Genomic DNA, 132,493 nt, shown 5'->3' with positions numbered 1-132,493 from the left:
AAACTTGGATGTTTAGAGGAGAATGTTTACATGTCACTATTTTTGAAAATTCATCTTAAGGTTTGTTTACAAATTTCCCAACTCTTTATTACTTAGGGGCAAATGTAAAGTAAGGGCAGGTTATGACAAGTACAAAAGATGTTACCTGGCAAAATCCCACTTGTCCAGGTAAAAGCTGCAACAATAGACCACAAAGGAACTGACTAACTGTAATAGAACCCTAGTCCTGGTCCTACAGTTATGTTGTCTGTAAAGAGGTCACAATCAGAACATCAGACTTACAGAGTGGGTAGGTTATGTCTTATCCAGAGACCAAATGACCATGAACTGGACAGTCTACAAACGCTGTTGTAGAATACTGTTCCACCCGACATTGTCTGAGCTGCCAATTACAAACTTTAACAAACCAACCCTAACCACATAAAGAGAAGTTTCTCACGTGTACTACTACTGATGTGAATGAAGGAGGAAGTTCTTCTCTGCCAGGGATAAGGTTAAGATGGTCGGGTCAGTATTTTGTTAATGAATTGCTTACAGTAAAAATTCCTTTTCAAGTATTTCAAAAATCAGTAGCAATACAAAAAAAAAAAAAAAATCTGATGATTCAGCCTTAGAAATGTTCTACTCCAGAGTCATGAGTAAGAGCAATCTTAACTGACAGTCATGACTGAGACAGTCTTAAATGTTAAAGAGATTAAAAAAAAACCTGTGGGTTTTAACAGATAGGGGTTTTGTTTGGGGTTTGGCTTAACTTTTATGGTTGTCCATTTAAAACTTACAGACATCTTTTACATTTTCCCAGAATGCTGTCTCAGATGAATTTGTCACTTTGTCATGTACTACCTCCCGACAGACATGTCTCCCTCCATCATGCTCAGAAAGGGCTTGCTGCCGTGGACTCTCAACTTTGGGTGGCTCCAAATGCAATCACTCCCATCACTTGCCTTCCTAGTCACCTTATCGAACAGAGGAGGACCAGACCCCTGCCTCAGGTGGTTGTCAGTGAGCAGTCAGAGTCTTGCCCTTAATTGTGAATTAAGACCCAAAGACAATGATCACGGGGGAAGACACACCTCTTAAAATGTCTGCACCAAATGAAAAAATAAAACAAAAAAAATTTAAAAAGGAAAGGACATGACTGTTCATAGATATCCTGGAGAAAGTTTATTATATGTAAAAAGGAAGAGCAGAGTCAGAGGCATCTGGGAAAGTCCAGAGTGAACATGACCCTGAGCCATGTGAGGAAGGGCGGAAGCCAGACCAAGAAGCCAGGAGGGTAAAAAGTACACAAAAGGGTCACGTAACCAATGTGGTCAGATTATATAGGGAAGGGCAGCTGGGGGAGAAAGTCTAGAACCTTGGATGAAAAAGTTAGGGTAGGGAAAGGGGGTATTCACACACACACACACACACACACACACACACACACACACACAAGCCACAATGTGCATATGGCAATAAGACGACATCAGAGTTGATTCTCTGCTTCCATCATGTGGGTCTTGGGGATTGAACTCAAATCATCAGGCTTGGCTGCTCACACCTTTACATGAAACCATCTCATTGGAGAATCTTCTATTTAGTAACTACCTTTAGATTCTAAAAAATGCAAATGAAAAGCCACAGCCTCTTGCTCTGCAAAAGGCTCTGGTTTCATGGGAAATGGCAAATATCCAGATACTTAGAACGCAGGAGGATCAATGCCTTAATGAGTTCTAAAGATTTAACAAATCAACTTATACAGGCAATAAGAAGGAATGTGTCATTTTCTACAGAGGGGACCATAGTTGCAGATCTGAGAGGAGGACTGTCTTAGTCACTATTCTATTGATGTGAAGAGACACCATGACCACCACAACTCTATTTTTTTTAAAGATTTTATTTAGGTATTTATTTATTTATTAAATGTATATGAGCACACTGTGCTTGACACACCAGAAGAGGGCATTAGATCCAATTACAGATGGTTGCGAGCCACCATGTGGATGCTGGGAATTGAACTCGGGACCTCTGGAAGAGCAGCCAATGCTTTTAACCACTGGGCCATCTCTCCAGCCCAAACCACAGCAACTCTTATAAAAGAAAGCATTTCATTGGGACTGGCTTCCAGTTTCAGAGGTTTGGTCCACTGTCATCATGACAAGAGCTTGGCAGCATGCAGGCAGCCGTGGAGCAGAGAAGTAGCTGAGAGTTCAACATTTGGATCTGGATCTACAGGCAGCAGGAAGGGAGAGACACTGGCCCTTGCTTGGGCTTTTAAAACCCCAAAGCCACCCCAGGTGACACACTTCCTCCAAGGAGGCCACATCTAATCCCTGTCAAATAGTGCTACTCCCTGATGGTCACACACTCAAATCAATGAGCCTATGGGGGCCATTCTTATTCAAATCACTACAAGGATTGTGCACTACAGCTGGATGAAACTGGCAGAATTTCAAGCACTCAAGCTGGAAGTCGATCTGCCCACATCTAATCTTGGTTCTTTTCAAAGGTCTTAAAGCAGAACCACAGATAAGCCAGATCTTCTGAGATAACAGTAAGAGTTAGGTCTCAAAATAGTGACAAACAACCGAAGGGCCAAGCAACATCTCAAAGCAGACCTGACCTACATCCCTCTGTGTCTACCTGTTATAGGGCCCTGTAACACCACACACACACACACACACACACACACACACACACTACTCAAAACAAATGTAATTTTTTAAAAAGCACATCCATAGTTGATATTAGTGAATTGATACAATTCCAGGCCTGATTTCAAGTCTGGGCACTCCATGAACTATTCTCAGGACCACATCTTACATGTGAACTGTAATTTATTTAAATCTGAATTGTCACCTGAACATGAGTCTTTAGGAAATCCAGCTGGTGCATGAGAAAAAAATCATCACCCAAAGGTTATTTGAGATAGAGTAAAATTGTTTTAAAATATTATCGTCAGAATCCCTGTACCTTATAGCCCCTCACTGTCGTTCAGTAACAGTCACATACCAGGAACCATCCTATTTACTGGGACTGTACAGACAAAAAAAAAAAAAGCAGTGCTGGAAAGATATAAATAATTTAATCTGTCAAGTGCATTTATACATAGAGGTCTAGTGGTTAAAAAATTAAATATAGAAAATAAGATGCCATGGGAGAGAATTGTAAGGGAGTCCTATGTCAGATTTTGTAGGATCCAGCACTTCTGTTAGACTACAGAATTAGCAGAAGTTGGGGGATGAGAGAAAGCAAAGGTTGCAAGGAGATAAAAATCTGAGTAGAGAAGATAAGATGTATAACCAAAACCACTGTGGCTGGTTAGGGCTTAGGGCAAAATATGGTGCCTGAGGAAAGAAACAGGACCAGAGTGCTCTGAAGGCTTGATGCAATCTATTTTCAGCCATGATCTACATGGGCCGACTGTGGAAGATTACATGAGTTCTGTGGGGCCTCCAGGTGGAGGAGACAGTGGCATAGGCCAAGGTCTCAGCAGCAGAGACAGGGACTAGCCAATAGGAAGAATGGGGTCTCAAGAGGAACCATCAGATTCTGATCTGAAGAACAGGCGACTGGAATAACAATTCCTGCATTGAGAAGAGAAAGAAGTAGAGATTGGAAGATGCTATTGAAGAGAGACGGAGGACGTGATGCTAGATATTGTGACAACTTTGTGACATCTACCTGGAGATTTAGACTGATGGAGTGAGAAGCAGACTCACATAAACACAGGGAAGAGGGGTATGAACTTTACTCATGAAAGAGGTCTTAGGAGAACTTTAAGTCCTGCAATACATCAGCAGGCAAGACATTATCCCCTGAGGACTGTCACTGCTGACAGGTCACCAGTGAACTCTGAGTGGCTATCCCATGAGGCCAGACGAGCACACAAGAAAAAGTCAAAGTATAAGTGAGGGGCTGGAGAGATGGCTCAGAGGTTAAGAGCACTGGCTGCTCTTTCAGAGGACCAAAGTTCAATTCCCAGCACCCACATGGTGGCTCACAACCATCTGTAACTGCAGTTCAGGGAATCTGATACCCTCTCCTGTCCTCCTTGGCCACTAGGCACACACATGGTATTCATATATATGTGCAGGCAAAACCCATACACATAAAACAATAATTAAATAATTTTTAATTAAAAGAATTGTTGGTGGGGACAGCAAGATTGGCTCAACAGGCAAAAATAATTGGCATGAAAGTCTGACAGCCCACACTCATACCTGGGACCCACATAATGAAAGGAGAAAAACAACTCCCAAAAGTTGTCTTCTGACCTGTATGGGTGTGCCACAGCATGTATACACACAAAGACACAAAGACACACACACAACTAATTTAAAACTTAATTGTTGAACAAGGTCAAAGGAGGTAGTTTTTTTTTTTAAATATTTTCGTCCACACACTGAATACCCATTGAACAAGAAGCTAGCAATAGATAGACATAGAACTGAAATGTTTTTTCACTGTGTTGGAATAAAGCAGTCATACATAGATTGTTTTAAGCAACATATGCAAATAGTCCTTTAGATACATGTTTTTTTTTATTCTGAAGGATTCATCCTGCATAAGAAATGAGACTGTGCTAGGCAATGGTGGTCCATGCTTTTATTCCCAACACTCAGGAGGCAGAGGCGGACAGATCTCTGAGTTTGAGGCCCATAACTGATGAATTTGCAGGCTCTTCTTTCTTCCACCCTTCTCCACCCTTTAACCCCAAACACTAGATAGGAGAGAAAAAGGATAAGAGAGGAAAGAGGGTGATATTATCATTAGACTATTTCCTGCTGATTAGGGGTGTTGAGTTCCTCTGAACAAGTTTAATCTTCACTGTTGGGATATCTAATTTCTTCTTTCTTCTTTGTGCATCATCTGTGACCAACAGAAATCAACCAACAACCCACTCTGGCCTCTTGGGGCCCTCACACTGATATATCCTCTGAAAAGTCTCCAGAATTCCAAATGTCATATCATTGTAGAAACTATCTGTAGCTGGCAAAATCATGTCTCTGCTAGAGCATGAGACAAATCATACTCAGCCACTGTGGACAGTCTGCAGCAGTCCCACATCTCATACCTGGGATTAAAACAAAAACGTATTCCCATAATATTTCCTTTTGGAATAAGGATTCATTCTCTCATTCCTTAGGAGCTATAGTCTATATGTCATATTATTTAATATATTCTATTATGCATATGTATCCACTGTATATTGTGGACTTCATTTAATATATGTGCATGTAGTGAATATATAGATTCAGTGTTTGTGGGTAGATAGATGATAGAAAAAATAGATGAGAGCAAGAGAGATGTGTAGGTATCTCATTACAAAACAATGGTTTCATTAGATCTCACTGTGCATTAGAGTCCATAGAAAACATTAGATGTTCTCACTCTGGATAGAAGAGAAGCTATGGATTTGAAATGTTTCTATATAGATTTTTTTGCAACCATCTGAGATTTTCTTATTGCATCCTGCTGATGGACATCAACCTGTCAACTGCTTTCTATCTGTTTCCCTTTCACAGTCTTCTTTTCCAATATTAGGATGATATTCATTCTCTCTCTCCCTAACTCTTTTTTAAATTTCAGTTCATCTGCAGAGAAAACACAATAGAATCTCATCTATTTCCTTTCATCTCTCCATCCAAACTGTACACTCCTTATTTAAGCCCTTCTCTGTAGTGACAATTCTGGAATTTTGGTTTCTTTAAAAAAATACAGAAATATTATATGTTTTTGTTTAAGCCCAGGTATGGGGATATGGGGCTGCTGCAGATTGTCTGTAGCGGCTGACTATGAATTGCCTCATGCTCTAGCAGTAGGGTGGTTTTGCCAGCTGCTGATACTTTCTGTGACTTTGTGACATTCGGAATTCTGGGAACTTTGCAAAAGATGTATAAATACTAGAGCCCTGAGAGGTGGAATGGGAGGCTGTTGGTCATTTAGGGAGTTTATTTGAAGTTTGTTAGTAACTGGTCAAAAAAGAAAGGAAAGGAAAAAAGGTAGATTCAGGGATTTTCCTCTCCTAACTATCTGGGTTTTTTTTTTTTTTTTTTCCCTATCTAGTGTTATGTGATGAAAGAAGTTGGGATATTAAGGGGAGGAAAAGAACCCACAAAGTAGCAAAGACCTTCTCCACTTCTCTTTCACATTTTTTTTTTCTAAAAGTAACAAGAAGCAGCTGACCTGCTACAATGTTCTGTATTCCAGTACAACAGTTCCCTTAAAAGGGTAGACAGGTACATGGATGTCCTTCTGTGGCAGTTTTGGCAGAAAATAACAAAGGTTGGCAGCTTTCTTGTCTACCCTCATATCTTTCCTGTATACTACTGCAGTCAGTGACTATTCGCAAACACATTTTTCTAAGATACAGAAATCTTGACTTCAGTAGGATTCTGTTCCAATGTTGTGAAGTGGACATGAGTCCTGAAGTGACAGGATAATAGAAGTTTGCTATTGAGTGCTGAAGGCCTCCTAGTGACCAACACACAGTTCCTTTTAAGCAAGTTGAACAATCAGTGTGAAAACAGAGCGCCCCCAAAGCAGTCTGCATTTCCTCCTATTTCTTTGCTTTTCTGAGGCCAACAAAAAGAACAAACCTTAATCTTGTGCAATTCCCACCCATGAGCTGTGCTGTTTTGGACTATGGAAGGTTTCTTTTATCTTATTGGCTTTGAGAAGACAGTCCATTTTTTTTTTCCTGGGTAAGCCAGCAGGCTTCAGGCCCAGAGCTCCCTGGAGACCACATGTGGTTTACTCTGGACAAATACTTTGAAACAAATTCCTGGCTTTCCTTCAGGATTATGGAGCTGACAGGCAGCTGCCACCCACATAGAAAGATGATGTCCCATGCTGGCTAACATGGGAACCCTGAGGGTATAGATGGTATGAACCACAAGCCTGGTAAGTTGGCCCTCAAATTACAACTCTCCCAGAATTTGGATGGCCACTTCACTGGTCCATCACCCTACAGTTGCTCTTCTGTAAGTAACCCAAAAGTATTTCTTAATTGCTTTGACATACCCTGTTGGATATTAAAATACAGTAATAAATCCTAAAAGACTCTGTTTCCTACAGGTATATTTTATAACTTAAAAACTACAGAGCAAAATGAGCCAAGATTCTTAGTCTTCAATTTTTCTACTTATTTCAGGATAAGCCAAATAAGATCGTGGCAATTGACCTTTTTTTTTTTTTTAATTTTAAGAAGTTTTTTTTTAAGTTCAGAGAAAAAATAAGAATATAATTTAAGACTTTTTTAACTTGATCTGAATTGTAGAAGACTCCCAGTGTGAGCCTCCTATGGTCCCAATTTCATCTTAGGACTGTTAGTTGAACCTGCTGAGTTTTCATACAGCATTTTTTCCCTTTCTTTCAACTCTTCCTTCTTCTTTCCCTTCCTTCTGCTCCTCTCACCTAAGCTTCTTTCTTTCTTAAAATAAAAGCATTTTCCATCAAGTAGAATGTATTGTCACAACTCATTAGACGATCTTCATAGTGCACACATCGAGGCTAATTTTCTTTTTAAAAAGTTTTAACTATTATTAACCTGCTAAAGTCTTACTCTAAAGCTCACAGCAGAATTCAAGTGTTCATGTTCATTAGTCCATTTCATAGAAAATGAGTTTTAAAGGTAGTGTATTTACTAGTATTTGGAGGGGATCTGAGTTTGAGTTCAGGCTGGAGAGATGGCTCAGTAGTTAAGAGCACTGACTGTTCTTCCAAAGGTCCTGAGTTCAATTCCCAGCAACCACATGGTGGCTCACAACCATCTGAAATGGGATCCAATGATCTCTTCTGGTATATCTGAAGACAGCAACAATGTACTCACACATATTAAATAAATAAATAAATAAATAAATAAATAAATAAATGTTTTAAAAAGGGAGTTTGAGTTATTCAGGCTGCTGCATTGTGTCCCACTTGCTTTTCTACAGTGGGTCCTAAGTACTCCTCCTTTATCTGGTGGTCTTCTTTGCATGTCTGTACACCGTTAAGTCTGAAACGTCATTGTAGTAAAAAGTACAGCTATTTCACATACCACAAAGGAAGAATGTTGTAGCAAAACACAATGCTTTCTTAGCTCTTTGAGTTTTTACTTTATATTTGTTGCAAATGCTCCTTTCAACTTAAGACAGCGTGTCTATATTATTGTGTGAGCCTGGAAGGTTACTTGATGCTATATGTTTACATCAACAGGGGCTGTACCTCTCTCTGCACTCCCCAGAACCATCAGTATCAGTATTTCAGCACATGTTACATGCCAGCCAATGTGTTGGTGACACATTGCATCAGTTGATGACTCCTGCATCAGTTCTGTGATTTCTTCCCAAGTTGCTTTATCTCCTCTGCAATTTGATGATACTGGGGGTTCCTCCTTCAACAACCATTTCTTTCAATTAACATCAAACTTTGTCCCTGAGAAAATTCCATCCCAAGAATGAGTAGTTATACAGCCTTTTGAATAACATTTTAAACGTCAGTCAAATTCAGTATGAGCAGAGCCAGTCATTGACAAAACAGTCAAAGGAATGACCAAGTTCACCCATATGCAACAAATGTCACAGACATCACAGTTGTCATCTTGACAAGGACTGTGAGACATGAGCAAATCAAAACCAGCCTCACTTCATCCATACTCAGGTAAGAGATCTGGGCATTTTCTACTGATTTATTTATTTACTTACTTACTTATTTTAGTGATACTAAGGATTGAGCCCAAGACATTGGGCATCCTATCACTAAGATTAATACCCAGTTTTTTTCTTCCTCCTTGCCCCCTATATTTTGCACTTCTCATTTTGAGACAGACATTATTAATTCATCCAGCCTTTTCTTGAACTTGTGGAGTAGCTGGTCTTTGCTACTCTGTGGGGTCTTCTTTTTCCCATCCTTTATCCCCCTGCCTCCTTTTTACCCCCTATCACTAAATAGGAGAGAAAGAAGAATGAAGGGGAGAGAGAGAAAGAGATCCTTGCATATGAATTCTTTCTTGTTTCTTCTTTGAACACGACTACTAACAAACTGCAACCAACCTCCCAAAACAACCAACAACCACAAACCCCACCTATCAGGTTCCAAAGTGGAACTCTATTTGACACCTTGACTTGCTCCCAAAGCCTGCAATACATTGCATCATGCTATCGTCTTCAGAGTAAGTCCTATGAGCCATGGTAGGAGAATCCTCTGATGCAGTTTAGTGGATAGGGTGCTCTGAGAATTGGTGTGACAGGAACTTAGGACTGAATAAGACACAGCAAGGCTTCTTTAGTCCTGTGGTGAGTTCTGGTTTGAGTCTTGTGAAGGGAAGTATCTTCCCTTCTCCTCAGAGCTAATGCTGGCTTATTTCACAAAGTGTTGGAATATGCAGTCAGATAGATTTGACTCCCAACCAATGTGCAATTTGTGTAGCTTAGACATCAGTATGGAAATTTACTACAAGGATCATCTTTCCATTCAATGGAGGAAGGTTTTGTTTCTATAGTAACTGTTCTAGACTCATATACTTACATACTGAGTGTACTTCTGAAGTATGCAGCCTGTCCTTATGGGAGGACACATCATCTTGAAAGGGCTTTTGCCTTTCAATAAACATTGAATTTTATTTTTATCCTTTTTACCTGATTTCAGAATAAAATAAAACTTTGTTTGTAAGACTTGCTAGGGAAGAGTGTCTGGAAATTAGAACCTGGAGTGACTCGGCCTTTTGCAGCTGTCATGGGAGAGTAGCTACTTGGTCCCCAAGTGGTTTCTGGGAACATACGCCCGGTCTCTGCATAGCTGTATTTCTCTCAGATTCTATTTTCCAAGCATCATCGTGTTTGCTGTGTTTGGGACGTTGCTATGCAAAACACTATAAAATAGTAGGTTTTTTTTTTTCCTGAGGCAATCAAGAGCTGAGCAGATGCAAGTTTAGGATGATACAACCGTTTCTTAGAACAGCTTTAGAGATCCTTCGGGAATGGTGTAAGAATGCTCATGATAAGAAGGGATAAATGCTTAAATTGTCATTCCACATGACCAAGGTCATGTGCCAACAGCTTCACAGCTATTGACACCATGTAAGCAGCAGTTTCAAAGACTGCTCTCACTTGGATTTTTGCAAACAAAGGCCTTCTCTATTTTCTTCTTCAAACTCATAATCTCCATGGGCTAGTCCTTTTACAAATCATATGGTACAACCTTATTAAGGTAACAAAACAAATGAACTAAGACTACAACGTGTGATATTTCTTCTTAAAGGATCATTGCTTTGTTCTTCACATTATCTTGCTTTTACCCATGAATTTTAATTCCAGTTTTACTAAAAGAGATGTACGGACGCTGTAAGTTATGTGATAGACCTGTTCAAGAAGAACTGTGAGATGTGTTCACTATCTCCTGAGCAAACATCATTTGCAGACTCTAAGATCCAGTGTCTCCACAACCACAGAGACAGCATCAGCATCCTTAAGATCTGGAGTGAGAGCTGGACAGTGGCTCAGTGAGTAAAATCACTATTTGAACCAGCATAAGGATCTGAGTTCAAATCCCCAGCACCCACATAAAAAGTAGGCTGTGGCCCCGTGTGAGCCTGTGGTCTTAGCACCCTGAAGGAGTGAAGATAAGACCATCACTGGAACTTGCTAGCCAGCTGGTCATCACACTAGCTCCAGATTCAATGAGAAACCTTATTTCAGCATCATAAAGAAGTGACAGAGCAGGATACCTGATGCCTTTCTTGACATCTGGGATATTTTTACAATCATGCACACACACACACCTATGCATATACCACACATGATAGAAAGGCAGAAAGGAACGAGAGAAAGAGACAAAGTGTAGTCATTTATAGGTTCAGTTCTGTGCCTGCAAAGGTTATTAGCAATTGTCTCCAGAAGTCCTAAGTAAGATATGGGATATTCAGGTGTGTAAAGAGAGTATCTCTATGGCTTACGCAGGAAATAGAAGGTGGGACATGTGGGAGGCAGAAAGAATTCTGGGACAGAGCCAGGCAGAAAGATGCACCTGAAAAGATGGGAGGAGACAGACAGTACCTGAGCATTAACCAGCAAGTGGCAGAATGTAGGTTACAATATATGGGATATTTTAAGTTATATCAAGTTATAGTAGACCCTAGCTATATGGCCAAGGTATTTGTAAATGTATTTTGAGTCTGGGTCTTATTTCTAGGAGCATGGGTCTGGGAGGAAAAACTGGACAAACTTCTACACAGGTAGTATGTGTCTTCACGCCTGCCTACCTTTATCCTCTACTACAGTACCCAGCATCCCATCATTAAATCTCATAAAACACTACTGGATGCAGTTATCTATGTGAGTTGATTGGCCCCAGACAGAGTCAGAGGCAAATAAAAGAACAGAAACCATGTAGGGGACTGACAAAAGTCACAGACTCACAGTAACATTGGGCAAGGCAGATGTATGACACCAAGAGAGGATTTTAAGACAACAAAAGATACCCAAGGACACACTGGCCCCTTGATGACAGGGGTTTCTGCCTCTGCATGAAGGGGAATGGTTGAAACTGTGGAGGGTGTTTCTTGCTTCCTAGTGTTACCACATTCACCCCACAGAGCGACCTCTACTCTACTTTCTCTCTGCCAGCCCTGAAAAAGAACTCACACAAGAAACGAAAGAAGGGGGCCACAGAGGATGTTCTCTGTCTTGTCTTGGGAATAATCTGCTTCCTGTATCAGAAGCAGGAAGATCCCAAGACCTTCCTTGCAGGTAATGGTTTAAAGCCCATAGCAGGCACTAGAGAGGTAGCTCGGAGGTTAAATTTGCTTGTGTTTCTTACAGAGGACCTGGGTTTGCTTTCCCAGCACCCATGTGGTGGCACACAACCATCTATAACTTCCGTTCTAGAGGGGTTGACACCCTCTTCTCACTTCCATGGGTACCAAGCGCACATGTGCCTCACACGCTTATGTACATGCAGACAAAACATTCATGCAGATACAATAGATTTTTTTTAATCTACAGCAATTCCCACTGCTAGTTTTCAGTCCTAGCAGCTTCCCCAATGTTGACCAAAGTCACCAGGTTCCCTGTCTAGAGGAATCTGTTCAAAACAACTTCAATATACTGCTTAGTCTTGTATTCCTATGTCTTTAGACTTTGGAGAATCTCTTTTAGTTTCAGGTGTGTTGAGCCAAAATTATTTGGCCAGGTTACATGTGTAGCTAAATTATATCTGTGTCTATATAAGAGAGTCAACATGACCACAGAAAAATCTACTGTAGAATATAGAATTAAGTCAAGGGTGATACAGTGAGAAAGGGTAGATGTAATGAGACAAAAGTCATGATCTTTCATAGCCTGCTGCCACAGCGAGGGCTCAGCTTAGTTGGAGGGTTGTTTTTCTTAGGACAACACCAGGCTTTTCATCCTTTCTTGGCACGGCATCCGTGCAGGTCAGTCTGGGCAGCTGCTCACAATGAAACAGGTCTCACAGTTTGATTATGCAAGGAATGATAAGTGTTATAGGCAAGCAAACCATCACTGACACTCTTTCATGTTTTAACATGCACAGCACATAGACACACACAGAGACAGACGCAGAGACATACTACATGCAAACACATATACACACAGTCATACACAGATACATACATATGTACATACAAGCACAGAAACACACAGAAACATACACACATATATACATATATATTCACAAAGACATAGGTTCACATACACACACAAATGCTCGCAAACACAGAGACACACAGATACATACATATATATGTACATATACAGACAGACACAAACATATACACTTACAAGATACACATATATACATGTACACACACACACACCAGTAGAAAATTTCTGAACTTGTGGAGGCAGAACCCAAATCTGGGCCCTATGGATTTCATGTTCTTCCTGGCCCATTAGGCTGACAAGCAAAGCAGTGGGCCTTGCTTGTATAGGGAGTAAATCTGTTTATTAAACTGGGTTAAAAATAAAATGACCACATGTTTCAAAGGCATTAAGAGATAATATAATGAAACATTGTTGCATTTTCATTTCTGTAAAAGTAATAGATTTACAAAGGCTTACTGGGGTCTGCATCATTAGAAGGGCTCAACCTAAATCAGCTCAGTCCTAATTTAGTGTACAAGTGTGGTTTTATTCTATGTTATTGAAAAGGAAACTGAGGCACAGAGAGGTTAAGGGACTCTTCAGGTTCTCATCACTAATATTTAGCTGTATAATGCTGATAAAGAAAAGACTCAATGGCCCTGAGTAAACGTATTCAAGTTTCTTTAGGGGACCTAAGGACCCCTTCCTAAGGTTTCCTGTCCCACATCCCATGCACACGAATCCCTGCATTTGTAGAGTAGCATAGTTGAACTGAGTGGGGTTCACAGACAAGGTAAGGTTATAAGGAAACAGGGCTGGCAGCTCAGGGGTGAAGAAGTGTCTCAGATGAAAGGTGTTTTGATGTCCAGAAACAGGCCCACAGGAAACAAGAACTGAAGAAAACATGGCACTGTTACAATTTAAGAGAAAGGCACCATTGCTTCCAAACCTGGTAAGAAAGCTGCACATACCATCTCATGGGACTTCTTGTTTGTTGTGCACCTGCCTCTTTGGGCCATTGTACTTTTCATATAAATGGCCCATACAGATCATGTGTGATCACATGGTTTTCATCTGGTCATGAGGACTGAGGAGATTGTGGAGCCTTGGGGAGTGGCTCCTAGCAGGAAGAAGCCAATGTCCTATCTGAGGGTGAGACTTGAAATTTATGGCCTGCCCCATCCTCCTGGCTTTTGCTTCCTATTCTGCAAGGATGTGGAGTCCCTGGAGCATACTTGGAGCGCCATGGATGTGCACGCCAATGTGACTTCTTCATGATGGTGGACTGTATTCCCTAGAACTGCAAGCCAAATATGTGGCAGAAATTTCCCTGCCCAATCTATTTGCAGCGGGAGGTCTATGATTGGATAGGGAAAAGTAAGCCGGAGCTAAGGGAGGCGGAGACAGGAATGTGAAGAAAAATGTGGGAGGAGATAGAGAGAGGGGGCAGAGATGGAAGCTGACGTTAACGAGAGTGGTTTTAACCAGCCTTTGGCAGAGATGTTATGAAAAGGTTAGGATAGATGGGATAACTTGTCTAATCTGTGTGGGCATCTTGTGATTTGAGTATTTGCTGATATATAAATCTGCTTGGTTAATCTTAAACTTTAGGGTTTTACTTTACTGGGTTACTGGGAGGTGGGTCTGCCGACAACCTGGCGGTTATGGCTGTGAAGAAACTAGCAGCTCCAGGGTGCAGGGATGTGTGGACCAGAGCTGGATGCACAGCAACTGGTTGCTATGGGGGCAAGCTAGAGAGAGTAGCCTGGCAGAACCAGCTTGGGAGCTCTGGCCCTGAAGGAGAGCCTGTCCAGATGAGGACACCTAGCTGGGACCAGGCGGCCAGCAGGTAGCTGGCGTTAGTTCAGTAACATGGTGGCTAAGCCCGGAGCTAGCCAAACGCGCCTCCATTCTAATACCTCGCACTACAGGTGGCAAACCAACGTGTCAGGCAAGAATTCACTAGAAATTTAAGATTATTAACCTGAGAGTTAGAGTTGTATATATATATTTTTAAGTGAGCATCAGGGTAGTGCTAAATGAGTCACGTGACTCGAGCGAGGAACCTTTGAAGCAAAGAGACTGCTAGCAGTTCCCAGGCCCCTTGCTGTAGGGAACTGCAACTTGCTTTTTAGCTAGGAAAAGAATGAAGTTGCCTGCCTTTTAGTGCAGAGGTATTTAACTGTGATTTTATATATTAGGATTATTTGTTTTTAGGATAGATTTATAAACAATTTTGTCCGTATCACGTGGGGAATTTCGCCCTGGGTTCGGGACAAAGATAGGGAAAATTTGTCTGTGCTTCCAGGTAGAGATAACAACAGACAGATGGTATAACAAGTTGGCTGCTCTGAGTCAGAAAGCCGAACAGTAAGATGGTTTAAGATTGTTTTTTATGCCTCACGGGATACTCAACTTTCTGCCTAACATGGGCCCCACCGGAATCTTGGGGTTTTTATCCTGCTTGGCAAAATAGGAAAGGCCTAATAATACGCACATACAGTACTTTAGTTTACTTCAGTTGTTTAAGATTGTTTTAATTTTCAAAATGGGTGTGATTTTGAGTTTTGTGAGAGAGAGGTCTAAATAATGGTTTTTGTTTTTTGTTTTTTTAATTACTGGCTCAAGGATATGCTGATTTGGGGGAAAGGTTTAATCTTTGTGCTTTTATAAAAAGTGATTAAGCTATTTTCACCTTCCAGAGTAATATGGATCAGATATGACAAAGGTAGGCTTCTAGAGACTAGTTTCCAGAGAATTAAACAAAAAATTATCTTGAAGATACTAAAATTTGTTTTTAAGATTTGCATATTATAGAATATACAGCCTTAGTGAATGATCTCCTCGTCAGGCATTCTGAAATGACCTGCTTGAACTCCTGATGTCCTGGACTTCCAGCTGAATCCAGTTAAGACACAGACATCAGAGCCTAAATCAATCGTTGGTGTGGCCTTCTTAAGGTCAACCAACTCCCCTATTTACTCTTCCCCCTTTTCCTCTTCAAAATATCTCAACGCCCATATTCAGCTTGAAGAAGTTATGAGGAGTCAGCATCCCAATTCCCTGGGCTTGGGGCTGAGGAGGTTATTATTAGGTTGTCTTTCTAGGGAATTTAGAAATGGTCTTTATTGGAACAGGGAGTAATAGTTAGAATTGATTACATAGCCATAATCTATTGGTAGAAATCTTTATAATTGTTACTAAGCTGAAGTCATAATTTCTTATTTTGGTACAGAATTTATTGTGATGAAAAATCAGGGGTTTCATTGGTATAAATTTCTTCTATTGATACAAAATTTTGAAAGTACAAGGCTTAAACCCAGTCCTTCTTAACTGTTTTTCTAAACTGATCTGAGATGTTTAGCCTGTGAGTTAAGGGTCAAATAGCAAATTCATGGCTCTGAGTTTATTGATAGGGTGTTTTCAAGATTTTAATTAGAAATAGCTGAGAGTAGTTAACAGCAGTCCGGATTATTTTACATATAGTTGTTTTTCAAAAACATCAGAAGTCCACAGAATATGACCTTATGGGCATTTCTTTATTAAGGATCATTTGACTACAGGCAAGTCTGCTACTGGCTCCATCCCTTTCTTGGATTCAAATAAGATAAGAAATTGAGCATCAGTGGAGTTGCTCCAGTCGTGGAGACAGCCACTAGGCAAGATTTGCCTCATTTCATCTACAGACACATACTATCCAGAAAAGGACACACTATGTGAAACAGCTGACTGATGATCTTGGCCAAGACAGGGTAATCATACCTTCCAAATTCTGCATTACAAAGGTCTGTCAGCTGATCCTGTGTCAAAAGGCTGAAGACCGATGCGCCAACGTTTTGAAGTACAAGGGACTGTCCAGGTGATCAGCGATCTCTATAAACTGGCTAAGTTTTGAGAGCTATGTTTTGTGCTTCCCATATTGTCAGGTAATATTACTTGTTCTTGGATTTCTGGTGGGGTTGAAGACTGGTAGTCTTATAGAAAACCCAAACTGTTTAGCATTGAGAAAGATGATATAAATTTGAGAGGATGGTCTTCAGATGGCATACTATCTAAAGCCAGGACATTAGTCAGATGTAGAATTATAAGTCTTTTAAGTTAGAATAGGTGACAGAGGTGCTATTTCATTGACAAAAATGTTGAATTGGGTCTTAAGTCTATCTTGTACTTTATAAATTACAAAATGGTAATAGTTGTGCTCAATTTATATCTGAGATAAAAGAGTCTTTTAATTGGACAGAAAGGGGAAGTGTTGCAGATAGCCCTGGTCTTGTATTTTGATGCTAATTCTGCTTTCCCAGGAGGGGCTGCAGATGAGGAGTGAATCACATATACAGGTGACTTCTTGTGATCCTGCTACCCACCTTAACTTGTAAAGAAAGGCTAGAGCCAGTGATTGGACAGTAGAAGGAAAGGTGGAACTAAAAAGTTTGGGGGAGAAGAAAGAGGGAGGAGAGGAGAAGAGGACCAGGACAGAGGAAAAGCACATGGCTAGAGAAACAGCAAGTTACAAGGGATCTCATAGCTGGGGAATAGAGTAGTGTAGTGGTAAATCTGCCCAATCTAGGTGTGCAGCTTGTATTCATAATTATTGAGTTGTGTTTTATCTGACAGGGCTTATTTGGGTTGGAGATTTACCACAACACAAATACATTGTTTACTTCAATTTACAGCAATAAATAATACCAAAGATAGTACTGGAAATTGGAAAAAGTTATGTGAAACCCAACAGTTGGGTCTTTGGCCTTTGTAACTAGTTTGCAGAGTTTATTCTAAAGAACTTCTAGAGTTTAATAGGCCATTTTGGAAGGAGTACAGAAGACTAGAGACCAATAGAAAGGCAGACAGTGAAGGTTCATGAGGTTTCTGAAAGGACTAGGAACTGGAACAGAAGACATGTTATATTTTAGCAAAATAAAAAGGCTGTGTTCTGTTTGTGTCCTGAATATTTAAGTGAGGATGAATTAAAAAAAAAAAAAATAACAGACTAAGCTGAGCTTAATGGTACATGCTGGTGACCCCAGAACTTGGAAGGCATAGATATTCCTGTCAGAAGCTCAAGGTGAGGCCCAGCCTTACATGAGACCTTCTCAAAACACAAGTAATGACTGGGTTGATTTGGCAGGGGAAAAAAAAAAAAAAAAAAACCAGCATTCAGGCTGTGCCAAGGCTGTTACCCACAACCCTTAGCAAGGACGCACTGAGAAAGAGCTACATGTGAGCTAACAGGTGTAGGAGGTGTGTCATTCAGAAAGGAGAGGAGCATCAAAGACTTACAGGCACAAGGCTTGTCTGCAAATGCAGACAAAGTGTCTGGGTTTGTTAAAGAGATTAGCCCCACTGAGAAGCTACATACATGCTTTGCTCTGGGACAATAAGAAAGGTGGTGTTGTAAGGGCAAGGTCTCACCTACCTAGAGCTCCAGTTTAGTCATGAGAATTCATAAAGAGGAAAATGCCTGAAAAACAAAAACAAACAAACAAAACCAAAAACAACAAATAAACACCTCACCAAACAACAAAAACAAAACAAACAAACAAAAACAAAGCCTTAAGGATAAAAAAAAGGACTTAGGCAACAAGTTTTCTTCTGTGGTCTGAAGGAATGGAGGGACAGGCTCTATCATGAGTTGACATTGTCCATCGGGTGCAGGTTTTTCAGGCGAGCAAGATACAAGAGTGAGGAGTTCACCAAGACTTGTATGGAGGTTCCAGAAATCCACTGGGGTCAAGTTATTTGTAGCAGGGTCAGATTCCCCACATGGAGCTCCCAAGCAAGCTGTTTGTCAAGCTGGGACGGTGAAGCTGCTGTGTAGTGGGGACCCTAGAATGTTGGTGATGACAGAAACATAGGATCCTGGCTTAGGCACTGAGTGGAGCTGGCTCAAAAGAAAGGCCATGTGTGCCACAGGCAATGCGGCTGAGAGGTTGCCCAGGCCATGTGGAGCCCAGATGATGCTGTTACAAACCCAGATGCTGGGCATGCAGAGCTGCTGTTCGCCTGCCCTGCTGTGTTGGGTCCTACTCTCTGGGCCAATCTTTTGTTTCTTTCTCTTTTTAAAAGATTTATGTTTAACTACACATTTGTGTGTGTGTGTGTGTGTGTGTGTGTGTGTGTGTGTGTGTGTGTTAGTTATCTGGGTGGCCATTGTTCATGTAAATGCAAAGGGCAGAAGAGGAAGTTGAATCTCCCTGGAGCTGCAGTTACAGGCAACTGTCAACCAAACTGCATTTGTTCTTTAAGAACCTTACAGGCTCTTAACAGCTGAGCCATTGTTGTTCCTGCTGTGGTCCATTGTTCCCTTGCTGGGTTCCCTTTCCTCTTCGTTGTAATGGGAACATTTATTCTACAGTGCTGTCCCTCCCGTTATTCCCCACCACCTAAATGTTCCATCCAAGACCAAAAGCATCACAAATTGGTGACCAGTCTTGAACATGTTGGTCTGTGGGGGCTATTTCCAATCAAAATTACATGACAGTCAAAGCCAAATGTAATTCTTCTCTCTCTCTCTCTCTCTCTCTCTCTCTCTCTCTCTCTCTCTCTCTCTCTCTCTCTCTCTCTCTCTCTCTCTGTCTCTCTCTCTCTCTCTCTCTCTCTCTCTCTCTCTCTCTCTCTCTCTCTCTCTCTCTCTCTGTGTGTGTGTGTGTGTGTGTGTGTGTGTGTGTGTGTGCGCGCGCGCGCCACAGGCTAACCTAACTTCAAGACCCCTGGCTGGCTCCTCACCAGTGCAGGATTTTGTGTTTGACATTTTTGTGGATTGCTGTCTTACATGCAGGTGAGGGCAGGCACAAGATAAGGCTAGAGCCTGTGATTGGGCAGTGGAAAAAGAAGGCAGGCTGAGAGTTTTAGGGATGGGAGAGATAGTGAGACACAAGGAGAAGGAGAGAAGATGGAGGAAGAGAAGAACAAACCAGATTCTCATGACTTTAAATAGCCACAGGTAGCTGTGAATATCATAGAAGGTATGGATTGATACAGGACAATTTGTCCAATCTAGGTGGGCAGGGCAGCTTATATGAATTGGCTCTGAGTTCATTGTGTGGGTGTTTTGTGGGTTGAGAATTTGTTAGTTGTTTTAAGATGTCCAACCGCAGTTCAGAACAGACCACTCCAGACCACACAGTTCCAAAGGGGAGGAGGTTTATTCAGGAGATAGGGCAAAGGTGGGGAGAAGAAGGTGGAAGGATAAGAGAGAAGAGAAGTGGAGGCCGGCCATTACCACGTGTAGAGAGAGGAAGGTAGGGGAGGGGACAGAGAGGCAAGAGGGTAAGAGAGAGAGTAAGAGTGTAAGAGTGTAAGAGAGTAAGAGAGTGAGGAGGGGGCAAGCAGCCCCTTTTATAGTGGATCAGGCCTACCTGGCGGTTGCCAGGTAACTGTGGGGAGGAGCATACCTGGCTGTTGCCAGGTAACTGGTGAGGTGGAGTTTAGACAGAATACTAACATTCCCCCGTTTTGGTTTAATTAAAAAGAAAAATTAGAAAAAGGTGACACTGAAGCAGGAATAGGGACGTTGTGATATCTGGCTACTTCCTGCTGGCATTGGGGGTGATGAGTCTCTAGGGGGAACCCAGAAGAATAGGTATGGGGAATGTCTGTCCAGTCTTAGGAGAGTTGGCTGTTTCCTGCTGTCCAGGGTCTGTGGAGCCATCTGGGGATGGGTCAGAAGGAACAGGTCCAGTAGAAGCAGCTGTGTATGTGACAGGAGATGGAGTATCCAGAGGTTGCTTCTCTGGAGCTGTTCTGGATGTGCCTGGACTTGACAAGATGTAGGGAATAAGATTAAGTACATTTGGGGGAGAAAAAAATTTTCTAAGATGTACATTTGAAGCCCAGGGGGATCCCACCCTTTGGAATAGGTAAGTGAGAACTTTAGGCAGATATACTTATCCAGTTGGCGTCTTTTTGGTCCATGAAAAGTAGACCTGAGTGGGTTTCCTGTAGCTTATAAGTTTACAAAAGAGATAACAGCATGAGTTAACAACACAAGCAGTCTTCAAGATGAACCTTTGCTGGATCGTATAGTGGAATATTTTATTAGAGGTAGGCAAGTTTATAGGAACTCAGATAACATTAGGACAGTGGCATAGCAAGAAGAGGAAATATGAAGCATTTAATTGATGGCAACTGAGTTTAGGTAATGAGGTAACAGATAATATCTGTGAAAGCTTAGCTGTCAATGTAGTCAGAAGTCTGAAAGAGTAAACAATAATCTACCAGTTATATATTATTTTTAAAAATGACAGAGTCCACTAGCCAACAGTTCCCATGGTCTCCATAGTCTCTTGGGCGAAGTCAGTTTGGCTTCTAAGCGCAGAAGACGCAGGGCTTTTTCTCTGTGGAATGGATACGCGTGACATGAGAAATGACTTACCTTGGTTTAGCCAAGTCATTTGACTCGGGGCATCCAGTTTTGTCCACTACATTAGTGACAATATCATTGCATGCAATCCAGGCTGTATCTTCTAGGTGTCCAAGTCTTCTGAAACCATCTTGGGTCAACTGTGACAGACTTTGGGAGTTCTGTCGGCCATAAACTTAAATATAGTATTAGCAGACTTTTGACAAGATTGAGAGCCATAAGGATTAATTGTAACTGAATATAATTTAATAGCAGTAGTAAAAATCTATTAAGATGGGATAGGAAAGAGTCTTAAGTAACTTTGGCAGGTTCTGTAGGTAGAGAAAAGCACATTTTAGTATTAGCAAGAAAACATCTGTCTGGGAACAGAATAAGAAAGCTGGCAACAGTGGCATACGATCAAATGGCTGGAAAGTTGGGGCTATGGGCCCGCAGCTGAAGGCATAGTTGTCGCAGGACGGGTCTGCTGTGGCCGTAGGGCGGGACTTCCTATTAGCAGCCGGAAGTCACTGCCCAATGCCTTTGGCAGCTAGAGTCTGCACTCACTTTACAGGTCCCGGGCAGAGAAGGAGAGAGAGAGCCTCCCTCGAGTGTACAGGCAGCCAAGCCCTTTGCTCGGGTGGCTGTGCACGGGGGAAACAAGTCCCAGAGCAGAGCTAAGGAACAGAGGGGAAGGGAGCAAGCAGGGTCCTAGACGTGCTGCTTTTCAGGCAAACCAGCTGAGCCAAATGGTCACAGCCAGCCGCAAATGAGAAGGCAAAGTGGGGAAGAGGCCTACATCAGCAGGCAGCAGACTGACCCTTGGGGGAGACACGCTAGGGACTAGAGCTTGGAGCCAGTGCTCCTGAGAGAGAGAACAGACTGTCCAGGCTTGGCCTGGGGTACTCAGCTGCAAGAAACTGTCTCAAGAAGAGAGGGGAAGTGTCTCACCCAAGAGGAGTTCTAGAACAAGGGTCAGGGAAGGACAGGGTTAGCTCTGAGCTCAAGAAATCTTTCCTGGGACCATGTGGATGGTTATTCTGATCAGTGGTGGATGGCTAAAAAAACCTGAGGTGGGGAACAGGCAGAACACATGGAGTGATTAGAGCAAAAGTAGATGAATGATTGGATATAGGGAATTTTTCCATTTACCAGACTGCTGTATGTATGTATGAAGACCCTTTAAAATGACAGGGTCTAGTGTGCCATTAGGTGGCCATTTTAAACTATTATCTAGAGGATACTGAATCCAAACGTCATTGCAGAGGTGTATAAATTTGGAAGACCTCAAAGCAAGCGTTAATTTTAGAGATCTGAGATTTTTAAGGAGACATCCCAGTGGGGTGTCTGAGGGTGCGGTCGAAGACAATGTAGCACCCATTGGGTGACAGGGAGGGCTTACCGAGCTATCAGCTATCATATCGGTGTCCTGATAAAAAGACGACAAGAAATCAGGCAACAGCCTAGGTAAGCAGGTCGTCACGAGATTACCTAGGGGCCCCAACGAACTCCCGGAGATCACCGAAAGCAGTTTAACCTGGTACCAGGATTTCTGGCAGCTGCAAGAGCTCAGAGCGGGGAGGAAGACTGTAAACTGCTTTGGGGGTGGGGGGAGTAACCCAGTGGTCAATGTCCTAAGTAGTAGTTCAGCTAGGAGGCCAGTCATAGGGACTGGGGCAGACAAATGCCAACACCTCTAAGCCCAGGGAAGGCTGGCCAGGCCTTATCTGGGCGTCTAGGGTCCCTCCCGCCAGTTGAAATCTCCTTACCAATCAATATGCCGGTGTGTGTTTGTAGGCTTATGCAGTCTGGTATCAGGAAAGTGGAACCACGAGGTCTGTGTGGGCCTGTCTGGCTGCCTAACCCACGTGGCGGAGTACCACGTGGTGGGCCACAGGCATAGTTAGTCTGCAGTAGTGGTGGAAATTCACACAGTTGGTGATGGCAGGTAGCAGCGATGGAGTCCATGTGGCGTAGAAGTGATGGTACGGCGGTAGAGGCATGCCACGCTGCATCGGTCCTGCCTGGCCACAGCAGCTAGCATCTGCGGCAGCTGGCAGCACAGCAGTCCCTGAAGTATTCGTATCCAAGTCTCGGCACCACTGTTAGTTGTTTTAAGATGTCCAACCACAGTTCAGAACAGACCACACCAGACCACACAGTTCCAAGGGGGGGAGGAGGTTTATCCAGGAGATAGGGCAAAGGTGGGGAGAAGAAGGTGGAAGGATAAGAGAGAAGAGAAGTGGAGGCCATGACCACGTGTAGAGAGAGGAAGGTAGGGGAGGGGACAGAGAGGCAAGAGGGTGAGAGAGAGTAAGAGTGTAAGAGTGTAAGAGAGTAAGAGAGTGAGGAGGGGGCAAGCAGCCCCTTTTATAGTGGATCAGGCCTACCTGGCAGTTGCCAGGTAACTGTGGGGAGGAGCATACCTGGCTGTTGCCAGGTAACTGGGGAGGTGGAGTTTAGACAGAATACTAACATTCCCCTGTTAAACTTGCCTACCTCTAATAAAACATGCCACTATACGATCCAACAAAGGTTCATCTTAAAGACTGCTTATGTTATTAACTCATGCTGTTATCTCTTTTGTAAACTTATAAGCTGCAGGAAACAGCCAACTTTCCTAAGACTGGACAGACATTCCCCATACCTATTCTTCTGGGTTCCCCCTAGAGACTCATCACCCCCAATGCCAGCAGGAAGTAGCCAGATATCACAACGTCCCTATTCCTGCTTCAGTGTCACCTTTTTCTAATTTTTCTTTTTAATTAAACCAAAACGGGGGAATGTTAGTATTCTGTCTAAACTCCACCTCCCCAGTTACCTGGCAACAGCCAGGTATGCTCCTCCCCACAGTTACCTGGCAACCGCTGGTAGGCCTGATCCACTATAAAAGGGGCTGCTTGCCCCCTCCTCGCTCTCTTACTCTCTCTTACCCTCTTGCCTCTCTGTCCCCTTCCCCACCTTCCTCTCTCTCCACGTGGTCATGGCCGGCCTCTACTTCTCTTCTCTCTTATCTCTTCCACCTTCCTCTCCCCACCTTTGCCCTATCTCCTGAATAAACCTCCTCCCCCTTGGAACTGTGTGGTCTGGAGTGGTCTGTTCTGAACTGCGGTCGGATTTCTTAAAACTAACAGAATTTACTGATATAAATCTGACTGATAAAGTGCAAGCCTCTAGAATTTTGATTTTACCGAGTAAGGAAGATTTGTGGTAACCACAGGGGGCAGATGGCTGGGAATGCAAGCAGAATCTGCAGTGAGGGAGCTGCGAGTTGGGTGGTTGCTACATGGGGACCATGGGGACCTTGGGGATGAAGAAACGGCATTATTTGAACATAGCCAGCGCTAGCAAGAATGCCTTTTTTATATTTCATGCAACACATTTTCATAAACAAAATTGTTAAATGTAGCAACTTTATAAGGTCCACAAGTTGCTCAGCTCACTAAAGAACAAGGCAAGAGATGAAGCCCTCTCTTTTCTCAGAAGAAAATCTAGAAGATTCATACTTTTCAGTAATTAGAACTTCTAGAAAATGAAAGCGCGTGCTGGAAAGGACTCTGAAGGGAAAGAACAGCTGCTATGGTGGGCGGGCCCTACGTTTTCACTGAGAACTCACCTCTTTATTCCCATAGCCATCTATCTAATCATGTGGAGACTTAAAAATCACTCTAAGTGTTAAGAACTTGCTCATCAGGGCCCTCCGTTAATTTTGTCAAGCATATGAATTAATTTTTTTGAAAACACCAGAGAGCTCTTGGTGATCTTTTGTGCTGAAGAACAAAGTTTGACCAAATGAGCCATGACTCTGGCCCAAGATCTTGTGTGTGTGTGTGTGTGTGTGTGTGTGTGCGCGCTCGCGCGCGCGCGCGTGCGTGCAGTGACATGTGTAAGAGACAGGCACAAGTAGAGAAAATGGGAGAGCAAGTGGAATATGAGGGGTGATCTTGCTAATAACATTAACGTCATTATAAAGATCATTATCCCATGAATCAGGTAGGGTGGCTTGTTCTTCCCGTGCAGGAACTGAATTTCAGGACTGACTCACATTAAGTCACCGAGACAGGTCACAGCAGACTTCTTTGTTTTAGGTTGTGCCACACCAGTAGGCCAGCAGCCTGTACAATAGCTTGCTCAGAGTTGCATGCTTGACTCTATATTAAAAAGACAGGTAAGACGGAAAGCTACTTTAGAATCATGCTTTTAGCACTGTGTATTTAAAATAGTATTGCTCTTGGCCATCTTAAGGATAATACTCAGCCTTCTGGGACTCGCCTTTCTGTGGCTCTGTGCTCATGGGCACGCACTGGGGGAACCCGGACTGTTAAGCACATGGAGTTATTTCTTCAAGGGAAGGAATGTAAAACCTGTTTTCTACCCAGAAGGTTGAAGCAGATGTGTTTACTAGCCTGGTAACCTTCCACCATCAAGTAAAGAGACTTCCCAGCACCAGCCCCTCCTCAAGACCCTTCTCATAAACTTGTTTTTTTTTTTTTTTTTTTTTTGCAGTCAATCTATAGAACCCATCTTTACAGAAGGTGTCACATGAAGAGTTTTGATGTAGTCATGTCTGATCTGTATTTTGCTTACTTTGTTCCTCTAAGAAAATTAGACACGTGAGTGCAGGATTGTGTTAACCTTCTCAAGAAATAGTTTTCACCAGATTGTGCTGTTCTTAAATAAGCCTTAACTATAATAAACTCGGGATCAGACTCCCAAAGTTTGAACTAACACTGGCTAACTGAACTGTATTCTTGCCCCCCCAAGACTTGTCTCTCTACTGCCCGTGAAGAAATGCAGAGATCCCTGTTTGTCTCTGTGAGAAATGAGTAATATTAATGACCTTCATCAGTCGACCAGTGCTGTGTATTACTTACCAACTGATCTCTGTGACAAAACACCCAACGAAAACAAATTAAGGAAGTTTATTTTGTCTTGCAGTTCCTGGGTACACAGTCTGTCATGGTAGATGAACCAGAAGAGGCTGCTTGCATATTCCACAGTCAGACTGTGTAGAGTGATGCCTAGATTCCGCTCACTTTTTCCTTTCTATTCAGCTCATGAAACAGTAACCGCACACATTTGGGTGACTCTTACCTTCCCCTAATCTAGATAATACCTCACAGACCAGTCCAGGTTTGTTTACAGGATGATCATAAATCCCATCAGGTTGACAACCAAGACCGTCCATTGCATATTATAATCTCCCACTTTCTGTTTTAAAAGTCTAAGTCAATAGCTCTCAACCTGTGGGGCTGAGACCTTTTTAGAGAGTTGAACAAGCCTTTTACAGGGGTCACCTAAGACCATCTGCATATCAGATATTTACATTACGACTCATAACAGTAGCAAAATTACAATTATGAAGTAGCAAAAAGAGTAATTTTATGGTTGGGGTCACCACAACATGAGGAACTGTATTAAAAGGTCACCACGTTAGGAAGACTGAGAACCATTGGTCTAGGTGAAAACAGAAAACCAGTGGGTATCAAGTAGAAAGTACAAATCCTGAGTTTCAGTTCTGCTTATTTACCTGACTTTTGTTTGTGTTTCTCTGTTATTACAATGCCATTCTCATTTTTCTTTACTTTCATGTTCCTGTATATACGAAGCATAAAAGAGAGAGCACCCTTCTCCACACCCTGCTCCTGCCATACGTAGCCAGGAGCACCACAGAATTATTTTCTATGGTTCTACTAACATTGGACCCATTGTTCTGAAAACCAATTAGGAAACAATTAGGAACAGTTTAAGCAGTGTTATTCTCCACTACCCCAAGAGACAACTGCAACTTTCAGGAGCCATTGTTGAATGTCTGAACTAGGAGAACTAGTTAGTCAGAGATAATGCTAACTAGTCTACAATACAGATGATATCTCATAACAAGGGTGATGATCAAAGCTCAAACTGTCTACATTGCTAATGTGGAGAAGCCCTGACTTGAAACCAGGTGAAATGCATGAAGTTTCCATGCTCAAGGACAAAATCTTCCACAGTGTGTCCCCAGAGCACCTCCAGAGTTGTGGTGCTGCCTACAGCAGACAGCTGTGCTGCCATTAGGCTTCAGAGCATCAGAGGATGTGCATGTGGAAGGAAGGCGGATCTGTGGTCAACACTTCACTACCTCCTGTATTCTTTCTATAAAAACATAGACTGGGTTTTGGGAATTTTTGATTGTCTATTGTTTTACATAATTTTTCATAATTCATTTTGGATATCAAAGTTTTTCTTTCTACTCTTTTGTAAGGAAAAAATTATAGAAGATTTGGGCAAAACGTTACTTTTTTTCTGGAAACCTACATATGTTCATTTCTACACAAATACAGAACAACTTCTGGACAGTCATTTAAATGGTAACTTAGGAGATCACTCAGTACTTACCACATTCAAGCTTGCTATGTCATTTTTTCTATTATTTGGGTGCTAGGAATTTAATCCTGGACCTCAGACGTGCTAAGCATTAATTCTACTACTGAACTACATACCCCCAACATTATGTGTGTTACATACATTTTCTACATAGTTCATTAGACAACTAGTTTTATGGCAGGAAGTGTGACTAATTTGTGAACTCAGAAACACAAACCTGTTTTAAGAGTTGGGAAAACATGTTGAAAAACAATTCGTAAAGGTCATAGACAACTCAGACAATCCAAAAATTCAATATACAATGTAACCCAGGGCCAGAGATATAGCACTACAGAGTACCCACTTCACACAGTCACGGCCCTGGGTTCAAATCCCACAGTAGGAAGAAGAGGAGCTTGGCCCGACTATGTAGGAAAAAATAATGACTTAAAGACCAGGTATGGATTTTACAACTTTTGAGGCTATCTATCTATACCACTTAAGCTTCACCAAAGTCCTCAGACCCACTGGGAAGACTGACTCAGGCACATCTGACATCTCTAGTCTCTGTAAAAGGTCACTAAGGTTTTGAGGCTGCTTGGGCTAAGAAACCTTGGAATAAAAACTCAGCAACATCAGTCTTGGAGGCAGGAAGACAATGGAGAGTGGTCAAGCCTTGACATGTGAAAGAGATTTTTTCTGCCTCCCATTCTTTTGGATCACTTTAATTTAAAACTTATTGAAGAAGTCTCAATTGTGTAACTTATATTGGTAGATTATTTTCTACTTGTGAGTTTGATAGGAACTGAAGGAACCAAAAGGAACTTTTTGAGCAGTCAGGAACTGACAACATTGGCCTGAGAGTGGAGTTCAGAAAGATCCTGACCTCCCCCTCCCCATGCCCAAAAACATCTTAAGGCAAGGTACATGAAGAAAACCATGGACCACAGTGATCAAGTGGCATCTCAAATGGCCTGTGGAAGCTGCTTCTGTTTAAAAGTCAATTTTGGGGTTTGACTGGTTAGTTTCTGTTGAACTGATCAAACTAGAATCATCTGGGTGAAGGGAACTTCACTTGGGAAATGACTCTGTCAGACTGGCCAGCAAGCATGGCTGTGTGGCATTTCTTGATTGTTGATTGACGTGGGAGGGCCCAGGTCACTGCAGGCAGTGCTACCTCTGGGCAGCGGTCCTGATGACTGTCTAATTGAACCTTATATGACTGTGTAGAGTTTGCAATGTCGCAGGTTCAGAGCCTAATTACACTTTAGCCATTCTTAGACTACCACCTCTGTGTGGGAACTAACATCCCAACTACCGATTAAAAACCTAAGGAATAATTTAAGAAAACCCCAATTTTCCACCAACCGAAAGGCCATCAGATAACAACTCAGGCTCATAGCAGAGATTTCTCCACTGTGCTGTAACCTCCTAATTAATGTTTCCACCAATGTACTGGGAAAGTGCCTTGATTAAGGCCTTTCTTTGTTCTGTTAGTATAAAAACTTCATGAGTCTGCTTTTACATTGGAACATGGTATTTGGCATAACCTAAACCTATATTTCTGGGCCACAACCACTTTAATTTGGCGATAGATAGATAGATAGATAGATAGATAGATAGATAGATGCATACATACATACATACATACCCCTCTTATCTTTTTTGAGTTGAGCAGTGTTTTTGCCTTAAAAATAGAAACAGAAACCCTTCAACACCAAGAGACAATGGTCGGTATATGTAATTCCTCCCCAGCTCATCCTTACAGAAAATATTATATTTTTATATTATATATATTATATTTTTATATGGGAAAATATTATATATTAATTCTTGACTCAGAATTTTTATTTGGTCCACCTATACATTTTCTTACAGATAAAATATAACTATGATTTGTTGTTTATTTATTTACTATATGAAGTTTATTTGAAAGTCATTCATTAATTTTGCAGTTAAGTTTTATTGTTGTTCTTCATAATCCAAACATTAGGAACATTAAACCAAGCTATTTTCTTTATAATATAAAATGAATAAGAAGACAATGGTTTGAAAACTAGATCTCAATGTAAACTATCACTGTACTATTTAGATAAGAGGTTTCTGGTAGATTGTTTTATGTAGGTACATAAATACATGCCCATAAATTCACAGCATTCTACAGAGGGGAGAAAGAAGCTCAGCTTCATGAGAAATGTTTAGCTCATTTGCATAAAGATCCTTTTCAGATTACTGGTTTATTTTTAAAATGTAATTCAATTAATTTATTTATTAATAGAGAATATTTTAAGATTTATTTTTATGTTTATGTGTAGGAGTGTTTTGCCTGTATATATGTATACATACCACACGTATGCCTGGTGCCCACAGAGGCCAGATTCCCTGGAACTGGAGTTACAGAGGATTGTGAGCCACCATGTGGTGCTGGGAATGGAACCTGAGTCCTCTGGAAGAGTGACAGTGCTCTTAACTGATACGCATCTTGTCAGCCCCATAATGTAAAAGTCCTAACAGATCAATAATTCTGTTTTTTAAAATCCAATTTAAATACTGGATGAATGTATTAAGCAGCATTCCAATATTTGACACTCTGATATATAGATATAGATATAGATATAGATATAGATATAGATATAGATATAGATATAGATATAGATTTTTTTTTTACTGTGATACCAATGATTAAACTTGGGGCTTTGTTCATGCTGGGGAAGAGCTCTACCACTGACTTATATACCTAGTCCCGGAGTATATTATTTTATATATGCCTTTTTAAAAAGATTTACTTATTATTTTTAATTATGTGCATATGTCTGTGTGTGTCCCTGGTGTTCATATGTCTGTGTCTGTGCCGATGTGTAGCTATGTGCACACGAGTGCAGAGCCCAGCAAGGCCAGAGGCCTCAGATCCCCTGAACTTGGAATTATAGGCAGTCAAGCTGCCACGTAGGTGCTGGGAATCACACTTGCGTCCTTCAGAAGAGCAGCCTGTGCTCTTGCCTGCTGTCCTCACCTAGCCATACACACACACACACACACACACACACACACATCTGCCTTTAACAAGTCAAAGCTGTCACTATCTTCACTTAACAGATGAAGCAAAGAAATTTGCTTAAGGTCAGGTGATAGGAAATAGAGTTTGGTTTTAGAACTGAGTCTGAAACAGAAAACCATAACCTGGAGCCAAAAGCCTGGAACCGAGTGCCATAAACTTTTCATTGGTCTAGGTACAACTTTATGCTAAAACCACATTGTTTTAAAGTAGTCGACAGAGGAGAATTAATCACATATTCAAACTGACTTTTTTTTACTAGTTCCAATTACCGGGCTTTTACATATGTCGGCTAACAAACAACCTTTACCTTCAAACCTCAAAATGTTTTCATAATAAGACTTTACTTGATTTTGAAAACAACCCGTACAATTTACTATTGTTTGTAAATATTGTTCACTGCATTTAGCAGTGAGCATCAAAAGCCTTAAAAAACATATCTCCTAATTTAGAAATTCTTGTCCTCTAGAAGTAGCTAAAATGCACATATTTTATTACAAACATTTATTTATATAAATTTATAAAATTGAAATTTGTAAGTAACTTATAAAAACATACTTTATGTAGTGGTTATAGGGCGGCCCTAGTATTCCAAAAGATGTTGATAATCTCTGTCATAACATGGAAAAATACTCATGTTTTCTTTTTACCTTTCGTGAAGTGTGAAGCAGAGAAAGGTGTATGATAGAGTACACTTTTAGTCACAATGTAAGGGCTAGAGTTAACCTGTAAGTCCCACTTGCCAAGGACAGATAACTTCCCAGAATGCTGGGGGCTTCTGTTCATGTAAGATAACAAGTCACGAGGTTTTGCTTCAGTAAGCAAGGTTGGTGGCCCCAACTGCACAGGATGTCCTTGATCACCAGTAAGTGGGAGGTTTGTAGACAGGAAATACGTCAGGATGTATGTTTGTCCTCAATTGGACAAAGGCAGAAAGTACATAGCCTTGTGGGTTTGGCCTTTATAGGCACCTGACTGACCTAATACAGCACCATTTCTCTGGGAATCTGGGAATGGACCTTCCCAGTGTCCACCTTCCTGGCCAGTATTTAATAAAACTTGCTTCAGTTGGACAGTTGTGGACTGGTTCTTTCTCTTCAAAAATTTCAGGTTTAACAACAACTGTGTAAGATGAATTTTCTATAGTCAAAAAAAAAAAAAAAAAAAAAAAAACCTGAAGATATCAATCCATGTTTTAAATGACTTTGAACTTCACCTCTTTTATTCTTTTTGTTTTCTTTTTTTCTTTTCTTTTTTTTTTTTTGGAGGTGGGGTGTAAGGGGTTTGACTCTGGGGCCTCTCCTATGTTAGGCAATCAATTTTTCACATTTTACTATGAAAAACAGAAAACTACCTTTTAAACTTCCTTTTAAAGTTATTAAACAGAATGGCTAGTTGGATCTGCATTAGGTTAAACCTGCAAAGACTGCCACAGCGCAGATGAAAGAGATCAGTGGAGTTAACCTCCCTGGTTAGAAACACAAAGCTGTGGCTTTTCATTCACAAGCCATGGAACTATTAATGTATTTATTGCATTTGCTCCCATTGTCTCGGTTAAAAGATGGCTCTTTAGAAATAGCCCGAAGCTTAGCATGCTCACACCCTTTGCAGCTTGTGATACCACAGCTCAATTTTGCTTCCTGGTTCTTTAGAGTTACTTTAAATGCTGGCAACGCTGAAAAACAATGGTCTTAACAAGTTACCGCGAGAGCCAAAAGGAAACAACAGGATTGGCTTTCATCTCTGCTGCTACTTAGAGGGCTCATAATGTTCACACCTGGCAAGTGGGGCAGGAAACATAAGATTCTGGTCTTCTAGAACAAATAAAACAATTTGGGACCAGAAACATGGCTCTTCCAGAGCACCCAGGTCCTAGTCCCTGTACCCACAACTGACCTTTAACTGCACTGCCAAGGGCATCCAATGCCACCTTCTGGTTTCTGTAGGCCATGCACAGATGTGATAAAAAGACAGACATATATGCAGGCAAAACACCCATAGAATGAAATAAAAAGTATTAAAAAATAAAGATTCATGTCAACTTCAAATATGACCCAAACTGCAAAGCTGGGCCTCTAAAGTTCCTGCGGCATATTCTTTAGACAAAAACTATCAATATATAGTTTGAAAAATGTTGATAATACCTTTTTTTTTTTTTTTTTTTTTTTTTTTTTTTTTTTTTTTTGCTTCTTCAATACTGTATCTGTCTTTCTTGGAGATAACATTAAAACCATAAATTTAAGCCTTTTATGGTGAGATTTTTAAGAAGTTATTTTTTCTTTCATCCTTTTTTATCCTTAAGGTACAACTATGAACCTCTATTCTAAACTTCTCCAACGTCAACTCTAAAACGCAATCCAGAACCCAGCATCCCCATCCTCTGGACCACTGGGTGTTGCACATCAAGTCAAAGCTGAGGAGATATCTACACAGCTAAGCAAAACAAACAGCTTGTTTTCAGCCTCATACAACATTAAATGTCTTCTTAGGGTACTAGCCAAAGTTGTAGACTTTAGGAAGTTTGTTTGGTTTCTACGTGTTTTTTTTTTTTAATTTTTATTTTTTATTTTTTGATTGTTTGAATTAGACCTTTACTGAGGAGGTAGCATTGGCTGAGGTACCAGTTAATTTTGCACAAGCTGCCATCGCACCCTCAAATGCTAACACTCCATTCATTCAGAACGACACCACTAGGGTCAGATATAGAACTTTTGCGTCTGGTCTGTTTTGTTTTATTCTGTGCTCCGTTCAGAGTTCCGCAGCTGTGATCTTTCGGTGACTGCTTTACAGCGGCCAAGAGAGTTGAGATCAGCTGCCAGGAACTGGAATCTGGAGGAACACACGGACACATTATTCTTTTTTCTCTGAAACTATCCAATTCCTCTTCCGGTTAGATGGGGAGAGAGTTGGTGGATGACACGAAGCTGCCCAGCAGCTTACTGCTGCGGCCACCCATCTATGACACTGCTGGGAGACTAGCTTCCATCAACAGCTCTTCAACAGAAGGTTAATCACAAAAGAAGGTGCACTGCTTTAAAAGCTGACACCAGGCAGCTTCTGGCTTTAGTTCTGAGAACTGCTGTGTACTTTTCTCAAGGACCTCACATTGCAATCAGACTGGAATGAGAGGCCAGAAAGATGGGTTTCTATGCTTATGAATACAAATTGGGCTTTCGTTTAAGTTGATTTTTTTTTTTTTTTTTTTTTTTTTTTGCTACAATTATTCACAGTTACAGTTCTCTTTACTGCAGAGAGGGGAGATTACCTCAGGGCTCACAAGGTTTTTACTTGGACGGACTCTCTGGAGGAAAAGGTTTTGGGTCTTTCAGTTTTTGCAAAGTGTTCTGTTCAGCTTGATGGAAAAGCACAATACGGTCATCATTATCACCGACCTTCTTCCACAGTGGCTTCGATCCAGATTCTCACCAGTAACTCTGACTAACCATCTGAGTCACCGGGTTTCGCATGTTTATGTATTTCAACACAATTCCCAGGCTAACAGGATTTTATTTATTTTCTTGCTTCAGGACTCGGAAGGAATCAAACATCCTTCTAAGTTTCCAGCCCGCTGTCACTGAGTGACTGACTGGACACAAGGTGGGCAGATGAGATTGCTGCTTCACTAACAAAGGACCAAGAGTCATCAAAATGCCAAAAGATTAGTAAGGACTTCCAGCTTGAAGGAGATTCAGTTACTGATAAATACTTGGGTTTGTGCCATGGCAGTGGAGAGCATTTAAAATGAGAAGAACGTTCAGTGAAAACATGGAAGAGCAAACGCTTGGAAAACGCAGGCACTCACTGTTTATTAATGTGGCAAAGATGCTGGCATCCAGGTGATTCCCCTGGATTCCTCCCAGGTGTAGGCAGCATGTAAAAGGACTGCCCTGCTCCCCTCTCCCACTCTCTCTCATGTTCCTAGACAATCTCTTTCCTTCTGTCCCTTTTCTGTCCTTTCCCATCCCTGCTTCTCGGACCTCGTGGCTCTGCTCCCATCTGTCTGCATCTACCCTTCTCCAGGCCCTCATTCCCTCTCCCTTCCCCCCAATAAACCTCTTTTATACCAGATAGGTTGCATGGTATGATTTCTCAGGGGGACAGACACCTTGGCACAAGCCCACCATGTACTCCTCCAGATGTCATATTATATTTCACGATAAAGGATGGGCATCTCTGTTTTTGTAGCTCCTCTGAAGAATTATTAGTAGAAAGTCTGAACTTACATACCACTTACTAATGAAAATAATCCGTTATTTTAATTATATTCTCATGTTTTCTGTATATTTTGACATATCAGTCCCAGGTTGTCTACAGACAATAAGAGTGTCTGAATCTTATGTCAATTCTTTACAAAGATTTATTTGTTTCTATTTTATGTGTATGAATGTTTTGCCTTTGTGTTTTTAAGTGTGTTTACTGTGTATATGCCTGGTGCCAGTGGAGGTCAGAAGAGGGCATTTAATGCCCTGGTACTGAATTTATGCATGGTTGTGAGCTGCCATATGGGTGCTGGGAACCAAACCCAAGTTCTCTGTAAGAGAAGCAAGTACTCTTAACTACTGAGCCATCTTTCCAGGCCCTTATATACGTTTTACAGAGTAATCCCTATGGTCTGGAGAGATGGCCTAGTGGGTAAGAATGCTTGTTGCGCAACCATGAGGACTTGAGTTCAAATCCCTGCACCCACATCTAGAAAAATGAATAAAATATATCAAAACAACTGTGTGTGGCTGTGCACTCTTGAAACCTCAACATTGCCTAGGGTGGAGCCAAGAAGTTGCTGGGGCCTGCAGGCTACCAGACCAGCTCCAGGCTTAGTGGCAGGAGTGTGGCCACTGAGCTGTACTAAGTTGCTTCCTGAATTCTAGAGTTCAGTTGTTACCATAACAACGGCACTTTTCAGTTCCTGTATTTTTTTTTTAAGATTTATTTTATTTCATTTCATTTCATTTCAGTGACTGCTTTGCTTACATGTATGCAACACCTACATGGCTTGTACCCATAGAGGTTAGAAGAGAACATCAGAGCCCCTGGAACTGGAGCTACGGGTGGTTGTAAGCCACCACCTGAGTGCTGAGATTTGAATCCTGGTCCTCTGTAAGAAAGGAAAGTGCTCTTGATCACTGAGCCATCTCTCCAGTCCGATTCCTGGAAATTTCAAAAATATTGCTTATGAGTATTGTCTGGGCTCAGTTTTGAAGAAAGAAAATGGAAAACATGTAAGAGGCAGCTACAAAAATGGCTCTGAGTGAAACTATTTACCTGTGTGCTAGAGAGCATTAGCCACTGATGCAGCCAGTCACCAAGCACAGGGACGAATGTCAGGGAGCCTACACCTTGCATCCCTCTTCTTCCACAGTTCTGGTGCTTAGACATTAACAGTCAAGTGCCTAGCATAGCTGGTCCACCAAACATAAGTACAATATTATTGCACAATGATTCCAATATAGGGCAACATGAATTGATAGGTTAACTATTTTCCCTTCAAAGCGACACAATCAGCATTCCTCTTGCCAGTGTGTGCCAGAAAACGAATATTGAATACATCTTTTGCACTTAAATTTAGCCAAAGGATGAAGAAGCCAGTGCGTGCGTGTTGTTGAGTTTAGAACATCCCCGCCCCACAACCTCCGTGGCCTTTCACATCCTAGGCAAATGCTCTATCACTGAGCTACACTCTATCCTAGCAAAAATCTTTTGGGGAAGACAGAATCAAAAGAGCTATACCCATGTGAGGCCTTTAAACCCAAAGTGGGCGGAGTGTAGGCTCTGGCAAGATAAGGGAGACCAAGGACAAATAAAGGGAAAGCAGGACCTTAGAGGAAAGAACAAAGAACCAGGGCGCTAGGCTAGAAGAAAGCTGGGATTAGGGGTTGGTTTAACAACAGATTCATAAAACAAGGCTTTCTAATCGGAGTAGAGCAATTGCCTTTAGCTACAACCTGAGACAATTAGAGTCAAGTGGTAAATCAGATACAGTATTTTGTAAAAAGTCCCTGCCCTAGGCCCATCGGATCACTAGGGTTTGGTCGGAGGAAATGCCGGCTCGTGGCGCTTTCCAGCTCCTGGCAGGGCTCCAAGATCTGAAGTCCTCCGGGATATTCCGGCCCACTTCCAACGCCCGAGAACGCGCTGCACTGCCTCTCTTTAATGCATTGACTTGGGACAAATGTGCATTTAAAATCTGCCAGGGAGGAGTCTTAGAGATTGCTGGCCTGGGGGCTGCAGCGATGGGCTTTGAGAAGGCAAATAACAAGGGACTGCTTTCTCTCCTGAACGAATCGCAGCCCTGTCCCATATCCCCGCGGGGTGCGGAGCCGGCAAAGGGGAAGGCGAGGGGCCGCCAGGGATGCTCCCAGGAGCGCGCTCAGGTGCATCAGGCGCTGCTCCACAGCTGCTCCCGCGCCGCCCCGGGAAAGAGGCTCGACTGTAGTCCCCGCTTTCCCGCCCGCAGGCTGGGGGCGGGGCGGCCCCAGCCACATCCCCTCCCCCTCCCCCGCCCCCACATCCTCCGGGCGTCTGTCCGTCCCGCGTTCCCCGCGAGAGACATGGCCGGGAGCAGTGAGAAGGCGCCAGACTCCGGGCGAGGCGTCGTGGTAAATGCGAACTCCGGATTCCCGGCTCCCTTAGCTCGCTCCCCTCCCCGCTCCTCCCTTCGTGGCACCCCTCCACTCTCACCTCCCACCCTTTTAGCTGAAATGCGTTCGGGTGGGAAGCGGCCAAGGCTTTGTTCCTCCTCCGGGCGGAGATCGCTGGCTTGCTTCCTCGCATCCAGACCTCTCTCTCCACCCCGTCTGACGAAACCCCTACTAAAATCACTCCTTCATCCAGAGTTCCCAGTAACTCCTCCCTTCTCGCCCTCCCCTGGGTTCCTGGCTTGGAAGCCTGCCTCCTACCGGGTCCCCGCTTTGGCTAGCCACAAGGAGTCTAACCTGCGAGCTGGGGTTAAGGAAGACCCCAGCACGCAGTTCTAGCCGCCCTCCTATTTAGCACTGCCTCCTCACTTCAATGAGTTTTGAGTTTTGTTTTCAAAACGGCCACTGAGAACTAACTCTTCAGGGCAGCCAAGTACAAAGTAGCGCAAGTGAATACAATTGGAACTTTGATTCTGGGGCGTGGCTCTGCAAAAGCCAGCTGCCAGAGTGCCCTCTGCCTTGTCTGTGACAGACAACAAACTTGATCCATGAAAAACCCAATCGTGTGTCAAGATGAAAGGTGGGGCCAGATCGAAACCTCTTCAATTCCGGGCATCATTCCGGTGTCAACCGGAGGGTCCCCACCTCCCACAGTCTTGAAAGTAAACTCTAGGGGATGGTAGTTATGATTCCAGGATTGTAGTGAAAAGGTGTGAAGGTGGTGGGTGGGGCTGATTTGCCATTAAGATCCTCTTTCCATAGCGCTGCGTGTAATTCACAGCTAATCTGTTTATGGAAATGAATTGATTGAATTAGAATCAGTGGGTTGGGAAGGAAACACCTCTCAGTTAAATAGAACTGTTCACGTTGAAAGGTGGGGCTCAGCTCTTAATTAAACAGCAAGACTGCTTTTCCTCAAGGAGAAATGCCTTTAGTCTGCCGTGCCAGGTTCCGCTCTGACAGCTAGGAACCAGACAAACTCTTCTTCCCAGAACTTGTATTCTGGGAAGGGACATAGGCAAGCGGTGTGAAAACACACAGTCAGGATAATTCAGCCAGCCAGGTGTGCGACAGGAAGGAGGGGGACAGTTCCTGGAAGGGGGCAGGGAGCAGTGTCTTTACCCGCATGATCAAAGACTCTGCAGTGACATTTCACCCAAGATCAGAAGCAGAAACGAAAGGTAAAGTGTGTGGGGACCCACAGCACAGAGACACATGTCAAGGACAGAGAAGAGATCGCTGTATCTGATTTGTGCTTTTACAATAAAAACACTCCAGTCGCTGTGGGTATGATAGACCAGATGGGAGGGAGGTGGAAAATATGAAAGAGGAAGTCATTAAACTAATTCCCTCTCATATTGCGTCTTTAAGGCTCACAGGTCAGGATACTCCCTGTAGGCAACTTGAAAGTCATACTTGAAATTCCAGAATGTGCTAAGGTAGATTTGGAAAACCATTGGCAAAAAAAAAAAAAAAAAAAAGTTGGGGGGATAAATGGAATAAAATAAAATGGAAGAAATAAAAACAACTGTTGAGAAGAAATGCTCGGGAAAGCCCCCAGATGTGAGCGGCTCACTGTGGACATGAAGCCAGATCAAGCGACCAAGAATGAGGAGTGTCCGATGTTGCCAAAACAGCAAGTGGGATGGGGATGGACAAGAGGCCATTAGTGAGGATCGACTTTCAAATAGCCAAACCTAGAATTCATAGAATACCACTGAATCATAAATACTAGATTCGTCTAAAGGAGAATGGCACAATCCAGCTAGAGGTGTAGCTCAGTGGCTAGCCCGTTTGTCTCGTATAAAATCGATCCCTAGCACCACAGATTGTTAAAAATCAAAAGAAGGTAAGTCTGGATTTATTCCTAGGATGAGTAGATTACTGAAGTCTAAAAATAAAAAAAAAAAAGGAAAAAGGAAAAAAAAAACCCAGTGTGAGTACAATAGTCCCATCTATTCGTGTCAACAGAGGCCTTCTTGGGAAGGGCACATGGGCATAGCAAGAGGTCAGTAAGGAGAGAAGAGGCTAGTGTGAGCGTTGGGTACTGTGAGCAGTTGCCAGTCTGCACAAGTGACTCCTACGGTTGAGAATAACCAGTGTATGATGGAAGTACCCCCCCCTACACACACACACACACACACACACACACACATACATACACACACACATACACACACACATACACACACACACATACACACACACCACACACATACACACACACACACATACACACACACATACACACACACATACACACACACATACACACACATACACACACACATACACACACATACACACACACACACATACACACACACACATACACACACACACACATACACACACACATACACACATACACACACACACATACACACACACACACACACATACACACATACACACACATACACACACACACGTTAATTTCTCCAGTAAAACTTAAGATACTGAGATTTGAAGAAAATTCAGGTGCTAAACAAAGGAAAGGGTTAGGAAAGCTAGAGGAGACAAGGATGCGGGCAAAATAGCGAGCCCTTGAGCATAGGGTAAAAAGAAAATCAAAAGGAAGTTATGACAATAAACGTTCCTTGTAACTCCAGAGGTAGGGCCGCTGGGAGGACTGGTGGGCTCAGGGGAAAGTGTTGCTCATACAGAATTAGGATAAAATAACTGAGTGAGACAACTGAAGAAGCTACAAGATGGAGTCGTTAGAAAGGTCAGGAAGGAAGGCTCCAGACCCTCCAGCTTAGAGTAAAGCACCCAACGAGTTCCCAATGACTAGGAAGGAAAAACCAGGGTGGGTCGGGAGAGCTGTGGTGCTAAAGATGGTTAGGGGAATGGAGCCGAGTGATTTAATCATGACACAAGTACATTTTGTTTGAGCAAAGGAATTATTGAGAAAATTTAAGGCCACTCATAACCCAGCTCTACCAGCCAAAGGATACCCAGAGGAATCTCTCCTTCCAGGGGACGGAAACAAAGGCAAAGACCGTGCAGCTCTAGATGGTAACAGCAAAGGATGACTGACGTGTCAGCCCCAGAGAAGATGTTGATGTGGTTTCCTTAAGGTTCAGGGGCAGAAAGAATGTAAGATCCTCAAGATGGGGAAAGGATTGGGAGAGCGGGATATAAGGATGGGAACCATGAACTTTCAGCTGATGGGCATGCTGACGGTGAGTCTGCAAAAACCAGCCCCTCTTAACAATCATCTGTGGAGAGAGAAGGGAACCACAGGCCTTTGTCACTTGCTGCTGATGTGTTGGCAATCCTCAGAGTCTAGGAGAAAGAGAGGCATGCTTGTGTACCCACTGTTGAGACTGCCATGCTCTAATGATGAGTTCCAAAGTCAAGATCATACAGATGGACCTGGTTAATCAATATGGGACACTAAACAAAACCAAACTCATAGGGGAAAGGTAATTATATGAAGGAGGGGTTGGCTGGTGGAAGGGGCCAGAGAGATGTGGAAGGAGGGAGCGTCCAGAATACAGAGTGCACATAGATGAAAATGTGAGAGAACAACTTACAATAAAAAAAATTAAGATAGGTCTTATCTGCAAGTGACATTCAGTTGATTTGGGTAGGGAGGGGCACTCATGCATTATGAAGAATAAATAGTAGCATACAGAAATTGACCTGGATGAGGGTGGAGAAGGAACAGTGGAAGTTGCTCAGTTATGGTTCTGCTCATATTGGGAGATGATCTACTGAGTGCACAAAGATTAAAGGAAGGAAAAAAGCCAATGCCATGGTTTTAATCTGAAGAAACAGAAGAAAGTGCTACCCTTACCTCAGATAGGGAAGGGTTAAATTTGAGGACAAATAACGTGAGTTTGGTCTGGCTAGAGACCCAAATTAGGATGAGAGTGGCTTGTGTTCTATCTTAAAACCCCCTTTCTAAAACTGGAGCCCTTCGTGCAGAGGAGGGTGGGAGTTGGGTGGAGGATGTCTTTGGTATAAGATTTAGCGTCTGGGAATGGACTCTAAACCAGAAGTGAACAGATAAGACAGAGCTTGTGAATGAATGGAAGGTGTGGAAATGTTCCCAAAGAATCCGGGTTAAAGCCTTTGCTGAGCCAGAGCTGCGGGGAACCCCAGGGGAATAGGCAAGAGGATCACAACGTGAAACCAGAAAGAAATTGGATTGACCTGGCCTTCCAAGAGAGAGGTGAACTTTGGCACAGAGACAGAGGGAGTAGAAACAAGGGCACTGTGTAAGACAAATGAAAGGAGTGGAAGCCAGGAAGAGTTAGGTGTCCTAGAAATCCCCGAAACAAAATACAGGCCATTGCTCTTGGCTGGCCACCAGAAACTATTGCTGAGAATATCACACAGTTTGATCATGAGACATGGAAAAGTCAAGTTGGTATTAACTGAGAAGCTTCCTTCCTGGTAGCTAGTTTTCTTATTACTGGAAGATGCTATGCCCTGTGAGCTAGAATGATTGGCACAGCAAGAGGTATCCTAGTGGACTGAATGCCATGAGGGCAACCACTGCTTCCTGATTGGATTTGAGACCTGCACCATAGAAACACATACCTGGTACTACAAATATTGCCAGAAACCTATGGTTGGGGAGCTTGTAGGGCACAGTACTGAATCTTTTACAATTATTTTCCTAAATGGACATAGAATCAAACTGCCCTGTAAATTCCTATCTCTCTACCCATAGATTAGTGTGGCTCTCAGACCTCATCAAAGAAGATGTTGTGCATTGGATGCCCATTAATGCAGAGATTACTAAAGGACAGGGAATAAGTAGCTGGAGTGCTCATCCATAAACAGGATATCTGTATCACACTCTTCCCCCTAAGGCTCAGGAACCATTTCATAAGAGAGAGCAGAAATAGTATAAGGGCCAGAGGTCAGGGAGGACTGGAGGACAACACCATCCTTTGTACAAGACAGGACCACTGCAGTCCTAAATTAACAGTGTCTGCAGTTACCTGCACATGACCTGTACAAGAACAATTCAGTCAGCATTTTAGCTTGGAGAAGGAGGTCTTCATAAGCACCAACCCCAGTGACCACTAGTGGCTTTGGGGGGAACAAAAGTCAGGTTTTTTTTTCCTATGGGTGTGGCATCTGGTAGATTTGATGCTCCATTCCATGGTGAGCCAACACCCACTAGTATAGGAGCAATGCAAATTGGATTCAATGGGATCTTTAGAAAAATGAAGGACATGGACTTGGAAGCAGTGGTAGATAGTCAATCTTAAAGAAGCAAGGAGGAGTGTAGCCGCCCGCGGCCACAAGTCAACTGGATTCACCTGAAAGGGGGGCTGGGAATGAAAGGGGAAGGAGGGCGAGAAGAGATGAGGCCAAGACAAAGTTCTCTGATCAAGGCCCAAAGCTTTAATGTTCAGCTCTCAATTTAAAGGGGAAGACCCAACCCACAACCCCTCCTGGTTTCAGATGGGTGGGATGTCTCAGGGCAAGCCCAGGGGCAGTTCTGCTGTGTTCCGGGCAGCCAAGGTGGGTAACTCCACCTAGATCCCGTCACTTGACCTTGCTGTGGCAACCAAGGTCTCTTCAGGCTTGCTCATGGTGGGGGGGAAGGTACAGAGGAGTCAGGCTAAATGTGATCAAAATACATTTGTATGTACTATAAAATGTTGGAGATTGGTTCTAATGCTTTGATTCAGTCGGGAATCTGCATGTTCAAACGCTAAAGGTCCTTGTCCCCAGTTGGTTTTTGATGGATCAGTAAAGATGCCAGTGGCTAATGGCTGGGCAAAAGGAGACAGGGCAGAACCTTTAGATTTTCACAGGCTAGGAACTGGGAAAAAGGAGACAGAGAATTGCCATGACTCTGGGGAGAAGGATGGGACATAGGAGCTGCAGGAGAGAAAGCCAACCAGCCGTGTGAGATTTCAGGTAGGTAGCCATTGGCTACTTCCCCGACTGGGCCTAGGGTAGCAGGCAGAGGATTAGAAGTTTCCAGCCTTTGGGGTAGCCAAGGCATTTTAGAATTAACTGCTCTGTGTGTGTGTGTGTGTGTGTGTGTGTGTGTGTGTGTGTGTGTGTGTGTGTTCCATTCTTGAATCCAGATAGCTCCTGGAGAGGTGGCTGAAAGTGTGTGCTGGAAGCCAACATAGTGTAACACAAACTCGCTGCTACAATGGGATGCTCAGATACTTAATATTACATGTATGCACATGTACATGCCAAATCATGTCTATACTGGAAAGCAAAATGAGGGCAGGGACTAGATGTATAAATGAGCTAGAAGATCAGGCTGGGTCTATATTATAAAAATCCTCTGTGGCTCAAACCTGGACAGAGTAGTCACAAAGGTGTGGAAAAATGACCAAATAACAAGAGCTAAAGTAGCTACAGAAAGATTTTCATAAGTGTTTTCACTATTGCATCCTTTTTGTCCATGTGAAGGGAAAGTAACTTTTACTGTCATTTTCTTCCACATCTTGTTCTTAGTCTAACCAGTAAACGTGTCTGTAAATCTGAAGCAAGAGAAAGGGTGGCTAGCAGTCTGTGTTCTGTGAATAGGCCCATTTTCTTGGGCCTCAACATCTTAACTACAACTTGCTGAAGTTCCTTTCAAAGAACATCCTTTTTTAGTCTTTACTGCACTGGCAAGGGCACCCAGAAGTCTGGGTTTATTGTAATCCCAGGTAAACCTTCCCAGGAAGATGAGGCATTTATGGTCAATAGAAATTCAGAATATATCATAATACTGTATATTATATGATTATACACGTGTATAATGTAATCATAATATTTTTATAATATACATACAAAGTATATACTGCTTAGACTCATGTCCCTTTTTTATAGTGCCAGAGACTGAGCTTAGGGCTTCAGGCATGCTGGACACTGTTATTGAGCTGCACCTGTATAGTGCTTATATAACCATGATCTATACAATTCTATCAGGTTTGGTAAAGATGGTGAGTTTATGGGCTGGAGAGGTGGCTGGGTGTAGCGGGAAATATTAAAAGAGGCACCATCCCACACTAATGCTGGCTTCTTAGTCTTGCTGCCTCCATGGCTAGCCCCATGCAGCAACCACCCATCTCGCGATTCTCTTGCTGCGGATTCTGCTCACATTCCCAGCCCTGGTAAAATCAAAACGCTCAAGGCTTGTGATTTATTAGTCAGATTTATATTAGTTAATTCTCAACCCACAAAATGCCTGCACAATGAACTCAAAACTCAATTGATATAAACACAAGCTATACCCCTAGATGGGGCAAACACACCCTACTATTATTTAATCATCTAAGAAATCCCCAATACTTATGGCTCCCAGGACTATGTGGTTCTGGCGCCTCTTCCTCTCCTATAGGTTCCATCTTTTCTCCTCCTTTCCTTCTCTTCTTCTCTCCTCTCTCTCTCCTCATCTCTAAAATTCTCAGCCCACCTTCCTTTTGCACTGCCCAATCACAGGCTCTCACCTTATCTTGTGCCTGCCCTCACCTGCATCTAGACAGCAATCCACAGTGTGTAGGTAAGAGCACTGACTGCTCTTGCAGAGGGCCCAGGTTCGGTTCCCAGCACCTATATCAAATGGTTAACAATTACCTATAATTCCATTTCCAGGGGATCTGATGCTCTCTGACCTCTGAGCTGGCCTTTGAGGGTACCTGCATGTGTATAATACACATAAACTCATACACATACAAATAAACAAAGACAATAAAATAACTTTTTAAAAAGATACATCAGGGTTGCGCTTTTATTGTATGACGGTTTGGAGTAGAGTATACTGTTGATTTGGTATTCACCTGTTTTATCAGGTTGCATAGACAATAACCTTGCTCTACTAAGCTTATCATAGCTTGAGGGGGATATATTAATTTATCAAGGTGTGTAAATCTAATATCTGTGTTCAGCATTATTCTGTTTTCAAATGACAATTTTTTTGTTATTTACATTAAAAAATAAATCATTAATGAAAAATACCATAATCAAACTACTTTGATTTGCAGCTTCTGGATAATTGGCCAGGCTATGATTTGGATTTATTCACGTACCCACAGCACTATTATGGTGATTTGGAGTGTGTGCTCATCCCCCACGGCATCATAGTGGACAGGTGAGTGAGTCCTGAATCCTATCTCCTCAGTTCATTGGGGCAGTCCCCTCTCGTGTGACTCTTCAATTCCATTAAGGACTCTCTTTCTACTGGCTGGGAGAACTTCTATAGGGTAGCAAATTTCAACTCAAGGAGCATGTGCGTTCATGGAATTGTGAATGTTGTCAATTACTAGGAAAGATTGGTAAGGATATACAGATGTAAGCTATTATAAAGAACACACACTCCCCCAAAGCATGGCTTTCCACACAGACGCCTTTGTCTCGTGGCTTTTCACAGACTTTCGATTTAACCAGGAAGAGTTAGGAGGTGAGCATCACCTTCACAGGACACGCTCTTAAGACCCTGACTTTCCCTGAAACTTCCATTTCCTTTGGAACAAACAGTGTGTCAGGTCAGCCAGTCAGTGTGTGTATGGTTGTATCTATCAGTGGTAATGTTTTGAGAATAAGAGAATGCAGCTTCAAACCATCCTTGGAAAGCACAGATGTTTCCTCTCTCGTTCTAGGTTGTTCACTTCTAGTCTTAGACACATCAGCTTACTCTTGGGCTTCTAAATGCCACCTGTGATTCACTACCATGGATTTGGATTTCTAGGTGAAGCCCTTGAGCACAGCCACCTCAGTACCTAGACCATGTGCCCATTCCTATGCCAAGACTGAATAAGTAAATCTTCACATGCGCACGGAATACAAGCGTTCCCGTATTCACAGTGTAAGGTCTGGGATTCAGGACTCTTCAGAAATCTAGAACTCAGAGAGAGGAAGGCAGTGTGGAGTGAAGAATTGGGGGCCTCAGCCTACCTCTTCTGCAGTACTTATACCTCTACTGTTGCTTTTTAAATTTCTTATATTCTTTTTTTTTATTGAATATTTATTTACTTTACATCCCAGTGGAAGATTCCCCTCCCTCCTCTCCTCTCAGCCCCTCTCTCTCACCTCTCCTCTCCTCCATCCACCCTTCCTCCTCAGAAATAGAGAGGTCTTCCATGAATATCAGGCTCCTTGGCATATCAAGTTGCAGTAGGACTAGGCAAATCTATTGAGGCTAGATAAGGCAGCCCAGTTAGGGGAAAGAGATCCCGAGGCATTCAATGTAGTCAGAGATAGCGCCTGCTCCTACTGTTTGGAATCCCATCTGAAGACTGTAGTAACAATTTTAAAATTTTTGATTTCTTTCAAAATCACAGAGATATAAGAATATACTTTTGGTTTAATCCCAGGTGTGGGATATGGGACTGCTTGAGCTTGTCCATAGCAGCTGACTATGACTTGCCTCATGCTCTAGCAGGGGCATGATTTTACCAGTGGCAGATGACTTGTGTGATGTCTGAAATTCTGGGGACCTTTCAGAGGGTATGTAAGTGTAAAGCCCAAGAAGTGAGGTAGGTTGTTAGTTGATTGAGGTTTATTAAGTAGCCATGTGCTAAAAAGAAACAGCAAGAAAAAATTAGCTATCCTGAGGGTGAATATCAAATTTGCCCTAAGTAACTCAATAGCCCTAACCAGCAGGAAGTAGTCTAAGGCTGCACCCTTTCTCCTCTATCCTCTTTTATTTCTTATTTATCATTAAGGGAATGAAAAGGTAGAAAAGGAGTGGAGAAGGGTAGAAGGAAAAAGAACTCACAGAGTAGCTAATGCCAGCTACAGAAGACCCAGCTGCACAACTCTTACATATGTGCAGAGGGCCTAAGTCCATTCCATGCATGCTTTCTGGTTGACAGTTCAGTCTTTATGAGCCTCCAAGGGCCAAGGCTAGTTGACTCTGTAGGTTTTCTTGTGGTGTCCTTGACCCCCTCTGGCTCTTACAATCCTTCCTTGCCCTCTTCCACAGGATTCCCCAAGCTCCACTTAATGTTTGGCTGTGGGTCTCAGCATCTGTTCCCATCAGTTGCTGGGTGAAGCCTCTCTGATGACAGTTATGCTAGGCTTCTGTCTGCAAGTATAGCAGAATATTATTAATAGTGTCAGGGGTGGGCTCCTTCACATGGCATGAGTCTCAAGTGGGGCCGGTTCTTGATTTGCCCTCCCCTCAAATTTTGCCCCATCTTTGATCTCTGCACATCTTGTAAGCAGGACAAATTATGGGTCAAAGATTTTGTGGCTGGGTTGGTGTTCTAGTCCCTCCATCAGATGTCTTGCCTGGTTACAGGAAATGGCTGGTTCAAGCTCCACATTCCCCATTGCTAGGAGTCTTAGTCACACACCCCCACCCCACCATTCCAGTTCTCTCTCAGTACTCTCTTCCTTCATCCTCCCTGCACCTGATCCTCCCTCTTCCCTTATTCTTATAAGGTTAAATTAACCCTATGAACTAAGTCCTTAAAGGAAAAGGAAGTTCAAAAACAACATCCACAGGACACTTTTCTAAGTGTTGTCTTCCCAGCTATCACTGTCAGTAGGAAAATGGATTTGTCATTCATACAAATTCCAGATTATGTAATATTTCTATTGCCTGAGACTTGTGTGTTATTTATCATCTCCATTCATAGTGCATCACAACAATAAGTTCTAGTTTGGAGTTTATCATGGAAGAAGATGGATTTCCCATGGCAAGAACTTTTGATCCTGAAATGGGATAGAAATTCCATCCAATACGTTTGGGAAATTCTGCAGTTTTCCAAAGTGCAAAATCTCATTAGCATTTTACAGATTGGGAATTTTTGCCCTCCCCGCCAAGTTGTAATAAGGCTGTTGACTTAAACAATTATGTCAACTTTATCTGTGCAAAAAGAAACTTCATTTATTCGCTATCCATACATCTCATAAGCAATTTCCCTTAATAACAGTTTAGGAAGCCCTGTGTATAAACAAATTCTTGCTTTTCTCACTTGAATTTTGTAATTTTAGTTAATTGTGCCCTGATTGAAAGCATAACCAAGTCTGGGTAAAAGGATCCTAGCCCTTTCCCTGTACAGTGGTACTGCCTAGTGAACAAGTTAGAGTGTGTCTTGTTATCCATTGTGTTTACAATTCCTCCATAAGTGGTCCAGGAGGGGGCCCAGGAATTCAACCCTCAGCTTTAAAACAAACATTACACCTATGATTCTACGATTTCAGTACATTTTTATACTTGGACCCATCTTCACAGTCCTGTCTTACAATTTCATTAATCTACTGACAGGAAGTTACTAATCAGGTTTCTCTCCTTGGAACTTTCTCTTGATGTGTCATGGAAATTAAGTCATAACACATCTAACCATTGGTCCAGTAGCCAGTGAACCTTTGAACTTCTGACTTGGATTTGTAAACAGTACAGGTATAATTCTTAGTATGGATATATCTTTTTGTTTCTCCTGGATTAAGCCCTTGGGGTAAAATTCTAGGCTTCCTGGTGAGTTTCAACAACTGTAGGTTGTTTTCCAAAGTGGCTGTGATGTTTCCCAGCCTCACTGAAAGTTCAGCACGACTCTGTTGTCTTCACATGTCTGCTGACATTTAGTATTGTCTGTCCTTTGGGTCAAAGTCATTCTAGTATATGTATGATTATATCTCCCTGTGATTTAAACTTAAACTTCCTGAATCATTAGTGTGCTTATCAGCTACTCTCACTCTTTTCCTATGGGGGTAAAGGTCCCTATCCAAGCCTTTTGCCAATTTTTTTTATTTGGTTGTTTGTCTTCTTGTTGAGTCATAAAAGGGTTAAATATACATACAACTACAATTATAACCACATATATTATGTAAATATAATCATTTGAATTATCTAAATGCGTAACCCAGGCAGTGGTGATAGATGCCTTTAATTCCAGCAGAGGCAGACAGATCTTTGTGAGTTTGAGGCTGACCTGGTTTACAAAGTAAGTTCTAAGGCAGCCAGGGCTATACAGAGAAAACATGTCTTGGAAAACACACACAAAGACACACACATACACACACACACACATTTAAATATATAATACAAGATATATATTAGATAGTAGATTATATATAACTTATATGATAGATACAAATCCTTTATCAGATTATAATTTTTGCATATATTCCTAGCTTTGTCGTTTTCATTGGAATATTTTGAGAATGTATATTCTGTTGTTTGGTGGAGTGTTCTACAAATATCAGCTAGGTCCAGTTTATTGATGGATTGTTCAACTTTATTCTTTATCCTGTTTTTCCAACTGCTGAGTTTGCCCATGCCTGGTAGAAGGAGTATGGGAGGGAGTCTCTAAGTGCAGTGATGTCTCTTTCCCCTTGCTGTTCTGTCAGCCTTCTGGTATCCCTAGGGAAACATACACTAGCATAGTCAAGCTTTCTTCAGGAGCTGACAGAGATCACTGACTCTGATGTCACATCCTGACATAAAGTAAGATGGTTTCTTCATCTTTTTATTGGCACAAGCATAACTTGTCCTTCGTGGTACTTCCACTTTAATCTGAGTCTTTATGTTTAATGTGGGATTTGGAGGGTGGAGGGGTTCGGGAGATGCACAGTTGTTAAGTGATGCAGACCTGAGTTTGATCCAAGAACCAAGCTGAAAAGACTGATGAGGTAACCTGGTCCTGTAATCCCAGCTCTGGGGAGACATACAGGCAGATCCTGGGTTTGCAGGACAGCCAGCTTATCCTAATTGGTAAGCTCCAAGTCCAGTGAAACCCTGTCTCAAAAATATAATGGACAGCTCCCAAAAAGGGATACCCTAAGTTGACTTCTGGCCTTCTTGTGTACATGCAATTCCATATATATGCATGTAAATAGCCCCCCACATACACATGCACATCCATGTATACACACACATATGTGATCGTACACATTGGTACACACACACACACAAACACACACTGTAGTATGTGTGTGTATATATGTGTGTGTATGTATGTATCTATGTACACATGTGCACATACACTAAATAAATAAGTGTAATGAAAAATTTATGAATTCAATGAATCTTTGTAAAAGCATGCCGGATATTCTGATGTGCAATCTTTGAGTGATCATATTTAGACAAATACTACCTGAAAACACAGCTAACATTCTATTTGTGCATATATATGAACACTTAGAAAGTATTCAAATAAAAATAAATATATAGAGTATATAGAACCCATATTATATATGTAGAATATAGGCATGATAAAGTTATATATAAATACATAATTCAGCTATTTTAATCAAATTTAATTTTGAATGCCCATGGGGCTTTTCTTTCTAAGGTACACCTTTGAGATCCTGCCTCTGTTCAAGGTTTTGGTTTTGTGTGGGAAGTAGTACACACTTGTACCTATAGAATGAAGATAGTGCCAGAGCAAGGCAGAGGCAGCCATTGCTGTTCATTGACTCCAGGGAGCGTCCTCCACACTGGATTCCACACTGTGTGGCTACCTTCTCCCATTGTACTGTGGTGTGCTGCCTTTGCTAAATATATGATTTTTATTTTATTTTTTTAGTTACTCTGAACTTGACTTTTCCTCCAGTGTAAGGAGAATACATCACTCTCTATCTTACGGTTTTTGTTGTTTTGATGAGACACCAGAACCAAAAGCAACTTGGAGAGAAAAGGATTTATTTCATCTTACAGTTTTAAATAACAACAGTCCATCACTGGGGGAAGCCAGGACAGAAACTCAAGCAAGGTGGGAACCTGGAGGCAGGAACTTAAGCAGAAGCTGTAGAGGAAGGCTTGCTTTCTTATACAACCTAGGACAATCTATCCAAAGGATGGCCCCACCCACAGTGATCGGGTCCTCCTACATCAGTCATTAATCAAAACCATACCCCACAGACTTCCCCACAAGCAAATCTTATGGGGGCATCATCTCAATGTCCTCTTCCCACACAGGTCTAGTTGTCAAGCTGCCAAAAAAGAAACAACAACAACAACAAAAAATCAGCTTTCTATTTCCTCTTTCTTTGCTATAAAATGAGACTTTCAGTAAATACCATCAAAACGTTTTAAAGTTTAACAACAGGTGCCGTAATGATAGAATAATTATTAAAATAATAATTAAAATATTATGTATGATCTCTAACACTGTTTACGACATACAGGAGCTATGATGTCACCTCTAGAAGTATGTTATCCACACTTTGGTTCCACTTTAACAGAACTTTTCTGACTGAAGCATTCTCTTTCCAAGCTTCTCTCCATGTTCACGCAAATGATCTAATCTGTATAAAGCATTAGTGTATCTTTTATTTCTTACTTCTTTCAGAATTGAGCGGCTGGCTAAGGATATAATGAAAGACATAGGCTACCATGATATTCTGGTCCTGTGTGTACTGAAAGGAGGTTACCAGTTCTGTGCTGATCTTGTAGAACACCTCAAGAACATCAGCCGAAATTCAGATCGATTTGTCTCTATGAAGGTTGACTTCATCAGGCTAAAAAGTTACAAGGTAAGTTGTTACGTGATCTACTGTTATTGCATAATTATCAGAACTCACAATTCTCAACACTAAAGTGAAAATGAAGAGTGTAGTTTTTGTTGTTGTCAGTGTTTTGTTTGTTTGTTTGTTTGTTTGTTTTTCGAGACAAGGTTTCTCTGTGTAGCCCTGGCTGTCCTGGAACTCACTCTGTAGACCAGGCTGGCCTCAAACTCAGAAATCCGCCTGCCTCTGCCTCCCAAGTGCTGGGATTAAAGGCGTGCGCCACCACCGCCCGGCGTCAGTGTTTTTTAAAAATGGAATTTATCTGGCTGTCTTGAAATTTACTCTGTAGTCCAGGCTGGCCTTGAAGTCAGAGATCTGCCTGCCTTTGCCTCCTGAGTGCTGTTCCACCATGCCCAGTATATTTTTTAACGAATTAGAATATAACAATTATAAGAATTTAGATAATATGCTTCTATTTTCACATGTAAGAAAAAAGACTCTTTGGGACATGATTTCTACATCTGTTCCTATGAATGAAGCTGATGAGTGTGGTCAGTGTGAAGGAAGTCCGCTGGAGGGTGATGTGCTTTGTGTTGAGTGTTATTCTTGGTCCTCAAGTCCTGTGGGAGGGACTCCAAGCCAGTGGGGAAACCTGGTTCTCTGCTGTCATTACCTGAGGGGGAGAAGGAAAGCCTGGAGCAGACATCAACATGAGGAGACCAGGCCAGGATCTTCCACAGAAACCCTTTCACAAGCCTATGATGGTTCCTGGCCGCCTCTCGATGGAATTGATCCCAGTGGGTTTTCAAACACATTCTTCAATTAATCTTCTCTTTTCACCATATTGTTAACTTATGTAATACTTATTTAATGGCCAATTAATTCAAAACTAGGGTACTGTTCATTAAGAAACTCCATTGGTCAAAACTATGATCGTGTTTTCATTCACCAAACTACCTTAGCACATCTGAGTTCTATGGTCAGGCTCAATTGGCTTCCTATTGGTACATACCCTCAGCAGCACGAATTTAATGGCAGAAAGCCAACACGGGTTTATCTGTGGACACTTTCCTGGGTTAGGAATCTGAGTGTGTTTATAGCTAACTCTCAGTCTTTTCTAGTTGGATTTTGATCAGCTGAGGTTCAGGATCTGTTTCCAAGAACTCCAACTGTGGTCATAAGTCAGTTCCCCTGTCCTTACTGCAGGACTTGACTTCCATTCCTCCTGCCTTCAGGTCTTCATTCAACACAGGGGCTCCTCCAAGGCCAATTCACAGTGAAGTTGTAGTTTCTTTCACACCAGATGGGAGGCTGTCCATTCAGCAAGGACCCTACTCTTCTAACCACTGAAGTGATTAGGTCTTGTTCACTCAGTTAGCCAACTAGGCATATCATCTAGGGAGAGAATTCTGGCCACATTGTCAAGTTCCATTCACACTCCAGTGAGGAGGATTGTTAAGGACATGTGTACCAGGAATATTGCTTATGTCAGTTAAGGTCATTAGTGCTGTGATAAAACACCATGACCAGAAGTGACTAAGAGAGGAAAGCATTTATTTCACCTCACAACTCTCCATCACTGGGGGAAATCAGGGCAGGAACTCTCGGAGGTAGGAATTTAAGCAGAGCTGTGAAAGAATGTTGCTGACTGGCTTGCTTGTAGGCATGGCACTGCCCACGGTGAGCTGGAGTCACCTACATCAGTCACCAATCAAAAACAAAAAACCGCATTAACAGATTGTCCTACAGGCCAAACAGAAAGGCATTTTCTGAGTACAGCATCTCTCTTCCAAACTGGCTCTAGATTGTGTCATGTTGACATAAAGATAGCCAGCAAAGCCATCTTGAGGATAGGCTTGGAATTCTGCCAATAGTTTTCATGTGACACTTTTCCAGTTGCCTCAGGTCTGCAGCTGCAGTTGGTTTATTAATTTTTAAGATGCGTCTTCAGAGTTCCTAAACCTCCCAGGATCTACTGGAGATGCTGTTGTTTATATGTGGGCATCCTCGCCTGGTTGAGTATTTTCTCTCTCTCTCTGTCTCTCTCTCTGATTTATTTATGTGTTTTATGTAAGTACACTGTTACTGTCTTCAGACACACCAGAAGAGGGCATCAGATCCCATTACAGATGGTTGTGAGCCATCATGTATTTGCTGGGAATTGAACTCAGGACCTCTGGAAGAGCAGTCAATGCTTTTAACTGTTGAGCCATCTCTCCAGCCCTTTTTAAAAGCTTCCTTTTCTTTCCCCTTTCCTTTTGCCTTGGGTTAAGTAGCTTTCTTTCCATCTTAACAATATTTTCCTCATTCACTCGGCCCTGGTCTTTATGTATTGTCCTAGCACATTAAAAAAAAAAAAAAATCCTTTCTAAAATCTTTTAAGAGGAAACGTGTGGTTTGTTGAGGTTCAATTTATATGCAGAAACATTCATCCTCTTTAATTTACTAGGTTTCAACATCTCTCTCCGTGTAAGAATCTGCAATCCATGTGGTTCCTTTTGTTCTCTGTCCTAGCCCTGTCTCTCAAACCCTAGGGCCTGGGAACTACTGCTATGTCCCCTCTTCTGAGAGTTCTCTTCCCAGCCCCATTCATCTGTCCCTAACAGTCTACACCTAACGGTGTGCCTTTTTAAAACTTATTTTTTGAGGTACTCAGAAATTCCTTGATTTTCTCCATTATCTTATCGTTTTGATTTACATCAATAAATGCATTTATGGTCTTTGTTTCCATCTTCTGGTTTGCCTTTTTTTCTGGTTTCATAAGATGGTGACTTAGTTTATTGGTTTGGGATCTGTCTTGCTGTCCACTATAAACACCTAATGATGTAAGGTCTCCCTTAAGAATATTTTTAGCTGCATGTCATAGATTTTGAAATGCTGCATTGATGGTCAAACTTTTTTACCTCTTTCTTTTTCCTTTACTACTTTAATTTTCTCTTCTTGAAATGCACCGCAGGATGGCCTGGGAGTCCACTTCTTCCTGCCTCCACTCTTCAGCATGCCCTACCTCTCTGTGCGCACCACTGTGACCAGCAGGACTTTCAATTTCGTTTATTGGTCCTTTGTTGTTGTTGTTTAATTTTTAACCTCTTACAGGAGGTTTCTAGCGACTTCTCTATTATTTCTGGCTTAATGCTGCTGCAGAAATGGTACTTTGTAAGAGTTCTGTCCTTTTGGGTTTTCCAAGGCGTGGTCCAACAACACTGTACTTCACATTCAACTGTGCTGTGCTTTTTCTAACACGTTGGAGCCTTTTCACAAGCTAGCTCTTTCAACATCCTCATCCCAGCCTCTCACCTAGAGGTAGGTGTACATTCTAACACTTAAATACTGTGCTAACCCATGCTTCTTTGCCACCAGGACAGGGAAAATGTATTCATTTCTTAAACAGAGGCACTGTGCTCATTAGCACTGCATCTAGGCAGATGATTTTAAACTGCCATGGTATTTCCTGGGAGTGGGATGCTGCGGCTCTTACCCAGGGCTCCCAGGGAGGAGGAAGGCAGCAAGTGACATCATCTCTTCGCTGTCCTCTTCAGTCTCACTCATTGTGTGTCTTTGTTGCCAGCCTGCACCTGCAGTCCTTTCAAATCCAACTGTGATGTCTCTGCTCTTCTAAGCCAAATATGTATCCTCTTGTTTATTACCCAGGTAACACAGATCATCTCCCAAGAAATTATTTCATGTAACAGTCTGCCTGGTCACTCAGGCAGGACATCCCTCTAATTACATAGCATCCAAAATAGATGGGAAACCCATAGTCATATGTGAGGAATGATTAGCTCGCAGGTGGGCATGGACATGGGTGGCTCTCTGTTGGGCAGAGTTGTGTGGGCCCAGAGTATCTTCTGTTCTTCATGGGCTCCTCAGGGAGGCACACCTCCAGAGAGAAGCAGAAGCGTGGCAGGAAATCCAACTGAGTTCCTCTCATACTTCACCGGGCAGGTGCTTCAGGGCCCCACCCGGGTGTTGGAGAGAACTCAGTCTGAAGTTGGGAGGTGGGGGCAGGGAAAGCAGAGCACTTGAGTTGGGGATCCCTGGGCCAGGAGGTGGCCTGGGACCTATTGGTCTCAAGCCCTTGGGCTCTCAGACACTGCGGAGAGAAACGAGGGAGAGAGAGGGAAGCCCCAACTGTGCCCCTTGGAAAAGGATTTGGCTACTTGCTTGGCTGAAAGGTAGCTGCTCAGCTAGCTTGCTTGAAGAGATGGGCCTCCGTGGTGGAACTCCATGACAGGCCCCCAAAGACACGAGGGAGTCCATGGTTCCAAAAGCTTTATTTTCATAGTGGATGGTAGTTGAATCTGGATGCACCACCCCCCCTTGGGTCAGACCGGACCTGACTTAAATAGGGAGGGAGGAGGGACTGGGAAACAATACTTAATTAGCTATGCCCTCTGGCCTTTAGGTCTCTCATTAATATAAAAATCTCTCAGGGCCTGAGGCCTGTAGTCACACCCTCTACCTGTGGAGGGTGACATATACCTCTCTTAGGGAGGGTCTGCATTGCCTTACGTGACTGAAAAGCACATGGGTCAATGGGGGTCTTTGCCACGTGTCAGGAGCCTAGATTCTGGGAGCATAGTGAAATAGATGCCCATCCCTCACAGGCATGGGCACCTGTTGGGTCTCTGGGCTATTTCCAGCCATCGCTTCTACCAAAAGCCAAGCCATCCTATCACAGCCCCACAGTCATAGTCTGGCCTATGGTGTGAGCAATTCTCCACCCATGGCACATATGCTGCCCCTGTTCAGAGATGCCTTAGTTGCTAGGTCAGTTGCTGGAACTGGTTATCCCTTTACAAAATGAAGCTCTTTCAGCATACCTGGGGGCAGAGGCCAATAAAAAGCAAAGCAAACAAAACAAACCCTGTCAATGGGAAGAGCGGACCAACTTACTTTCCCGAGAGCATCTGTGCTTCTTCATTCCTGCACACCTATTCATGCACTTGCACATCTGGAAAACATCTCTGTGATAACTTGCTTCTGACATGTACTCCCACAGCTCATGCTTGGATGTTAGTCTGGGGGGCTGTGGACCCTTGCTGGGAAAAGTAGGCCATTGGGGTAGAGGTCACGGTTTGAAGATTGTAGTCTGGGGCTAGCTCCTGACTTGCTCTCTCTGCTTCCTGGTTGCTGTGATGAGAACAACCTGTACCACATGCTCCAGCTGATCTCCTCTGTGCCTTGGGGACTGAAACCATGAGCCAAAATACATCTGTTCTCCTATGTTTCTGTCTAGTATTGCAGTCATAATGATGACAACCCCCACTGGGTTGATCTCTCTGAAAATGTCCTCACCATACCCTCCCAAAGATGTCTCTCTTAGGTAATTCTAAATCCTGGTAAGATGAAAATCAGGACCAACCATCACACCTTCTATCCTGGTATCTGATGTAAACTAGGATAAACTGTGTGTGACACTGAATGACAGTGACGATTCTGTACCCTTGTCTTTCTCACCATTCAGAGCCCTGGAAAGGAGCCATTTCCACCAGCATCCTGGGAAAACAGTGATATTATTCTGAGGAGAACAGGAGGAGAGTTTGTTTCTCTCAGAGCTTGTAGCTCACCTTGTCCCAACCTCCATAGGTTATGTCAAGGGTACTTTGCCCCTGGCTGTCTCATCAGACCTCCCTGTGGGACAGACTAAACATCTCAGGGCTCTAGGCTGTCTGACTGGTCTTTGTTCTTATGTTAAACTTTACAGAGACCTGAAATGAATTTGCATGAACAGTAGCAATCTGGAGACTGATTGCTTAGAAATTAGCATGAGATCGTTGTATTATAGGCATGTTGAATATTCCTGTTCTTTAATGGAAGGAGGGGCCCTAACAGCCTGAACCCTCCTTCCTCCCTTACTCCAGCTCTTCCATTTCCCTCCAATCCTTCTCTGTCTATCAACTGACTCTCAGTCAGCTCTAGCTAGTAGTCATATCTCATTTAACCCTTTCTAAAATCCTGCTAAGGGTCTCTCCCTTCTTTCATCAGGGGTCGGTTAAGTCATAGAATGCCACGTAAGCCAGCAAACAGTAGAAACAGTGTTATAATCTAACCCCAACTGTCTCTCAAGCCTCTATCCATTGTAGTATGGCAACATTTCTCACAGAATTCCCCAGGGTTTTCCCAGAAAGCCTCACTGTTTTGTAAGATATTGCTTATCTTTTCTTCTTAAACACACACACAAGAGAAATAAGAAGTTTGTGTGCATAAGTATCATCATTATGTAACAATTTGCTTTTCAGAAGCAATCAAATCTGAAAATCTTGGTTGAAAGAAAAGAAATTGCATGTCTGGCATCCCATACTCACATGTGTGGCTGTGCTCAGCAGCTCCTCCTGTACTATTGACAAATTTATGTTCCTCTTCAGTGTTTATTTTATTTTATTTTATTGAGAAATCAAACCTTTCCTAAGAGTTCTCTTGCCTGTGGCTGTGGGCAAGCACTCAGCCACCAGAATTCAAAGGCACACTATGTTCTGCAACCATTTGTTTCCTTCTACTTCTTCATATAGTTAAAAGCTTAAAGTATTTTCTTTTTCTTAGACTTAATGCGTGCATTCACAGGGAGAATTTGACTCTGGCAGTTTTCTGGAATACAGTGAATGACTTAGAAGTCCTCCTCTTAAAGCCTCTAACAGCGCTAGGGGAAGGGAAGAGCATTCCCTGTGCTTAGTGGTGCTCTCAAAACAGCAAAAAATATTCAGGGGCCAGCATGATGTCAGAATGTTAAACAGCGGCAGAAGCAAGGCTGGAGTGGAAAGATCACCAGTTTTGGCAGCCTGGTTTTAACATTCATGCAGAGGCAGATGGGAATGTCTTGTATTCAGATAAAATTGGAAGCTGGATGAGACATCCCACCCCTATCCCCCACCCCACCCTTGCTAGTAATCCAGTGTCCCCAGAGCAGCCTTCCTGTCCTTCATGAAAAGCTCAACTTCCAGTAATGGGAGACCCAAAAAACTAGTTTGTCTCTTACTGCAGGAGAGTGAACTCTTTCCTGCATAGTATTTTGGTGTGTGTGGTGCTAGGGATCAAACCTCAGTTCTCACAAACGTTAGCCAAGCACTCTAGCACACAGTCAGCCTCTTGTGAGATTTTTTTAAACACAAATCTACACAGCACAGCTTGAAATTGTAGTGTAATTCACCCCTGTAGTCCCAAGTCCCAGAACTTCATTCTAAGACCTGGGTTTTAGACTTGATCTCGGGCCGTGACGTCTTCATGGTGCCTGATAAAAGCCAGTCCAAAACCTGTCTGCAGGGAGCACCCCATTTGAGGGAGGATTCATTCCTAAAATAAACTTTCATTTAACCTCAATGCATGAGGGTGGGAAGCTTTTCGTGGAATCCGTTGTTAGGACTTATGGCGGACAAATAGACTTGCGAGTATTTGCAGACGCATCTTGTTGGGCACCAGTGGTGGATTTTCAGCCAACCAGCTTTTTTTGCACGAGGACGTGGTATTCGTCAAAATTTTCAGTTTTTCTTCTTAAATGTCCTAATTTAAACGTTCATCAACTTACATATAAATCAGTGTGAGGAGGTGATATTCCAGCAGGTTGCTTTTTCACCAATTTGGTTAGCTTGCCTGTGAGCACAGAAAATATTCAATTTTCAAGACTTTACAGCTCAAGAACGGATGCTGTTTTAAACAGGCTGGAGCCCCCCACATCTGCACAGCTCCCACACATCTGCAGGCCTCCCTTCCCACCAGGTCTTTGAATGTGCTGTGCTTTGTATTAATTCACAATTCTTGCATGAAAGCACCACAAGAGGAAGAAAAAAATGGGAGGCAAGACACAGCCTAGAATGTGACCAGAGTCAGTCTGTGAGATGAACCACACAGGGATGTGAGCCCCTGGGATGCTGGCAGTAGTATTACTACAGCTGAGACTGGCCACAGACCTGTTCCCAGGAAGGTAGAGAAATGTTAACATCTGCTTTGTTTTGTTTTGTTTTGTTTTGTTTCCCTCTCTCGCTGTGGCAGCTGAGAACAAAAATAAGTCCTTGGCAATCCATGTTGTTAAGCAATGGGCAGGCTGGATAAACCAGAGCCAGCATCCCAGTATCTATCTCACTTTATGCTATACTAGGCCCCTTGCTGAACTAACTGGCTTTCTTCCTTTCTTTTATTTAGAATCTATTAGTTGTACAAAATCAATGGTTTCAATATGACATTTTCTACCTATATAATGTACTTTATTCATTCTGTTTATCTCTCTCTTTCTCTCTGTCTCTCTGCATGTCTATCTGTATCTCTCTTATATACTGGCACAAGCATGTGCATGCACGCGCACGTGCGCACACACACACCTCATGTAGGAATGCTGAGCTAAATTCTTCCTTTTCTTTTGGCAGTGGGAAATTTGTCCTTCCTGAAGTCTCATCTTGGGCTCAGGGGAAACAAAATTTCAGTATTTTAGAGAGTCTCTTCTCTGCAGAGGCATTCCCTGGCTCTTAAAGATGAATGTTGGATCAGTTCAAAGTAGTGATTGTGTAGGTACACACAAGCACGTACACACACACACACACACTCAGAAAGACATAAAGACAGAGACAGAGACAGAGAGAGACAGAGAGAGAGACAGAGAGAGAGAGAGAGAGAGAGAGAGAGAGATAGAGAGAGAGAGAGTCGCAGGCAAAGGGCTAGCTTATAGATTGAAGAAAATAACTAAGACAAGAAGGGTCGATGAGAGAAAAAAAAGATCTAAAACATTTTATTAAATCTAAGGCATCATGGCTGTAAACTACACTTCTCTCTATGTTCCATCAAGAAGAAAAATAAGGATACTACTAATTAATCAATGTAGATTGTTGGAAGACATCCTGATTTTGGAGATAGTGAGATGTGAATGAATTATGCAACCTGGAATTGATTTCTTAAATGTGACAGCTCTCTCCCATCACTTCAGCAACATAATATGCAAGTATTTGACTAGCTAAAATATTCTGAAAAACATATCTTTATTCTCTGATTCTGCTCAAATCCTGGTTTCTGTAACAGTGCTCTAAGACCTATCGATAAAGAAGACATGGATAGGCCTAGCTTTACTCAATCCACCTTAAAATTGATAGAAGGAGCTGTGAGGCCAGCACATCATCTGGCCTTTGGCCTGAGGCTGAGCTGTGGACAAGCTCAGGTGCATCCTGAAGCCATTAATTAGGACTGCCTATTGTTTTCTGTAACTTCTGGTTCTTTTGTTGTTGTTCCAGGACTTTTTAAATGTGCACCTGTGTTTTATCTCCATGTGTGCTCTGTGTGTGTATGTGTGTGTCTGTCTGTGTGTCTGTGTCTCTGTGTGTGTGTGTATGACCACATGTGCCTAGTTCCTATAGAGACCAGTAAAGGGTGTTAGATCCCCTGGAACTGGAGTGACAAATGATTATGAGCTACTATTTGGGTGCTGGGAATAAAACCTGGGTCCTCTGGAAAAGCAGATCTTAACTGGAAAGACAAGTGCTCTTAACTGCTGAGTCATCTCTGCAGGCCCTGTGGGTCATGAGATGCATTTATTACTGGATTTCAACATGCATGGTTGAAGAACCTTCAGTGCAGCACATACCTTGGCCTGAGGTCATCAATATCGCTGTTGGCAAGTCTAGTTGAGATTTCTATCCAGTCAGAGGATTTTGTTGATTTTCTTTAAAGCAAAACTCCAATCTGTATAGTATGTGTTAGTTTTAACAGTTAAGATTATTGGTCCTTACTCTCTTCTAATAAATACTAGAGGGTTTTATTAATGGACACTCTTTTTAGAAGACTTTTTGTGACCTTTTTATTTATCGTGTGTGGTGTGTGTTGTATGTATGTGTGTGGGTATGTGTGTGTAAGTCAGAGGACAGGCAGCAAGAGTCACATCTCCTACCATGTGGGCCCTGGGAATTGAATCCAGGCCTTCAGGCTTGGCCATCTTGATAGCTCTGTTAATGTGCTTTCTTTACATTCAAATTTAGTTTTCTATAGAAATATTTGTTAGGGTTTGACTTCCCTGATGAAAATCAAAAAGTGAGACGGCAAATAAAAGAATAATGTGGGAAGGGTTACTGAATTACATATACAGGAAACAAAGCGTTCAGGAAACCCCTCTGAGGATAGAGCTATACCTACCTAACTCAGCAAATGGAACCTGGTCACTGTGGTCAAGTGGAACCCAGGGAATTAGAAGACATGGCTTTTGGAGAGGGTCATTGTGGCTGTTGAAACTATTTGAACCTGGGCCATAGTCCTAGAAGTAGGCAGGCATAGCTCTCAGCTAAAGCAAGAGTATTACTACATATCAAATCCAGTTCATGAGTATTTCTGGGTGACTTCAGTTCTGAGTACTAAGTATGTGTTAACTTATTAAACCTTCATAGGTCACACACACACACAAACAAGTCAGGGACACTTAGTTCTTTTGCAGGAGATGCTGTTGAGGTCGGTTGGAGTAGTTGTATTCTCAAGATCTAACTTCTGGAAAGTGGAATTCTGCCTCATTCCAGACCCACAACTTGTAATCACAGCTTGGCTTCATCTTGAAGCTGTGGAAGAGCTCCAAGCCGAGACATAGGCAAGCATGAGAGGGATGCTCTGTCCTCTCTTAGGTGTGCTGAGGGAACTTGGATGTAGAAGATAGAACATAGCATGAAGCAAAGCATAAAGTAGGAACTCAATCCTGAGAACCAGGCAGAAAGGCCAAAGCGAACCAAAGAGGCACAATACTAGCACCTTGTACTGGGTTTTCCTTTGCCTGCCTAGCAAGTGCTGTAACCCAGCCCCATCTAAGATCAGTGCGCTCTCTCTCTCTCTCTCTCTCTCTCTCTCTCTCTCTCTCTCTCTCTCCTTAATGATTCTGTAGCATAGTGCCAGAAGGTGAGGTGGGAACAGGTACCTTAATTATTAGAAGAGGGTTGCAGAACCTTGAATCAGGAAGGGCCTTACCCACCAGGGAGTGTTGTTCCCACCAGATGCCAGATGCCTCTGGGATTCTGTACAATTTTGTGTGTGTTGGGGGTTGGGGGTATTTTGTCTACATGTATGTCTATGTACCATGTGTGTGCCTGATGGCCATGGAGGTCAGAAGAAGACATTGGATCCCCTGAAACTGGAATTAAAAATGGTTGTGAGCCATCACACGGGTGGGTGGCTTAAAATCAAAACTAGCAGTCAGTTGTCTTAACCACCATCTCTCGGGTCCCCTTGTTCCTTTATTCTTCCTTTATGGTCTGAGCTAGCATTGCTAAGAACAGTCTTATCATTAACAACATAATTTTTATTATTTATTTATTTACTTTAGAACCAATCATGTCCCCCACTACCCCTTCTCTCCTCCCAGTCCCACCCTTACCAATCCCTCCCCTTCCCCATAGAAAGGGAAGCCCTCCCCACTCGGGTACCACCCTACCCTGAGACAGCCAGTCGCAGTAGGCCTAAGTGCATCCTACGGCTCAACTCGGTAGTCCAATTAGAGGAAGGGGATCCAATGGCAGGCAACTGAGTCAGGGACAGTGTCTGCTCCAGTTGTTAGAGGACCCACATAAAGACAAGCTGAACATCTGCTACAAATGTGTAGTGGGCCCACATCCAGGCCCTGCATGCTCCTTGGTTGGTGGTTCAGCCTCTGTGAGTAATTTTAATATATATTGAAATGTTGAGGATTCGTAACTTTCACAGACAAGAATTATTTAATTTTGTTAATTAAGTTAATACTCCCTGGCGTCGTAGTTTACAAATTTTCAGTCTGCCTAGCATTTTTTCTCCACAGCAATAGAAACAGAACTGAAAAAGATAGTGACATATAAGAAAAATCCTGCCATAAAAGCAGGTTGATGGCCAGTGAGGAAAAGGGCTTTACAAACCTCCAGGGCCTGCAGCTCGCCCCACTGCTATGAGCCACAGCAGACCTGCCTCAGGAAAAGTAGTTGCAGGGACCAGAGACTGCAGCGACTCAGTTGGGACTTCACTGACAAACTTGCTAAAGTTTAGAGAAGTGGGTCTCAACCTGTAGACCGAGACCCTTTCTGCAAACCTCTATCTCCAAAAATACTTACGTTATGATTTGTAACAGTAGCAAAATTACAGTTATGAAGTAACAACAAAAATAATTTTATGGTGGGGGGGGGTCAGAGTAACATGAGGAACTGTGTTAAAGGGCTTCAGCATTAGGAAGGCTGAGAACCAATGGTCTAGAGGGAAGTATTGGGTACATGACAGCCAAAAGGTCCCTGTTTAAAAAGGCACTGCCTTTAATCCCAGCACTTGGGAGACAGAGGCAGGAGGATCTCAGAGTTGAAGGCCAGCCTCTTCTACAGAGTGAATTCCAGGACAGCCAGGGCTACACAGAGAAATACGATCTCGAAAAACAAACCAAACAAAAAGAACTGTAATGGAATTCCGGCCCTGCCGGCCTATCTCTGGTTGTGTGGAGAGTGTATTATATTTAGAACAGCTAAGAGGCTATGATACATTTCCAAAAGCATGTATAGGGGCCTGGCTTGATTCCCACACTCCCCTTGCCCACCAAAATCAAAGCAGCCAACTATGAAATCTAAGGAATGAAAATGTATGATGTTGTCTCTCCCCATATTATAAATTTTAAGGTTAAAATGTGTCTTTAGCTTGATTAACTAATTAATGAATTTGTGGTGGTACTGGCGATTCAGATCAGGGCCAGCAAGGCAAGCACTCTATCTCTGAGCTGCTTCTCCAGCTCTGACAATGGCTTTTGAGAGCCTGCCCGTTCCTACCCATCTCAGAGACCACATGTCTTAGGAAGTGACTTTCCTTCCTGTTGTTCCTTTTAATCACCTGTGACATGTTACACCATGTGCAGGAAAATGCTTGACTGTAGAGGGAACACAGCTTAGCTTCTGTCTCTATTTAAGGCAAAGTCAAGCTACTTGTAGTAAAATCAATTTCCCAAAAGGTTGTTTTGTTTCACCTTCCCATAGATCTAGGGCTTTAACCCAGGGTCTAGTACTGCCAGGCAAACACCTTTTTATTCCTGTGGTAAACACCATTACTGAAAACAACTTGGGAGGAACAGGTTTATTTCATCTTAGAGCTGCTATGATCAGCTTTTCCCATCACTGAGGGAAGCCCAGGCAGGAACATGGAGGCCAGAGCTGAAACAATACATGGAGGTGTTCTGCTTAACGGCTTGCACAGGATGCTCTCTTATACTACATAGGACCACCTTCCTTCCCATGCCTGTTACTGTCCACTGTGAGCTCGGCCCCACATGAACAGCTCATCAAGAAGACGCACCACAGACCTCCCACACCAATCTGCATTTCTCTCAATTAACTCCTTCCAGATGACTCTAGCTTGTGCCCAGTTGATACAACAGCAATCAGGTCAGTCACATCCTGTAGAATAGATCAGTTTGACCAAAAGGTGATACTCTGTAGCATTCTTAAAAGTTAGAATTGTTAATAATTTTAGATTAGCGAACATGATTTGAAAACTTGGGATAATGCAACATTTGTTTCTTTTATTGGATACAAGTAAACTCATGTCAGAGGAGAATGAGCCCAGGCCTCTCCAGAGTACTCAGTTCTCTTTATTATTAGCTACTTTGTTAGTTTGCATTTTATATGCAGAACAAGTCTACCAAAAAAATATATCTCCTGTATTTCTTAAGATAACAGTCTAGGGCTGAAGAGATGGCTCAGCAGTAAGAGCACTTAATGTTCTTTCACTGAGAGCTGGCTTCATTTCCTAGCACACACATGGTGACTTATAGCCATATGTAATTACAGTCTCAAGGGACTTTTGGCACCCTTTTCTGGCCTCTATGGGCACCAAGCATGCACGTGGTATGTAGCTGTACATGTAGACAAAACACTCACACACATAAATAATAAAAGGAAAGATAGTCCTTTAGTATGCTTGAGTTAAATGTATCCAAAGTAACAATTAATGTATTTCTATCTCAAAGAATGATAGTAAGTGTTTTAGAAATATTAACTCTTAAGTATTGGCCACAGTTCATTAGACAACTATTACCCCCATTCCACAAAGGAGGACAATGAGGCATGGTGTTGTTTTTTTTTTTTTTTTTTAAAGTCCCATTATCACAAAGCTTGTTGGAAAAGAGACCAAGATACAAAATTAAGCTGTCTGACCCAGACTCCAGGCCTAGCAGGCTCTCTATTATGCTTCCTGTGATCTTGGTTGCTATGGGAAGAATCTTGGGTGGTTTTTTTTTTCCTGGGTTTTCCCTTATTTTGGGAACCAGTGAGGCTGGCCTTCAAGCTTCCTTAGTTCCCTGACAGGTTTGTGTTTATGTCATCTTTAATGTCCTCACATGTCTTATGAAAATGACTGGTTGCCCCCTTATATTGGTTTTGCATTCTCCATGAATGCAAAATTCATAATATGCATAAATTCATAATAAATAAATTCATAAAATGCATAAAATGGCATGAATATGTACATAAAGCCTCAGGTGACACGATGAATAGGAGAGAGAGAGAGAGCAAGGCCAAAGATAGTGAGCCTGTGGTGTTGGAGGTTAAGTGTCTGGGCAGAAAGCTCTAGAGAAGAGCAATTGTGGCCTTGAGACAGTTTGCACTCTAAAGATTGCAGGCACAGCAGACATGGCAGTATCATCGTACAGACCATTTGTATATCTGGGTCATTGATGCCACCTCTACTGATGCACACTTGCCTCCCCTCACATCCAGTCACCTACAGCTGCAGGAGACTGAAGACTAATTTTTTCAGAAAGAAAAAGAAACAATGAAAAAATGTTCAAAGTATGACTATGAAGTAGAGTAGAAATCCAGAGAGCTTTGGTTACAGGATCTGCATGAGGTTCTGAGCTCTCCAGTGCCCTACCGATCAGCCAGCCGTAGTACCACTGTCTGACCACACAGGTACCAGGATTGGACAATGAGTGTTCTTTGCAGAAACTGGATTTGAAGAAAAGATCTCTACATATGACACTGGAATTTTACACCTGAAAGATATTTCTCCTAGGGGAGCCTTCTAATACATCATTGCCCTCTGCTCCCCAGCAGGCATACACTCCTTTCCAGTAGGTCAAGCTGGTAGCTCATGTTATACTATGAAGAGGCAGACAAGGAGAAACACCACACAGCAAAACTAAATAAAAACAACAATCAGAAAGGGATGCTCGAGAAAAGAAAGCCCTTACTTTTGCTTGCCTTCTTACAATCTCAAGGACATGACCACAGTACTGTGAAGTCACTTAAAGATGAAATGACATCTCCCAAGAAAGAGAGGTGTTCTTCCACAATCTAGCATTTCTTAAACTGAGACACCTTTAAACCACACATAGTGATATCTGTAATAACAACACACATAGGAGGTTGGGGATAGGGGATTGTGAGTTCAAGGCAGCTTATATAATAAGACTTGTGAAACCAAGGGCTAAGGTGTTAGTTACAGAAAGCTTGGTGAGCATATACAACTCCCTGAGTATAAGCTCTAGAACTGTGACCAATGGATGAGTGGATAGATAGATAGATAGACAGATGATAGATAGATAGGATGGCTGATATTTTTAGTATAATAGCGCTAATTGAGTTTGTAGCTAATGTTCAGCTAGATTTCTAAGTATTGCTTCAGAGGCTACTAATAACCAAAGTACTGCCTTAAGTGTTTTTATAAACTCTGTTTTATAAACTCTGTTTTATAAGCTCCTGTTTGAGCACATTCTGAAGACACTAACGGATTCATATTTGTAGAGCACAATAGAAACAGAAGAAAATGTCCAAATATTATTTCCATGGAGACAGAATAAGTAACCAATTATTCTAACCATTAAGTAACCACTAAGCAAAATCAAAACTAACATGACAAGAGAACACGAACCAAAGGAATTGTTTCTGCCATTAAAAGTACACGTGCTTCAGTGGCTGCTCTTGATCTCCTATTCGACATACCCTCCACCACATTTCTCTGCCTCCATCACAGAGACAACCAGCTGACATCAACACTTTGCTTTCCCAGCATCCTTTGTGTAACGGCCGAGCTGCCCCATGTTGGGCGGCCAAACTGTAACGGCCACTCTGTTCCGCAGGACGGGGTCTAGTAAGAGAGAGTGTGGGGCAAGAGACTCGAAGAATGGAGACAAGACAGGGTGTGTGGTCAAGTCTCAAGTCTCGTTTATTGTGTGTCTCTCTCTCCTTTATTGTCTCTCTTATTGTCTCCCATATTCTCTCCTGTATTCTCTCGTCCTATTGAAGGGAAATCTGGGGGTATTTATAGGCTTTTGCCACATGCCTTGTAGGCGCGTGGATATCACGTAAGCCTTACAGGCGTGTATGGCGTGGCTAGCACGTGGCTAGCACATGAACCGCATGCCTTGCAGGCATGGCTACCACGTGCTCCTTGCAGCTGGGGCCACTAAACAGCAAAACAAAATATGTGGGATATCAGAGTGTGCTTCAGCTGTTGTAGGCTGTTGAAAAACAAGTCTCTATCAGGGTATATGGTTCCAGATGGCTGCAAAGTTGATAGCCACTTTCTGCTTAAAGTCAGCTCCCAACACCTTTGTATTAATATATGGGCCTTTGCCATGGAGAAGGAAGTCATGGTGAGAATATTCCCAGAGGGGAGAGTTTGCTTCCCCAGTTTAAAAAAAAAAAATACAGTAATAGATGAAATCTCTCTCTATGGAGAAAGGTATTACTTTAAATGAACCCTGCGACTGTGGTGCCTGTCTTGAGACCATGAGGTGACTAAGTAAAAAGGCATAGCTAATGACTGGAGGTGGCAGGAAGGGAGGAGAAAGAGCTTGGGAATTCAATGACAACAGTGAGCCAGGGCCTTATTGACTAATGGGAAAAATTTTACATATATGGGACATAAGGGAAGATCTTGAAGTTTACACTGCAAATCAGAGCCTTGCAGACAAGAGAGACACAGCTGCCAGGGTTCCAGTGAGCACAGCGGTGTGTAACTCGTTCTCTCCACAGATAGTTACACTGAGTATCTGGCCCTGTTCTGTGAGACAAAGTTTTAGGGAGTAACCAAAATGGATTCCTTGACATTTGGGACTTCACAAGTTTGGGACAGAACACATGAGAATCGGAAATAAATTGGAAGACATGAAATATATCAGTGAGAGTACTAGGATGAAAACTAACGTGGGTCACAGAGATAAGATGGACTTGAAGGAAGTGGGGGCCAGAGGTCAGAGCATCTCACCGCTAACTGCAGTTCTTTGAAGCAGAGACTTGAAGGAAAGAAGAATACAGATCACATGGACAGGGATACAGACAGTGGGTGCAGCCAGGGCAGAAGCCTTAGGTGGGATGTGTTTGGCACATTTGAAGAAAAGCAAAGGCAGCCAAAGGAAAGCCAACTGGAGACGCTAGATGACTAAGAGGTAAACAGAGGTAAGATATTGTTGAGTCTGGCAGGCCATGGTGTGGACTTAGCCTTTTGCTCTGAAAGGGTAGGACGTTTTTCTTGGGATTTGAGTACAGCAGCATGATCTGACTCCCATTTTAGGGATTAAGTCAAAGTTCAAAGCAGGGAGATGTTTGGGAATCCATTGCAGTGAGAGACGATGCTGTCTTGAGCCAGGACACTGACAGAAGACCTAGTGAAAAGTGTTTGGATGATAGCTAGATGGTGGAGAGACAAAGCTATTATTGAGGAATTCGATACTGGTAGACTCCAGGATTGGGCCTGAGCAAAAATAAGAACTAGGTGATCATTCACTAACAAGGAGAAGAGGCAACTAGGAGTTTGATTTCCACCTATTTGTTCTTTGATATCCAAGTTGGGTAGACAGCTACATGGATGAGTCACAAGCCTGAGTGAGGTTACCATTTAAAAAGACATCAAGTTTTGATAAAGAATGGATCCACGAGGGGATGAAAGTACATGCAGAAGAATTGTTTATAGACTAGAGTCTGGGTGGAAACTAGGAAGGGAGAATAAAACCAATGAAGAAGTATGAGGAGGAGCCTGCTACAGGGACCCATGCCCTGGGAATCAAGCAGAGATGGGTTGTCCTGCATACATACAGATACATATATGTATTCATATATGTATACATATTCATATATGTATACGTATATGTATGTATAAATACCAGATATACGCAATTGATCAAGAAGACTGAAACCTCACCTGTAATTTCAGTACTTGAGAAGCTGAGACAGGAGGATTGCAAGTTTGAGGTCAGCCCAGATTGCATAGAAAAACAAACAAACAAGCAAACAAAAATAGTAAAAAGAATCAGAACAAACAGCAAACCAAGAAAAGAAGTTTGAAATCCAACCACCAAAATTGTCAAGACAAGCATGTTGCTGGCACTAACAAACCATGATGTGTGTGACAACAATGAATCCTAAGAGTCAGCTCAAACAGAGTCAGACCTGAGGTTAACTCCATAGCTGCATGGCTAGTGCAAATCTCACCTTGCCAGTGAATCTCTGAAGTCTACTCTGGGAAGGGGGTCTGTCTTAGTTAGGGTTCTATTGCTGTGAAGAGACACCATGACCACAGTAACTCTTATAAAGGAGAACATTTAATTGAGGCTGGCTTACAGTTTCAGACGTTTAGTCCATTGTTGTCATAGCAGGAAGTATGGCAGTGTCCAGGCAGACATGATACTGGAGAAGGAGATGAGAGTTCTACATGAGGATGCACAGGAAGCAGAAAGTGAACTGGCTTGAGCTCCTGAGACCTCAAAACCCACCCCCAAGTGACAGACCTCCTCCAACAAAGCCACACCTTCTCCACCAGGGTCACACATCCTACTAGTGCTACTCCCTATGGGCTTATAAAGGCCATTTTTATTCATACCACCAGAGTCACTGAAAGGAGAACGAGAAGCTATGATGTGGTGATTTCCATTGAGCAGATATGAGAAGCTTTTGTCCGTGTACAAACCTTGCTAAGAGAAGCCAGATTGACTTCCCTGTCCAAATGTCAGAAGCCTTTGAAGAAAGGCAAGCAGAACACAAATCAAGATGGAAACCACACACACAATGAAGAATAAAGAGATGGCTCATCGGTTAAGAGCACTGGCTGTTCTTCCAGAGGTCCCGAGTTCAATTCCCAGCACCCATATGGCGGCTAACAATCACATATCTATAAAGGCATCTGATGCTCTCTTCTGGCATGCAGGTATACTTACAACAGAGCACTCATATACAATAAATAAATAAATAAATAAATAAATAAATAAATAAATAAATAAGCAAGCAAGAAGGGCTGGTGGCATGATTTTCTAAAAAAGAAAAAAAGAAGAAAGATGTATCTGGGCTGCGTGTGCTAGTGCACACCTTTGACTACAGCAGCACTGGAGTTCAAGGCCAGCCTACACTGAACAGCAAGTCCAATGCTGTGTGTGTGTGTGTGTGTGTGTGTGTGTGTGTGTGTGTGTGTGTGTGTGTGTGTGTATGTGACGACTCAAATGATAAAAGTGTTTGTCACTAAGGCCCACAACCTGCATTCAATAGTTTCGGGTATCCACATAGTGAAAGAAGAGAACTAACTCCCACAGGTCGTTCTCTGGCCTCCACATGCACTCTGTAGCATGCTCACAAATGAACACATAAAAATGTAATTTTTTAAAGAAAAAGCAAAACATTGGTACAAATTTCAGTATCTCATACTGAAGTGGAAACTTAAGGGTTCTTGGAAAGTTGATTAGATGGTGTTTTGCTGGGGCAAACACATGAAGGAATGTTTAGCTGAAGTGGACACAGGTGAAAGACTACGGCAGACTCGTGAAGAAACGATTGGCTGAAGCAGACACAGGAGAGAGGATGTTCTACTAAAGCAAGCACGTGAAAGGACACGTGATGAAAGATTCTTTGCTAATGACACTCATGTATTGGTCTGCCTTACACTGCATAGTTGAACTGCATTTGTCGGGACTCCATAGAAAGAAATGTGCCAAAGAAACTTCTGGTGGCTTGCTGCAGTTTCTTGCTGCTTCAGCAGACTCAGGCTGATTGGCAGAGTGATGTCAGCTGAGACAGATACACATGCTGAGGCAAGATCCCTGGAGAACACCTGATGTTTGAAAGGTATAAATAGGACTTGACAGAGTGACAGAAGCTGAGCCTGACTTGCTTATAGCACTAGCTGTGCAATGCTTATGGGTCTCACATCTTAGCTGATCTTCACTTCACTGACCGAAGCACAACCAAGAATAACTCCTGGCATTCTTGCTGGTCCCTTCTGCTGACTTGTGCTGAGGCTGAGGCCTGGCTGTTCCTGCTAGGTTGTGCCACTGCTCTATCTGACTCTACCAAACTGGACTGCTGATATTTCCGTGAAGCATTTGGGAGCTGACTGAGCTGCTGCTGCTGACCTGTGAACTGAACTGCTGATTTCCAGACAACACAGATGGGAGTTGCTCCAAAGAATCTTTCTAAACAGGTCCACTTCCCTGTATTCTTTCCTTTTTCCTACCTCTGGTGGGTGGTGAGCTAGAACGGAGGTTAAAGCATTTAAGAACCATCACTAAAAGGAGGATTTGAAAAAACTAAAGTTATAGCATACTGTGTTTTGGTGCCAAGTTACTAAATGCTTCTGATTGTGGTGTTCTCCCTAGTAAAAGAAGGGTAATCAGGAGACTGAATCTCACAAGAAGATAGTTTATGAGTAATAAATTGGATGCCACATAGAAGAGCTGAGGTGCTATATCATCCTAACCTGGGATCAATAAACAAAGCTATTATCATTGGTACTAGCTCAGAGCTAGGCCTGAGGGTGCATCATTTGCATTGTCATTCATGTAGCCAAGGAGAAAGCTGCAGCTGCAGCTTTATAAAATTTCCTGAAAGCCACTTTCATGTCCTGGACCGAACAGGTCTTGAGGTCATATTTTTTGACATATTCCTAAATAAATGTCACTGACTTCTCTGAAACTCTGCCCTTTAAACCAGCTCTCAAATTTGTAAGGTTAGGATACTCCTGCACCCATGGGAGGCTGGGGGCCAGTGAACACCTTGTAGCCTGAGGGTGTTGGCAGGCCAGAAAGAAAATGGTTGCCAGGCACCAAGTGGCCTCAGGCTCACCTTTGTTCTGTTTTGACTCTTCATCTCCTTGATTTCACACTGAAGTCCTGTATCCATGAGGGTGTTTGTTTTGTTCTGGCTGGCTCCCAGAGTAGAAAGCAGATAGCAACTGCCTGAGGAAAAAGTTGTTGAGAGTACATCATGACTTTCTATTTTCACAGAAACCAAGACCAAATTGGAATCTTTCAGCAGAAATAGTCACATTCCTCATTGTGGAAGAAAATATTTAAAACTTTAGCAAGTCAGTTCAGTGTCCTGAAATGTTTACTTGGGGCTATTATTAACTTCATTTTCATATTTAAATATATGATTTTGAGTCTTGGACCTATGATTTATTTTTGTCTATCGGGCTTGAAACTTTATAGCTTTAGAGCCCTTGAGCTGAGGCGCTCAAGGAACAGTGTGGGTTTTAAATTTCAGTTTTTGTATTTCAGATCATGGTCATTCAATTTATCAACATTAAAAAAAAATCAAGGCACATGGATATTTCCCAGAAGTCTAATAGTTTCCCCAGGAGAAACATAAAATTTCATTAGTCTCTGAATTTAAAGATCTTCTAGCCCTTTAAAAAAAAAAAAAAAAAAAAAAAAAAAACCATGGAAATACTATTTCTAATGTAGAATTCAGGGAAGATTTGTTCATGCTTCCTGAAGCCAGCTACCTCCTTTGCTGACCTTCAGGGGCTGAGTTCTGGTCCTTGTGTTAGAGAAAAACAGATTTTGAAACTTGCTTTGGAATCATTGCCCCAAAGGGGTTTAGTTGAAAATGAAAATGCATTCTAATAGAGGCATGCTAAATCACTTGGGCAGTCTTGGAGGGGCCATTTTGGTTCTTCTAAGTCCTTGGATAAGAGGTTTTATGCCTAGCTTGTTGATTCTAACCTCTTGATTGTCATGATCATAAGAGAGTTGCACTTAACCTGTTATCTGAACATAAAGAATTATGAGTTTAGACCTGACATAAGTTAAATGAGTTTGGAGCCGTCGAAACAATAATAATATGCAACAAAGGGATTTATAATTATTGAAAATATCACAATTGATCATCTTAGAAACTGGATCAATACATGTGCAGTTATCTAAGGGATCAAGGGACGAGGAGCAGTTAGCACAGTGTTCCCTAATGATGCCACCCTCTCGTCTCTAAGCTAAGTTGCTCTGTTGGGTAACTCTGCCTGGCAAGCTGGGCAGCTGTATAAACTGCATCGTTTCCTTTATAAAATGCCTTGCGTTTTGGTGATAAATGGGAGGGAACATTTAGCTGTCATGTTTATAATTCACTTAATATAAAGACTGTGTATACTATAGTGTCAAAATCTGCTTTCAAAACATAGTAAATGGAATCATCCCCACTTTTGCAATGACCTGGAGCTTTGAAGTTGGTAAAGAGAAGCCTTCGGGAACAATGGAAGAGCAGCATGGTCTGCTCGTATTTGCAGGGGATGGCAGTGATTCTGTGTTCAGGATGAGATGGACCGCAGGGCAGAGTAAGATAAACCAGATGCAAGGTTGCTGTAGAGAGCTGGGTGAAAGCTAGTGAGCCAGGATGGAAGGGTGGCAGGGGATGAGCAGTGTGAAATTCTGTGGTGTCAGCCAAAACAAGGACTACAATGCAAGGAAACAGCGAGAGGTGACATCATAGTTTGGGAAACAGGCACAAACTGGACAAAATTATCACTAAAAAGATCTGCTAAAGGTCATGTATCCAAGGACCTGTAATGCACTTATAACTCATTCAAAGAAAAACAAATAACTGAATTTTTTGTCAGAAAGAGTTGACTAGGCCCTCTCCCAAGCAAAGACAGGTAAATAGTGAGATTGTTAGCGTCATTGTACGTGAATGGGGGATTGTATCATTTGACATAGATGGGAGAATCATATCAGACATGGATGGAGGGGAGGGGATTGTATCCCTCACACCCTCTAGGATGCCCACAATCCAGAAGTGAAATAGAAACCATTGATGATGTGTTGAGAAGCTGGAACCCATTGGTGAAAATGTACAATGGTCCAGCCAGTTTGAAAGCAAACACACACGTTACATGACCCAGAGCCTTTCACCTAGGCATTTATCGAATGAATGAATGAATGAATGAATGAAGACATATTTTCCACCAAGGCTGATCTGCAAGTGTTCACAACTACTGTATTCATAATAATCCAAACTAGACTGTTCCAGCTATCCAAGACAGTTGATGGGGTAGAAAGGGGAATATAACATCCTCAGCAATTCCAAAGGAATACACTGCATGCAAGGTATGAGAGCGCTAGGATGCAGCTTGAAGGGGTCTCAGATGAACTGGATTCAGTACAAGAGCTGGATTCAAGAAGCTACTCAGCTCCACTGAAATGAAATTCTACGAAAAACCCAAATAGAGCAGAAAGCAGAGCAATGCTTGGGAAAGCCAAGAAGCTGAGAGCAAAGAGACAAAGGGACACAAGCAACCGCTTAGGCAGACAGTCTGCCATGTCAGGACTGTGATGAAGGGCTCAGGGCTGAATATATTTGGCAAGACTCAGTGGATAAAATACCAATATTGATGTATGTAAATTTTGCCTCAAAGGAGGTAGGTTTTTTCTTTTTCAGTAAAACATAATTATAAATGTTACTGCATTTTATGTTTGAAGTCAGCAAATTTTAATTGAGATTTGTTAAAGAGGTATGCAGATGTACCATGCTTAAGTAGTCATTATATACATATGTACATATACATACACACACGCATGTATGTATGTATGTCTTTACTCTCCAGGTATCTGCCTCCTCAGCTGTAAGGTACAAATCATAGTTACTGACTTGCATCTTTTTGTGAATACAGAGTCCTGTGTAATAATGATTTTTGCTGATTGTTTTGAATATTAACTGCCTTCAGGTCAGCTTTTTTCTTTTCTTTTTTTTTTTTTTTTTTTTTTTTTTTTTTTTTTTTTTTTTTTTTTTCCCAGACAGGGTTTCTCTAGGTAGCCCTGGCCAACCTCAAACTCAGTGATCTGCCTCCAGAGCGCTGGGATTAGAGGCAGCACCACCACCGCCTGGCAGTTGAGCTTTTGTTTAGCACCATCCAGTGGAGCCTTGGTTTGTATTCTCTTGTAGTAAAATAGAAGTGGGCTTGAATCACTTTGCAGGCTTATAATTTTGCCTGCTGTAGTTTATCTGAGTAACGCCGGGCGGGTGTGTAATTAGAGCAAAGTGCTCTAGCCCACACTGACAGCCAGACACGTGAGGTTTTTGGTTGTTTCACTCTCTGCTCACACCGATGGCTTACACAGTTGTACAGTGATTTTGTGTGCTTATTGTCTTAATTGCCACCAGACTCTTGACCTGGGAATCATTATCTCCACTGTACACAGGATAGATTTTAAAATCTGTGAATTGTTTACTGACTTGATTGTGGTCAGCCAACTTGTAAAATGAAAATTATGACTTACCAGGCTTTCAAAGCACTCTTTCCTCAACCCCTTCCCCGTCTCCACCCCTCTTGTTTCTCCCACTACCCCTTAAAATACATGAGAGATAGTACCAGTGAGTAGCTCAAGGAACAGAACACTTGCCTAACATCCAGAAGACTGAGTTAGAGCCTCAGAAACCCCAACCCTTGTATGTGAACATTGTCAAGACTGTGATTTTTCTGAATTCTCAGCTGTTGTTCGGCTCACTGGACTAGGTTATGTAGTTCATAAATTCTAGCTAGGAAGCCAACATTGCCAGTAGTTACTGACTATAGGCACTAAGGAAGGCTTTTGTGCTGCTATTTCAAGTTCTCCATTTGCAGTGGAGCTAAGAGCTGTGCGGACTTGGAATAAGATGCAAGATGAAACAAAGCATCACTTTTCTGTATTAGAGAATAAACTAGGGAACATGTGAAACCCAAATTTAGCACCAAGTATAGCAGTATTGGCCTTTGGCTATTAGATGAAAAGGACTTGTTTTAGTTAGGGTTGCTGCTGTGATAAAGCACCATGACGAAAGCATTTGGGGATGAAAAGGTTTATTTTATTTGGCTTACACTTCCACAGCACTGTTCATCTTTGGAGGAAATAAAGAGAAGAACTCAAGCAGGGCAGGAACCTGGTGCAGGAGCTGGTGCAGAGGCCATGGAGGGATGCTGCTTGCTAGCTTGCTCCCCATGGCTTGCTCACCCTGCTGTATCATAGAACCCAGGACCACCAGCCCAGGGTGACCCCACTCACAATGGCCTAGACCTCCCCTGTCAGTTACTAATTAAGGAAATGTCCTACAGCCAGATCTTATGGAGGCATTTTTTTTTGTTTGTTTTTTTGTTTTTTTGTTTTTTTTTTTCCATTGAGGATCCTTCCTTTCAGATGACCCTAACCTCTGTTCAGTCGACATAAAACTGGCCAGCACTGGACTCTTTCTGGTGCAAAGGTGAAGGAATTAAGAAACATGCACAATATTTTAAAATGTATCCATTTAGTGAGCATGTGCTGGAAGTCTGATAGACCCTGAGAGTTCAAGGAAACAATAAAGGACTCCTAGCCTGGCAAAGCAAGCTTAAGGGACAACCGAAAATCCTGCGCCCTTATAATAAAGAGGCAGTCTCCTGAGCACAATGATATATACCTTAGGGAGGCTGAGCCAAGAAGATCCCAAGTTCAAGGCTAGCTGGAGTTTAATTTTTCTTTTTCTTCTAAGCAGACACTCAGCAGAAGGAAGGTAGATCATCCACTTTTTACTTATGGATGTAACTGAGGCCAGATAGGTGGGTGCTTTGTCCTGGGTTGGCCCATCCCAGTATAGAAATAGAAAATTTTAGGGGTCAGAGAAATCAGTGGATAAAGGCCCCTGCAGCCTGATGACCTGAGCTTGATACCAAAACCCATAGGATGGAAGGAGAGAGAGAAGAGAACTGCAGATTGCCATCTGATCCACATACACAAACACAAAAATAAATAAGATGTAATTTGAAAATAAAGTTTAAGTTAATTCACCCTCTTTCCCTAATACTGACCCTGACAAGACCTCTTCCTTTTTTTCTCACATTAGCTGGAATCGAGGGGTCATTTTGAGAGGGGCCATGCCATTTCTTGGCTTCTTACAGTCTCATTTACCAGGGTCAGAGCAGAAATAGGTCTCAGATCCAGTGAAGGGCTCAGCCCCCCCCCCCCCCCCCAGTAGTTCTGGCCAAGCCAGCAGTCCTCGGGGGGAAATGTTAGACCAGGCCACTCACTGATTTATTTCTACTTGAATGAGATTGTGAAAATCATCAAAGAAAAGCATCAAAACAATTAAGCATTGTTTTCATAGAAATAGTGCCTTAAAATGCAGTGCAGTGGTCCTCCAGTTCTTTACCAAAGACAGAAGGCATGCTTGCTACATGAAACTCTACCAAGATGTACGGAGGAGCATCTTCTGAACTCAGTGGTGGAGTTCAAGGACGTGATGGAGCTCTGGGCGCTGGGGCCTTTGTATCTAGCAATACTGGACACATTTTCCTATAAAAGACCCTTTTCAACATTCATTTCAAATGTCTTGGATCATATCCTAGAAAGCAGTGCTGGCCTCAAGTAAAATTTTCCCACATTTAATGTTCCAAACATTTGATTGCTAGAAAAGTCTATGAAGAAATTTGACTGAAAGTCAAACTCCTGGGACAAAGGTCATGACATTTTGTTGCCTGGCTCCAGAATGAATGGTCTTTTGTTCTGTGTTTTCTATATATACTGTGTTAGAAAACTTTGCTTTGAAAGAACTTGGGTTGTAGTTTTAAAGTCCAAAAAGGACAGAAAGCAATGAAAGGAAGTAGCTACTCTAAATATTTTTTATTGTTAGATACTGCATTTGGAAGGATGTGACTTTTTCACTGACGCTGATGAAGCTGCCCAGGATAGTCAAAAATCAAGTAAAGGGAAATAATCAAAACCAATTATCTGCATGTTGATAGGCATTGTTTCTTCTGTAGACCTGGTCTTGAAGTGACTCAAAATTTTGTGCCTTTATCCTGCAAAAATAATTATTTATATGACTCACTATATCTCTATCCCCATTCTGGGTAATTTTCCATTTTTACGCTCAGCTATCCCTTTTTTCTAAAAGTATTTCATTTCAGAAAAAAAGTAAGTAGGCCTCCTCTTATCCTAAGTGACCACATATATCTGACTATATTTCAAACATAAAGAAAGAACTAGAGGCAGAGCCAAGAAGAATGTCAGGAGCCGGGCAGATTTCTGAGTTTGAGGCCAACCTGGTCTACAGAGTGAGTTCCAGGACAGCTAGGGCTACACAGAGAAACCCTGTCTTGTAAAACAAAACAAAACAAAACAAAAAAAACAAAAAAAAACAAAAAAAAGAGGAAGAAGAAGAAGGAGGAGGAGGAGGAGAAAGAAGAGGAAGAAGAAGAGGAGGAGGAGGTCAGGAGATGTCAAGATGTCTGAGATCTCCATGTCTCCAATCTGCAGCCCCGGGTCTATTAGAGCCAAGGCCTACCATGATCAGATGGGAGCAAGCATATAGGCCTCAAGCCAGCCTTGGTATATGTGAGGAGACTTCGGTATGTAGGCTTTGTGGCTGATCTGTGAAATGAGTCTTGCAGCAACCTCCTTTTTTATTTCCCCAATAAATCAAAATGTGCATTAACTGGTCAGGAATCCCAAGGCTACACGTATCAGACAATTAAAGACAGCCTTCCCTACACTTTCTGTGGGATCTATATACCAAAGGGGGCTATCCCTCATTCATCCAAATAAAGAAATTAACTTATTCTATGTGAAGAAATGTACATACCTTGGCATGCTATGTGAAGAAGACTCAAGTGACTACACTTCATTAATTCTCAGTTGTTCTCCATTGCATGTCAAAGAGCCTCATCAGTTGAGAGGACCTAGCCTCTGCTGACTTCAGAGAATGCCTGTCAGTCACAGTGTAATTGGTACCAGGATGGGGCCTTTCCTAAAGTGTGGGAGCAGTTGATGGGAGGAGCACACGGGAAGAGTCATTGGCTGAGCCATGAGTTGCAAAGATAATATGGCAGGTTTTCCTGAAGCTGACAGGAGAAGGAAAGCTACTGCTGAAAAAGCACTCGTCAGGCCTACCTTCATACAACAGCTCCAGAAACAGAAGGAAACTTGAAACTGAGATGGATGGAGCACCATGTGCCCTGGACATGACAGGATGGACTTCATGGGCCTCTGTGGGTACGGAGGGCCAGAAGCAAAGGAAGAGCATTAAGTATTGATAACGTCTTAGTATCATAGGAAGTCCATCTGACATAGACGTCTGGAGGCAGAAGATTCTGAGGATGCAAATGGTGCTTCCTTAAAGATTCTAATCAAGGGGAAATGAGATGTCTGTGCTCTTCCTTCAGATCTCTTCCTAAATGTCACCTGTCAGACCTGATCTAAAGTAGTATTCTCCATTCTTGATCCCTTCCAGCCTTTGTTATTATCCAAAGAATAATACAGGCAAACTGTATTACTGATAAATTCTTCGTGTGTCTCCTGAGTGTGAGTCCATGAGACAGACACTTTGCTTTATTCACTTGAAATGACCTGTCTCCAGATTCTAAGAGTGTTTGCCCCATCACAGGACACTGTACATATATTTTATGTTTCTAAAACATGGTTTATTTGAAAGCATGGCATCGTTTGCATCTTAGTAAGTAAAGCCATAGCTTCATTTTATGTTGGCTTTTGCAGACTATGTCTTATGAACAGCAGATTTGATGAAGCAGTATGAAGTAAAAGCTGCTTGCTTTTGAAGCAAAAGCTGCATGAGACTAAAGGGCAATATGTGTATCCTCTGAGGAGCGATTCCAGTGCTATGTTTTGTCCTTTTGGAAGTCTTCAAAAAGTATTTCCAAAAAAAAAAGGAATTCGAATGTTGTTTCTTTTGCTTGATATCTGTGCTCTGACAAAATCACACTAGTGATGCTTTTTGCTTGGTTCACTGTGTTCATGCACACACTCCCTAACTGAAACAAAAAGGTCAGACATCAAGGGACCATGGCTTTCCATGGGCACTCCACTGAGGCAAGAGGCCTTGAAGTGTGGCTGTGCCATCACTGTGTGGCTAAACAAAGAATCCACTGCTGCATCGAATGCTTTACTTGTGGAGAAAGTCATCTATTTTTATATTTTGGCCACAGAGTGTTCAATGAAAGGCCATATTATGAAGCCTGGAAGACTTTATAAAAAATTTATATGATGTATGTGTGATTCATATATATAGATATATGTATATGTGTGTACATGTATGTATCACATATATGATATATATATCACATATATGTACCACACATATTTTTATATCACATATATATGTATATTGTATATTATATATAATATTTATCATATATATTACATATATCACATATGTGAATTCATATATATATGAAGGAGAATGTCAAATAAGCATGAGAAATAGCAGTGCTTAACACATGACTAAACGTACCCTACAACAACACAACAGCACAGAAAGGTACATGTTTGTGTAATGAGACAATTTTGAACTAAGTCTTTCTTCATCTCTCCCTTTCTCCCTCATGCTTTTAATTCCTCTATGTTTGAAGTATTCAAAATGACAATAGTCATCTATAAGATCATCTTAATGGCTACATGTCCCATTTTCCATGTTGATATTGTCACATTTTACTTATCTGTTCACCTTGATTGTTTGGATTTAAGGACACTGACTAGCCTATTATTCAAACATTAAGCCTACTTTCTTCGAAGCCAAAATCCTTTTTCTATTTTATGAGTGTGATGGATAATTGTTTCTCAAGATACTGAGTCAGGGATGCCCAATGCTCACACCGTGGCTTTGCCTAGGCTTCTGCCTCTGAATTAGGTGCTACCTCAAGCCTACAGAGGCATGAACTGCCTTCACAGAAGGCTCCATCATCTCCATGGTGCTGGCTTTTATCAGAAGTCTAAGACAGCAGGGACCCACAGCTGGTCCACTGTTTCCAGGTACTTTTTATCTCATCCACTTGCAATTCTCTCTGCCTCCAATGTATTTTCTTCAAATCCTATTTCATTTACTTCTAAGAAACCAAATTCATCTTGCTCTTTCTTCTTTATCACTATAGACAAGATGCAATACACAGGCAGATCACCATCCTGGGAACAATGGCTCGTGTTGTTGTAGTCCTGAAAAAGGCTCAGAGGCTGAAGCAACAGCCACAACAGATAGGGCTAGGGGCTGGACAGCGCTTCTGGTAAATATTTTTGAATGTATAAATAATTAATGTACACTGACAGACAGACACATGAATCCATCACTCGTCTATCTGTCTGTCATCCATATATCTAGCAAACATCTGACTGATCAAGACACTAAGTAATAGTGATTGCATTGGGAAGACTCGTAGGAATTCACTGACTCCTTACAATTCAGGTACCATATAAATGATTTACAAGGCCTTTCCTGTTTTCTTAGAATATTATGTAATAATCAATAACTACTAATTCCTTTAAGTGGTTGAATTAATAGATGGCTGGCTGAATTTGTTTGGTAGGAGGAAGAGAAAGAATTCCCTGACTCATTTCTTCTGGCAGAGGCATCTGATACCAAATGAGCCCTTGCTGAGATCAGAAACAAAGGAGAAGCACTTTATTGGGAAAAACAGATGTTTTTGTACAGCTTTGAAGGACCCTGTGAATGCCCATGTGAAGATTCATAGTGGGCGTTTAGAAGGATGAGCCTCAGTACCATAGAGATACCCTAGTAAGAGATGAATAAACACACTCACCAGCATACAGGGAGAAATCGATACTATGGACCAAAGTGGCTAAAGAAAGGAACTGACTGAGGTGTTACACAAGATTTTAGACATTATCCATATATAGGCTGAAGAAGAGAGCTCCACTGGAGAAAGAACACAGTAAGGACACACTTCTCAGTAAGCCATGGTTTAGGCTTCTATGGATACTTCCAGGGTCATTGGAGGCATCTAGAAGTTTAGGTGTGTCCTTAGGATGTTTCCAGATAGGAAGGTTAGGTGGTACAAAGGGAGGTGGAGTGGGAAGGAAATGAGATGGGTGAGCAGGTAAAGGCACTTGCCACTCTGGCCTAGAAACTTAAAGATCATCCCCAGAACCATATAGGTAGAGTAAGAGAACAGAGTCCTCAAAGTGGTACCTCTGTGGAGGTATACACAGTGGTCACACATGTGCACAAGCACAACTGTTGGGAGCCGACTTTAAGTAGAAAGCAGCTATAAACTTTGCAGCCATCTGGAGCCATATACCCTGACATGAGACTTGTTTTTCAACAGCCTACAACAGTTGAGCACACTCTGATATCCCACATATTTTGTTTTGCTGTTTACTGCCCCCAGCTGCAAGGCGCACGTGGTATCCATGCCTGCAAGACACACGGTGCACGTGCTATCCACGCTATAGACACCTGTAAGGCTTACGTCATATCCACACCTGCAAGGCATGTGACAAAAGCGTATAAATACCCCAGATTTCCCCTTCAATAAATGAGACTTGATCAGAACCTCTGTCTTGTCTCCATTCTTCGAGTCTCTTCCCCTTTATCCTCTCTCTCTCTCTCTCTCTCTCTCTCTCTCTCTCTCTCTCTCTCTCTCTCTCTCTCTCTCTCTCTCTAGACCCTGACCCGCAGACCGGAGCGCCAGCTTGGGCTGGGAAACAGTGGCCACCAAGCGGGGAGTGGAGAGGGCCACAACACACAACAATAAAGAATAAACAAGTTTTTAAAAGTGTAGACTGTTAAAGTCAGAGGATCATCTAAGAGACACCAAAGCTACAGAACTGTGAGCCTGATTGTTCCAGTCTTTGATGCACTGGTCAGAGTGCCTCCCTAATTTGCTTTGGCATGCCTGCCTTGGACCCTCCAGGGAGCTCATTGGTGCACATGATTTTGATGGAAGGGCACAGCTGGCTTACAGCTATCTGAAAAGAGACATTACAAAGGAGATACATGATAAAATGACTTGACTCAGAAGCGGGTACTTCCCAGAATTAGAGTAGAACTAGGTGGTAGAATGTTTGCCTAGGATGAAGGTGGCCCTGGGTTCCATCTGGTGCTGAAGAAAAGTGGTTACTTTAAACAACATCAACCTTTGTCAACTTTAGAAATCCTGAAGAAAATGTCAGTTTTGCAAACATGTATTATGGAGAGAGAAAGAGAGAGAATGATACCACTGTGAGCATGGAACTCACTCACAATGCTGAGGTAATTCCCTTTGTTATCAAGCTGAGGTACTTCTGTTTTAAGGATTTAATAGTTTGTAATTTTACAAAAGCTAAAAGTGTCAGATGGTATAGTCGAACAGAACAAGTCTACAAAGAATAAAATAGTTCATTTTTCTCAGCAGCCTCCTACTCCAGGGCTGGGGGCTTCACAGAGCACCACACTACTGAGATGAACAAACATAGAATAGAAAGAGAGACAAACCAGGGGAATAGTGCTTGTCTTGGGTCAGCCCAGAGCACCTGGATGTTGGTGTTCATCTAACACTGCTTTTCTATAAACACTCTAGTGTGGCTACATCTGAGTACTCACTACTTGAGTGCTGGAATTATGTTTGCTGTTTGCATGGCTGATAAACTTTGCATTGACTTGTGACACACAGAAAACACAGATCATAAACATGCCCTGCAGTGACTATTCCACTAAGTAAACAGGCTTGAGTGTTGTCCCACAAATAGTGGCTGGGGGTGGTGACACATTCCTGTAATCCCAGAATTCAGGAAGCTAAAGTTGGAGGATGGCAAATTTAAATCCAGCCTGAGGGGCATAGCAAGTTTGAGGCCAGCAGAAGCTATACAGTGATACTGTGTCTCAGAGACGGAGGGAGGCAAGAAAAAAAGGAAGGGAGGGAGGGAAGGAGGGAGGGAGGGAGAGATAGAGGCAGTGAGGAAGGGAGGGCATTGCCAATTGTCTGCTGTGTCGTTCTTTAACTTAAAGGGGATACTCAATAATTTAGTGAGGTTAACACAATCCACCTTGTCCTTAAAAATCTCTAGACCTTGTTATTCAATTATATGACAGAATTTGTTCTGAGTAACCAATCCCACCTGTTAGAGTCATCTTTAAATTGTTAGTTGTTTTTTTGTTGTTGTTTTGTTTTGTTTTTGGTTTTTTTCGAGACAGGATTTCTCTGTGTAGTCCTGGCTGCCCTGGAACTCACTCTGTAGACCAGGCTGGTGTTAGTTGTTTGTTGAAAGAATAAATGAATGAACAGCTAAACCGGCATTCATATCTAAGTACCAAGACAGTGAAGGAGAAAGAGTGCACAGTGCTCACGTTAGAGTGAGCTTCACTTCCTTTAACTCATTGGGCCTGATTACTGTGACCTTGCCATAGGATGTTAGGAATCTTCCTAACCCAGGTGTCATTTTTATTTGGCCCAAGTGTGAAGAAAAAGGTAGCGATGAATTTCCCATGGAACACCCAGGTGAGGCTCTTTTCCCCAAGACAGTTTGCATAGGGTAGGGGTTTATGGTTCTAGATTCTGGTTAGGATTCTGATGTCACAGCCAATTAAGTATAACTTGTCAAAGGTGAGGACTCACAACTGCTGGAATCAATTCTGCTCTGAGGTTCTGACGACACACACACTTAAAAAGAAAATGTCCAGCTGCAATTCAGGGTGCAGTCTGTGGCCATGGAGCAGATCAAAATAACCCCAGGGCCCCACAATAGTCAACTGTTGGCATCAGTCCATGGCCTGATGAGTTGGCCAATCAAACCGGGCAGGGATTAATGCCTAACTAGAATCTGAATTGTTGCTTTCCAAAAGAGCAATTTAAAGATTAAGGGGGGAAAAATCCTGAGCAGTCTGGTCCAACTGCCATGCAGTTCCACCAGCAGCTTTGGTGAGTCTATTGCTCCAGCCTTCAGCTCTCCTCTCGAACCTCTGGGCCGTAGATTTTGTTGGCAGTGGCGGTGCCAGCTGTGTCAGGAGGAGCCTCTGCTCTGCTCCCAGCCTCAGCTAACGGCCACCTACTCCACAGATAATTGTATAGGAATGCCAGGGAGATCCCTGATGGAATTCCCAGACCCTGGCTGTTGAGGGTAAGACCTGTCAGGACTCTGCCTTGAAGCCATCTGGTGTGGAGGTGGTTATCCATCCACCATCTGTTGGGGAAGTAGGTGACCATCCACACTCAGAAAGAAAACTCACTAGGAGTGCAGAGGAATTGGATGCCACCACTGCAGATACTGCCAGCAAATAGGACAAATGAAATTTTAGAAATGAAGTTGTTCTGCTTCTACTTAAAACAAGGACACATCGTGGATCAGTGCACTGGGTCTTTCCTTTGAGAAGCATCCTTCTGTCGGCAACTTCTCCTTTTATCTCTGATTACAACACATCTTGCCTGCTGCTTTCCTTAGCTCCTCCAATTGCTGGCCTGATGCCAACGAAGAGACACCCACTTCACTTCTTTCTTGCAATGTGCTGACTTGCTTGTAGCCCATTCAATGACACCAAAAAAAAAAAAGGAAGCAAGGGTCTGGCATGGTCACTTGAGCAATAGAGAGATTTTTTTTTCTTTCTTTGTTTTTTGTTTCTTTTTTGTTTTGTTCTGTTTTTTGTTTCTTTTCCAAGACAGGGTTCCTTTGTGCAGCCCTGGCTGTCACTCTGTAGACCAGGCTGGCCTGGAACTCACAGAGATCCACCTGCCTCTGCCTCCCAAGTGCTGCGATTAAAGGTGTGTGCCAACACCACCTGAATAGAGGGATTTGCCATTGTTGCCTCCTGTTACATGCATTCATAAAGAAACCAAGATACAACTAATTCTCTGCGAAACTGTATAATGATGTCTAAGACATATTATTTAAAGAAATTTTAAAGAAGTAGACTTTTTTCTAATACTACAAGTTGGTTTTTGAGTCATAATTACTTTGTACTTTGATAATTTAAGTTTTGCTATTCAGGCTGAAAGAAAGCTTTAAAGTTTAGCTTCAAACACCTGTTAGAAAAAGTTGCCCAGAAATAACCTCCCCTTTGGTGATGTGCCCAGAAAACAGGGTCCTTGGTTTCCAAATATAGTTCATATGTAGAGATCTTATTTATATATAAAATGTTCTATTTGAATCTTTGTCCCCTTAACTGTATTATCATTTTTGTTTATTTATTTGTTTTTTTCCTTTTTAATTTTAAAAACAAATTAGTGTGATGGCACATGCCCATAACCCTCTCACAGGGGAGACTGAGGCAGAAGGATTTGAGGATAAAGGTCAGGCTGGGCTGCCTATCAAGGCATTGTTGCCCTCCCTGCAAGGATCAGTGTAGCCACCCTTTGTCTGGATCTGTGTTTTCAGGGCTCCAGAGGAATAAAAAGCAAGAGGCAGCTCCGAGACCAGGGCTTGGCAGCTGATGCTTCATATAACCTCAGAACAATTGGGATTTTTGCATCTGAATTTCTCCATCATCAACCTTTGCAACTCTAAACCCTTCTAGGATCTTGAGCAGAAGTAAAGAAATGTGGCATCTGATTTTGGGAGAGAGTAAGCTGGTAGAGAACAACCTTCTTTGGAATACATCGATCTTTTTTCCTTTCATATCCTCATCAGATTTGTTCACAAGATAAAAGAACCCACAACAGAGATCAACTTATTTATGTAATATTACTTTAAAGCTTTTTTGCCGAATTTCTTGCTTGTCCCCAGTGTAGATTTAGGTTGCTGCCTCATTCAAATGAAAGAACATTTCAGCAGAGATATGTAGGAGGAGCTAAGGTGGGAGGAGTAAAGAGAGGAAGAGGAGGAGGAAGGAGAGGAAGAGGAGAAGGAAGAGGAGGAGCTAAGGGGACATGGAGGTTGATTTTCGCTTGTCTGTAGCAGTCAAAAGTAGCTGGTATATCTAGGTTGGCTATACAACCTCTGATTGTATGGGCATCTTGTTATTGATCATTACCAAATATATAAGCCTTTGGATAATCTAAGCATTATAGTCTCATCTGTACCGAGCCCATGTGGTTGGCGGGATAGTCCCGGCAATGCCCAGCTTTGCAAAGACAGAGTGGAAGACTGGCAGAGTCATCTCCCACGCTGTCATCTCGTGGGTGGCAGGGCTGGTGTCTCTGGCTGGCATTTCTAGCTGTGGCGCACACATGGCCACTGAAAATGGCAGCTGAGCCAGGCAGAGACACTGCAGCCTAGACAGTCAGCTTGACCGGTGGCCGTATTTAAATAATTACTACAACAGAGATAAGCAGCTATAATACAGTCTTTTAATCTGACATACAATGGAGAAGAGCTGCCTGCATCTACTAAGAGACTGGCATTCTGCCTATTAGTGAAGAGGCTAAAGTTTTCTTTCTCTCCTTTCTTTCTTTCTTCCCTTTTTTTTTTTTTTTTTTTTTTTTTTTTTTTTTTTTTGACAAAGTCACATCAAGTTTTTGAGACTCAGAAACTCAGAACTTATGACCTCCTGACTTAGCCTCTCATGTTCTGGGATTTTTTTTTTTTTTAATATTTATTATCTATGTGTATGGGTGTTTTGCCTTCGTATGTGTCTGTGTACCATGGCTGTGCACTGTGTGCATGCAGTGCCTGTGGAGGCCAGAGGAGGGCACTAGCTCCACCTGGAACTGGAGCCACAGATGGCTGCAAACCACCATGTGGGTGCCTAGAATTGAACCCAGGTCCCCTGTGAGAGCACCCAATGCTCCCAAACACAGAGCCATTTCTCTAATCCCATGTTCTGGGATTTCAAGTATGGACTGACACATCTGTATTTTTTATTGGCTTCTCAAATAAAATCAAGGTCCATTCCTAGCTCCTTTGTCACTAATGTCAGAGAGTCAAAAGTCTGTGAATTAAGAATACCCACAAAAGTATCATTGCCATGCAATTCAAAATACTTCCAGCAACATGACTGGGATTCCCTAACTGAACTCAAGAGTTTGACTATTATGGTGACGTGTTTAAAATAACTGTCACTCTCATATCCATCTAGCTCGGTTGTCACGAAAACCTGAATTTCAAAGACACATACTGTTGTTGTTTTGTTCTTCTCTGCCTAAAATATGTGCTGCAAAGAAGCCATCTAGGGATAGCATCATGAGCCTATGTTCTGCTTAGTTAGAAATCTGTGTATGCCAGGAGAATTCGGCTAGATTTTGAGGTAGTGAGTAAATTGTTCCAGACAAGCAATTGCACAGAATTTGGTGAAGGACATGAAATCTTCTGTCAAGGATAGCAATGCATTTCATCTGATCTTTAACAAGCGCTGTAGATAGAGATGGTGCTATACAACTGCAGGACTGTGGCCCCTATCCAAGGGTCCTGTTACTTGCAATAAAGTAAGATATGGTTAAGCTTACACCTCTCGAGAAGACCAGGTCCAATTATTGTGGAAAGAGAGCACTGGTAAACACTTTTCCCAACTGAAATTGTCACAGGCACAAGTTGGAATTGCTTTCTGGATTCAGGCAGTTTCTCACTGTGTGAGTGTGCTAGACCAGTCACTCTGGGCTCTCTCAAGGGACAGCATACTACCTGGAGCTCAGCAGTTGGTATAAGGATGGATGCTGTGTTAGCACTTATAAACAGTCTATTAAATTACCTCAGTAGTCTGCTCACAGTGCTCTGACAAAACACTGGAGGCTGGTATGCAAACAACAGAAAAGTATTTCTCTCTGGAAAGTACAGAGCTAAGGCATGGTTAGGGTCTGGTGAGAGTCCTCTTGAAATCAGATGGGTGACCTCTCTTTGGTTCTCTTTTAAGGATCCTAATATCATGACATAATTACTTTCCAGTGACCCTTATAACATTAGGAGATCCTAACATAAGAGTTTAAGATTTTAGCATACGAACCTGAGGAACAAACGTACTCGGTTTGTAGCAATGTATGTTTTGGACCACTGTCTCCCAGCATAGTCTTCATCACCATAGGCCATCATCATCTTACTGAGAGCAGCCGTGACCACACACAATAAGGTCCTCAGCCAATCACACCATGGATGTTACCTTATAGACAGAAGGCTCATTAGATCCTCACCTGAGCTTCCGACCACTTTACCACACTACACCACCCATTTCCACGCTGTGTTTGATTCTGCCACAGCAGTGCATGACCTTGGGGGGTTCTGGGGTACATAAGAGGTAGAAGGTTGAAGGGTGGGGATACATGACATGATACCATATGTACACTTTTGGGAAAATCGTGACAAATGCTGGGGCGGGACTTCCCAGTGATGCTGTTGTTTGGCAATCACCCACAGTCCTGTGAGAATCTCCTCACTCACACTCCTGAAAGCATCCCCAGTAAACTCCCTGGTTCAACAAGCAGCAGTTGAGTAGAATCATTTCCTCGGTCTGTTCAGAGTCTTCTCTGAGTAAGTCACTGATCACATATCCCCAAGAAAAGTCTCATAACAATCTGATACAAAACTGGATAATCGCTATAGCTCATGTATAGTAACAAATGGTTGACTGAACCAAAATAGACCGGGTCTTTCTGGAAATTCTTTTTTCCTGGGGGAGATGTTAACTTAGGTATTGAAAGAAGCAGAGACAAGAGGAAAAGCATTTGCTGTCATTTGTAATTTTAAACTGCCTTGTAGCCTGCCTTTCTGTGATCTGTTGTCCCCTGCCTTCTTCTCCAACCCTCGTGTGTGTGTGTGTGTGTGTGTGTGTGTGTGTGTGTGTGTGTGTGTGTGTAGACACATGCAGATGAATGTGCTCATGTGTGCATATTCAAATGAAGAGAGGAGGACAACCTGGAGCACTGCTCCATGAGTATCATCACTTTTTTTTTTTTTTTTTTTTTTTTTTTTTTTTTTTTTTTTTTTTTTTTTTTTTGAGACAGGGTCTTTCCTGATCCAGACAGTGATCAAGTAGGCTAGGTTAGCTGACCAAGAAGCCCCAGAGATCTTCTCATTTTTGTCTCCCCAGCACATCTGACATATTCATCATGCCCCAGTTCTCCCTTTTAACCAATCATGTTTCTATTTAAATGGATTCAGAAATAGGGACCTGGTTTTGCCTACTAGAGGAAATCCCAAGTCGGGCATCAAGAATAATATTAGTTAACAACTGGTGAGCCCATTGTGTCTATAGTTACAGACATAGGAAGTGTTTCTCTCTTGCCATGCACTTAGATTCTTAGTTCTGTGACAAACACACGTGTTCATACAGGTGCTATGCTCATGTCTTTTGCTGGGCTTGCTCCTAGTATCAAGTGCACTGGAAAGCTGATATCTGAGTTTCCCTGCAAAACAGCTGTATTTCATATATTCCTCAGGCAGTTGGTATGAGTGTCATTTTTTCATGTCATTACCGACTCCAGATACCATCACTCACGTTCCTTAAGACAGCTTCCAGTTTGACAGGCAGAAAGAGCCAGCACACTGTTTTCTGGTTTTCGAGTTTGCATTTCTTGGGAAAACCAGGTCATACTTACAAAGAAACCGTGGATTCCCCTCCAGTTCTGGGATGTCATGCTCGTGTCGCCCTTATCAGACGGTGGACGCCTGCCTCCCTTGCCGACTAACTCACCCTATCAAAATGCTAACAGAGTTTCCTGTCATCCAAAGGCTTTGTCAAAACATCACGTGGTCTAAGTGTGATCTCAAATACCAATATCTTTCTTCACGCTGTTGTTGGGGAGCAAGGACCCTGGGACCTTTGGCATCTTTAGAAGACTGAAGACAGCAGGAGCAATTTTGCTTGATTTTGTTTGGTTTTGTTAACATTTAGATTCAGCGACCAGAGGTGGGTGGAAAGCCCTTTGATTGACACAAGAGACTGCTTTTTGTCTCACATTTCTAAAACAAAACCAAACAAGTGAGTCCTGCTTCTGTGGCACTTCCCTTTTCCAGTGACTATCATCTCATGGGGGACCCCCGGATCTGGTATCCCCACAAGAGCCAGAATGCCTCTCCATCCTGTCTCTCCTTGTGATGAGTTCAAATAAGGCACATTTTCTTTCAAGTTTCTCTCTCTCTCTCTCTCTCTCTCTCTCTCTCTCTCTCTCTCTCTGTGTGTGTGTGTGTGTGTGTGTGTGTGTGTGTGTGTGTGTGTGTATTTAATGGACCCAGACTTCTCATACGGAGGCTGCAAAGGCTGCAAACAGAGAAAGGCCACTTCTCCAGGCACCTGCTACCTCTGAGAAGTCTCTTGTGCATGCGCACAATGTGGCAGGGCATGCTGAAACCACAGTTCAGAGCAGCAGAAAAAAGACAAGCAGGAACTATTTTCATTTTATTTTTAGATCGAATGGATATCACATATCTTAGAGATCTGAAAATGACATGAAAGGATATTTAGTAGAATAGTTTATACTTATATCACTATTACTCTGCTGGGTTAAAACTTTATTGTTACTTTTGCATTTGAAGCATTCTTTTACTATATATGTGTATATGCATGTTATATTTACATATATATGTACATAAACTGTATAAACTGTCATATTTGAATACAGTAGTTGTCCATATGTTCACGTATGTTCAAAAGTATTGGGATAGTCTGCTTGGTGTATGCTTAGGACACCATAATAACAATGAAATAGAAGTGAAGGAAAATCCCAAGAGCAGGCTGGGCTCTGTGTGTCACGCCCACACACCCCACTGAAACATGCAGCTGCTTTATTTACTAGGATGAAGAAGCCTAGAATCTGCAGAAGAAAGCAAAAGCTCCCCATTATAGGGAGAAAATGGCTCACTGGGAACAAGTGCCTTCTATCAGCACGGACAAGGCATGAGCTCCAGACCCACCTTATAGACGTAACACAGGGGCAGTCATTTTGCTAAAGTGACACTCAGGTCTGTAATTTTAGGTGTTAGATGGTGTAACACAGGTTATGTCCAGTCTATCTGAGGAGCCTGATCCCTTGCCTGTCCCTGTGACCCCACCCCACCCCCAAATTTGAACCTGACCCCTCCAGCTCATCTCCCATTTGTGGATCCTTACTGTAGCACTAAATCACTTCCTTTGCTGGAGGCCTATACTAGACCCAGCTGTATTGAGGGTTCAAACGAGTTAACTGGCCAGAGGCACATACCGTCCCTTAGTGCAAATAGCACATAGCACGCCCTGGATTTGAACCCAGTTGTCAAGCTGCAAAATCACAAGCTTAACCACTAGATTGTGATGTCTCCTAGTAGTTGGGTAGTTTCCAAGCTTATCTCTGCCCTGAGATTCTGTAAGGGATATTTCTGAAAATGTCAAAAAAAAAAAATGTACCTTTGGGTATAATTAAATTGGAACCTGGGTGTCAGCTATATGCCCCATCCACTGTGCATGAAGAAAAGCCACTACATGTGACCACAGCAGTGCAAGACTCACCTTGTCTCCCATCCAGACTGCCTGATGGTCAAATGCTCAGTCTCCACAAGGGAGGCAGAGACACAAGATCGTGACTCATAGTGTGAGCGTCATTGTCAGCTGCCAGACAACAGAGCAGTCCTAGTTTAGTTCTTCCTCTGAGGACCACATGGGATAATGGTACCCAGTGCTATGCAGCCTCTGCTTTATCTGGTCACATTTCCAAATAGCTGTGAAAATGTGGGAGCCTGTGAGGACCCATTGTTTAGTGTTAACACCAACAGCATTGCCCTGTCGATAGGCATTGATTTGTTTTATTAATTTCAAGTTACAGACAGGAGTCAAATGTGAGGACTTCACTATGGGACAACGTAGGCCCACATTCTAGGTCTGCCAAATATTGGACAGGTTTGGGCCAGCTCTCTCACATCCCATTTTTAGAATTGATGAGATGGCCCATGGAAGAAAGACATTTTATTACATAAGCCTAATGATCTGAGTACTGGCAAGATGAGAAAACCAATCTCAGTAAGTTACTATCTGACTTCTGTATGCACTGTACAGCGCATGTGCATGTGTTTACTCGTGCACACATACACGCCGCCGCCACCACCACCAACAACAAAAACATGTAAAGGCTTCATTTTCTCATCTAGAAAATGAGATTATAGAAATAAAACTCCCCTCCCCCCGTACCCATCACCAGCTAAGCTACTATTATTACTGTTTTAAATTAATGAGGTTAATTTTCTAATTGTAAGAGAATGAAAAGAATTAGTGTTTTAAAAACTTTGCAAGCATGTATTGTTACCTGTTAATTCAGAGCTAGGTCCATAACCCCTTTTTGTTTTCTTTAAGTTTAGCTATTTTCCTTCAGGGTTGTGTTTTGATTTTCAAGTGATTTTTTTTTTCCATAAGTATGTTTGATTATGGAGCATAGTTAATCCATAAACTCTGATGATACAATGGATGTCTTTGTAAAGTATATCTAGTTAAAGATGAATAGAAGCAGTAATGGATTGATGCCTGTGGGAAAATAAAGCATGGGTTGTGTAAGACATCTAAACTGTGGACAATTGGGTGATGACTATGCAGAAATTCTTTGTAATATCATTGAAATTTCTTTAATCTAAGACTATTCTTTGAAAGTTGCTTTTTAGCAGATTCTAGTGACTGGAGAATCTGCTCCATGGCTCTCAGTTCTAATATTCTCTTTGCACATAATCTCTCCTTCTCATACCACATTCCTTCTACCTGAGCTGTTCCTGGGACTGTTTTGCAGGGACAATCTCTTGCTAAAGAGCATACTGCGTCTTTCACGGGAAAGACTCTTCCTCTCACTTTCAACTTTGAACTCTGTGTGTGCTGGGTGTATACTTCTGTGTAGACAGAGTGTGTGTGTGTGTGTGTGTGTGTGTGTGTGTGTGTGTGTGTGTGTGTATGCGCGCGCGCACACTACTTTATAACTGACATCGGTTTTTTTTTTTTTTTTTAGCCAGAAGTCTCCTATTGTGGGTTTGTTTTGTGTTTTTCTTTATCCTTTTCCTTAGTTTTTTAAGGCTGAGTCTCTCTGTGTAGCCCAGACCAGCCTTGAACTTGAAGTCCTCCTGACTTACGTCCCTGACTGCTAGGATTTGAGGTATGTGTGTGCCCCACACCTAATTTTATATCCTCTGTCCCTGCCATCTGGCTTCTATACATCTCTTCAGAAGTGTCTCATTTGTAACCAACCCGGTCCAGTTGTATAGATTTATTTTGTTTTTTTACTGCATAACCAATTACCACAGATTTCAGATCTTGAAACAAATCTTTTATTATCTCATAGTTTCCATGGTCAGGAGTCTGGCCTGTCGTAGCTGGAGCCTCTGCTCAAGATCTCTCAAGGCAGAAATCAGGGTTGTCATCTGGCTGCATCCAAATATTCTCAATTAGGAAAAGTATCTGCTTCCAAGTCCGTTCGGGTTGTTGGCAGAATTTGTTTTCTTGAAGTTATTTTTCTGAAGCCATTTTTTTTTTTTTTTTTTTTTTTTTTCCTGCTGTCGGCTGAGGGCTGTTCTTCCCCACCCCCATTCCTGCCACATGGCTCTCCCCAAGACATGATAGAGCACAATGTGGCTGCTGGGTTGACATAGGACCTGATCCTGATAACTCTGTGGCTCTGACTTCTATTTCTAGTGTCTGGGTCAGTTCCTGGGTGATCTTAATGAACTGATTATTCTCAATACTTTCTTGCCTCTGTGCCTAGTAATCTTTCACCAGATGTCAAAAATTATAAAGTACTTTAGTGTGGAATCATATTTTAAAATCATGCTTCATTGTACTTTAAAAAGACCATGTAACATAAACTTTTGTGTTATAAACATTTGTCAGAATATAGGGCAGGAGGAGAGTATATATTTACTTTGTTGTACCGCACATCTCTAGAACTTTCTAAGCTCGCAAAATGAAAGCTCTGTGTCCACTGAGCAAGTCTGGTGCCTAAAAACCCCCATTCTACTTTTGGTTTCTGTGAGTTCACGTACATTAAAGCATCAGTGTAAACGGATCATACAATATTCTCTCTTCATACCCTGAGATGCTGGGCATTGATTCCCATGGCCTCACACATACTAGGCAGGTACTCTACCACTGAGCTGTCCCCTTTTTATTTTGAGACATGATCTCACAAAGTTCTCCAGGATCACAAATTCAAGGCATGCCTAATGTTATTTACCAGTTGGTAAACACAAACTTGGATCCGTTTATGAATGTGTACAAAATACACTGAATTTGAGCTAACCCTTTCCACACCCTAGAACCCCTCCATATGTACTTCTGGGGTTCTCACACATGTCCACAAGTCAGTCAACTACAGTCAGCACCAGGTGACTGTCACCTCCTCCACCAGCCAGGTTGCAGGCTCTGCTCCCATGTTTCTATCTAAGGAGCCTACTTTGGGTTACTTGTGGTCCCGTGCTGATATCTGAGAGTGGTCATATCAGTGCTATTAGTGGACAGAGTCACTGAGGTGGGATTGGATCTCTTCAGGTTTTGAGAGTCCAAACCATTCCTCTGGTTTATAGCCCTTCCCCCAAGTCTTCCAGTCCCTGATAACATGAGTTCCATCACGTATTATAAAAGAAACCAGCTACAGAGGAATGAATGTGCAGCTCCCAGGTTCCAGCAGGTGACAGGAATCAGGAGGCACAGTCTTTGCTGTGCCAGAAGCTGCTGGCTGCTGAGCTAGCTACATGCCACATAGCTATGCCCAGGAATGATGCCAGGTGTGTCTGTGAAGATCTGTGGAGCTGTAACCCCCACCTACCTGCAGCTCATGGAGCAGACCACCATTCTGACCACAGCACCAAGAACAGACAGGGGGTCCATTCAGAGCCAAGAGCTCCTGGGCCAGTTCCTCCTAGAGGTCTCCACCTCCACAGCAGTGATGAAAATCTACCTATGTTCTAGTGTACCAGAGCTACTGCCCCTTGTGGCTAGGTTATCTTCGTGTGGCACCTCACTGACATCTCCCTCTGCAGTGGCTCTGTGCTGGAGTGCAGATTAGTCGCCTACGTCATTGTGATTAAAACAAAACCAACAACAACAAACTGACAGAAACAACTTAAGGGAGGAAAGACTGGCTTGGCCTCATGGTTACAGAAGGATTTCAGGGAAAGCCTGGCAGGCAGCTTAGTTCAGAATGGTGTGGGCGTGTAATGAGTTACTCACATTGCAGTGCAGCAGGAACCGGAGAGTGTGAAAGGAACTAGGGGACCAGTATCCCCTTTAGTGTGTACTTCCACCAACAAGGCCCCAACTCCCAAAGTTGCCTCTGTCCCCCACCAGTAGGAGAAGTATTCAAACATGGGTCTGTTGGTAGACACATCAGATGGAACAATAATGGGACCCAAGGTTCCCTGTCCTAAGAAGCTGCTGCTGTCTTGAGGCCCAGCAGGTCTGCAGGAGGATCAAGAACTCTGAATGGCATCTTTATTCCACTCCCAAGACCATAGGGTTTGTCTGTGGGTCTGATTTGCCTGATTCTCAGAATACCTCATCTTCTGTTGACTTCAGAAGCCTTATGCTAGCATTGGCATTCTTGTGACAAATGTTGAAAACAACTCATTGTTTGAAGTATTTTCCCTTCAACCTCCTCTTCCCTGCATCCCCTGGTTCATCCTCTCCCCAAGGCAGCAAGGGGCCATGTGTGTTCCCCAGACGATGACAATAAGTACATGGCAAGCAAAGGGGAAGACTAGGTGTTTTATTGCTAAAGATACGTGGGGGGAAACAAGTGAGCCCCAAGCTTGCTGTTTCATGGTGCTGACTCTTGTCATGCTGCACCGTGTGGTCATGCCTGACCTTCAGGCATACAGCCTCCCTTACCTGGATACTACACGGATGAATGTCTATGAAGATGACCACACCCCAGACAGCAAAAACAAAGGTGTCCCTCCCCAGACACCTTGCCTCCTTCCTTGGCAGGCTAGGATAAGACCTCTTTCCAGGACCTTCCTTTCTCCCTTTCTCAAGAAAGCTCAGCCTTTTGTTCTCATCCAGACACAACTCTGGTCCTTCCCCTTGACCTTCCAGGTTCCCACCAGCACATGGAGAAAGCAGACTCATTAACTCTTGTTTTCTGGACCTTTCGTCTCGTTGTGACTACAAAAAAAAAAAAAAAAAAAGTTTATTGGAGAATAATGTATTCCTGGGACATGTGACTGAAGTCCAGCTCTCGCTTGGATAACATGGAGGAACACGTGCACTGCGTCCGCTGCTACTTTTAAATGAGCAATGATGTTTACACAAAATTTTCCCAAGACCACCCAACTCATTTCACATGTCTTCTTCAGCTTTCCAAGCCCTGGCCTCCAGAGGAAGAGAAAATGCAACAACTCAGCGCCCCACCCAGCTCCGAAGACATGACTTAATACTGAAAGTATTTGCAAGCCTGCACTACTGAGCAACATGCCCATGTCAAATAAGCCATCTTTTCTCGTACTTTTTATTTTTAATGAAAGGTGTCTGTAAATGCATTCTGCTCTCTGACCCTCTTGTTTATTGCTAATGTCTCATTACATACTGGGAGAAGTGTGAGCAAAGACCATAAATCTAAAAAAAAAAAAAAAAAAAAAAAAAAAAACTAATAACAGAAGATGAAGCACTTGGTATTTGACCTTCCCCAGTCTCCTGTTCTATGTGTATTTCATATAAATTGCCTTTCCTTTTTAGCTCTGTGCTGTGCATAAAGTTACTGTTAAAATTTTTTGCCCATGGAAAATTGGTTAGGGTTTTTTTCAGTGCACAAATACATTTGGTAATATGCTTCTTACATTGGTTTTGAGAAGCAGATCAGGCACTGTCTCAATCTGTTCAGGCTGCTATAACGAAATACCATAAGCCAAGTGGCTGATGAACAAGGAAGTTTCTCATAGCCCTGTAGCGGGGGAGTCCCAGATGGAGACGCCCGCAAATTGCATTCCAGTTCAGGGATGACACTTTCCATCTGTGCCTTCACATGGCAGAATGGACACGGTAGCTCTCAGTATCACTCACATACGGAAACTAAGCCTGTTCATTTCACAAGGACCAACTTTAGTCTGGGCATGGTGGCACAGTGCCTGCCGTTGCTGAGAACTGAACACTGGGCCTCTGCAACGAACTATCTCTCCAGCCGCAAGGCTCCACTTCTTAGTATCAGTCCATTGGTGATTATCTTTCAACCAATGAATGGGGATGTGGGCCAGGCCACTCAGACAATGGCAGGCAGGTCACAGCAAAGGAGAAATCAACCTTGTTGAAGGTTGTCAGTCAGTACCATTGTTATCATAAATTACTCTCTTTCCTTATATAATTATAGTTAATCTGGAAATCATCACCTCATTTTAAATTTGGTTGTTTTGAGTCTCATAGACATACCACTTTGTGGTGAGTGCATATGAAACATGCTTTATTACCCTCTAGTTTTCCCGGATGTGGGGTGCACTGGTTTCTTGTATGAAGAAAACAACATAGTGTGAAAGTAGAAGGGCTCTGACTATTCTTTGGTCCTTACATCAGCTCTCTGATACTGGTCCTCACTTCTAAAAAGTGGGACAGACAGCATCTCTCCCTTTGTGTCATCATGACATCTGATTTAAATGTCACATGTAAAGCACTTTACCCAATACACTTTGATAAATATCTTCTGAATCGAGTGTTCTTTTATTATCCATAAAAAGAGAAAGGCATAATAGTGGATAAAAGGCCTCCCCGTTGGTAAGAAACCTCTATGAAGCACAGGCATCGAGGCTCCGCCTCCAGGTTGCTTTCAAAGCAGCTGAGATGAGCAGATGCAGCTACATTGAATAAGGGAAAGCTGACACAAGAAGGAATCAATGGTGCTCCATGAGCTGCAGCTAAATGAAAGGAAGCAGGCTGATGCGAGAGGCAAAATCAGGTAATAGTTCATAAGGAAGCAGACTTCAGTCTGGCTGTCTGTGGATGGTTGTGGTTTGAACAAGCAGAGCTATGGCAGAGAGACATTCTGTGTAAAGGATGCACCAGCTGGCATAAAACAAAATGCAAGCATGCACTTGACTTAACCCGTAGGTTGGTGTAAGTAGGACAAACACCATAGCTGCTCAGAGGGAGGCCCATGGTCCTGTAACATCCCTGTTTCCTGGGAGCTCCTTAGGAACTTAGACTGTAGCCAAGCATGGTACAGCACTCCAGAAATCCCAGCATGGAAGGGTGACACAGGAGGGTCCTGTCTCAGGTCAGTTGAGATTATATAGACTCTGTCTTGGAAAAAGAAAAGTAAGCAAAAAAGTGGTGATGGGAAGTCAAGGGAAAAGGGAATCAGGAGGAAAAGGGGAGAGAGAAAGAAAAAGGAGAAGAGGAAGAGAAATGGAGGAGATGAAAGATGAGGAAAAAGGAGGGAGAAGAGATACACAATCACAGTTTTGGCAAGTTTGCATGTGGGAAGCCCTGGGAGAGAAAGAATTAGAGACTTAAGTCACACGGAAAGGTAGATTGTGATCAAGTCCCAAAGAGAGGCTGGAAAACATGCCCCAGGCAGGTGCTTCAGAGCAAACTGGGAGGGGGAAATTTAAATCCTTTAAAAAGATTTTATTCTTTATGACTCTGTCCATGCCTACCTGTCTGTATCTGCACCACTATATGCGTGCAGGTACCTTCAGAGGTCAGAAGACAGCAGAACCCCTGGAACTAACATTACAGGCAGTTGTGAGATGCCTAGCCTGGGTGCTGGGGACCAAACTACAGAGCTCTGCCAGAGCAGTAAGCACATTAGCTCGGAGCTGTCTCTCCACCTCCTTAAAATCTGTGTATCCTGCTAACAACATTGCTTTCCAGTTTCAAGGACCATGGGTTGTTTAGTAAGGTTGTTTAACATAAAGTTGTTATGATCTGAACCTGAAACAGCCCCCACCCCTTGGGCTCATGTTTTAAATGTTTGCAGGTTTAGGTTCCTGCAAAGTTGCTCAGAAGGTACGAAGAGCTGCCCCGCTCCCACCCCCAACCACACATATAATGCCTCCTCTTATAGCACCCTGCACTAGTGCAGGGCATCTGTGACAATCAGGGAGCCGTGGCGTTATGTTGTCATCACCCAGCTTTCACACTTCACAGTTAATGAGACAGGGACTCACTGGATATCACTGGCTGACCCGGAACTTGCTATATAGACTAGGTTGGCCTTGAACTCACAGAGATCCTCCTGCCTCTGCCTCCTGAATGCTGGAATTAAAGGCCTATGACACCACATCTAACTTAGGGCTCACTTCTGCTACTTCTATGACTTTGACCAGTTGTCCAATGGCCTATTCCTAATGATATCATTGAAGTGCTGTATGAAATGGTTTCTGCCTTCAAAGTCCGAGCTCTGCCTACTTACTTTTTCCTCTCCCTGACCTCCGGTACACACTAATCTTTAAAACTATGTCTACAATGTTGTCTTGACTGGAATATGATATAGTTGGAGTGATACAGGGTGACTTCTTTCACTAAGAAATGTGCATTTAAATTTTCTTTATGTATTTTCATAGCCTGATCACGTAGTTCTTAGCACCAGATAACCAAGTCCCCTGACTAGGTGCGCTACAGTAAATTTTCCACTATTTATATACGCTAAGACATCTCCATTGTTTAACAGTTATGAATAAAGCTGCTGTGTACAGATTCCTATGCAGACATGCATTCTTAACTCATGTAGGTAAATACCATAATTGCTAGATCATATTACATAGGGCTCAGGATTCGTGACAGCTGTGTGCTCAGCATAGCAGCTAACACTTAGAGAATTCTCAGCTAGTAATTCTGACCATTAGGCTTGCCCTGGGCAGGAGCAGATGAAGGTCCAAATACCAGAACCAGATAAGGTAGTTTTGTCAGGGCTGGGCTAAAGAATGCAGGTTCATCACCATAGGTGCAAGCCCCAAAGGGCCAGGTATCTGCTGGACAGAACACAGCAGCAGCTTGAGATCAGATCTGCTGAGTGCAGATTACACTTGCATACTTCAAGCCAAGAGCTAGGAAGGAGCACTGTTATCCAGGCAGCCTGGCCTGATGACTGAGTGTGTCCACTTGGAAAATACAAGACCATTTTGTTCCTCCAGGTCAACAGGTCTTTCCTCCGTCCTCATTCTCAGTACAAACAGCCTTGCAGGGAGGGAGGGAGGAGGCTCATTTCCAGTCAAGTTTGCTTTGCACAACTCTGACAGGCTCTGAGTGGTGGTGGTGCACACCTTTAAACCCAACACTTGGGAGGCAGAAGCAGGCAGATCTCTGAGTTCGAGGATAGCCTGGTCTACAAAGCAAGTTCCAGGACAGCCAGATCTACACAGAGAAAGGACCCTTGATAGATAGATAGATAGATAGATAGATAGATAGATAGATAGATAGATAGATAGATAGATAACCAAAAACTTTAGAAAACCAAAGAGAATGAAAACAAGTGTCTGTGTCGTGGTACTTGCAGTGTCATCTAACTGCAGCCTCAACGATTCTATGACATCTGCAGCTGTGACATCTTTAGAAATAGCTTCAGATAGGCAGGGTTACTACAGCAAATCTATGGAAACTGGGTGTAAGTGAAGAGAGCGATCCAGTCTAATGCTCAAAGGAGCCAAATGTTCTAGATGCTTCTCAGCAAAGCACCTGCCTCCAGCATTCTCTATTAACCCTTTCTTGTCCCTGCCATGCCTTGCAATCCTAACACAGCTATATGAGCTGCTTTGGGATTTGAACACTGTTCCTCTGGCTATTATTTTTTCTGCTTTTTTTTTTTTTTTTACAGGGTTTCTCTGTATAGCCTGGAACTCACTCTGTAGACCAGGCTGGCCTCAAACTCAGAAATCCACCTGCCTCTGCCTCCCAAGTGCTGGGATTAAAGGTGTGCGCCACCACTGCCCAGCTTTTTTTCTGCTTTTTAAAAAACATTTTCATTAATTTTTTTTTTTTTGCATTTCACCTTTGTATATTCAATTCTGACTCCTCTCCTTAACTCTTCCCAGATGTAGCCCCACCTTCCCACACCCAATTTTGTGTCCCCTTTTAAAAATTGTTTAATAGTCCATAGGCTCCCGTTTGTGCTTTCCCATTTGTTTAATTGTCCTATTGCTTCTGGTGTAGGCTATCTATTGGAGCGTGGTCAGCCTATCAGGGGCCACACCCTACAGAAAGCCGACTCTCCCTATCCTTCCCTGAAGAGCCTAGCATGCTGGCTGACTTGATCCTGAATACAACCTTTGCAGGCAACCACAGCTTTTGTGAGTTCGTGAACACCATGGTCCTGATACATCCAGAAGATAACTGGTTTCGTCTAGCCCTTCCCAACCTCAGAATTTCACAATTTCTCCAACTCCTCTTCTGGAATGGTCCCTCAACCCTAAGGAAAGACTGTAAAGGAGATGTCCCACTTGTCACTGAGTGCTCCATGGTGTCTTATGTCCTGTACTCTGACCTGTTGTGAGGATCGGTTTCTATATTAATTGGCATCCACTGCACAGAGAACCTTCTCTGATCGGGTCCAAGAGCTTCACAAATTCACAGGCAGAGTTATCCAAACTGAGAGAGCATTGGATACCATGTTAGCCCAGTAACAGAATTGTGCTCACCTCCAGAGCCTGTGAGCTCACCAGCTGGGAGTTGTCTAGCTATTCTTTAAAGCTCTGGTTATGTTTCCTGGATTATTTAAGGATGAGGAGGAAGCTGTGAAATTATGTTTTAAGAGTTAGTCACCACTGGGACTTGGCCATGCACGTGTTAAGAAATACTCTACTACAGTCTTTGTGTGGGGGGGAGGGGGCTTTAGATGTGTCAAGAGGCTCAGCTTGTTTGTCCTTCTCCATGATTTTAAAACATAATTTAAAACAAAACAAGAAGTCCATACCATGGTTCAAAACAGAAGGATATCCTGCCCTGCACCAAGGTTTCAGACAAGGCTCACGGGAAGCACAGTGGCTGGATCTGTTTGGAAACTCGGTTTCCTCTTTCCTGGAATCTTCTAGAAGCAAGTGGAAGTCAGGCTGCTTCTGGTCTCATCCCTCCCTGTTTTCTCAGTGGCCCTTCACCATTCCTGGTGCTCCCTTTCCTGTGGTCCTTTATTTCTTAAAAAGAACTTTGCTCTGTTGACTGGGGGTTACCCTTAGCTAGCCAGCACCCTCTTGAAGATGAGGTAGAGAGAGTACAAATCACTGAGGAATAATAAATCATTGTCTTTAAACAGAAAACCATTCAGATATGAAAGTCACATTGTGTTTACAAAGTTAGGAACACGATTGTTAGGGAATGCAAAGAGAACTCAGTTGTGCATCACACACACACACACACACACACACACACACACACACACCTGGTTGCAGTTGCTACTTTAGTGTTTTTAATATATCCTTTACTACTCAATAGGTAGATTGTTGGCAATAAAAATTAATACTTTTTATTTTAATGCTCAAAGCTCAAGTGGCTTTATGCATCTCAGCTTTTTGAGGAAACTTGGAGGTGAGAGAATAAACAGTAGTAAAGAGAACAAGAAAGTATATGTGGGTGATTGCTGCTCCTAGTCTTCCAATGGCCTATGATACCCAAGTCCAAGTTATTTCTGACCCTCCATCCAAGTCCCACAGATACTTTTTCATATGTGTTACTTATCATTTTCGTTCTCTTGTTATTCCATTTGAGGACGAGCTTCTTCAGGAGTCTGGAGAGGAACAGAAAGCAGGAAAAAACAAGTGCTACCTGCAAATGCTTCTTGTCTAGAATGAGTAGGGGGAGACATATTAAAGTATGAGCAAAGTGTCTGTGCCCACGTGCTTCTGGTGTCTTAGCAGACACTGGGTGCTGCCAGGTGCTAGCCACAGTGGTACAACGGGGATGAAAGTAGGTTACCGTGCCTAAAGATTTTCTTCCTTGGCAATTTCAACATCCACAGGATTCTGTCATCATTTGCTAACATACAGATATGCTTAGAATGTCAGTGGGACACAGAAAAAGTCAAGTCCAGGCAATTGAATTAAGAATTACCAGGCTATGCCTTTAATCCCAGCACTCAGGAGGCAGAGGCAGGTGGGTCTCTGAGTTCAAGGCCAGCCTGGTCTACAGAGTGAGTTCTAGGACAGCCAGGGCTACAGAGAAACCCTGTCAAGAAAAATTTAAAAAACAGAAAAGAATTGCCAGGCTAACTAGATATCTCAGTAAGTAAAAACATTCTCAGTACAAGTATGCAGATCAGAGTCGGGGTCCCCTGTACCCACATAAATGCCAGGCAGGTATAGTAGCCTGGGTGTAACTTCAGCACTCAAAAGGCAGGCTGGCTAGCTAGCTAGACTAACTGAACCAGCAAGCTTTGGGCTCAAGTGAGAGACCCAGTCTCAAATATAAGTGGTAAGCAAACAAAGAAGACACCTGACTCAAACCTGGGCCTCCATACATACGTGAACACACATACATGCACATTGGAGCACACATGTGAACACACATACACAGGCAACGTACAGAATAATAAATGAATAAGGGGTAATAATTACCTGTGTGAAGAAGGATGGCAAGACCTGGCAAAAACAAACGTAAGCTGTGACTTGGAGGAAAAAGGCCATGACGAGTGGTTGACACGCCCAGGGTCCTCTGTAGCCAGTGGTACCCATCAGCTGTGGTGAATCAGCTCACAAATAGGGAACTCAGTATTGTTGAAATTTATGAGTATTGAATTTCTCTGTTACACTGATATTTGAAAAGTATTCTTTTGTTAACAAGTAGGCAAATCTATTTGAACAAGTGTTATCCCAAGTCCCTTGTAACCACATAAATGGGGTACTCCAATCTGGAACAATCAGAAACTTAGCCATTCAGGCTGGGTTCCAGCTAGGTCTTCTACCTCCATATTTTTAATGTGCTGAGGACCAACCAGGGCTCATGCATACTGTACCTGAACGGGGTCACTGAACTCCACCCCTGTATATACACCCTCTGTAGAGCACTTCTAAGATCAGTTCCGTGCCTACTGATCTGTCCACAGCTCAGTACAAAAACCAACATGCATCCAACTTGAGTTCAAACAGTGGTCCCCAGGTGCTTCTGTTAATAGAAACAGCAAAGGGATAAAAATTATGCCTGTCAACTGGGTCATTGGAAAGCAGCGGGACTGTGGCTCGGGAGCTGAGGAGTCACTAGGAAACTCCAAAGAAACTCACAGGTGACCTTGTTTCCACCAGTGGTGACCATGACTCACAGCGTCACCGGAAGCACACATCCTTAACCACAAGGCCCCTGGGTTGCAGTCCCCAGCCTTGGGTTACAGTCATTGACAGTGGACCACAACCACTAAGCACACAGATTACACGTATTCGGTGTATTGAAAGTCAAACAAAAACTAAGCCAAGAACCCAGAGTTAGGAAACATCAGGTGCACCCATTGCTTTAGACCACAGGTAGACAGTAAGAAGAGAGCACCCTGCAAGTGTTGTTGACTGCTGCATGCCAGGTGCTTTTCTTACTGCTCAGGGCAGGTGAATTTGTCCATTCCTCCCATAATCCTTTGAGGTACAAACCATAAATTCTCTCGTTTTATGCACAGGAAAACTGAAGCACAGAGAGGTTCGTGTTCCTATTAAAAAGGGAACCCGTGGCTGGGTGTGGTGGCACACACCATTGATCCCAGCACTCAGCAGGCAGAGGCAGTTCCATCAGTAAATTCAAGGTCAGCCTGGGCTGCAGAGCAAGTTCCAGGACAGTCAGGGATACACAGAGAGACCCTGTCTCAGAAAGAAGGAGGGCACCTGTGACTGGGACCTGGAGGTCGGTTCTAAGGAGTGAACACTAGCAATCTGTTCGTTCTGTCTCTAGTTTCTTCTTTACCATTCCCACCCCAGGATGTTCAAAATGGGTTTCTAAACAAAAACTCTTTCAGAAGCAACATGTATTTAAAGAAACAGAAAAAAAAAAATCCTAAATAAAACAGTAAGACAATGTCAGAGGGTGATGAATTGCCAAACATTAGCATGGTAGTTTTCAGCCTTTGGTGTAGTCGTGGAAATTTGTCCCCACCCCCACCCCCAACCATACACACATCTTCTTTTGAATCCAGTAAGTGAAACCACACAGTTGAAAGCAAGCACAGAAGCAGATAACGCACGTTGTATCCTCGCTGTGATGAGACATCCCACGCAGCTCAAGGAACTAAGGGATCCAATTAAGAGTCATGTCTGACCTCACTTCCATGCTGGAAAACTAGGACACCAGAACCAGCTCACTTATCCTCATTATCTGGCTTGGTATCAAATGCCCTAAAAAGACTCCCTAAAAGGACTCAGTGAGCCCTGTGCGACATCTTAAAAAGAAGTTTCCCTCTGTGATCACTGAATTTTCATGGGATGAAATGTTTCTGTTCTTCATTGCTGTCCATTTCCTGGGGCATCAGTGGCCGGCATGAGCAGGCCACGAGTAGAGGCATCTGTGGCAGGGAGGATGCGGAGGATGCTTGCAACCTAGAGGTTTCAGAGCAAATTGCTCTGACTTGGAAATTGAGTGGCTTAGAGAATGGTCCTTCTATTTATTTACATTCTTGGTTTTCCTCCTCCGTCTTCCGTAGGACAGGATATTTTCAGTAGTTACTCTTCCTTAGTTTGTTTTCCACTAAGTGATACCTAAGTAGTCCAACCCTGTATGTGGGAATCATGTCACCTGCTGAAAGGCAGGTCACCTAAACTAACTTTCCAAATATTTCTTCTAAGGATGACTGAGCTAAATGTCAGAGATGCCCTTTAGTATTTTAGTGTGTCTCCTCTTCCTTTATCACCAGCATTTATACCGTGATGCTCATTTTTCCTGGCCACTCGGCTATTGCCCTCCTTTCCCATGCTGCTCTGGGAGTCACTACATGCTTCTTGCTTCTAGGATACTAGGAAGGGATTGGGCCATGTCTTCTAGGCAGATCTAGGATGGAGCTGGGATCCATCACTTAGTCTGAGCTCTACCGGTCCTTAATGAAATGGATAAACCCATTCCTTCAAGACTCTTCTAAATTATGTGGGAAGAAGAAGAAGCACCCAGCTTGCTTTATGAAGCTAGCACATCTGATTTAGAGATTCAGGAACAGAACACACCAGCCCAGTCAGATGAAGCCAGGATGAGTAACCCCAAGTTTAAAACAAAAACCTACCCGAGTTCTGTATGTTAGTTTGTTCATCACCCCCTGAAGCTGTGCTAGAATTGCTAGAATTGCTACAGGGGAAATCATGAGCCCCTTCTTTGGGTTCCTAATCTCACTATAGAAGAATTGAAGAGCAGACTCAAGGAGAACACTGAGAACAATTCCGTTAAAGTTTAAAAGAAAGCCAAGGTAGGGCAGCTGTAAACTGCTCCTGCTCTCTGGAGGAGAAGGATGGAAGAGAGAAGGAGCAAAAAGGCCATGTTGTTTATGCTGAGAGGTCAGACTCCTGGCCAACAAGCAGCCCTGTGGCAGAATGGAAGGCTTTAGGGAGAGAGGAAGAAAGGCCAAAGTGCTTAGGAAACTCAAAATGTTAAAGAAAGCTCGCTCAGGGAAGAGAAGGAAAGAAGTGATGCTGACTTACAAGCCATCGAGCTGTGTGAACTATTGTAGGGGTGGGGATAATAGGAAGGAAAAATACAGCATCTCATTAAAGGACTAATTATTCTGCCCACTGAGCACACTTTCCTAGGTGTGGTCCCTTAGCCAAGTGAATGACCCGGTTGATGGGAATATTAGGCCCCCACACAAGGGCAGAGATTCTATCCTTTGACCAGGAGATTTTATTTTGACTCTAAGAGAGTAAGACCAAAGAAATAAAACAGAAGTGAGCAAGAACTGGAAGGAGAAAGAGAAGTCCTCCATGGGCAAGGAAGTCAGCATTTAAGCTTTAGAAAGTGGACAGGTTGATGAAGGTCACAGACAGGCACTACACAGCAGAGAACCAACCGAATGCCTATGCAGAGGAAGGTCAGCAGCAGGGGAGAGGAGCCATAGCAGTCCCAGAACAGCTCAGGAGCAGGTCTCCATCTTCTGAGAAGCTGGAGGAAGAGGACACTAGGATGAATAGAGCAAGGTTGGTCAGAAGTGTACAGATGGGGAGCTTGGATCTCTCAGTTCCCCTTTCTGTCTCACAAGAAAGACAAAAACAAGAAAGAAAGGGGAGAGTCGGAGAGCCTTTGGGGCTGTTTGGCAAGAATCTGACAAGGGCCAAGGACAAGGAAGTGGGCTTCGGGCAGGAATCTGACATTAGGCTAAAACAAAGAAGTAATCTCAGACAGGAATCTAACTTTTAGGCTAGAACAAGGGAGTAGGCTTCAGACATGAAAATGACTTGGGGCTAGGACAAGGAAGTCAGCTCAGATAGTTTGGTCATCCTGATAAAACCTTGTAAATAGTGATCATGGGAGTGTTCAGGGAACTTTGCTTATTGCCTTGCTTGTTCTTTGACTATTTGTGTTTATTGTGTTGCTTGTTCCTTGACTATTTGCATCTATTGTATTGCTAGACCCTCAACCTAGAACTGACCTGAATACTTGCATGTAATCAAAATGGTATAAAAGCAAAAAGGAGGAGGGGGGATGGGCTAGGGGGAGTGGGAAAAGGGGATGACATCTGAAATGTAAATAAATAATATATCCCATAAAAAAGAAATTAAAAAAAGAAAGAAGGGAAGGAGGGAGAGAAGGAGCGAGGGAGAGAAGAAAAACGGAAGGAAGGAAGGAAGGAAGGAAGGAAGGAAGGAAGAAAGGAAAGAAAGAAAGAAAGAAAAGAAGGAAGGAAAGAAAAGAAGGAAGGAAGGAAGGAAGACTCACTTATTTTTATAGTCACTAAACCAGGGGAGCTGCTGACCCTCGAGTGCCTTAGGGAGAGACCATTTTCTAATGAACTAAAAAGGAAAAAAATGATAATGAAGTTTACATTCCATCAGCTTGCCACCATTGTAACAAATACCTGAGAAAACCAACTTATAAACAAGACAAGTGTGTGTTGGCTCTTGGTTCTGGAGGTTTCCGTCGTGATTGATTGGCTCCATTGCTTTTGGACTTGTGGTGAGGCAGCACATCACAGAGAGAGCATAGGAGCCATGCCACTGACCCTGTGACCGGGAAATGAGAGATGGAGTAGGAGAAAGTGCCGGTGTCAGCTCCACTTTCAAGAACAAGCCCCCAGTGACAGGTTCTTTTTCTGCTAAGCCCTTAAAGAGTCTACTACCTCCCAGTGCCTCCAAGCTGGAGGCCACACTATTAACATGGTGACAGTGCTGGGGTGCTTGTCATCCAAACACTTACTGTTAAGTGTCTGATGGGCCAAAGGCTGGCCGCATGCCGTTCTCTGTCCCCAGGGTTCCATGTCAATCACTCCACTTGATCTTCAGAACAACTCACTGGAAGGAGACAGAGCAAGAACGAAAATAGCCAAAACATAAAACAGAAATAAAAAAATCAAAACCCTACTGGATGTTGGGATTGATCTTGTGACCTTATGCTACAATGTATTCAAATGCTAAATTTTGTACCCCAAGATCTGGTTGCCCCAAAAAGAACAAATTGTCATGTACACCAGCTTTTAATGTGCAAACCTTGCTCCTCACATTAACTGATCAACAAAAGGCTAAAGCCTGTGATTGGGCAGTAGGAAGAGAGAAAGGCGGGACTTGAGGATCCAGTGAGGGGTCTCAGGAGAGAGCAAGAGAAAAAGGAGGGAGGAGACAAGGGGAGGAGGAAGTGGCCATGAGAGGAAATGGACCATGAGCACATGGTCAGGAGAAACAGCAAGTAACAAGAGACATATGGCTGGAATATAAGATAAAATAGCTCAAAAAAAAAAAAAAAAAAAAAAAAAAAAAAACCCAATCTAGGCCTACAGTTTATAAAAAATAGTATCAAGATTGGGTGTCTTTTATATGGGCAAGCTAGAGAATATAAAAATATCATTTACAACTAGATATTAAGACATTTCAGAACTGTGAAAATTTTAAGAATAAAGTTTCAATATTAGGAAAGGTTAATTCACTATTTATTTCCTATGAATAACTAATTGGAAAGTCAAACTAATTAGTTGAGCTTATCGGGTAAATTGATACTAGAATGGGCATGTTAGATAGGACAAATGTAGAAACTGACCCTTATACATGAGGATAAAATTTATGATTTTTAAAAATTGGCATTTCTAGCCCATGGGGGGGGGGATAAACAATTCAGTAAAGGGTGCTGGGATAATTGACTATATACACACTTGGAAGATATAACTTCCAGATGGGTTAAGAACAGATCTAATATTAAAAACATATTTAGAAACTTGGACTCATTTGTAAATGAGACTCTCTTGGCAGCAGGCTGTGTGACTTTGAGTACAGTATTTAGTTTTCTGATGGTCTGTGCCTCGTGTTGTTGTTGTTGTTTTTGACAAAACAAATACAAAACCAATAGGGTAGAGACAAACATTCAACAGAGTGGGTGGAATAACAATGTACTGAGCTTTGTAGTTTAGCAATTGCATCCAGCTATGTATATCCCTGAACTGAAGTTGTATTCTCCTGAAGCTGGTTACAATGTAGCAGACTCTAATATACGGACCTTCCCATGTTGAACGGTGTATCTCAGTACCCCTGAGGGCGATATGAAAGCATTCTCCCTAGACAAAGATTTTTTAAACTTTGGACTTCTGTATGAATGTGTTTGTGTTTGCCACATGAGTGCAGTTACTCCCCAGAGGCCACTTAGGGTGTCGAATCCCTTGGAACTGCTAACATGGGTCCTCTAGGAAGGTAGCAAAAGCGATTAGCCACTGACTTTCAGCCCTCCTTTCACATTTTTTTTTTTTCAAAGTTTTTTTTTTTCAAAGCCACTACCAGATCAGCTTGTGAATATGATTGTCTTCACCAGAACAAAACCAGCCTGGAATTCTGGATGTCCAGTGTTCTTCTCTTTCAAGGATCAGACTATCTAATTTAATGGTTCACCTTCACACTTTCCCTCCAAGGATGCTCTAAGGAGAAATGCTTCAACGAGTACAAATGACCCGTTTATTTATTTATTTATGTATTTATTTATTTATTTATTTTGGTTTTTCAAGACTGGGTCTTTCTAGGTAGCTCTGGCTATCCTGGGAACTCATTATGTAGGCCAGGCTGGCCTGGAGCTCACAGGGATTCACCTGCCTCGGTCTCCCTAGTGCTGGGATTAAAGGTGTAGACATTTAAGCTCTCTCTTTCTCTCCACTTGTGATTTCTTTTCTTTTCTTTTCTTTTTTTTTAATTTGGCCAAATAAAGGTACTTCACTGGCAGAATTGTCATATTGGTATTTAGGCTATTTTTTTCCTTTCTCAGATAACCAGTCCCTTGGCAAAGTAATTCTGTATCATAATAGAGATTCCTCCCTCTAGGCAGCAGAATCCAACTCAACCCAGTTCAGGAAATTCCTCTAGGAGCTAGCTTGAGGGACTTGAAGTAGCCTCCAGCTGTTTTCTCTATACTGGTAGACCCTGGGTCTGCCTGACCCTATAGGATGAATGCTATCAGAATAAAGGAAAACCTTTTCAAGACAAGGGACTGCTAGACCAGCTTAAGAATAGCTATCTGCATCTGTAACTGAGGACAGCTCCTGCTTCAGCACCTCCTGCTTGAGCACAGCACACTAGACTACGACTGGCTTCTCAGGTTTATCAGTTGGATCAAGGCATTGCCACATCACCACATTCTTGCTTTGGTCATGAGCAGACTGGCTGAGTCTGTCTGCTTAGTTCCTCTAGTGTGCGCCTGTCATTAGAGAGAGGCCAAGTTTGATTTCCATTTTGTCCCCAAGTGATTCTTGTAAGGCGCACTTTAAAAACGAGTATTTGTCTGTTTGTTTGTATGCTTGCTTGCTTTTTTGCTTTTTGAGGCTTTTTTAGGACACAGTATTGTTTGATATTTCGACATTGAAAACATGAGTGATCAGCTCACTTTTAGAAGATTTGGATTAAAAAAACCTAATCTCCCTGGTTCTTATATTCTTGGAGCAACAGCAGGCTTGCTCACTCATATCAGAAGACCAAATCTCCCTTGCCCTATGGTCTGTTGGGATTATTCTTGTCATCAGATGAGGGACTGAGTTTACAATGACAAAAAAAAATAAATAAATAAATGAGGGCTCTATTTCAGGGGAATTGGAATTTGATTGTTCTCTAAGGCAAGAGCATATTGGAAGTCACTCAGCCCACCCCATCCCCTGCCCCCCAGCTCCCTCACCTCAGTAAAGTCCGAGTGTGTGTCTTTTCCTATCTGTCTGCCTCAGGATAGGTATCATCTATGGTATATTAAGTTTGTCTATCCTCTCTCCAGCTGTCCATGCCCCCCTCCTCAGACTTTCCCCGGCAGCCAGTCATTAGCTGGCTTTGTCTCAAGAGCCTGCAGGAAAGTGGCTCTTGGTAACCATAGGCAACCATGAGCCCTTGCTAGCTATGTGTGCTGTATTTGCAAGGCACAATCTAGCCATTAACCAAAGAGATGGGAAAATGTGCTTTTAAGGTTCTCTTGTGCACTAAAATCATTGTCTTCCTTTTCTTTCCCTTCCCTCGTTTCTGTAGAATGATCGGTCCATGGGTGAGATGCAGATCATTGGAGGCGAGGATCTTTCAACACTGGCTGGAAAGGTTTGTTAATGTAACTTCTCAGTAGGCATACACTTCTGGGGACATCTCTGTGACCTTCATGTCAGGTCAGAGCTCCAAATGCATTTCAAAAGCTCTCCCAGGTTTGCTAATTCATGCAAATAGATGTGTGAGGCCCTTTAATGATTTCTCCTGTCCAAAACACTGCCTGCAGAAAGCTTCTAGGACGTGCTGCAGACCAAATCCTCCCAGCTTCCAATTCCAGCCTTATTTCAGACAACAAAACCCCTGGGGCCGTTACTAGCTTCTTTTCTACTTGCTTTGCTGGCACCCCCCACCCCAAAACAAGCTTTCTCTTTTGTCTGCTCTTCTGTGTCTGTTGCTTTGCAGCAGGCACTGTGGTAAGACATTTAAATGGGTTTATTGAAGTGTGCAGCATGGTATGGGGGCCACTTCTTGAGAGCACAGTTATTAGCCCTTTGCTGAAGAGCTAACATAAGAGAGAGAGAGAGAGAGAGAGAGAGAAGAGGAAGTTGAGGAGGAGGAGGAGGAAGAAGAGGAGGAGGGAGGGAGGGAGGGAGGGAGGGAGGGAGGGAGGGAGGGAGGAGAAGGGAGAAAGGGTAGAGAGGGAGAAAATGAAACCTACTAGACTTGGGGGGAAATATCCTATTTTAATTTGGAGTTCCAAGCTTGCCCTCAACTAAGTACAAAGTGAAAGGACTATTTGGATCTAACACAATTTTAGGATTCCCGGGAAGGGCTGCCTTACAAGCAGATGATTCTGGTAGAGTGTGACTTGAGATACAGACTCGCTGGAAAGGATGACAGCAACCAGCAACTGCAGAATTCACTTCTGTTCACCTATCCTGACCAATGCTGTGATCATTACCCACAAACACCTTCGGCTTTCTAAGCAGAGTGTGTTAGTCTATTACACATGCTTAGTCTCTCATCCTTGGCAGTTCTTACTGTTACACAATCCCTGGATGGGGGAAAAACAGAACAGCAGCCGCATTTAATAAAAATACATATCCTAATGTTTGGAATGCTACTGGGATGCACAGACTCTTACTAGAAAACAGTTCCTGCTTCTGCTGAAGACAGCCTAGTGGGTTCCAGGAGTAGTAAATCTTGTTCTATGGCAACTGCAGTGAACTTGTTAATGTTAACATATCACTGGGCATCACTACACTACAGCAGGAAATAGCCTAGGAAAGGTAAAAAATACTCATAGCAATTTCCTGAAAGTCATAGCTGTTAACACCCTGAAAGGGTTCTTTAAGTCATTTCAGCTTAGTTTTTCCATATAGTTACTACTCCACAAGGGCCAGATCATGTTTGTTCTTTTACTGAGAGTACCATCAAAATGACAGCTCTGAAAGGATCCCTATTGGGCTTTCTCTCTCCTACTTTACCAGTTTGTTCTGAAGTGATTTCCCTCATAGACATGCACAGGTATGCCTTTCAGACACTGTAGGGGGTGCCGGAGGGGTGGCTTCTTACCAGTGGTGGAGTAAGCAGAAGATATGGCAGGTCTTGGCTTTGGTGTCCCCTACTGTAAATTAGAAACAGCCTAGCAGGTGTGCATTCAAGTGGACCATTAGGCAGGAGTTAATACAAGCAGGAGTCAACATTAACTCGCTGCTGATAAGGCATTTTCTTTCTGATTACCCTGTGCTATCTAGTTATAATCTATACCCTCCCATGTGTGAAGACACATTTCTGCATGTTTAAATAGGTACAAAGTAGAACTCCTTGGACCAAGAACTTCTAAGATGAATCAACAATAACTAGCCACTCAGCAGCTAACATACCCACTTGATTTGGAAGACTGAAGTTCAAGTGCCTAGCTCCCAGCAGAGGGGAAGGCTGGGAGAGCCAGGGTCTGAGGTAAGCCAGGCAGACCCTTTCCCAGCTCTCATAGACCTTCAGCTAGTCAGGATATTTATCTACATTTTACCTCCCTGGCTGTCTTCCAACTCTTGACCTTTGTTACACAAAGTATAGTCTAGGCACGCAAGTTTTTCTATAAAGAGTCAAAAATAAATATTTTAGACAGTGTGGACTAACTGTTGCAGTTCTTTGACTCCATTGTAGCTTGAGAGCAACTAGAGGTGATGCTGAAGCAAATGAATGTATTCAAATAAAAAAATTTTTTTAAATGTATTTATAAAAAACAGGGATGCGGACTAATGTGTCCCTGGGGCAGTAGTTTATTGACAGGATTTCTAGGAGCTTATTAGAAATGCAAAGTCTCAGGACCCACACCAAAGCTCTTGAGTTAGAATCCACCTTTGCAATCTCCTAGATGGTCTCTTCTAACATCAAGGTTTACAAGGCACTGGACACCCCTTGTGGTGATCTGAATAGACACGGCTGCCATAGACTCGTGTATTTGAATGCTTGGACCATCAAAAGTGGCACTATTAGGAGGTCTGGCCTTGTTGGAGTAGGTGTGGCCTTGTTGGAGGAAGTGTGTCACTATGAAGGTGGGCTTTGAGGTCTCATATACTCAAGTTCCATTACCTGTGACACACAGTTTCCTTCTGCTGCCTGCAGATCAAAATGTAGAACACTCAGCTCCTTCCCCAGCGCCATGTCTGCCTGCCTGCTGTTTCCCTCCATGATGATAATGAATGAAACCTTTAAAATGTAAGCCAGTCCAAATTAAATGCTTTCCTTTATAGGAGTTGTCATGGTCATGGCGTCTTTTCATAGCAATAAAACCCTAACTGGAGCACCCCCAACCCCATTCCCACCCCCACTTAACTTTCCTCTGAGCCCAGCTTGCTGCCCTGAACTTCAGCCTTCAGTTAACTCTTGCTAACCTTCAAACGTTCCCCACAAAGCTGCCCAAGGGATCTTCTTAAAATGCAAATTGGGTTACACCACTTGCCAATTGAAACCTTTCAGTGGCCTCTTAATTAGCAGTTGCCAGACTTAACAAAAACAAAACAAAAACCCAGGAGCCCAGTCAAATTTGAACTTCAAATATTGAATAGATGTTCAGTATAAGTACATAGTAAATATATTTATTCTAACTGTGCCTTGTGTGGCATTTTGGACATACTTACTCTAAAAATTTATTCATTGATTACCTGACCTTAAAATATAATTAAGTGTTTGTGGTTTACCTAGCAGGCTTACCCCAATGCTCTTTAAGTATGATCCAAATTCCTGACTACAGTAAATCCTGCTTGGTCCAGCTGGCATCCCTACCACATTGTCATACTTTATTGGCCTCGTGGCACTGCACCCTCACTAGCTAAGCCTTTCCTGCCAACCTTCTTCTTGGAATAGGCTTTCCTCTCTCTTAGGACTCAGCCCCAATGTCTGCTCTATACAGCACAGCTTCCCTGCATAGCAGTCAGGAATGAGACCCTGGTCTGCTCTCCTACCATCCCCCAGCTCCAGTATGCATCTGCATGTGAGCCCAACTCCCTTGGAGCCCTTTCTACAGTTTACAATTTAGCATTTACTTATGAGCCTTTTTTTTTTTTTTTTTTTTTTTTTTTTTGTCTTTCATCCCCCAGAAAATCAGTGTGAAGTGGGCAGGGACCATTGTATTCACCACTTCAACCCTAACATTGTCCACAGCCTGCTCCATCAGAGGTTAGAGTAGATACTGGATGAGCAGTGAGTACATCATCTTACATAGGAATCAGAGAAATGTTTCGGTCAGTCTTGAGCAAGGACATGGGGGTGGGGGAGGGCGGGGTAGGATGTTAAATCCAAGCCAAATTGGCCAGGCTTTTGGTGGCGAGTGATGGGATCCAAGGCTAAACACATTTGCTGCTTCACAGAGGACGCTTTGGAGGGCAACAAAAGTTAGTGAGGGTAACAATGAAAGGACATATCAGAGCAGCTGATTCCGGTTAGGGCTGGAGGGGGAAAGTGTGAAGTGTCTGAGAGAGGGCAAAAAGCTTCAGGATTGAGGAAACTTAAAACTGAAGATGGAGGAAGTGAATCCTGCATAGCTAAGGGTGGGGGGAGAAAATGACTGCCGCTGGGGTGCAGCAGTGGGAGGCAGAGTGCTTGCCTAGCCAGTATTCACAAGACTCACAAGAATGGCCAGCAGTACTGGAAAAAAAAAAGTTTTCATTTAACTGTAGAGATGTACTTTTTCCTTATAAAATACCTGAAAAAAAGACAACTAAAAAGAGGAAAAGTTCCTTTTGGCTTACAGTTTCAGGGACCTCAGTGCATGGCCATTTAACGCCAGGCCTGCAGCAAGTCAGAACATCAGGAGAGAAAGACATGGTGATTGGCGAAGGGAGGGTGTGCCCACCTTGCTGGCCAAGAGAGGCTGGGTGTGTGTGTGGTGGGGGTGGTCTGCCAAACTAGACATAAATCACTTATCAAAGACATGCCCCAGCCACCTACTTCCAAATAGCAGACTCATGAGGCTAGGTCCTCAAGCCATGGTCACCTTGAACTAGTTCTACCACCTGGGTACAAAGCCTTCAACACAGGACCTTTGGGAAGGACAGTTTACATTCAACCCGCAATAACTGGCTCTGTGGCATGCTTCATTCACCTGTTCAGTCTTGTCTGCCCAAGAAGAGTTGTCAAGATGACAAAGAAACCTAATAAGCAGAATCTCTTCACAATGAAGCAGATGTGTGATGGGAAACAAGCTTAACAGAAGAAAGCACTCAGCACTTACTGGCTCTCTGGTTTAGCAGTTATAGAACAATCCAAACTGCAATACATATCGGGATCGGGTGGCAGGGTTGTTACAGGTCATTATCTAACTTCCTCTTCCTCATATACTCACCATGCAATCCATTGGTCCAGTCAATACATTTACATTTTTTCATATTACTACCCTACCAGGAATTTGGACATGGCTTCTCTCATTCAGTGCTTAGCACCTCAAGAATAGCTTCCTGAGTCCACAAATCCCCTTCCTTTGTACAAAAAGGAGAGGGAGAGGGGCGGGGAGAAGGAAAGGGAGGAGGAGGAGATGCTGATGATTCTTGGAACTGTAATGATCTTAAGGAGAAGATGGGGTGTGGGAGTAACACAGAAGAGAATCAGACCTAGAATCGGGGAAGAAAGGGAAAGTAGGGAAACTAGACAGGGCTGGACCTGCATGACTAAGGAAACAAGTCAGGAACCGAACAAGGAAATAATAAAATAACTGAAAATGTAGTTGGGTTGGGTTTATAGACTGATTGTCTCAATTTAAACAGATAGACTTGCTGTGTTTGGGCAGAGGTGACATCATAGAGCCATTTAAGAGGCAAATTAATAATAATCATGGTATGTTATACAGAATTCAGGCAAACAATTATGAATTTGATTTATTTAATATGAATTTTAAAAGATAGCATGAAACCTGACACATTACGGTAGAAAGGAATGCAGAACGAAGGCAGGGCATAGGCTGAGTCTGTGTGTGCAAACCTGGAAGACAAGTACTGCAGCCAGAATGAAGAGGGAGCTATCGAAATGGTTCTCACATGGTTTCATGAAAGGAAGAGTCTCAGAAAGCACATGGAAACAGCTTCCCCTGTTCAGCTGTACCACGTTTGGAACCAACATTCCTGGAACCTCTGAGGTCCTCAGAAGAAGTTGGAATTCAGCTAAGAGAAAGTATCTCATCTTTCTCACTCTCCCGAACATTCTCTGCTGCCTTCTTTCACTTTCAGGGGAGGCTGGCTGAGTCACGGCTCTAAATAGGCCAGTGCTGTTGAATACAGTGAGGTCTCCTCAGTTCTGTTCAGTGGGCTCTCTGCGCTTAAAACCATTTACTCACTGGATTTAAGCTGTCTGCACAACACACTCTCACTCTGATTTTTTTTCCCAAGTTGATTTAATCCTGGCACTTCATTAAATGTGTGTGTATCCATTAAAGCAGGAAGATTCTATTCATGTCCAAGAGAAACTTCTGAAAGGCTTGAATAAAACTGAAAGGCAGGCAAGCAGGCCTAGATCTGGCAGTAAAGATATACAGCTGGGCAGGTTTCAGGGGAGGAGCGCCCCACTCCCCAAACAAGTTTCTAATCAAATGCCAGAATGAAGCACTGAAACCTGCCAGATCCCGACCACCGGCACCGGCACCGGCTGCCTTAACTTAAATCATTCCCTTTTATTGCCTCTGACTAGGTTGAGAACAATAGTAGAAATGGCCACTGATGGATGACGCTGACAATTTTGTGAGTTATCACAAAAAAATGAAATGCTGACCAGCATTCCTTTCCCTGTGGGGTTTACATTCACACTCCTCTTCACAGCCAGCAACCCCGGCCATCCAGCCATGCCAATCTCTCTGAGGGTGACCACACCCACAAAATGCCCGTTGCTGCTGATGATCACTTTGTGTTTTCAAAGGTTAAAAGTAGGAATCGTCAACTTAAGAAAATCATTTGTATGTGTATGATTCTTCCCTACCTTCTTGCCTCCTTCATAAAGAAAAGTCCATGTGAGAGGCTTTGCTCAGACCCTGAAGAGCAGGGAAACAACACACTGGAGGCTAGAGAGTCCCTACAGAATTTTTGCCTACAGCCCCCACAGACTTTTACTGGCTCCCTGGGAGGAAGTGAGCTAGGTGTGAGGAGATGACTAAGACAGTAATTGGCAAACATCTCCGATTCAGCGATCCCGGTTATCAGATGGGAAGTGTTCTGGAGGCACAAAGTGTTCCGAAAAAAATCCCCAGCGTTGCCCACTCAAAAAGTGGGAATCTTAGTAGACTGCGCGGCACAAATTAAAAGCAGTGGTCAGTAATGAAAGGTTGGATAAGGAAGAACTGCAAATCCTTAAAGACAGGTGGAGATGGTATCTCATAAGTAAAATGAGCTACAGAAAGTGAAAGAGATGAGCCAAGATTATCCATTTATCACACAGAGTTCTTTCTTTTTTCTTCTCCATCTCCTTCCTTCCTTTTTTCCTTCCTTCCTTCCTTCCTTCCTTCCTTTCACAGAGTCTTGCTATATAACCCAGGCTGACCTAGAACTCATGATCTTCCTGCCTCTGCCTTCCTAGGTCCTCTACTTACATGTGCACACCATAGCTGGAGCACAAGCCTTTCTGGATCCCCTTTTTCTATCAGTCAGAGTTCTGTGCTGACCATATGAAGATGGGCTACTATTTGTCTCTTAGCCCTTAAGTCTAATCTTGGTGCATGGAAACCCCAGGGATGGTTCCCTTAGATACTAACACAACATTCCAAGGTTAGGACAATTACATCTTCTATACCTTCTTCCTTTATGTTGTATCATCCCATGGTAGCAAGTGGAAAGATAAGGAAGAGCAATGAAAGACTGACAGGGACCTTCCTCACTGTTATAACAATCTGTTATTAAAGCAACTAACCCATTCTTATAATGATGGCAATACTATATTATTGAGGGCAGAACACATGGCTGAATCACCTTTTGTTGGGCCCCATCTTAATGTTTATTAATGGTTAATTTTCCAGTTCAGGAACTCTGGAGAATACATTCAAAATACAGTAGAATCCGATGTCTACTCTTAGGTTGAACAGAGATATTTCAAAGGTCGTTTAAAGGACAATTGGGAGATTTTGAATATGTAGTTGGCTTTATGTGATACTAAGAATTTATTATTATTGATAGATGTGAGATTTTGGTTATATAAAATAGAGAATGGGACTGTGAGTTTAATCCTTTTTAAAAGCACACATAAATACATTTAAAGTCTTTAAAGTTAAATATGCATCAAAAGTTAAGCAAAGTTCAGGGCTTGCTGTAGCCTGGTGGTAGACTACTTGCTTACCTAGTACGTTTTCAGAGAAAGAGGAAGGAAGAGGGCATGAAGAGGGAAAGTCTTTAGATTTTCTGTTTTCAGAATATGCTTTGAATACATTTAAAAAACAAATTAGCTATATAAAACGTGTTAGTAAATATATCAGGCTGAGGCTAGAACATTTGCCTGGTATGTGTAGCATTCAATCTCAGCCTTGTAAAAAAAATTATTTTAATGTGTGTATTTTTAGAAATGTAACATAGCAGCACATATAAGAAATCTAGGCCCACCAGCCAGGAAGACAGTGCAGAGGTCAAAGTGCCTGCTCCTTAAAGCAACACATGGGGACAGGAGACATGAAGTGGGAGGAGCCATCTTCCTTAAAACCTTTCAAGCTTAACATATGTTGGAATTATTTTGACAGTACATCTCAGATCAATACCTAGTCAAGTCCCACTTCCCACTGTAACTAACAGTCTTAAAATCATACTTAATCTTTTCAAAGTTGACACCTATTTTACATCGTTTCTAAATTGGAGAGGGAAGAAGAGAGGGAGAGAGGAGAGGAAGAAACTGAGACTTCTTTTCAGGACTTCCTACTTACTTAGACAAGCATGCATACTAACATATTTTGGAAAGAAATTTTTGTTTACACAACTGAATCAAAAAGGGATTGTGAAGAGGGAAATTCAGTTAACCACAGGATTCCCTAAGCATCCTGGTTAGCTAATAGGCTTGGTCAACTCTTAGTCAAAGTGAAAATATACATCTAAGTTAAGTGGTGTGGAGTGAGGGCAAAGGCCATAGTAAGCCATATTGAAAATGCTAAACGGACTCCTGTCAGTCTTAGGGGACATGATGGCCTGACCCTCACATATGGCATTAATGTGCAGTAGCATGGAGAGGACACATGGGCTTTGAGAGTAAACAATATAGGCCTCCATCATGATGATAAACTAATGTTCTTAATAAATGGGTTTAATAAGAATATCCTACCTAAGAGAAAGCACTACCAGAAAAGCATCTCTACATGTGTGACATGGCTTTGTTGTGGTTCTTGTATGGGTAGGTGACTTCGTAACATTTGTATTCATTAAACCTCTTTTGTATTAGATATAAAGAAGAAATTTATAGTTTGATCTGATATTAGAGTGTTACTTAATCAAGGATGAATGAAAGATTAGGAGCCTGGAGAGATGCCCTAGCAGGTTAAAGCACATGCCCCCAAGCCTGACAGTCTGTGTTCAATCCCCAGATTTCATGGTGGGAGAAGATAAGCCACTCCTCAGTTTGTCTTCTGACCTTCACATGTACACATGTACCCACACAAAAATAAATAAAAATAAGTAAATAAATAAATATAAAAAATCTATAGCTATAAAGTAAAAGTACATTACTTACAAGGAATATTCTCCCCCGCTTGGTGAATGAAATGGTATATTAACATAGTCATAATTTGATGGGACAACATTGGCACATACTACTAATCCAATTAATTGGTTGATTTTAATTCATTAATAAGCTTGATAGTCATTATTCTTTTTTAAAAAACAATTTTTGCTTCTACGTGCAGGCAATACAGTAGGGCCTGAGAGCAAAGTAGTAAACAAGACAAACAACCCCCCACTACGTGAAGTTTGGAGTCTATGGGTGAAGAATCTGTCTAACAAGAAATTGGGATAAAATGTAATTTGTGTTCTTGGAGGAAATTAGATGAATATCTGGTGAGCATTTAGCAAGGGATCTGGTCACATCAGTAAAAAACGACACCCTAGGCCCGTTTGCAATGCTTTCGGTGCCCTCACGGTATTTCCCCTGGGTTGATACAATGGGGATTTGGGTGGCTACATAGGAATAGGGCTGTCACAGCTAAGTATATGAGCATCACTGAGCATTCCTCCGTTAATCATGTGGTTTATGTTAGCTGGCTTTCCTGGTGAGCTTGTTATCCCACAGGTGGGAGCCAGAGGGACATGGCACTATTGAGATGTCACAATCGTATGGATAGTCCCCTCAAAGAGGCAACAAGGTCTGACTTGAGCTTGCTACTAGCTTGAGTATAGACGATAAAATTACAACATCAAGCAGTTCCATGGGGATATGAAAATGAATCTGGAACACCAGGTTTCCTCTAATTCAGTGGTTCTCAACTTTCCTGATGCTAACCCCTTAGTACAGTTTCTTATGTTCTGGTGACTCCCAACTATAAAATTATTTTTATTCCTACTTTATAACTGTAACTTTGCGACTGTTGTGAATCATACTGTACATATTTAACATGCATATGGCCTGTGAAAAGGACCTAATGGGCTTGTAGCCTGCAGGTCGAGAACCAGTACTCCAATTGTTTAGATTGTAGGATGGGCAAGGCCTACAACGCACTCTGTGAAATTCTAACTGTAAGCAAAACTTGCATTTACCCTGTGACCCAGGCTTTGTTCGCTGTTTGTTTTAATCATATTCTGAAATGTTGTGGGTTTTGTTCTTTATTTCCCTTCAGAATGTCCTCATCGTTGAGGTAAGCTGGCCTTTTCCTTTCCTGTATTTGGAAGGTACAAGAATCCAATGGTGAGTTTTAAAATGCTGGCCCTGTTTATCAAATTGGCCAAGTATTGAGTCCCCACTGTGTGTACTCTTCAGCTCCTGGTGAGCAGAAGCCAACTGTAGTCACTGGCTTTAACTAATTTAGAATCGACACTTTACAATGACTATTTGATAGTTGGTCCTGTTTTATATCCAATCTCACACACCTCTCCATCCACTCTTGTGTGGATTTATGATTAGACAGTTGTAGGGAGAGTAACATAGCTTGTGCAACCAGTCAATACGTTCACTGGTATTTATTTATGTAACAGGAAAACCAAGGCTAGAACTCTCCTCACCAAATGACCTCTAACGCTTTTAATCCATTCTCAAGCCTCAGAAATCTTAAATTCAGTCAATTAACATGTCGATCCAAGGGAAAGTTATGGAGTTTTGGTAGCAGTGGGTCTTTTGTTGCTGTTGTTCTGTTCAGAAAGAACTAGAAAGGTTGTCTTTTGACTGCCATAGGCTCCCATAGTCAATGGCCGTGCTCCCTCAAGACACCTGTCTCATTAGCCCCTCAAAAGTCAAAGGATCTTGTTGTCCACAGGCTTCAGTCTCACGTTTGCCTATGTGGCCTTCTGTCTGCACAGCTCTGGCTTCACACAACTCACAGGTAGACCCTCCAGCCAAATGAGTCACTGGACCCTGGCTTCACTCAGACCCGCTGTGGTCATCCTCGGCTCCTGACAGCTGAGTTCTGTCAGGAGGACATTAAATTGCAGCTGCCAATTCTGTGTAATTGTGCACCCACAGCTCATCAGAGGCAGAGACCCTGTGCTCACGGCAGCCAAGGAGCTCAGACCTCCTGGCTGTCACCAGCTGCTGCCCAGACACATTTAGCTTCCCAGCCAGGGTATCCCCTAAGGAGTAGGGAGGTTGAGGAGGTGTTTATCCGTTCAGTGTATTCAGATGTACACCCCATGTCCATGAAAATTCATGTGTCTCTTGTATTGTGAAATGTAACCTCCAGGCCAAATTTAGTCCCTGACTGTGCATGCAGAAGCCTGGGTACTCTCAATGAGGAAGGGCCCACATCCTCTCTAAAGGCTGAACTGCATCCTTCGACACAGACGAAGGATTCAAGAACAGAATTTATTCACCAACATAGTCTCTAGCTTCCAAAACAAAAGGCCCATAAAACCATAAGTGATTCTGCTTCCTGTGTTGACTCCCATTGGTTGCCATTTGAGATTAACGTGCATTTTATTAATAAGGAATCGCTCTGCAAACGTAAAGAGCATTATGCTGTGCAAACTGCCTTGTTGAACTTGTCTGCTTTTTGCAAAGGACGTTGTTGGAACCGGGAGGACCATGAAAGCCCTGCTCAGCAGCATTGAGAAATACAAACCCAACATGGTGAAGGTAGCCAGGTGAGTTAGACACCACGGCACCAACCTCTGTCCTTCAAAACAAGACCAAGAGGGATCCTCTCACAGAGCACTGTTCTGAGCCATTGGCCCTGCGCATGGGGTGCTGTAGTTTGACCACCCTGATAAAGAGCTCGCCTGAAAGAGAAAGGAGAGCGGATTAGGCCCTTGACAGGGGCCCTGCTTGCTCCACATGCTTCCATGAGCAGCTGGGCGAGCCCTGGGCGGTGGCGCAGCACGCTTCCTTCTATCCAGCATGGCCATGCCATACTTGAGCAGCAAAGGCAGGAGTTAAAGTAGGCCGTGGTGATGATGTCACTCCACAGGCTTGAGGAGGAGCACAGAGCTCAATGGTGTTTAATTCTCTTTGCAAATTCACATCCCAATTTACTGGAGTAATTTTCTTTTTGTAATGGCAGTTTACTGGTGAAGAGGACAGCCAGAAGCGACAGCTTTAGACCTGACTGTAAGTGTTGCAGGGTTGGGGGGGGGGGGTGTTCCTGGTGATGGTATTTCACATGGGACTGATAATCCTACAATTCTCCATCTCCACCACCTTGTGAAGGAGGCTGGCACTCTTTGAGAGACCACTGCTTTAAGTTTGCATTTTTCACAACAACTCCATTCTATATATTGGATTTGTTTGCTTTTGTTTTGCTGTATTTTCAAGAACCTCACTGGTATGTGATTCAGTCCAGGCTACTATACAACTCAACTATGTAGCCCAGGATGGCCTCGAACAGGCATCTACCCTCTTGTCTCAGCCTGCAGAGTGCTGGGATTACAGGTGTGCACCACACCCCGGTGCATCGGAGGCTTCTTCTGTTACATTTTATACAGCTGATCAGTTTTGGGGTGGAGATAGACTTTCTCCCCTAGACTGATTCAGATATTCAGGATCCCTGACTGACAGCTATTTTCACCAATCAAAAAGGCACTACAAAGCTTTAGAAGGATTCTCGGCCCCCTTTCAGACCCTGCACATTGAGTGTGGCATCTCCCTGCTATCTCCAACAAAAATTCAGGAACCCAGAACAAGACCAAGCAGAGCTCCATGCATGGCATCTTCATAGTTGACTTCAGAAATGTGCTCTGGGGAACTTTTTTTTGTCCAGTGCACTTTTCTCTCCTCCTTATAACAAAACTGACTCTGTTACCAGGAGGATTAAATAAACCACTGAGTTATTTATTATTCTAAACAAGAGGTGATTTTTTTTTTTTTTTTTTACTTCTATAAGGGAGACTTGAGCTAAAATTTCTCACTTACATTTGCTCTAAAGCCCGTAGGATAATTTGGCTCAAATTGTCATCCGCAAGCTGAAAAAACATTAGGCAGAGAAGAATAGTATGGATAGGGCAGGCTTTCTTCATTCTAAACACAGGTCTTCTCTGCTGGGTAAGCCTAACCACATGCCAGGTCACTTCTAGACAGATAGAGAGAGCCAATGGCCTGTTCCTGTCAGTTACTGGCCTTGGGATTTGGTCTGTGTGTCACTGACATTATATGAGGATGTTAAGCAGAAATTTTGCGAGGAAATGATATTAAATGATGCTAAAATGATAGGACTGAAGACATTACCCAGTGGTTAAAAACATGCTGCTTTTACAGGGGATCCAGGTTCTACACCCAACATCTAAATGAGACAACTTGCAGTTACCTGTCATTCCATCTTCATGTGGATGTGATGTGTCTGGTCACCACAGCCACCTGCATGCCAGTGCATACACACACACACACACACACACACACACACACACACACACATTTTAAAATAATTTTAAATAATACCAACTGACACTGTAAGAGGCTATGATGGGCCAGGCAAGGTTCTTACAGGCAGGCATACAGGGGTTAATCAATTTAGTCTCTACAACTCTTTAGAGGCAGTTGCTATAGTTATGCCCATTTAACAGATGAAGAAATGGAACATAACAAGCTTAAATAGATGCCAGGGTCATATAAGCAAATGAAGAGGGCCAGTAATGAGCCTAGGCAGTGACAACATTTACAAACACTGTAGGAGTTGCAGTGAGTGGTGGGTGACTCTGATGTGTGACAGCCCCAATGATTGATTGTCAATACCTTATGTCACAGCAATCTTCTACATGGCTTGGGGTTTCAGTTTGCACAGTCTGAATCATCATACCTGTTGTAGGAAACTATATTGCTCATTGGAAAATTCATTATTATCAATGTAGGATTTCTTGGAATCTAACCCTGTTCCGTTAGAGCAGAATCTGTTTCTCCCTTCTCTCTGGAGTGCCAAGATAGCATTTTTTGACCGGTTCAGACTCTTTGTTACATGCTCAAGTGCTAATGTCATTTCTTCTGCACTTGCTTCTCCTCTTTGAATTTGTTTCTCTTTGTTTAGACAGGAACCTCCGTGTAGCCCAGGCGAGCATCAAGCTTAAAAGCCTGCTGCCTCAGCTTCCCAGACACTGAGATTGCAGGCATGCACCACTTCCACAGCTGCTCTTGAATTACTTTTCAAGAAACAGTAAGTTTAGGGAATCAAACAGGCTATCTACTTAGTGACTCCATAATAGAGGCCCCTAGAAAACTGACCCATGACTTTCTATAAGTCTAAGATACTCCATGTGAAAACATATTGGGTCATGAAAATCAAAATGATTGGCCGGGCAGTGATAGCACGTACCTTTAATTCCGGCACTCAGGAGGTAGAAGCAAGCAGATCTCTGAGTTCAGGGTTAGCCTGGATTACAGAAGGAGTTAAGCCAAGAACTATGTAGAGAAACACTGTCTCAGGAAAAAAAAAAAAAACCAAAACACCAAAAATAAAAACAAAAACTGGTAGTAACCATGAAGACTGCTCCTAGCTCACGGGCTATACCAAGGGCAGGTTCATGTAACTAGGCATACACATCTCTCTTCGACTGAATTGTAACAAATGAGCTTATAAGAGTCCCCAACACTGAAGCAAGTTTGAAAACCACCGGACCACACACATCTGTTCTGCCTGAAGATCTCCAGAAGAGAACCATTGTATGTTTCTTGATAGAGGTCATCTGCCTCACAGTGGTCTTCTCATTGTGAGCCCAAGGACCTTGTTCTGTATTTGCATCCATTTCCTCTCATTCTGCCCTCATTAGAGATAAAGTACGCTTAGGACCCCAGCGTTGTTGATGCAGAGATCATCATGGAGATAACCCTCACCTGGTCTCTCCTCACGCTCCTTTCCTGTCATCCTCTCCTTCAGGTTTTGCTTTCCAGTCAGTCCTTCGGGAATTGCTTCCCGGCAGCTGCTGCTGGAACACCTGGTTATGTATGGCCATGCCATGGTGCTTTGTATTCAAACGGTCCTTTGTGCTTTTAAGAGACTCTCCTTAGGCATTGTGACATTACATACTGCTCCCTTTGAACAAGCCCACTGTGGCTGGCTTCCACACTTCATCACCCACTGGGCCTCCTGAGCCCTCCCTTAATTCTGAACTCTTGAGTTCCGTTCCTCACACATGCTCGCTTGTTCACCTTGTGTCCCCAAGCTGTCACTGTGGTCCAGGCACCCGCTGGGCTTGTCCTGCATACTGCTTCTCCCTTCTCTTCTGCCTCACTATTTAAGTGCCGCAGCAGGATATGGCGAGGGCGTGCTTACATGCTCACTCTAAACTTTCTTCCTTGTCTCTTTCCGGTAAGACGCTGGATTTGAGATCCCAGATATCTTTGTGGTGGGCTACGCCTTAGACTACAATGAGTACTTCCGAGACCTTAATGTAAGTGTTGCATACTAAACCCTAATCCTCTTTGCCTAAGAATGCTTAATACTAGCATCAATTTAACAAAGTACTAAAAACAGTAGTAAAATGATCAGGTGCAGCTTGTGACTTCCAGTGAATTCTACCTGCAGAGTGGGTACCAGAACCAAGGAGGCAGTGATCAGAATGGGGAAGCAGAACAATGGCCTACACTGATTTTTCTTCATAGTTATTGACAATGCCCAGCCAGTCACCACAAACAGCCAATATTCTCTCAGCCATTTCATGTCTGTGTCTGATAACAGACTATTGGGATTATAGTAACATTGTAAGAGTTAATTTGGGGAAGCGCCTGAGCACACAGAAACAGCCCTCCATCCATCGTGGTACCCAATGATGTGACCCTGATCCACCCTAAGTGATCTGGAGGAGGCATCTTACCCAAAGTAACCAACCAGTGTCTCACTATTCGAAATTAGAAAGCCAGCCAGGTAGTGGTGATGCATGCTTTTAAGCCCAGCACACAGGAGGCAGAGGCAGGTGTGTCTCTGTGAGTTCAAGGCCAACCTTGTCTACAGAGCAAGTTCCAGGACAGCCAAGGCTACACAGAGAAACCCTGTCTCAAAACAAACAAACAAACAAGCAAAAATGAAAAGGAAAGGAAGGGAAGGGAAGGGACGGGAAGGGAGGGAAAGGGGGAAGGAGGAAGGGGAAAGGGGGAAGGGGGGAGGGGGAAGGGGGAATAAGGAGGAAGGGGGAAGGAAGGGGGAAGGAAGGGGGAAGAAAGGGGGAAAGGAAATTTGAAAGCCAGAAGTCATTAAGACCAAGGGTCTAGGTATATAAGCTCTCTAGTAGCAATACCTGGTGCATCCTTAGCACAGAGGGCTGCAGTCTCTAGGACCACTGCCCTTTTCCCATTGCTTCATTGCTTAGCTCTTTCCTGACATATTTCTTATTCTCCAAAAGATGGTTCACAGGGTAGTGCAGGTCGTGATTCTCAGTGGTTTTTCTCTCCTTTCAATCAGGCAGTTGTCATTTTACCAAGGAAAAATTGTCTCCACTAGAGACAACCATACTGTGACCTCAACAATTCTACATTTGGGGGCCTAGAAACCAGATCCTGACTAGGGCTCAAAAACCAAATCACCAAAGAACCTTTATCGAGCATTGAACGGGACTCTAGATGTTGTGCGCCCATATAGACACCAGTGTTTAGATAAAGAGTCACCAATCACACTTCCTGTGCCTCATGTCTTGTTATGCAACTGATGCTGATGGGGGAGGGGTACCCCCAAAACACACTTGTTGAAAATGTCACAAAGGCATCTAACACATTATATACCGATTTTTAACCTAAACGTAAGACTCAGGCACTTTTTAACCCTCTCTTGTTCCAGCACATTTGTGTGATCAACGAGCACGGCAAAGAAAAATATCGAATATGATGAAGCAAAACTCGTCAATGTCTTTCCCAGATACGGCGATTCTTCTGCCCTGCTACTCAGAAAGCCAGGATGTAAAGTCTGTCTCTGTAGCCATCTTTACTCAGCTAGGTATTAAAAGACGAGCTCACTTTTTACAGAGATTAGAATGTAAACAGCAAAGGTTCTTCGGGAGGAGAAGACTATGCTTGCTTTTGACTCATTACAAATTAAATATCTGCTCCCCAAAATTCCACCCACTTCATGCTCCTCCTTTAGTACAGTCACTATGTGCCAAGACGCTTCATAGGAATGCACCCACCCGATGACTCAAATACAGTTCACGTATCTCCTTTAATACTGTTTTTTTTTTTTTTTTTTTTTTTTAAATAACATTTTACAGTAATGACCTGCAGCCCCTTAGCCTTCTCCCTCCCCCGTACTGTAAGAATGCAGCTAGGTTCCCTTGCTAAAGCAGGAGCAAAAGGACAGCTTCCCGTGAGCGTGAGCGTCTGTTTCCCCATCCTGACAGGACGTTATTATCTGCTTTGACAAAGCCTTTCAGAAGTGCGGGTACAATGGATCTTAATGATGTTATGAAATGAGCCTTCACCGCGTGCACTTGAGCCCCACTTCCTGTGTGTGATGACAGCGTGGATGTGTGCATGGACGTACTCAACTGTGTATAATACTCTGCATTTTAATTAGGAAAAAACACAATGGCAGCAAGGCCTGCTCTCCCTAGCTGATTCCTTTTATTCAAGTGGGACATGGGCAAATGGTGGGCTTGAGGGGCGGGGGGTGTTTTCAAAAATCAGTGCTAAGCAAGTGTAAATTGTTCCTCTTCTTTGCATGGAAGGATAAAACAGCCTAAACATTAACAGAGGTTGAATTATTTAGCTAAATGTCATTATATGGCTTCTCACACAATCCAGGGTGCCATAAGAAGCAAGCACACATACGGAAGTTTTTGTGCATAACACACACACACACATGCACGAATATTCATTATCACCACTATATGTGACATTTCCTAATTTGTAGGGTTTTAATTAAAAATAAGCTCACAAGTCCACAGTGCTGGGTTTCTTACCTCCTGAAAGAAGCAAATGCAAGATAAATAACTCAACTGCCTTTGTTTGGTTCTGAACCATCCTGTGCGTTATATTGTTATATTGTAGAGTTCTTTAAACTAAGAATAAAAAAAGATATTATGTTTCATAGCTGCTTACTGTTTATATACTTTCAGTCATTGACATGTGTATGAGCCAGCAGCCTAAATGCATGGCTGTGTGTACCTGTGCCATGGTTAACATATTCTCTGAGATAAGCAATCATCAGGCCAGGAGACGGCGCTTTCCATTTTCCTCCCCAAACTTGCATCACAAGAACAAGGAATTTTACTTGTGAAAGATTTCTCTGTAGAGTACAGACCATGCCCAGATTCCCCAGGGGGAAGTCACAAAGGGAGTCACTTCTGGCTTTGTCCTACACCAAAGTCACTAATTAATAATTGTGTAGAATTAAATTCATAAAATCTATATTTTATATACACTTTCTCACTATGCTATATTTCTACCCTTAGACCTAGAAAGATAAACACACTTGGTATTGAGTAGAAACTACCCATAAAAAATACAGCTGGAAAATGTTTTCCTAAAATACCTTGAATTTTGATAGGCATTCTTACCATTTGTGAGGAGGGTTCTATTTATTCACGTTAGAAAAAAATCTGATCTATTTCACAGCTTGTGAAGGCTTGTATATTTCAGTATCAAAAAGAAAAACAGAAACAGTAAGTACATAGAAGTTTAATCATTTCTGCAATTTTTTTCCTATCAGAGTATTTTGACATTGATATACAAGAACATTATCCTAGGAAAAACAGTATTTTCTTTTCTTTTGCAAAACTCTGACTTCGGTTTGATACCCCCAAGTTAACTCATATCACTCCAAAAACATATAATCCTTTTACCCAATTAGCAACAAATCCAGGTATTTGTTTAGCATTTGTGAGGGGATGTCTTGGTTACTTCTCTGTTATAAAACCCTGACAAGAGCACCTTAAGGGAAAAAGGATTTTAGTTCCCCATCCTGGGCTACAGTCCATCCTGGTGGAGAAGTCATAGCAGCAGAACTGGTCACATACCATCTATGAGCAAGAAACAGACACAGAAGCATGCTGATGCGAAGCTCACTCTTTTATACAGTCCAAGATCCCCTGGCCAGGGAATGACCCCACCCACAATTAGGATGGGTTATCCCACTCAACTGATATAATCAAGATAATGCCCTACAGGCATACCCAGATGATTCTAGATTTCATCAAGTTGACAACACTGACCACCAGAGACTCTAGAAGAGCTGGGAATGAACCTTTGTAGTGGGACCCTTGCCTACCACACACAGCCCCAGTACCACAGAAGCAAAAGAGGGTGGGTATAAAATTGTATGTGTTACATTAGAAATGTGGGGATATTTAATCAGTAAAGTTAGTAATAATTTGGGATTTTCTAAATGAATTAGAATGCCTACTTATAATCTGGCTGGAATTTATTAGCATTTCAATTTCTTACTCAAGTATGAAATGCAGACAGGTGTGACTGTGTTCTTTGGCTGTCTCTGATTTTTCTGGTATTCTAAAGGCAAAACAGCTTGTCAGAGGAGTCAGGCATTGCTCAGCTCCTGTGGTAGACACATGTGTCTTCCTAGTGAAGTCGGGGGTCATGTTGGACTAGAAAGAACACATTCTAGAAAACCTTTAACTACACTGTCCACCCAGTTGTCTAATTTGGAAAATTCAACATTTGAAAATTTTACTTGATCACGAAATTTCTTCAGATCCCAAGACCACAGAAGAGGATGAGAGAGCAGGCTTGTTCCAGGAGGGAAGAAGAGGTGACTCTGCCCTGATGCAGAGGTATGTAGGGATACAAAAAGGGCGCTCATAAGGGTGGCTGCATGTTCACCTGGCCCTAGTCAAACTTGAGAGTTGCATCAGAACCCTGAGTGAAGAAGACATAGCTAAGAGAGTGGTATTCTCAACTTTTATATACACAAGGGCACCTGTGGGCATGACAAAGCTTTGGTACAAAGGGGCAGAGCAGCAACTAGACATTAAG

General features: G+C 42.7%; 1 protein-coding gene and 1 long non-coding RNA gene across 3 annotated transcripts; one reads left to right on the top strand and one right to left on the bottom strand.

The window, feature by feature from the left end:
- Window positions 1-34,060: 34,060 nt before the first annotated feature.
- On the bottom strand, window positions 34,061-37,145 carry LOC143443375 (uncharacterized). The gene is made up of 3 exons (XR_013112314.1): window positions 36,986-37,145; window positions 35,570-35,706; window positions 34,061-35,455 (listed from the first exon to the last, which is right to left on the bottom strand). It is a non-coding gene; the product is annotated as an uncharacterized LOC143443375 (long non-coding RNA).
- Window positions 36,818-129,753, top strand: Prtfdc1 (phosphoribosyl transferase domain containing 1). Of its 2 annotated transcripts, none has more exons than XM_034510475.2 (9): window positions 36,818-36,903; window positions 44,904-45,010; window positions 51,159-51,342; window positions 112,547-112,612; window positions 122,784-122,801; window positions 124,157-124,239; window positions 124,656-124,702; window positions 127,892-127,968; window positions 129,348-129,753. In XM_034510475.2, the coding sequence occupies exons 1-9, from the start codon at window positions 36,856-36,858 to the stop codon at window positions 129,393-129,395; spliced, it is 678 nt and encodes a 225-aa protein (XP_034366366.1). In that variant the 5' UTR covers window positions 36,818-36,855; the 3' UTR covers window positions 129,396-129,753. The 2 variants fall into 2 exon arrangements, with proteins under 2 accessions (XP_034366366.1, XP_076795712.1); XM_076939597.1 differs by lacking the exon at window positions 36,818-36,903 and adding an exon at window positions 39,936-40,127.
- Window positions 129,754-132,493: the final 2,740 nt, after the last annotated feature.

This window comes from Arvicanthis niloticus, chromosome 8 (genome assembly GCF_011762505.2).
Source record: "Arvicanthis niloticus isolate mArvNil1 chromosome 8, mArvNil1.pat.X, whole genome shotgun sequence".
NCBI classification, from domain to species: Eukaryota; Metazoa; Chordata; class Mammalia; order Rodentia; family Muridae; genus Arvicanthis; species Arvicanthis niloticus.
Note: the sequence above shows the minus strand (reverse complement) of the source record. Positions and strands in the feature narration are given on the sequence as shown.

Bases quoted from the DNA above. Each gene is read 5' to 3' on its own strand.
- Prtfdc1 (XM_076939597.1), top strand. From the start codon at position 40,056: ATGGGGAAAGGATTGGGAGAGCGGGATATAAGGATGGGAACCATGAAC. The intron at 40,128-44,903 runs GTGAGTCTGCAA...TTTGATTTGCAG, and splicing joins AGCTGATGGGCATGCTGACG to CTTCTGGATAATTGGCCAGG. The intron at 45,011-51,158 runs GTGAGTGAGTCC...TACTTCTTTCAG, and splicing joins CACGGCATCATAGTGGACAG to AATTGAGCGGCTGGCTAAGG.